General features: G+C 44.1%; 1 long non-coding RNA gene across 1 annotated transcript; it reads left to right on the top strand.

The window, feature by feature from the left end:
- The first annotated feature begins 14,773 nt into the window (after positions 1-14,773).
- On the top strand, positions 14,774-82,711 carry LOC144827480 (uncharacterized). The gene is made up of 5 exons (XR_013610206.1): positions 14,774-14,985; positions 75,726-75,756; positions 81,959-82,033; positions 82,139-82,228; positions 82,328-82,711. It is a non-coding gene; the product is annotated as an uncharacterized LOC144827480 (long non-coding RNA).
- Positions 82,712-144,179: the final 61,468 nt, after the last annotated feature.

The raw sequence follows: 144,179 nt of genomic DNA on the forward strand, positions 1-144,179 counted from the left end.
TTTATTTAAGGTAAGTGTAATACTAATAAAGTAATAAAAATAGCATCATTTTAAAAGAAAACAATTTAAAGGCTGTTTTAATACTTTTTATTGGATTGTGACATCGTTGTGCACTGTATTGGTACGTATTTTAAGATCTGCACTGAATACACAACTCTGCTGTAATTTTTGCAGTAGTAAAACACTCATATAGACATTTTTTAAGTTTTTTTAAAGTAAGAGGTTTAGTAATACAAACATAAAAGTAATATTATTATAGTACAAATACATTTTGAAGTTTGTTTTAATGTATTTTGCGGAGTTGCAACAGTGCCACAATGTAAGTGTGAAGGCGTTGCACATACTAGGTGACACAGGGAAAATGGATTTGATCAGTTAAACACCTTTGCATGAATAATAGAGGAAGCCCCACCCATTTTCTTTATCTTTTTTAGAGTCTGTGGATGGGGTAAGAGCATGCATAAGTGGCTGTATGGTTGAAGGAGTGGGTTTGTGAGTAGCTCTATGGCTGAGTGAGTTGCTGTGTAAGTGGCTGCATGGATGAGTCAGTGGGTGTCTGACTGGCTGTATGAGTGAGCAAGTGAGTGCTTGTATGAGTGAGTGAGAGGGTACATGAGTGACTGTATTGATGTGTAAATGGATGTGTGAGTGGCTGCATGGGTAAGTTAGTGGCGGCGTAAATGGCTATATAGAAAAGTGTGTGTCTGAGTGGCTTTGTGAGTGTGAGTGGAAAGGTGCATGAATGTCTGTGTGGGTGACTGAGTGGGTGTTTGAGTGGCTGTATGGGTGAGTGTGTGAATGGATGAGTGACTGTGTGTGTGAATGAGTTGTTCTGTTAATGATTGTAAAGGTGAATGAGTGCATGTATGAGTAAGGGTGAGTTAGTGGCTGTGTGACTGGCTATATGGGAGAGTGAGATGGTACATGAGTGCCTATATGGATGATCGAGTGGGTGTGTAAGTGGCTGTATGGATTGGTGAGACGGTGTGTGAGTGATAGTATGAGTGAGTGACTGGGTATGAGAATGGGTGAGTCAGTGGGTACATGAGTGGCTGTATGGGTGAGTGGGATGGTGCATACGTAGCTGCATGGGTAGCTCAATATGCAAGTGAGTGGCAGTGTGAGTGAGTGAGTAGGTGCATGAGTGAATGTAAGGGTGAGTGAGAGGGTATGTGACTGACTGTGTGACTGAGTGAGTGGGTATATTAGTGGTTGTATAAGTGAGTGACAAGGTGTGTGAGTGGCTGCATGGGTTAATGAGTGAATAGGCAAGTGTATATATCAGTGAGTGATTGTGTCTGTGAGTGGCTGTATAGGTAAGTGAATGGCTGCTTGTGTGGTGTATGAGCAAGTGCATGTGTGAGTGGCTTTATGGGTAAATAACTTGGTGAGTGAGTAACTATAATAGTAAGTGAGAGGGTGTATGACTGGCTGAGTGAGTGAGTTAGTATTTGAGTGCTTTTATGAGTGAGTGAGAGGGTATATGAGTGGCTATATGGTTTGGTTGGTGTCACAATATATCTATGGGTGACTGTTTAGCTATGTGACTAGCTTTATAAGTGACTAAGTGCAGAATAGTTGTATGAGTGAGTGAGAGAATGCATGAATAGCTATATGGATAAGCGAGTGGGTGTGTCACTATATGTATGAGTAAATGAGTGGGTATATAAGTAGCTGTATGGGTGAGTGAAAGAGTGCATGACATTAGTGAATGGATGCATGAGTGGATGTATGAGTGGCTGTATGGGCAAGTGAGTGGCTGTGTAAGTGGCCATATGGGTGAGCCAGAGTGTGAGTAGTTGTATAAGTGAGTGAGAGGATCCATGAGTGGTTATTTGGGTCAGTGAGAAGGTGCTTCAGAAGAGATATGAGTATATAGGTGTGTAAGTATGGATGTATGACTAGGTGTCTGAGTGTCTGTATGAGTGAGTAAAAAGGTGCATGAATGGCTGTATTGGTGAGTGATTGGATGTGTAAGTGGTTGGATGGGTTGTATGGGTGAGTGGGTGGGTGCCTGAGTGGCTGTATGAATGAGTGAAAGGGTTTATGAATAACTGTATGGGTTAGTCAGTTTGTATATCAGTAGGCTGAATAGGTGAGTGAGTATCTGTGTAAGTGGTGTATGGATAAGTGAGTGAATGCATAAGTGCTATATGGGTGAGTATGTGGGTATGTGAGTGGCTGTATAGACAATTGAGTAGATATGTGATTGGATGAATGGGTGAGTTTGGATCATTTGCCAGAGCTCAGGAAAGCGAAAATCAATTGCATGAGAGTTTTATATATCCACTCCTGGTAAAAGAAACTGGTGGGAAAGGATATTAATTGCTCTTTATACACACAGTGTTAAAGAGATATTTTTGAGGCACTAGGTGTATCTTGATACATCTAAGCACGTGTAACTCTAAAACCTGTTGTAAAAGAAAAAGAAAATACCTATAAGTTAGCATTTGATTTCCAAAATTCATAACATAGCAGTACACATTGCTCATGCTTCAACTCAGTAAAACACTTCCCTTTCCCAGCTTTTACAATTTTACATCATGAATGATGCACTATCTGAAGCTTCATCCTTGAGCAGTGGGGAAAAACAAATGTATAGATAGTAGAAAAAACATAACTGCACTGTGCATCACTGTAAATAAGTGACACTTTGCATTACACTCCCTAAAATTCATTACACAGCCATTTTGCCTACATTTAGTACACTAATATAAACAAACTTACCTTAAAACCTTTCCCTTTATTATCGTACCTGGAGCATAACTACTAATGTATGTAAGCCACTCGTCCATTTTGGAGATTCTTTTGAAAACATCACCCCTAGTCAGCTGAATGATGTCTAGAAAGCTGATGACGTGTATACAAAACAAGGACAATTAACACATATTAAAGAGAAATTGGTTCATGTGGACAATGTACAGGATACTTAATATAGTTGGTGCACAATGGTAGTTACCATTGGTATACAGATGTTGGAGAAGATAACTAATCACACAGAATGCAGTACACAGGCTAATAATGTTAGTGCAAATAGTATATTTATAGTGTACTATGGTAGAAACAAAAGTGCTCGGTGTCCCAATTGAACTAGAACCGATATTACCAGAGTGACATTTTATAAAATATATTGAGGATTCATAATCAACCAAAGCAACCATTTGTTCAATACATAGTCATTGCTCCTAGCCTTCTACCACAGTTGTGAGGGCTATCAATTAGTTTATTTAGATACATTTCAACTGTGTTTCGGATCTACCTTCAGTACAGGGTCTCATCAGGACCTACCAGTGAGGGACACCTGAAATTAGATGGATAATAAATTGTCAGAAAGTTATGAATGTTGATTATGTGCTTTGTAGATAAGCCGTGAGAACTTCAAATAAAAAATGTTTCACAGTGCCAGCTTCGCTACTGATGTATAGTGGAATTAGCTTAAATGAAGAGCATACACATTGTTTCTTCTTGCGCAAAAATCCCTCCTCTATTTTATCTTTTCCTTTTATATAAAGGTCTTTCTGTGTGTCGTTTAGCTGTGCTACTAACGGTTTCAAATCAACACTTTCCTCTCTTGCTTGTTGCATTGTAGTCTCTACCTCACTCATGGCTGTGGCTGCTTCATTTCGAATAATTGGTTGTCCACGTGGATCTCAACTCAGTGGTGCAGAACTTTGGCTGCTTTGTGAACTCCTTGAAACAAGGAGAAAGGCTCCTGAACTCCAAAGGGACAGACCACCTAATAACAGAAAGTTAAATACAAAATTTCCCCTTGGAGCGACTCAGTATTATCTCTAAGAACTATTATAGCTCTATTCACCCCAATCAGTCATACAAATCATGCTCACATCTACATACACAATAGAAGCGTTCTACTCAGGATGTAAAAGTACTTATGCTCAAATTTAATGAGTCAAATAACAATAAATGGCAGTTAAAAATCAATGACAATTTAGTAACGTCATAAAAAAATACATACGTATCAATAAAACAATGGTAGTAGTTTAATGAATCCAAATACATACAATAACAAAAAAAACTGGAAAGAAAAAGATACACAAGACAGAATGATTTTGTCTTCTAGATCGTTAATTTGCATATAGTCTCAACAACAACCAGCAGGGTAAAGAACTTTCCTGTCTTAATGGCTGCTGCCACACAACAATTTTAACAAAACCTCAGCTTCAACGCGTTTCGTTGGTAAAGTGTTAATTAGGCCACCTTCTTCAGGACACATAATATTCTTTTCTCCTCCAATTTATCTCATCGTAAATTTTTTCCCCCGGTACCCAAGCAGTCAGGTCAGTATAGTTCCCATATGCTTAGGGATGTTTATGCCAATATCTTCAATTTATGGCTTTATTTTATTCCTGTTGTAATTCCTACACTACTGTAGTTAGATGGATAATCTTATTTAATTGGATGCCTTCCTCAGGTTCTTTTTATATATATACAGTATTTGAGGGAGTGGCAGCAATGCTCTACATCAACTGAACCGGACCACGTCTCAGTTGTCCTGGTATTTTGCAGCAAGCCCACATAGGGATGAAAAGAGGGCAATAAGTACCTCCTCTCGTCTGGTCACCGGAGCGCTTTTCGGATGTCTCAGTGGTCCAAGCCGTCCCGTATCCTCCGGCGTCTCCGTATCACCTTGGAATGAAGAGGAATTTTGTATTTAACTTTCTGCTTTGTGAACTCTCCTTAGCTTCTTCAGTAGCAATATTTTCTTCCTTTTCAATCTCATCTTTCGATATTTTCAAGTAGCTTGAAAGGACTGGACACTGGATGCTGTCTTTTACAGCATTGAAAATGTCTTCATAGCAGTCGTAGTCTCCAAGTAGTTCTGATTCAGCATGCCAAGGCTTGACCAGTTACAGAAGAGCCAAATAGAAAAGCTCTCTTCTGCCTGCAGTTTGGCAACTCAGTTTTCTGTGGTTAATTACATTGTGTTTGCTATGTCTCACCAAACATCTATAACATCCAACTACAGCATATTTTCATTCTTTTATGTTTTCTGTTATATTCCATTGTATCGGTAGTTTTGAAGTATTTCATAAAGGCACATGTCTTCGTGATGTGAACGCCTTCTAGGATAGTACGTATCCAACATATTTGTCTTCACAATGTCTGTGCTATAAATTGAATTTCTGGGAAAGACTTTAGCACTCTATTTCATATACTTGTTAGGGTAGAATTTCCTAAACAACTCCCGCACCTTGAGTTTGAGAACAAACTGGTCGAGTTCAACCTGTCACATAACTCAAAGGAGCCCCTCTTTCTATGGGAAAGCATTTTCAAGCTGCAGATGTACAATTTACTAGATAGTCTCTTTTCGGCTGAAATCTCCTCCCACATATTTTTCTTCTTTGTATTCTCTGATTTTGTAATGTATGAAGTGATGTACTGAGCAACAGCAATGGATTTGTCTGCAGCAAGTTGTAGATCAATTTTTGCATTCCACATCTTCAGAATCACAGTCATTAATACTTTTGGAGTCATCTGTTCTTCTTAGGATGCATGTGTTTTTCAGTGATTTCAGGTTCAATGTATGCTTGACTGCAGACATAAATCTGTACACTCCTACTTGTGAAATCACAGCTTATGGGAAACCAAATTGACATCTCATGTCGAGTTTTCCAATGCATTTGTATTTTCGATGACAGCACTTCCCACATCTATGAGTTTGAAACCGTACAACTTGTTGTCTCAAACCTTTTTCACTACTGTGTTTTGGGATGGTGCATGTCACATACTGTTCAATGAAAGACAAGACAGACTCCTCAGTGTCTGTTCCAAACCTCGTTGCATTTTGTATCCATAAAAGCATGCATATATGAGGAGCACATCTTGCTTGGTACTCTTTACACCAAAAGAAATCAGTAACTTTACCAAGAGGAAGATTACGTTTGTTGCAGAAGACATCATGGCTTGAAACCTGTGGTTAAAATATCTGCAAAAATTTGCAGGATCCAAGGAGCAAAGTTCTCCTGCTGTCTTAACTTTGATGTTCTTTATGTTTGAGTTTGCTTCTATTAAAAATTAAAGCAGGCGTGCTCAGTACAACTGTCAGTAATCTAGATTTTTCAACATACATTTCAGTTCCCTGTGACAGCGATACCAATATTCGTTGTTCCTTTTACATGCTTCATTAGAAAGAGATCAATTTTGTTACCGATCACTTCTTTAGAATGTAGAGGATATATGCTGTAGTGATCATAAATCTCTTCAGATTGATTCACTTTTTTGATCAGTCCACTTGATGGTGATGTTCCATCCTCTACATACGTCATATCATGAACAACATCAACATTTGTATACCAATATTTTTGTACCAGGTATAATGTTGCTTTTTTTACTTTACTGATATCCACAAACTCTGGCCAGATTTACTTATTCTTTGTAGGCACACTGTCTACTAGAATGGCAAGTGGTTCATGATCTTCTCTGTATACAATGGTTTAAATATTATGTTTCAAATCGAAAAAAGGAAGTAGACAACTCTTCTTTTAAGGTGTTTGTGGTGGTCCATTTGTGGGAGCTTCCCTGTCTTAGGCTCTATACAAACTATAGCCTTAAATCGATGTCCACATTGTGAGAGAATAGATTCATAAACATTTAGATCTTGAGGTTCTTGTGAATATTTACTAATTCCCAGATTTTTCTCTACTGCTCTAGCTGGTGTTTTGTTGTTCTCTAATTTATCGTAGCAGAATGAACATATAACTTGTTGTGTGGATAACTCAAGCGGATCCTCTATAAATAAATAAGCAGCCAACTCTTACCACTTACCTCTATTCTCCTGTACAGGGTTTGAGAATATAACTACAATGCATGGTTGGCTTTTGTAATGAGTATGTTGACAACAAATACAAACATAGCTTAGGTTCTCAGAAGAAACTGTGTTAAACCTAACCTCTCCTGTAAAGTTTTCTACACTAATACTTGTTTTTAAAAAAATATATTTTTATTAGATTTTTTCAAAATTATAAACACTCCCCCCCCCACCCTCCCAGTCAGACAAGTAGACATACAATAGATTCTATACATGAACGGCAAATCCCCACTTTGGCAATTTCCTGACCATTTTAACCACATCACGGCATTCACTAAACAAATTAATCAAAACATTGTAAATCTAAGGACTATATAGATAAAAAGTATAGATTATGCTGCTATTTTGGGCTTAATATAAACGAGTTCAAGAGGAAAGACAGGCAAAAAAAGAAAACTAGGAAAGGAAAAAGTTAGTAAATTTATAATCGATTTTAACCAGCAAGATACATTTATATCAAATAAGGATGCTCATCCCCCATAATACAATGCAATTTTTGAGCTTGACACCAGTCCATTAAGGGGCCCCAAATTCTTAGCCCCCATTTGTGTCTCTTCTTACCCTTTCTTTTATAAATCACAGTTTAACACAGCCATTGCGATAAAGACAAATTCCGCCCCTACTCCGGAGAGGTCAGAGTCAGCAACCCCTAGTAAGATTATTTCATCAGACAAGATGACAGATCTTTTTAAAACGCCCAAAAAGAATTTCTCAATCTCACGTTTCAACAGGGTTAATCCATCACATATGGACAAGATATGTACACAATCAGCCTTAAATGATTGACATCTGGGACAACATGTCCCTTTTCCAAACCCCCATTTGGCAATTTTGTCGGGCGTGTAATATAGAAAGAAGCAAGTTTTATAAAATTGCGCCTGCAGTTTGGTGGACATGAAACATGTTAGTGACATTGAGTAAGATTTATGAAATTCATCCGAAGTAATCCCTATTTTCCCCTGCCACCTCTGGGCAGTTTTCTCCATATGATCTGGAAGTAACATATTCACCAAGGAGTATATCCCTCCAATGGTGTTTTTATTCTTCTGGATTAACGTTTCTACAAGTGTAATTTTCTCGGGTGTAGCCCCTCCCGACACTCTTCTTATAATATAATCACGGATTTGGAGATATTTAAAAAAATGCCTCCTGTCCACATTGAATATTTCTCTTAATTCTTCAAATGAAAACATCCCCACCATAGAAAACAAACTCCCCATATGTGAAATTCCAGCACTAACCCATTTCTTCATACAGTTGTCTCTAAATATCTCTGGTAATCCGGGGTTATCCCTTAAAGGTGTGAATTTTGAAACTTGCCCAATGCCTAGCATTTTCCTCACTGTTTTCCAAGTTTTAAAACTAGAGAGTAAGGTTTTGAATTTGACTTTATTATGGTAGCTGTCGTGGAGATGTCGCCATAGGTAGCCAAAGCTTTAATTACCAATGATTAGTGGAAATATAGAGGGCTGGACATCCTCAAAGCCCTCCTCCTCCCTTGTATTTTGCAGTAGTTGCTGACTATAGAGCAGGACAGAAGCCCAATAGTAAGCTTTAAGAATCGGGAGAGCAAGCACACCTTTTTCTTTGGATAGGGTCAGAGATTTATAAGCACGCAGGGTTTGCGCGTAAGCCCAGATGAAGCTAGAGAAAGTACGTTCCATTGTTTTAAAACATGAATCAGGGAATTCTAAACAGATAGCTCTAAAAAGATACAGGATTTTAGGAAAGAAAACCATTTCCAAAGCATTAGTCCTACCTATTAAAGAAAGATGTAAATTATCTAACCGCCGCAAATCCTTTTGCATAACATCCAACATTGGTTTCACATTTACATCCACCAAGCGCTCCAGTTTAGATGTAATGGAGATGCCCAGACATGTTGCCTCTCTATCGACCAAAGGGTCGTTCATCTCTATTTTTGAATTCACAACAATCTGAGTCTTCCCCTGGTTGGTGCATATCCTGAAATCCCTCCAAATAACATTGCCTCCCTATTAATAGTAGACATAGCAGTTTTCGGATTTGTGGTCACAATTGCTATGTCGTCTGCATAAGCCAAGGTTTTGGTGATATAGCCCTGTGATATAATTGACTCTATCTCGTTATTCTTTTCCATTCTGCGAATAGAGGGATCCAGATATAGAGCAAAAAGTAAGGGGGAGCAAGGACACTCCTGCCAGGTTCCTCTTGTTATAATCAATTCCTTTGTAAGGCTACCATTCACCATGACCATTGCCCGAGGGTTGACATATCGTTTTTTGAACCGCTTGAATGAATCCCGAAGGAATACCCACCCTGGACATGGCAGACCACAAACATTGCTAGGAGACCCGGTCGAAGGCCTTCTCGGCGTCGAGAAGGACCAACGCCATAGGATCTCCTGCAATCTCCAAGTGGTCAAATTGGGTAATCGCCCTTTGAATGTGATTTACCATAGATCTTCCAGGTACAAAGCCATGCTGGTAGTTGGCTATGACTTTGTAGATGATAGGTGAGATTCGGTTTGGCAGCAGCTTTGAAAACATTTTAGAGTCTGCGTTGATAAGCGTGATTGGCCGATACGAGCCTAGGTGTTCTGGTGTTTTTTTGTTTTTTTTAGGAAAGATTACTATCTTTGCTCTGGACCATGACTTGGGGTATGACCCCCTTTGAAGATGTGAGTAAATAAGTCCAGTAGGGTCCTTTTCAGCTGATCCAGAAAAACTTTAAAAAAATTGGATGGTAAGCTGTCTAAACCAGTAGCTTCTTCTAGATTGGGGTCTTCCTTTAATGAGTTTTGTTCTGTTTGGGTAAACCTAACGAGATCACTGCCATCTAAATAATTTTGGATCTCTATACCATTTCCTCCCCCCTCCTCCTGATAAAGGGTACTGTAAAAGTGCCAGAAAGCTTCTCTAATCAATTCTGGGTCAGTAATTAAACCTTTCACAGGATCCACTATTTCCCGAATCAGGTTAGCTGATGCTTGATGTCTCATACGGACAGCAAGCTGATGTCCAACTTGCTCATTAACCTCATAGACCAGTTCCTTCTTAGCTGTAGCTTTTTTAATGGCTTTTTCAGTGAAAATATTAATAACGGCAGCCTTTGCAATAGCTACTAGGTTCTGTTGTCTATCAATCTCTTCGGTCCCTAAGCACCCCACAGTTGCTCTTATTAACCCTTCCTCTGCCACCCTAAGTACTCCCTGCAACTGCCTCATTGTCTCTTTGGCGATTTTATTCATTTTTATTGAAAATTGCATAGTTTCGCCGCGAATCCCCGCTTTTAGGGCATCCCACACAACTTCAATAGAAACACTCCCCAAATTCTCTTTTAAAAAGTTAGGAATGCATTCACGCATATGTACACAATATAGATGATCAAAAAACAGTGACTTCTCAAAAGACCAAGAGTTTGGAGTTGGGTACCCTTGTGTTAAGGTTAGTGTTCACATTAGAGGGTTATGATCAGAGAGAATTCGAGGTAATTTCACGATTTGGGACTTAGATTTTAATGAGTAAGAGATTAAAAAAGAATCTATTTTGACATGCGTATGATGGGGATTAGAGAAAAAAGTATAACCAGGGTCGTTATCATTAGAGCTCTGCCACCCATCAGTTAGCCCGTGTGTATGACACATATGTTTTAAAGCCTTAAAAACCTTGGGCTTACGGCCCTTATACACCCACTCTTCCTTGATAGACCATTCGCTAGGTAGATTAATATTGAAATCCCCACATATCACTAACGGTAAGGGCCAGTGCGCAAGTTCGTTGGAGATGTCATTAAAGACGGTCGGGTCGTTCGTTTTGCTCCCGTATATGGCACACAGCGTTAACTTCTGCCCCCGTCTGTCCTGACATTCGGTGATTGCCCAGCACCCAAATTTGTCACTCTTGCTGCAGGGAAAGGTATATCCTGTACCCTTTGCTAGAATGGCAACACCCCGGACCCGAGCCCCTTGAGTTGTTGCACAACTAGTTTATAGCCGAGTTAACTTAAGAGATAAGTTTGAGAGCCCTCAATGTGAGTTTCCTGTAAACAGACAATAGTTGCACCCATAGATTGCAAACCCATGGCTACACTTTGACGTTTCCTTGCAACATTTAAGCCACATATGTTCAGGGATAGTACCCTTAGTGCCCCATTTTTTATATTCCTTTTTCGCCATTAACTTGCTCTGGATTTACCACCAGCCACCTTGTGCAAAATTCTAAAAATTACTATGTCCAATAAAGTCCAGTTTTGCTTACTTTTGTGCCGCCATATCTTGCAAACTTGCCTGACCTGTAGTACTCCTCTGCCCCCCTCCCCCATCCCCACCCGCCCCCCTCCCCTGCCTATTCTGGAGGTTCCCTGGCCAGCCTGGGCCAGGGGTGTGACGTCCGTCATACAATACCCCGGTGATTCCGCTGAGCCCGCCCCCCCTAAGTATGACTAATCATAGAAACTTCAAAAAACCAAACAAAAAACATACATAAGCACACAAGAAAAAAGCAGAATCTGGGAGCTATTCCAACGCACCAATCTATCACCCCGCTCCTACATGTTTTTTTAGAAACCCATGTTCATATATCGAAGACATCCTCTTTTTTTTTTTTTTTTTTACTTCTGTCCCGATATCTCTTCTAAATATTTTTTAGCTTGTATTTCAGAGATAAAACTACGAGTGTTCCCTTGATGAACAATTTTCAGTCTTGTGGGGTTCTGGAGATAAACTGTAGCCCCTAATTTTTGAAAGGGATCAAAAAGTTGTCTTAGCCTCCACCTACGCTTCACCATGGTGTGTGTGAAATCAGGTCAATTAAAGAAAGTGATTCCATCATGTACTCTCTTGTTTGTGGGTCTAGCAAGATCATATAGCGTTTGCCGCAACAGGAAGTTACCGAAGAACAGGAGCATAGCTCGGGAGTGTTCCTGCAATGATGAATTACTTTTAGCAGGAGATAGAGGAAATCTATGCGCTCTCTGGATTTCCTTGTCCCAGTCCCATGACTGTAACTCGGGGAATGCTCCCCCTAAGAACAGAGACCATAAACCACCTAGGGTCGTCCTTCTCGACACCCTCCGGAATCCCCAGAAAGTGGAGATTATTCCGCCTTTGCCCATTTTCCTGTTCCTCCAGTTTCCACAGGTAGTCTTTTATCGCTCTTCCGTTTTGTTTTTGAGTGAGGTCAATCAACCAATCAATCAAAACATTTATAGAGCGCGCTACTCACCCGTGAGGGTCTCAAGGCGCTGAAGGTAACATCCTTCTCCAGTTGTTCAGTCCTATCTTTGACTGCTGTCATACGGTCTGCAATTTTGGCACAGGTTTTGCCCACTTTTCTCACAGCGCCTTGCAGTTTTTTAGCTGCCAGATGAGATCTGCGGCTGTCCGTTTTAACTTCGGCTTTGAAGTTTTTAATAGATTGCAGAATGTCGATTAGTGCGGGGTCATTCTTTGGGGCCCCCCTTCAGCGGCACCTGTGACAATAGTGGTCTGATTGCCACCTGAGATGCCAGAAGCATTAGGACATATTGTTAGTGATTTGTCATTATAGTCCCATTTCAGCTCAGTGTCCTCTGTCTACGAGCTTATTAGCCCTTTTGTGATAATCTCTGAATTTCTTTATTTGCGCTTTTTTAGTGCGATATTTGTGGCTCTGCACCTCTGATTTGGAGCTGTTACTCCATCTGGATTCATCTTCTCCACTTGACAGAGAAATGCTCACAGCGGATAGCTCCGAGTCGTCCGTGAGAGAGTAGAATTGATCCAGCCTGTCCGGGGTACTTGGTTTCAAACCACACAGGGTAGTGTCGAGGTCCATATGTGGTGCAGCGGCAACGGAACCGTCTATTTCCCTAAAATTGGGGGTTTCCAATAAGAGGGCTTTGGAATGTTTGAACCTGTCGTTGACCTTCTCTTTGTCCAGATGAGTACTTGCCAGCTGCGTATAAGGTGCAGATTTGTTAGAAATAGCCAGGGTGGAGGAAGGGTGGGGGCTCAGAGCACGATGGAGCTTTAAGCTGGGGTACCTTGGAAATGTCAGGAAAAAGATTATCTGCACTGCCGTCTGCTTTTGGAGCAGGACTGACAGTAGTTACATCCATACATTGCCCCCCGATTTTTGGGTCGCTTTCCTCTTTCCTCGTGGTGGCCCTTGCACTTGCACTAAAGCTGTTGGTGATTACTGGCTGCCACCATCAATCTCTTTTGTAGCGCGAATCAAAGATTTTTTTGCGGAGATATTACTCAAGATTTTACTCCTCCCTGGGGTTTTCTCCGGGCTTTCACCTCCGTCTTTTTTCCCCAGTGTTATCTCCTCCGCCTTTACCTTTGATCCCTGTGGGCTCTGGTTTATTTTGGCGTGGGACAGGCTGGGTAGCGCTACCAGGTACGGAATTTACAGTATTTTTTGCTTTTGTTATACGACCCTCCCTGTTTGCCATCCTTACTTGTATTTGTTGAGAAATTAAAGTGATCAGCAGTGAAAAAGCGCTGGTTCCCGAAGAGGACCGCAGACACTTCAGCGCGCTCAAGGCTGTCTCTCTGCAAGGTGTTCCCTGTTGCTCGGGTTCCCGCTGCCCGTTTTGCCACTTCGTGACCACAACCGATCCGCCAGGTACCGGGCAGAAACCTCGGGACTCCCCAAGCACCAATACCGGGCACCGGCTGCCTCTCCGTACTCCGCAGCTCCCCACCACAATCAGCCGCCCTCCTCCGGCTCGTCATCGCGAGGAGCGCAAGTCACCGTCGATCAGGGAAGTCCGAGTTGAGGCTCCGTCATCGCGGCTGGAAGGGTGCTTCTTCCCAGGCTGATGCCACCAGAACAGGTACAAAAAAAGCAGATTTGTTTGAAGCTTAGTGCGGGGAATCTGTAGCATGCTTAAGGCAGTTTTCGCAGAAGCTTTTGAAGCTTCTTTTCTGCTTTGTTTGAGGTTTTTCGTGAGGGATGCTCAGCGGAGCATCACGAAGGCGCTGCTAGCCTCTCGCCATCTTGCCTCCGTACACTAATACTTGTGGTGTCTTCCTTCATGCCTCCACATACCAACTCTTCATTCTCTCTACACTCCTCTTAAGAGCTTTATTTATTATTCCTAAATATATGGCAGGAGTTTTTACATAGTAAAGCCTCCTAACTAGAATTCACATTTTAGAGTGGTGAACAGCTACATTTATGAAGTGGAGAAAGCTGCCTTGGCAGACTTGCATTGATGGACATGCCAGTGTATATCCCTGTAAATTTGTCTGCTTCGTTACTTTGCATGGATCTAATCCTTGCAAAATTGCAATTTTCTATTTCAGACTTTTGCATGGGAATTTACGTAGGACACTTCTCAATACATCAATAGATTCCTCCCAAAACTGCAACTACTGCTACAACTCCATTGTATGCAGGCGACTGTCTATGTCTTCCTTATATCTATTCAGCTCTTACTTCCTAAACATTCCCTTTGGAATGGAAATGCCATGCTGTACCACATAACATTGACTGGTTGGGGGCTTAAAATAACTAGCGGTGGGCGCTAGTTCGGCGGAGCAGCAGTTGTCAGTGCCACAGAAGTTAGTGCTCTTGGCTGGGCACTTCGTAACCTAATGTTCTGGGGGCGTGCAGTCAGACTAAGCCGCCGTTGGCGAATATTTTGCTCACCAGTGCCAACCCAGTCATACGAATCGCACAGGTTTCTAAAGCTGTGTCCGGCTTGGGCACAGGATCACGGGCATTCACAGTCCTCCACGATGGAAGGGTCAGGCAACCCGCTCGCTGACAGAAGTGGGAAAAGTGCAGCACGTGTACGCTCCTTCACATCACAACCAATAAACAACAGGAAAACATTCAACTGTCAAATCACAAGCCATAATACAGTATTTTACTGTTCAGCAACCAGTGAATAGGGCTGACTGTTCAAGCCAATCATTAAAAACTGTTGCTCCAGCGAATCTCAGGCCTCTACCACTGCCGCTGTACCTTTGGGGGGGCCCACGTCGCCGCTCTGGTCCACCGCTGAGTTGCCAGCCCCTACCCGCGCGCACCAACCACGCCGCAGGAAAGCACCGGGAGGCGTTTAAGTTCACCGAGTGCCTCCCGCAGCGTGGGAGGGCGGGCCGTCCGTGCCCGTCGTAGCCAGGAGGAGGCAGGGCTGGGCCACCTCCTTTTTATTGACATTCCTGTGTCTCCAAAGACTTGGTTAGTGACTCTAAATTCTAAGGCACTTTTTTAATGTTTTGTCACCTGTATATTTTAACAACTGTGTGTTCTAGTAACTGTTAATCATGAACAAGGACAGTTGCAAGGGGGCAGGGAGTTCAGGGGTGGTAGGAACCCTTGATGCTTTCCTTTTAAGAGCAGAATCAGTACTTAATCATGAGATAGAGCTGACCCAAAGAGACTTTCGCTAGACCATCGTCGCACCTCCGCTGGAGCTTCTTTAACTGGCCCCTTTTTGGTACCGGAAACAGCAGAAATAGTAGACAAATTAGATGTCCATGTAGAATTGATGCAGCACTCTGGAACTTTAATACTGGCTGTCTCAATAGATGATGCATCTAATAAAACAGGGGTCTCTACCCCTACACGCCCCTCGCCCTGTAAAATCCTGACTCGCCATCATCGATTAACTCATGCAAAAGAAGGGGAGTGTACGGTCCGCCAAAGTTAAAAAAGGAAAGCAGGTGGCTTGCCAGCTACTTTACACCAGGCCAGCAAAGTGCAAAAAATTAGAGGGAGTACCCGGGGCAAGAAAGGTTGTGCGCACGAGGCTATCACCCCAAGTACACCCAGTTTAATAAGCACTATCTCACAGGCCTGGTCTGGGCAGGTGTCTTGCGACCTGGACGATCAAAATGTAGCAAAATTCGAGGAGAAATTATTGGCATTGCTGAAACCCATTTCCTCTAAACTCTCTGACATAGATTCCAGATTGAGTGTAATAGAGAATCAGCTTCTTTCTCCTGAACCTAACCCTTCTAGTAGAAGGACTAGCGTGCCCACTGCCTTAACTGGGGAATTAGTTGTTGTGGTAAACCAGACCCCAACTATGGCTGGTGTAGGCTGCACTGCTGTTGCCCAAGCTCCCCCAGTAATCACAGGTAGTAAGCATGTTCTACAAGTCAATGAAAGGCGAAGGAATGATTTAAGTGGGGACACAAATAATGGGTTGGACCAGGGAGACCTTCTTTGTCAAAGTAGAGCAGACAGGCTCATCTATTTCCTGAGGCTACGCCATATACAGTTATTCTGTCAAATGTACCCCCCTTGCAAACCGGAGCGGAGGAACATTGGGTTTCCCTTAAGAATAAGGCTCTCCACCACTTAAATATCTTAACAGGGCTAGGTAGTCGTTTATTTAAAGAATTTAAAATGACCCGTAGGATTGCCTGGATAGGGAATTCGGTCAAAACCAGTAGAGGTGACTGTGTGATATTGAATTTTGGGTCTCCACAGATTGTAAAATTGATTTTAGATAGGGCTGGAACTAGGCACCTAAGTGAGGTTGGTATCAGTATTCTTCCTTTTGGGTTTTTTACTGAAATATGCCACCAATGGTAAGAGGAAGGCCTGAACGAATGAACAAAATACAAGCCCAGGGAATCTACGAGTATACTATACCTACCCATAACAGATTTGAGGCATTTACAAGTCTGGAGGAGATAGATTGACTGCATCTCCCTCGCAATGTATGGTGCGGATATTTGGGGTATTAGGAATGTGAAGGCAATCCAAGTAGTTGCGAACAAGTTTTGTAGAAATATTTTATCTGTCCCACAATCTACATCTTGTACACTGCCCATCAGGAGTGTGGAGCTGGTTTTGTGGAGGATTTAATAGCCATTGCACCTCTTTAAAAATGGATTTTAACCTGGTTAAACCCTGAATTAGAGCTGAACCAGGAAATCCTAAGAGATTGTTTAGCTCTTGACTATGGGAATCGTATCCCCTGGCTGAGTTATGTTCACAAACTGACAGTAAAATTGGGCCGACCGGAGATATGTAACTCACCTGGATAGGAATCATCTGCCAGGTGCTGGCAGCTCATTATAGCTTTTTGCGCTGCGTGGAGAGCGCGCTTCGTTTTTAAGTGCCCGTTTTGTATTTCTGTTCGTTTTCTGTTTTTTCCCCCTGATTTTAATCGGAGGTGTTTTCTGGGCTCTCCCCTTACCTGCACAATAATTTGTTAAACACCGCTGCTCGAGCGGGCCCGGTTCCGGGGTGGTCGGGGGTCTCCCGAGTTTGCCAATCGGGCGCCATCTTGGGAAGGGCATTGACGCTCTTTCAGCGCCATTTTGAGTGTCTTGGTGGTGCGCTTTGATCCTCACTTGGAGGCACTACTTAAGGCGGTCCTTTTAGTGTTTGCACCTTGATAGGAATCATCTGCCAGGTGCTGGCAGCTCATTATAGCTTTTTGCGCTGCGTGGAGAGCGCGCTTCGTTTTTAAGTGCCCGTTTTGTATTTCTGTTCGTTTTCTGTGTTTTCCCCCTGATTTTAATCGGAGGTGTTTTCTGGGCTCTCCCCTTACCTGCACAATAATTTGTTGAACACCGCTGCTCGAGCGGGCCCGGTTCCGGGGTGGTCGGGGGTCTCCCGAGTTTGCCAATCGGGCGCCATCTTGGGAAGGGCATTGACGCTCTTTCAGCGCCATATTGAGTGTCCTGGTGGTGCGCTTTGATCCTCACCTGGAGGCACTACTTAAACCAGTCCTCTGAGCGCAGCGGGATCGCGCAGCGGGTCGGCCTTCGCTTTGCCTGAGTCTTGCCAGAGTCCTGCCCGTCTGCGCCCGTCAGCGTCTCAGAGGCGGCGGAGTGGCGGACGGGTCGGGTGTCCCAGGGTTCTCCGCAGAGGTTAGAAGGATGGTTCATTACTCGTCGCAGGAACTTTGCTCCCTGCAAAATATGTCTGGTACTTGTCGTTCAGTCTTTCCTGGACGCTACAGGGGTAAGAGGTTCTGCCCTGGATGTGGCTGGACACTCGCCGGTGTGCCGGCCGCGACGTCACAGAGGGAAGAGGCTGGAATTAAACATCTCTCCCTACTTCTCAACACCAGATCTGTGTGCAGACACGCTTTGGAGATCTATGATCTCCTTGCGACGGAACAACCATTATGTCTGATGCTAACGGAAACATGGTTGGGTGAGTCATCCAATCCGGATATCTTGACGGCTATTCCATCTCAGTATAACATCTTCCGTCAAGATAGACTGAAGGGGAGAGGAGGGGGGGTGGCGCTTGTTGTAAAGAAGCGGGCTACCTGTTCCATCATTCCGATAGAACCGATCACAGGTTCTGAGTCCCTGGCATTCTCCATTACTCTAGCCCCCCATCAAGCTTTTAGTGGGCTGTTGGTCTATAGACCCCCTGGCCCGGCGGGATCTTTTTTTGACGATCTCCAAGCTGCCATGGCAGGGCTAGCCTTGAGGGTGGAGCATTGTGTGTTGGCAGGAGACTTTAATTTCCATATGGATGAAGGCGAGGATCCAGAGGTGACTAAGCTATCTGACATCACGGCTCCCCTTGGTCTGGTGCCTTTTCTATCTGGCCCCACACATGACAAGGGTCACACTCTGGATCAGGTCTTCTCCACTGCGCCGCTGGAGGATATAGAGCTTGTCCCGGTGCTCTGGTCCGACCATATGCTTGCCAGGTTCTGTATTCGTGGTAGAGAGAAACTGTCTAGCACTACGTCCAGACCACAGGGGTCTGCCTCTAGGGCACTCCATCTCGTCACTCCTGAGACCTTAGCTCAGGCTTTTCTTGAGCATCCGTGTCCCCTCACAGGTGACTTAGAGCAGGATGTGGACTCCTTGCAGTTGTGGCTGACTGATATGCTGAACGACCTTGCCCCGGTGCGGGCGTCTAGGGCTATTTCTAAATGGGTCTCTGCTCCGTGGTTCACGGAAGCGCTATTTTCCGCCCGCCGCCAGTGCAAGGTGGCCGAGAGAGTTTGGCGCTCCCAGTATGACCCGGTGGCTAGACTTGCGTATAGGACTGTTATTAAAGCCTATCACCGTGATATCCTTCGTGAGAAAAAGGACTTTTTTGCAAGGAGGATTGAGGCAGCTTCTAATTCCTGCAAGGAGATCTTTACTGTGGTAAGGGAGTTCATAACCCCTAGATCTAATCTCTCTCAAACCTCTCCCTCTGAGGCTTGGGCATGTGACCTCACTCAGTTTTTCACTAATAAGATCAAATCGATCCAGGACTCCTTTTTGGGAAAGTCAGGGGAAGTTCATTCCAGCAGTGGGGTTGGGTCAGATTCTGTGCCTACTCCTGACTCGGTCTTGTCAGTCTTCCCGCCCATTTCTCTTTCTACATCTTTGGCACTTTTAGCTAATCTTAAATCTGGGTCACCGTTAGACCCTTGCCCGGCCAAATTCTTGGCGAGGATGGCCGATGTGGTTAACCCATTGATCAACCCACTTCTGAACGGTTCCTTGAGGGAAGGGATGGTCCCGCAAGCCTGGAAGCAGGCTATGGTGATCCCCCTTCTCAAAAAGCCGGGGTTAGACCCTGAGGCGCCGGCCAATTATAGGCCTATATCGCTGCTTCCAGCGTTGGCAAAAATTACGGAAAAGCACATTCATAGTGTGCTCTCCGTCTTTCTGGAGTCTAATAATTTGCTGCACCTGTCTCAATCTGGCTTCCGGCCCAATTTGAGTACCGAGACGGCGTTGTTAGAAGTGTCTGAGGCTATTAGGGAGGTTCTTGATTCTGGAGGCAAAGCCATGCTGGTCATGCTTGATCTGTCGGCGGCTTTCGACACCGTCCCCCATGAGGGGCTCCTCGCCAGACTATATAACATCGGTCTGAGGGGGACGGTGCTCAGCTGGTTTACATCTTTTCTAGCTGGCCGTCGACAAACGGTCTGGGTCCCCCCGGGTTCTGCTGAGATGCCGCCACTGGGAGTCGGAGTTCCGCAGGGTTCTGTGTTGAGCCCGACTCTTTTTAACATCTTTATGACCCCCTTGGCGGCACTGGCGGAGTCTTGTGAGGCCCAGATCGTTTCTTACGCCGATGACACCCAGCTTCTCTTCACATGTAGGAAAGGGGAGGATTTTGATGAAGAGAGCATTCGGGATTGTCTCGGGGTGGTGTTCAATTGGTTCCAGCGGAACGGCCTTAAATGTAACTCTCACAAGTCGGAGGTGCTGTTTTTTGGTTGTGCCGCGGATCCTGATTGGCAGGCATGGTGGCCCACAGATATGTTTCCCCCAGCTCAGGCATCCCAGGTGGCCAAACACCTGGGAGTTAAGATCGACAACAATCTGACTATGAGATCTCAGATTCTCGGCCTCACGGGCTCATGTTTCGGCATCCTTAGGATGCTCCGGAAGTTTCTTCCTCTGCTCTCCGAAGAGCACAGGAAGATAACGGTGCAAGCTCTGATTGGCTCCAGATTGGACTATGCCAACGTGCTCTATTTGGGTCTCCCGGATTATTTATTGCAGCGATTACAGGTCGTGCAGAATTCCGCGGCGCGTGCCATTTTTGGCCTTCACAGGCAAGCCAGAGCGTCCGGTCTCTTACAGTCACTCCATTGGCTGCCCATCCGTAAGCGGATCATTTTCAAGGCACTGACCCTGGCTCATAAAGCGCTCTTTGGTCTGGGAGCTAAATATCTCCAACGTAGGCTTGCTTTTTATCGTCCTGCCAGAGCATTGCGCTCTAATTCTCTGTCTCTTGCTGTGGTACTTCGAGTCAGGAAGGCCCGGATTGGGGTCGTTCCTTTGGTTTGAGGGCGCCACAGCTCTGGAACACTCTGCCACTGGCCTTACGCTGCACCTCCAATCTGTTGTCTTTTAGGAGAGGCCTAAAAACTTGGCTTTTTACTCTCTAGTTGTGCTATCTAGTTGTTTTCTGAATATCTATGTTTGTTATGTTTTTTATGAGCTGCCACTATAAAGCGCCGGGACACTCCGTTGGAGTAGCCGTTGCGCTATACAAAATAAAGTTAACATAACATAACCTGAAAGGCTGGTGAAAGGGGATATTAAATGGGTAAAGGATTCATATTTGTTAATGGCTTCTATGGCTAGAGAAGAAAGGGAGTTTGTTAAGCCGACTGTAAGAGCTCAACAATTGCTAAAAACATCTTGTGCAATTGAACCATACTTGAACATCGTCACTAACCAAAATCACTGGTTTTTTTGGTCAGATTCAGGCTGAATCAATTTCATTTCCTCCTCGCTGAACCTGCGGGTTGGAAAAGGGTGGAAGATTTGGGGGTATGTTCCTGTGATGGTTTTTCGTTTCAAGACACAATGCACTTTATTTTTTTCTGTGAGCACTTTTTTCAAATTCTGAAGCGTTTTATTCTCCCAATTTTAAAAAACAAAGGGGCATATTATCAAGTAAGGGCGTTACATTATCGGCGCTTTTATCGGCAAGAAACTGCCGATAAAGCGGCGATAATGGGCTTGATAATATGCTCTATGAATTTCAATCGAAGCCCATGTTAGATGTCTTCACATCTAACTTGGGCTTCGATTGGAATTCATAGTGCATATTATCAAGCCCATTATCGCCGCTTTATCGTCAGTTTCCTGCCGATAAAAGCGGCGATAATGTAACGCCCTTACTTGATAATATGCCCCAAAGGCTTTTTGCAAGTCAAGCCAACTCTCCTTTATTTGTAGCTGCTATCGAATGTGTGGGAGATTTTTAACATTGCTAGCTTTCTCACCGCAACGGTCAGATTAAAGAAGAAAAATAAGTCGTGTATAGGTCATTCTTATGAACTAGCTTGAATTAATTGAATTTAAGGATGCTCCAATCTGGTAATGTAGTTTTTTTTAGAAATTATTTAAAAATGAATTGATTATCTGTATTGAATGTATCTAATGTTTGTATAGTTTTATTGTAATCTAGGGCTTTTTTTTATTTGATTGTATGAAGTGCTTAGTATTTTTTTTTTTTAATTTTATTATCCTCATCCACAATCATGGTTTCTAGCTGCCATGCTCCAAAAGCAGGTAGTGAGGCACATAGAGTACAGTCGTGCTGACTCAGTCGAAACTGGCTGGGACGATAAACGGGTGGTGATAACATATCCCTTCAGCAACATCTGACTCATTCCCAACAAACCAACCTTGTTGCACAAGTGGCAGATGACACCAAATAAGCCAGATGCTATCATGGCTAATACCAACAGTTAGTCGGGTATAAGCAAAATGATTGAACCATGGCAGTGTAATCATCGGACCTGGGGGGAAAAAAAAAGAAAAAAGGTTCAATTTGACCAGCCCAACAAATGCCAAAAGGCTCTTCTCTCTTTATTCCCTGCTCTAACCAGGTCTAGTTTCGAGATCTGTAAAATAGAGTTACACCAATCGTTAAATGTAGGGGGGGAAGCATCTTTCCAATGTTTACAGATTTCTCTTCGAGCTGCCAGGATGGAATAAAATAATAAGTTCTTTGCCGGACTACGAGTCTTATCCACAACTCCAAAGATGACCATGCAGAGATTAATCCCTACATTGCAGCCCAAGGAAGATGAAAGTTTGCTGCTTATTGAGTCCCAAAAGATCGTCAACTGGGGGCAATCGAAGAACATATGAGTATCCGGGGCCTCTTTAAATCCACACCTTGGACAGGCCACAGGGCCTCCAAGAGAAAACGTTCACAACCTCTGTGGGGAGTAGTACGCCCTATGTAGGGTAAAAAGATGGTTTTTACGCAGCCAAACTGGTTTAACTAAATCCCAAAGGACCCTACAGGAGAATGACCAGAGATCTTTCACATGTATTCCTGGCCTTAATTCTCCCCACAGCACTCTGGGAGAGGGAAGTTACCATCGATCTCTTCTAATATTAAGTTATACCACACAGAGATCTCTTTCTTTGCTGGTGGTTTATCTACCAGAAGGGTTTTGTGTTCACAGCCTCCTCCTAGTGGCAAATTTGTTCGTCGTGCAGATTGAGTGGTAGCAGCTTGAGCCCAGCTCGAAATTTGTAGATATTTAAATCTAGACATGTTGGGCCCCACTTTATTTACTAGATAGTCCCAAGGAAGCAGGGTCCCTTCACCAAACAAATCTCCCCAGGTTGATATTCCAGCTTCTCTCAATGGGAGTGCTAATGCGTCTCTCGCCCAGTTGGAGCCAAGGGTAGATCCCAAATTGGAGATCTACTGGAATAGTACCCCAAATTAATTGTAGATCTGATCTTTGCCCAAGTTCTTGCCAGGACATGAAGCACCTTCAATTTTACTTTTTTTTAAAACTTGGGATCTCCAAACTTGAAGAGGTAACCTGATTGACCAATTCCCTCGCAGCGTAGGAGAGCCGAGAACATGTTGCCTACTCCCTCATCTGTTGGTGTTTTGAGAAGCATGCGTGAGTGTGAGAGTTGAAACGCCCACGCGTATATCTGTATATCGGGGCCCGCCAGTCCACCCTTCTCCCTACGACGCCTGATCTTTTTCCAGGCTATCCTAGGATTTTAGTTTTTCCATAGGAAGGTAGAAATTTCTCCCTGTAACTTTACCAGTAAAGAAGGGTAAAAAAAAAGTGGGATTGTATTAAACAAAAAAGAAACCTTAGGTAGAATTCTCATCTTTACAAGATTCGCTCTTCCCAACAGGGACAAGGGAAGGTGTTGCCAAGATCGCATCAGCTTACGACACTCTTTTGCTATTGCTGCAAAGTTTAAAGGGGCAATCTGGGTGATATCTTTGACGATATTCTACCCCAAATAGCGCAAGTTTCCACTAAGATGTTGATTAAAGCCACTAGCATCATCGTTCCAAGTCATTACCTCGGTTTTGGAGGCATTTACCTCGTAACCAGACACCTCCCCAAATTCCAGTGCTATTTTAATTGCTGCAGGAAATGCGGTGCTAATATCCAAGGTCATTATCATGATATCGTCTGCATATAGGGCCACCCTCTTTTCCCAATCCCCGTATAAGAAGGATTTGATGGTATTATCCTCTCTTAATCTCTGTGCGAAGGGCTCTATATATAGATCAAATAAGAGGGGGGATAGAGGGCAGCCCTTCCGTGTGCCTCTAGTTACTGCAAAGGGTTCAGACAGAGCCCCATTAACTAACACGGAGGCTGATGGACAATTATACAGCAATTTAACCGCCTTGCAAAAACCCTCTCCCAGGTTGAATTTTCTCAAGGCCCCCAACAGGAAAATCCAATTGACCCTGTCAAAGGCCTTGATAGCCTCCAACGTGAGGATAGACAAAGGCATAGAATCTTTAATTGCTATATCTATGGCACCTTTGAGATCGTACGTGAGTTCGTACAGCTGCCGACCCCTCACAAAGCCCTTCTGATTAAGATGTAAAATGTCAGTGGCCACCAGGGCCAACCTATTTGCTAACAGAGATGGGAAGATTTTGTAATCCGTGTTCAGGATTGATATAGGGCGATACGAACCACAGTTGTTAGCAGGTTTACCTGGTTTCAAGATAAGCGTGATAGACGCACTATTCCAGGATGTTGGTGGTAAGGCCCCGTCCTGCAGTATGTAGTTAAAGAGTATAACAAGAAAAGGTGATATTTCAGCTGCCAGATTTTTATAAATTTCGTCTGGAAGGCCATCAGGGCCAGCTGCCTTGTTACTCTTGCTTCCCAGGATAGCTGATGTAACCTCTTCCTCTGTAACCTCCCCATCCAAAAAAGCACTCTGTTCTAATGAGAGTGATGGAAGGGAGACACCATCTAGCCAACTGTCTACATTATCTAGAGCAGAGGTCTTCAAACTTTTCCAGGTTGAGCCCCCCCAGCTGAATTCCCCCAGATGTTGGGCCCCCCCACCACCCGACAGAAACCTCGGGAATCCGGCACACCACATGATCGACTGCCACGGGCACACCACGAGCCATATCCGGCAAACAATGCTCAATACAACAAGAGTGCCTAGCAAACTGCAGGCCTGTGAGTGGGTGTGACGAAACGACAGAGGCATACCAGACAACTCAAAACACAATCCTCCAAGTCAAAATGTGCGCAAATTCTCCCCACTAGGATGCCCTGCCTTACATAGGACACAGATCAACAACAACACCACCAACATGAATATGACGGGTGTGCCGTGCCCAGCCACACCTAGACTCTCAATCTGTGGGTGAATCCCTGCCACTGCCATCCTCAGGCTGTGCTCCACATCCAGTTCTAAACGGTACCTAGTCTTCAACACCGCAAGTGCTGAGAACCCAATCTCACAAACTCCCCAACAAATAAACAAATACATTGTAGGATGTAAAGCACCATGCACAAGTGAACCAAAGGGAGGACCGCCGTGATGAACCCACTATAGGGAACACACCATGGGTGCTTCACCAAGCGGAACCCAAAACATGGAACCCGACCTTGCCCATGGGGGCCCCGCATTCAAGTAGCAGCTGGACGTCACGCAAAATGTCACACGCATGATGCAAAGATCCCACACATGAGCACACATAGAATACAGAACACTAACACATAGGCAAGGGAGCAGCCAAACAATTCAAATTCCTTCCACTCTGAACCACAGCTCTCATGGCACCAAGAAAGCAAAGGAAGTCATCACAACCCTCCCCATCCATCATGTACACCTTGTCATCCACCAACTCCCCCACCATTCATTCCGTCCCTCCATCTGAGCCCCATCCACATCCAAACCCCTTCAACCATTTGCAAACCCATCCACCTTCCATCCCTCTATCCATCATCTCACCCATCCACCCCTCCATCCACCCCTCCATCCACCCCCTCACCCATCCATCCATCATCCATCCATCCCTTCACCCAATCTATCCCCTCACCAATCCATCCATTCTTCCACCCATCCATCCACCCACTCATCCATCCAACCATTCACCCAAGCTATCCTCCCACTCATCCATCCACTCCTCCACTCATCCATCCACTCCTCCACTCATCCATCCACTCTTCCACCCATCCATCCACTCCTCCACCCATCCATCCATCCATCCACTCATCCATCCAACCACCCACCCTCTCACCCATCCAGCCATCCCCCCACCCACTCATCCATCCACCCAGTCACTCATCCGTCCACCCACTCAACCCCACACTCATCCATCCTCCCATCCATCCTGCTCTCCACCCTCCCCCCCACTCATGCATGCACTCTCTGACCCATCCATCTCCATGCTCCTCTCCTCACCCATCCATGCACACACCTGCCCATCCACTCTGCCAATCATTCATCCATGTCATCACTCATCCATCCACCCATCCTCCCCCTCTCTCTCCATTCCCCCCTCACCCAGCCACCCATCCCTCCATCCACCCTTCACCCATCCACCAACTCATCCATCCACTCATCCACTCATGAATCCATCCATTGACCACTCATCCACCCCTTCACTCCTCCATCCATCCCCCGTCCATCCACCCTCCTCAATCACCCATCCATCCCCACATCCACCCCTTCACTCATCCATCCATCCATTCATTCATCCCTTCACCCATCAATACATCCATCACCTCTCTCATCCATCCCCCCACCGACTCGTCCACCATCCACCCCCCATCGATCCATCCACCATTTCACTGATCCATCCACTCCTCCACCCATCCATCTACCCTTCCAACCATACACACATCCATCCACTCCCATCCATCCCTCCACTCATGCATCCATCCTCTCTCCCACCATCCATTCACCCCTTCACTCACCATCCATCCCCTCACTCATCCATCCCCCCCACCCATACATCCACCACTCCACCCTCACACCTTTTATGATTCAAATTCGAATCTGCAGACCAACATCCCTGAACGCCGACACTTCGGTGCACACACAAGGATCCTCATGAGTTGAGGACCGCAGACCAGAGCCCACTGTCCCGATTCATGGCCCAAACCCGGATTGCAACCTCTCCCTCCCTTCCCAAAATAACTGAAGGACTCCGGCCCCCCAACTCCCCCTCACTCCCACCCCCCTTGAAAGGCTGGGGCCCTGGACCAGAGCCCACCCTGCCCGTGCCTCAAGACCTCTGCGAAACCTTCTCTCCCTTCTGGGAAGAGCTAACTCTCCCAGGAGGGGGTTAATTCACAGAGCTGACAGCTTCAGCTGCAGTGGGAGGCAAGGGGTCTCCTCTGCTAAAACTGAAAGCGTGTCTGTTTGTTTGCTTTCGTTTTTAGCAGAGGAGACCCCTGCCTCGCACCGCAGCCGAAGCTGTCGACTCCGTGAATTGGCCCCCTCCTGGGAGAATCACCCAGACAAAGAAACGGGCACAAAGGGAAGATCGAAGTGGAGCCCGTGCCCTCCCTGGGATGGCGCCGCGCCCTCCCAGGGGGGCGCGCCCCACAGATTGAAGAACCCTGATCTAGAGTGATGCACCTGTCCTCCTGGTATATCTTTTTAAAGAAGTCCTTAAAAGCTTTTCTAATTTCTACGTGTGAAGAGAGGGTGCCGTTGTTCGTGGTTACTGAGGCTATGATGTTTCGAGCCTGGTCTGTTTTGGTCTTCCAGGCCAAAAGTTTGCCCGCTCCCTCCCCATATTCAAAATGGGATAGTTTACTACTCTCCCATCTTTGGAGGATACGCTGATTCAGGACCGTGGCCAATTTCTCTTTCAGAATGCGCAAGTTGTTCTGCAGGGGTGTAGAATCCTGATTAGAGGCGCTGTGCATAGCTTCTATTTCTGCTAGCACTCGGCCGAGATCAGATTCAATAGATGCGATTTCTTTGGTATACTGCTTTTTACGGAACACCACCTTATTTTTAATTACCCCTCGAAGAAAAGCTTTGTATGCGTCCCAAACTGTAGAGTGGTCCGCTGAACCAATGTTTAGTTGCATAAACTCTCGGGTATCAGTTTTTATAGATAAGATATCATCCGATGATGTGAGGAGTGAGCGATCAAAAGACCAAGTTCTAGAAGGCGAAGAAAATATTCCGTGGAGGGTCAATGATACTAAGGAGTGGTCAGACAGATGCGAGGGCTGATATCTTAAATTTTTTACCGAATCAATCAAGTTACGACTAATTAAGAAAAAGTCGATTCTGGATTGATGCCTATGTTTGAAATTTCTGAAAGAAAATCCAGTTTCCAATCCTGCTCTCACCCTCCATATGTCTGCGAGACCGTATTGACTCATGCAGTTCAGAAGTAAGGCTTTAGTTTTTGGAGAAGTTAACTGCCTACTACTTGGGGATTTATCAAGCGAGGGATCCAATACGATGTTAAAGTTCCCTGCTATAATAATAGGGTCTGGAAAATTTAAAAGATGAAAGAATAGTGCTTCAAGATCTGAGGAATCATCCTGGTTTGGCCCATAATAACCTGCAAGTGTCAAACGAGACCCCCCTATATCTATTGATGCGATGGCCCATCTCCCACCAGAATCAACCTCCTGCGAGATAATTCTTGCATTTAAGTTTTTTTTTAAAAGAATGGTCACCCCCCCTTGTGTTCGAGGTTTGGGAAGAGGATATTGAGGTATCAATCCACCTATTTTTTTTAACCACTTCGAGCATCTCAGCCTTGATTAAATGTGTCTCCTGGAGTATAATGACCTGCGCATCTATATCACGCAGGTATTGCATAATCCTATTTGCTCTTGGCTTAGTGCGCAGGCCATTAACATTCTAGGAGAGGATCCTGAGATTACTCATAACTCAAGGACCCTATCGTAGGCGTATCTTCTAGATTTGGTGCCCCGAGAGTCAGTTCTTGCTCCTGCTGTTTTTAGAATCACTACCCACATATTAGAGTAAAAAAGAAATAGCCAGAAATCTAAACGTAGTTGAGGAAATGTTGTGTTTAATACCCACCCTCTAGCACCTCCAGTGCCCCAACCTAGTCCGGCTGATGGCCCTCCCTCCTCTCCACAAGCCCCCTGCAGAGTGATGCTGTGATTTTTTTTTGTTATTTGGGATTTTGTGTTTATTTGTCATATCCCTTATTTTATGTATTTTTTTCCATTACCATTAACGTGACCCCCCCCCCCAGGAGTTTTTTTATTTACTCTTTATCTTTTTTTTTTTTTTCAATTTTATACATTACTGTCCTTAAACTTTTACTATGATTACTTAGCTTCATTTCCACTGCTATATAGACAGGGACTCTACAATCATACTATTCCGACTGTAGCGCTGCACTAAGATAGGAAGATAGGAGGAGTACCACCATGAGGAACGACTGGTATTGCAAGACCTGATGTTGTTATACCCAGAGAAAGCTTACTCTTAAGTTAGCCAGTGGCCCCCTTTTTCCCCCCAATAGACAGTAACAACTCGTCTGCCGCCTGAACAGAGCGAACGTTAAACATCTTGTTGTTGAACATGATCTTTAAAGCTGCTGGAAAGCCCATTTGTACTGTAGCACCCAGATCACGAAATGCCTCCACCCTCCTCCCCAGTTCCCATTGTTTTTCAAGGGTGATCCTGCTAGATCTGATCATATTTGAAAGGTGAATCCTTTACAGGTTAAAGATTTTTGCTTTAGCGCTAGATTGAGGATCTGTTCTTTTAGTGTATATGTGTGAAAGTTCACTAAAATCTTTCTGGGCTTTGTTCTTTGGGGGTTTCGCCTAAAGGGATCTCTATGAATCCTTTGAATATCCTTAAGGAGCTCTTCTTCCGGTATTTCAAGATTGAGGGACTGTTTTAAAAGTGGAATAATAAAGCCTTTAATATCCGAGCCCTCACTTCCCTCTGGCACATTCAAGATTCTGATATTGCATCGCCTTGCATTGTTCTCCAATGTCTCCACCCTCTCTGCTAGTGACAAATCTTCTCTCTCGAGTTTTGATATTTCAACCTTAGTGTCTTCTAGATGTAAAGATAATCCGCCCACTATCTCTTCTAGAACCTCCGTTCCTGCTGTGAGTCCATCGATCTTAGTGTCAAGAGACTCACAATAGTCTCTGATCTCTCTCTGTATTGATGCAGACTCTTCAAAGCCTCTCTTTATGTCAGCTGACAGGGATGAAAACATAAGTTGTAGAGAAGCCATTGTAATGCTGGAGGAAGGATCAATAATTGGGGCGGTATAACCGCTGGCTATTAGCGAGTCTTTTGTAGTCGGAAGCATATCCAAAGTTATTTGTAGTGAGGGGTCTGGGTCATCTGAATTAAGATGCTCAGCTGAAGTCCCCCCCTTATGACCTGCTTGGCCTCCTTCTATATCCCTACTAATAAGTGAGGTTGAAGGGGAATCTCCCGTTAAAGGATGAGAAGAGCCCTGTTTACTGCTAGTAAGGGGGGTGCAATTGACCTCCTCAATTTCTCCATTTTGCACCGTCAAAACTGCAGAGGCCATAGTATGGTTATCTGGTTCACTATGGTCTGGTACAGCAATCCTCTGCACGGGCTGGAGAGATTGCAGGGCGCCCTCCATATTTAGAAAAGAAGCTGGTTCAAAAACCAAAGGATCCACAGGTTGAAGAGCAGATACAGAAGCCAGCGGAGATTCGACACTAAGATTTTCCAGAAGATGTAACTGTTTCGAGGTTTCAAAAGGGCCGGAGGGAGAAAAGACGCACCCAGATGGAAAGTTATCCTGGACTAAGTCCAATACCTGGGGGACTACTTTAAAGAAGGAACGTAACGAGGGCGTAATCTTAGAGCTAGGAATGGGTGCTGTTTTGATGGGTACTGCTTTGATTGCCCTGCTCCCCCTGTATGTGCGCTTAGCCTTAACCTCAGTTACTAAATATGAGGATGGTTTACTGAGTGCTAGACCCCCAGATGTTATGGAAGCAGGTTGCGCAAAATCCCTCTGCTCCTGTTCCTGCTCACAGAAGGGCTTTATGGATTGAGTAATTGAATGAACTTTCACCCCCTTCTTTTTGCGGTTATTTTTTGATCTGCTGGCTCCCTTATTCTGCGGTCCTTTAGCTGCGAAGGTTATTACAGCAGGGGGAGTTGGAACTGCTTCTTGGGCTTGAACTAAATCCCCCCTCCTCAGTCCCCTTCACCTCACTCTCCAGAGTTTCATCTGCTGTGTCTGCTTCTTCCGCACCTGTTTTCTCCACGGCAGCCTCTGCCAACAGCACAATGTTGCTACTGCGAATGGTAGATTCCCCAGGGCGAAAATCTCTACGGAAGCTCCGCAGCCGCCTTCCACGTCGGAGCTCCAGGGCGGCTCGAAGCCACAGCCACACGCCACCAGGCGCCTCTCTCTGTGGGGCTATTGGGACTATTGGGACCCTGGTGCAGAAAGCTGCCGAACCTGCCCGTGGATTGGTCTGCACCACGCCCCCAGGCACGCAGCACATCAGCGTAGATGTGCGGCAGGAAAAGCCGAAGAAAGATGCGGTGAGGTGGAGGTGGACTCGGCGTGAAAGGGGTGAGAGTTTTTACCGCGTTTGCGGGGCAGTCCCTAAAACGGGTTATGCGGAGCTCATTACTGCGATGGTTACCGCGATGGTTTAATCATCCCTCCGAACTCTCTCTAATGGGGGCTCGGGACGCTGAGCTTCGGAGTGCCGCGGCCGCTAACCTGCCGCCATGTTCCGCGTAACCACGCCCCATGAAGTGCTTAGTATGCTTTTATGGTTTTAATATGAACCGAATTAAGTAATTTTGACTGACTGACTGACTGGTTGTTTCAACTGCATGCACTAATGTGTTCTGTTGTAAGTAACTTTCTTCAATAAAGAAAGGTTCAGTATTGGCAGTATGCTTACATTCACCACTGAATATTTTGCAAAACCTAATACCCTTAACCAGTCTTTTTCTCTGGCTTTTTCTATTCATACACGACATTGTTTTATTCTGTGTTCCCAATCTCGTTATTATTAAGATAGTTTACACTTCAAGGCTAATGATTTATCTACTACACTCTCAGTGTGTTATGTTTGCTTGTAAGCTGCTGCTCTTCTCTTACTCTACAATATATTTCGTTCAAACTTTTTTCAACTCAGAGCATGAGTTACAGCTCTCTGGTTCTGAGTTCTTGGGAAACCTCCCTTTATATTCACATCATTTTCCACAGTTTTTATTATTCTTGACACTGTTTCCAAAACCTCCTTAGTTCTTCTACCAGCAGATGTTGTTTCCCTTTGCACATTTGGGGTCCATCATGTTTTCTGTTCTGAGTTGTTTAGAGGTACAACTGTTTCTTTTTTGCTGGTCTCCTCTGCTCCCTTTTTCATCTTAAATTGTTCTGTTTGTACAGAACTAGATATCGGAAGACAAAAAATAGCATATATTTTACATTCTGTACTTCGAGCAACAAAATACGTACATAATTCCTTATGTGAATATTTTATTTCATTACACACATAAAAAATAAAAGAGTTGTACTTCCTATCAATCTGTATGTCTTAACTTAACATTACTTATCATCCCATCCTATGGCCTTCCTAAGGCCTCCTGCAGAGGCCCCTTATATGTAGAAAAACTGAAGTTTAAAGCTTGGCAAAGGGGTTTTAAATGGCAAGGCAACTGGTCAGTAAAATGGCATTCACTTGATCTGTAGTAGCAGTAATGAGATATATTCAAGGGCTACATTTCTGGATGGGTAACTTGATTGTGTCTCTCTTTGGGCTGACGCAGAGTCCAAAGTCCTATTTTCAGTGACTGCATCTTCTTTGTGTCTCTTCTCAAATTTCAAATTAGATCTGAAGTTCTTGTGCCACAGGGGCCCCATAATCTTAGTTAGGAGGATGTTAAGAGTACTGGGCCCTGCAGCAAATCCACCCCTGTAATGACAATATCCTGAGGGTGTTTTTCATTGATCTATACAGAATACTCTATTTCAGGGTCTGTCAAAATAGCAGAACACTTCTTCAGTTGTAGAGACTTATTAGCCCACCCTAAAGGTGTGGCTAACCTTTTGGTGTGTACGCCTCTTGACTACATAATTTTCTCAACTTTTGGCTGGACAGAGCAAGAAGGGTCATTGTCCTCAAGGCTGGGAAAAGAGATTACATATCAAGAGCGCTGAAAGCCTTTGCTGTTCACCAACATGATTACTGTCAACTCTAGCTCTCCTGGTAGGGTGTTGATGAGACTTCCTTCCTGACCAGGACTTTGACTCTGTGTTGGGGAAGTACAAGCAAATCCCACCAGGAGGGAAGACTCTTGCCTTGGGTGCAAATGGCCCAGGGAAGCCTGCCAAGGCACTGGAGCTTTGAATTCTAGGGGGCACTGAGGTAGGGTGGCACCCCTCTGCATGTCAGCTCACGCTTGGCACGAGAATCATGTTGGGGAAAAAGCATAATGTTTGATAGCAAACATAACACAATTTATTACATAATGGAGCTGTCCATCTCGAGTTTCCTCTGTAGCCAGTGCATATAAATTTATGGACCGCTGGTCATTTACAGTAAGACCTTTTTTACAGGGTTACTGTAGGGATATATAGATGTGTGTGTAACATATTTATCCACACCTTTAATATAATGGACTCTATCTCCTGGGCTTAGGAGGGTGATCTTAAGAATAACTTACCTACATTAGGGAAGTGGTGTGGCTCTGCAGCACATGGTGTGTGCAGATACACTCTCTAGCAGATAGTCTGGTCTTGTACATTTATTCGGGCCACCCAGCGTGGCACAAACATTATTTGCAGCCCTGAGAACCCCTCTTATCACCCTTACCCTGGGTACCACTGGTACTATCCATTAGGGACTTACAAGGGGTGAAAAGGACTCAGCAATTGGGTTTACCAATTCAAAGGTTACAATTTAATTGGAAAAGCACTGGCACTGGGGTCTGGTTATCAGGTCCTAGTCCACTTGCAGACCCGCAGAGACGGCATCTAGAGCAGAAAGTGGGGGGTGACCATGAAAAAATGATTGTGGCTGTTGCTTGACCAGGGCTCATACCCCAGTTAGCCAACAACCCAATTGCTTAAACTGGTGATCAGAGGAGAGGATTTGGACTTGTGTTTGTGCAGGGCCATATAAAATGTTATGTTAAACTACCATCCCATAAATAATTCAAGATTAATCCAATGTTAATGTTAATGTTATGGTGATTTGTATAGCGCACGGCTGCCTCAGCCAAGGGGCGTCCCGGCGCTGTGAACAAACAGTTTACAGAAAGAGAGAGGCGCAAAAATGGAACAGTTAATGAAGAGATGAGTTATAAAATGGAAAAGTTATTGAAAGAGATGGGTTTTGACAGCCTTTCTGAAGGCTAAGAGATCCTGTATCCCACGGATAGCTTCAGGCAGGCTATTCCATAACTTGGCCGCCAGAAAGCTAAAGGAACGGCCGCCCACTCTGGCCAGTCTGGTGCGGGGAATGATCGCAAGATGCTGCCCCTCTGAACAGAGCGATCTTCTAGGGATGTATTCTGACAAAAGCGGGCAAAGCATTGGGGGAGAGGAGGTTTTAAGAATTTTAAAAGCTAGGCACAGTGCCTTAAACTGGACCCTTTTGCCCACCGGGAGCCAGTGCAATTTTTTCAAGGCTCCAGATACCGAAGAATAGCGAGGGAGACCTACCGGAGCCCTGGCTGCCGCATTCTGAACTCTCTGCAATCTAGTGATTTCAGCTAGATTTGCCCCCAAAAAAAGAGAGCTGGCATAGTCCAGTCTGGAAAGGATGGTCGCCTGGACAATTAATTGGCGGGTGCGGCAGTCAAAGAACTTCAGAATGGGCCTGATGTTACGCAAAATGCCAAAGCACGTGGCAGCTACTTTTTTAGTGTGGTGAGTGAACTTTAAAGCACCGTCCACCCAGACTCCCAAATTTTTAACGCATTCCTTCGGCAAAGGGGGTGGGCCTAAGACATCAGGCCACCAGTTGTCACCCCAGGTCGAAGTGTTTTTACCCAGGAGCAATATCTCAGTTTTCCCGGCGTTTAATTGAAGGAAATTCGCCGTCATCCAGTCGGTGATGTCAGTAAGTGTCTGTTTAAAGTGATGAGCCTCCAGACCACTGTTGTCATTAAGTGACACCACCAACTGGGTATCATCTGCATAGGATACAAGTGCCAGACCGTTTCTTTTAGCCACCTCCGCCAAAGGGCGGACATATACATTGAACAGGGTGGGGCTCAGGGAAGAGCCTTGCGGCACTCCCTGTCCAATGCTATGTTCCTCAGAGATGTAGGGGGGGGTAGAGACTCTGAAAGACCTGTTGGCGAGGAAGTCTCTAAACCATCCCAGAGCTGTCCCTGTAATACCAACTTCCTCCAATCTCATCAAGAGGACCTCGTGCGACACCGTATCGAAGGCAGCACTAAGGTCCAGCAGGACCAGTGCTGCCGTACCGCCGGTGTCGAGAATGGTACGGAGATCCTCTGAAACACTGAGCAAGGCGGTCTCGGTGCTATGACCCGCTCTAAACCCGTGTTGGGAGTCATCCAAGATGTTATTGGTGAGTAGGAAGTCAGATAGAATGTTGTTGACATGTGCCTCGATGATTTTGGCAGGCCAGGGAAGCAAGGAGATGGGTCTGAAGTTCTCGGGAAGCGAGGGATCTAAAGTGGGTTTTTTTAGAATGGGAGAAACCCAAGCCTGCTTCCATTTGGAGGGAACTTTAGCGGTCGAAAGGGACATATTGATGATGTCTCGGATGTGTTCGATGATAAATTCGTGGGCTTCACAAAAGGTATCCGGTTTTAGGGGATTGGCCGGGGAGCCAGATTTAATCTTTTAGCAGATTTTGAGGAAACTCTCTCGCTCGAGCGTAGGTAGAGAGGAGAGCGAGGGCCTGGTAGGGTCAAAGCTAGCCAATGTCTGCGGATATTTAGGAAAGGTGTCATAAATGTTCTTGATTTTATTAGTGAAGAAATTAGCCATATTATTACAAAGGTCAGGAGAAATGATAGTGGTGTTAACGTTTTTTTTTGCAGTAAGGTCTTTCAGGATTTTAAATACAGCTTTCGAGGTGTTAGAGCTGTTACTGATTTCATTGGCATAATATGCCGCCCTAGTTCTGCAAACCTTACGATGGTAGGTTTTTTAGAGCAGGACATAATCCTGTTTGAGGTTAATATTGTAGTTTTTTCTCCAGCACCTCTCTGCCTTTTTGCATTCCTTTTTCAAAGTTGCTAATTCGATATTATACCAAGGGCTGGTTGTATGGGTGCGAACCTTGGTACATCTAGCCGGGATCAAGGTATCCAGTGCCTGGGTGATCCAGAGGCAGAACTGATCATAACCTACGTCCAGATCTTCACTAGGGGGTGGGGGATTTAATACCAGGAGATTGTGTAGATCTTCAAGATGAAGTTTTCTCCATGGCCGTTTCTGGACTAATGGGGTAGGCACCGCTACAGGTCTCAGGTCACAAGAGATGGACAGAGTAACTAGATGGTGATCAGTCCAGGTCATAGGGATTGGCAATCCTACGGAACAGCTAGTAATGTTGGGAAATATGGGGTCGAGAAGGTGTCCCGCTCTATGGGTGGGGCCAGTCACAAATTGATTAAGTTGAAAGGCCGCAAGATCAGCAAGAAAAGTGGTAATCTTGGGCTCGGATTCCCTGTCAAGATGAAGATTGAGATCACCTATGATCGTAAAATTAGCTGTTTTAAGAATGTTAGTGTCCAAAAACTGTAAAAGTGAATTAATAAAAGGAGTATCTGCGCCAGGGGGTCTATAGATCAAAAGGCCAGTTGCGCAGAACTGTGGGTTAACTTTGATCGAGAACCGTGCGCTTTCACTGCCTTTAATGTCCACTTTGCTAAGCTGGCAATCAAGATGGGATTTGATTATAAGCGCCAACCCCCCCCCTCTCGTGCTCCTATTCACCGTGTGAATGGTATATCCCGTGGGGGTCGCTAAGTTGCAGACCGAGTCCATTTCATCGAGAAGCCACGTCTCAGTCATGAACAGGGCATCGAGAGAGTGGTCAGTAAGAAGGTCAGAAATTTCGGAATGATGCTTATGCATAGATCTAACATTAAGATGACCTATCCTGAAAGTGTGGATCTTGGGAAGTTTGGGTGTAGTTTTTATAGTGGAGCATAATTGAGAGGGATTTAATAGGGGATGTCGTATATGGGCCGGGTTGCGTCTAGCACAGGAACAAGTAGGGTGCTGAAGACCCAACAGCTCAGCTTTGGAATAGCACATCTTACCGCTAAACCAGCAGAGGGAAAGACCAGGATGACTGGCGCCTGGCGCTGCCTTAGCGCGGACGGGCGCAGACGGGCAGCTCTTTGGCGGGTCTTCGGCGGGCTGCGCGCGATCGCTGCGCGCCCGAGGAGCTGCGAGGGCTAAGTAGCCTCCAGGAAGTACAACACTAGAGCGCTAACCGCTCTTCCTGCAGGGCAACCGGAAGTGCCCCTACGAGGAGATGCAGGGAGGCGGCTCCAGCAACTGTCAGTAAGGCGTGTGGTGCAGGGGGAGAGTGAATTTTAAAAAGTCACAATAATCACAAGGCGCAAATCAAGTTTTCAAAAATAACAGCATACAATAAGGAGGTTTTAAAAACGAGCGCTTTCTTTATCTTACTGCCCAAGGTCTGAACACAAAACGGGTCGGGGACACTGCCACTGTCTCCTTCCCGCAGCGCGCTGCAGCCCTGCTCAGCCTAAGTAGCCTCCAGGAAGTACAACACTAGAGCGCTAACCGCTCTTCCTGCAGGGCAACCGGAAGTGCCCCTACGAGGAGATGCAGGGAGGCGGCTCCAGCAACTGTCAGTAAGGCGTGTGGTGCAGGGGGAGAGTGAATTTTAAAAAGTCACAATAATCACAAGGCGCAAATCAAGTTTTCTAAAATAACAGCATACAATAAGGAGGTTTTAAAAACGAGCGCTTTCTTTATCTTACTGCCCAAGGTCTGAACACAAAACGGGTCGGGGACACTGCCACTGTCTCCTTCCCGCAGCGCGCTGCAGCCCTGCTCAGCCTAAGTAGCCTCCAGGAAGTACAACACTAGAGCGCTAACCGCTCTTCCTGCAGGGCAACCGGAAGTGCCCCTACGAGGAGATGCAGGGAGGCGGCTCCAGCAACTGTCAGTAAGGCGTGTGGTGCAGGGGGAGAGTGAATTTTAAAAAGTCACAATAATCACAAGGCGCAAATCAAGTTTTCTAAAATAACAGCATACAATAAGGAGGTTTTAAAAACGAGCGCTTTCTTTATCTTACTGCCCAAGGTCTGAACACAAAACGGGTCGGGGACACTGCCACTGTCTCCTTCCCGCAGCGCGCTGCAGCCCTGCTCAGCCTAAGTAGCCTCCAGGAAGTACAACACTAGAGCGCTAACCGCTCTTCCTGCAGGGCAACCGGAAGTGCCCCTACGAGGAGATGCAGGGAGGCGGCTCCAGCAACTGTCAGTAAGGCGTGTGGTGCAGGGGGAGAGTGAATTTTAAAAAGTCACAATAATCACAAGGCGCAAATCAAGTTTTCTAAAATAACAGCATACAATAAGGAGGTTTTAAAAACGAGCGCTTTCTTTATCTTACTGCCCAAGGTCTGAACACAAAACGGGTCGGGGACACTGCCACTGTCTCCTTCCCGCAGCGCGCTGCAGCCCTGCTCAGCCTAAGTAGCCTCCAGGAAGTACAACACTAGAGCGCTAACCGCTCTTCCTGCAGGGCAACCGGAAGTGCCCCTACGAGGAGATGCAGGGAGGCGGCTCCAGCAACTGTCAGTAAGGCGTGTGGTGCAGGGGGAGAGTGAATTTTAAAAAGTCACAATAATCACAAGGCACAAATCAAGTTTTCTAAAATAACAGCATACAATAAGGAGGTTTTAAAAACGAGCGCTTTCTTTATCTTACTGCCCAAGGTCTGAACACAAAACGGGTCGGGGACACTGCCACTGTCTCCTTCCCGCAGCGCGCTGCAGCCCTGCTCAGCCTAAGTAGCCTCCAGGAAGTACAACACTAGAGCGCTAACCGCTCTTCCTGCAGGGCAACCGGAAGTGCCCCTACGAGGAGATGCAGAGAGGCGGCTCCAGCCACTGTCAGTAAGGCGTGTGGTGCAGGGGGAGAGTGAATTTTAAAAAGTCACAATAATCACAAGGCGCAAATCAAGTTTTCTAAAATAACAGCATACAATAAGGAGGTTTTAAAAACGAGCGCTTTCTTTATCTTACTGCCCAAGGTCTGAACACAAAACGGGTCTGGGACACTGCCACTGTCTCCTTCCCAAGCCTTTCAAATTCTCTTTCGCTTTCAGATTGACTGTTTTTCCTTTTTTATAAATGTAAGTTACCTACCTCTTTGTCTGTATTAGGGACGTATAGTGGCTCGATGAGGATAATCTCAGCAGGACTGAGCTGCAAAAACTCTGTAAGGAGAGCAGGCTGTGTGCAGGATAGAACACAACATAGCTGGACATGAGAAAGTCATAAGGATGTAATCCTAGCCTGAGGACTCTAAGGATGATGATCCTGATGCTGAGGATCTGGATAGAGTAAATTTGATGGGTGAATGGCGGACAACGTGGTAGTGGGCCCTTAGTAGGAGATCCCAGAGGTGGGAGTCTCTCTATTTACTGAGAGGGAATACAGTGTGAGGGCAGGCAGCAGTGTGTCTTCTAGGAACTTGTTCCCAGAAGAACTGAAGGACAAGCAAAGCAGAGAGAGAGTTCAGGTTACAAATGACCAAACTGACAAAGAGTTTAAGAAGGCTGAGGGAGACTTGACTGAAAAGAAAATGCAGCCGGAACAGTAGTGGAGCCTCAAAGAACCCTCTGACCTTCGGTCTGGGTCCACTCTCTCCCCACAGCTCCGCTGTGCCGTCTCTTGGCTCCAAACCCTGACCTTCTCCTTTGGAGGTACGAGGCTGCTTCCCACGCCTGCTGCCCTGTCCAACTGGGATCTGACTGTCTGCTACCACTGTAACCTTTCTCAGCCTTTTTTTTCTTATTTTTTCCCTTTTGTGCCAGTGTTATTGTGCCAATCTGTGTCTTGCTCTATTTCCACCACTTATTTTATGTTCTCATGCCTGCCTGTTCCTTTCGTCTTTCGCCGCTGCTGCTCCTGCAGACCCTTACCCCCGGATTCCCCCAGAATTCCCCCCCAAATTCCCCCGCTCCCGCCTCCCAGCCTCTCCTGCCTCCCACCTCCCCTACTTAATGGCAGCTGCAGCATGGTCGCAACGCCAGCGCCCTGATGGCATGCCAAAGGCAAGCATGTCTGGGCCCATCTGCAACCCGACCGCGGCCAGGGCCAGGAACCCTGGACTTCCCACTACCCATCGCTACGACACCACCATCCTACTCGCACTCAACACTGGAAGAATGCCAACAGGCCTCGCCGGACACAACCCACGGACAGTTATCCTGCCTCTACAGCTGCCAGATCCTCACTGACACCGCGGCCTCCAACACCTCTGATGCCAGCACTTGTGACACCCTAAAATGCATCCTCCTCAACGTACGCTCCGTACACAAACACGCCATGGAAATCTGAAACCTACTCAACTCCCTCTCGCCCAACATCACCTTCTTCACAGAGACCTGGGCCAACGCATCCTCCGCCCCCAATATCAGCACCGCCATCCCAGACTGATACAAGATTCAGAGGAAAGACTGCCCCAACAACCCAGGAGGGGGGCTCACCATCGACCACAAGAGCACCCTCCACCTCACCACTCCAGCAAAACCTTCCCCTGTGCCGAACACCTGCACTTCCAGATCAAGACCACCCCCAAAGCTACACTCCAAGGAACCCTTGTCTACAGACTCTCCGGCACAAACACCCTTCGCCACCACCATCACCGACTTTATCGCACCCCACTCCATCGCATCAACAAACTAAAAATTCATTAGAGACCTGAACTTTCACGTCAACAAGCCCAGCAACCCCAACTCCACTATCCCTTGTTACATCCCTGCCAGCATCGGACTTAAACAACTAGTCGATGCACTGACCCACAGAGCTGGACACAACCTCAACACCATCTTCGCGACAGGGAACAGTGTCCAATTCAGCCACACAATACAGCCGCCATGGACCAACCACCACTACGTACACTTCGCCATCAACAAACCCAAGGCACCCAAACCAGCCCCACGCCCACCACAAAGGAACTGGAGCAAGGTTACTGATTAACAACTTAACTCCAACCTCACCCGAGAAAACCATACCTGGGCAACCAACGCATATGATGCAGCCAGAGTACTCCACACTTGGATCTCCAACTGTGCAGACAAGCTTGCCCCGCTACTAAACCCCGACAGATAATGCCTCAGGAAAGCCGCCTGGTTCACCACTGATTTCCAAGAAGCCAGACACACCTGCAGATGCCTGGAGAAGAACTGGTGAAAGACCAAGACAACAGAAAATCACATCACCTACAAGGACGCCATGACGGACTACCACAACCTGATCCGAGCCACCAAGAGGAACTTCATCCACAACAAAATCCTGCCCAATTCCACGAACTCCAAGGAACTTTTCAGTGTCATTCAAGAATTCACCAACCCATGCAGCGAAGCCGCAGACATCACCCTATCCCAAGACCTCTGCAACAAGCTTGGCACCTATTTCCACTTCAAGATCAAAAACCTCTACAGCAACTTCATTGACCATCCACCAGGCGCCACAGATGACCCCCCATCACCCAGAAACACCAGCCAGCCCACCATCTCCAAGTGGACACCGATCACGGCTGAAGACACTGCCTCAACCATGAAAAGCATCCACTCGCAGCCCCCATTGACCCCTGCTCCCCTCACATCTACCTCCCCTTCGCAGCCAAAGTTGCAGAGAAAATAGTCAACAGGAAAGTGACACGATTCATTGAAGCGAACGCCATCCTCGACAAGTCCCAATCCAGATTCCGAAGCAAAGACAGCGCAGAAACCCCCCTACTCGCTGCCACAGGCGACATCCGTACCCTCCTGAACCAAGGCCACTCCACAGCCCTCATACTACTCAACCTATCAGCGGCCTTTGACACCGTCTCCCACTACATACTAGTCGCCAGACTACATGACGGAGGCATACAAGAACAGCCTTGGACTGGATCCGATCCTTCCTCATTGGAAGAAGCCAAAGGATCAGACTCCCAACGTTCCTCTCTTACCTCAAGAAAATCAACTGTAGAGTCCCACAGGGTTCATCACTGAGCCCCACCCTCTTCAACATCTAAATGGCCCCTCTCACAACCATTGTCCGACAACATAGCCTCAACATCGTATACTATGCAAACGACACCCAGCTCATCCTCTCTCTCACCAAAGACCCCACCACTGCCAAACTCAACTTCCAGAAAGGAATGCAAGACTTCGCAGTCTGGATGACCAACAGCTTCCTGAAGTTCAATGCCGAGAAGACAGAAATCCTTGTCCTTTATACCACCCCTTGTGCATGGACCAGCACCTGGTTGCTGACCGCCCTCCGAAGCCCACCAATCACCTCAGGCCACGCCAAGAACCAAGGCAATGTACTCGCCATGAACCGACAGGTCAATGCCCTCAAATCCAGCTGCTTCAGCAGCCTTCGCATCCTCGGCAAGACCTTCAAGTTGATCCCCCCTGAGCCGAAGAAGACAGTCACCCACACACTTATCACCAGCAGACTGGACTATGGAAACGCACTCTACTCCGGCATCAATAAGTCCCTACTCCGCAAACACCATATAATACAGAACACTGCCGCTAGACTCGTCTTTGGCATCCCCTGACTCGAACACATCAGCCAACATCTACAAATTCTCCTCTGGCCCGTGGAGAAAAGAGTCGCTTACAAAATTCTCACTCACGCCTACAATTTCCTACACAACATCGGACCCAAATACCTCAACAACAGAATCAACTTCCACGTACCCAAAAGAAATCTCCGATCTTCCAACCTCACGCTGGCTGAACCCCCCGCACATCCACAGAGCCAGAGCAGGCGGAATATCCTTCTCTCACATTGCAGCTAAGACCTGGAACGAGCTACCAGCAGACATCAGACGCGTCCCCTCCCTGAACACCTTCAGGAAGACCCTCAAGACCTGGCTCTTCAGCTAAACAGATATGCGGACCCCCCAGCGCCTTGAGACCTTCACGGGTGAGTAGCACGCTTACAATTCCCTGATTGATTGATTGATTGATTGATTGCTTGATTGAAAGAACTAGAATTCAGAGCAACACCATCCTCAGAATGCAGCAATGGTGGCAGCTTACCTGTAGTGTCTGAAGGTGACAAGATGATCCACATACTCAAAGACCTGGTACTCAACTATGTGGTGGAGGATGATTTCGACAAATTACCTGCTGTGTATGAGATTGAACTGAGGGTGCACCAGGTGACAGCTGAGCACTGGGGGTGGCTTGTGGAAACATGCCTGTAGTGGGAGGGATGCACTACTAACACTAGCGGTAGATGACCAGACCCCCATGAAAGCCATCCTTGTCACAAAAAGGTTTTATGGACAGAAATACTGGTAAGTTTGGCCCTAAGTGCTACCAGTCCTACTATTATGGGCTTGTCAAGGGATATCCTAAGTGCTCCAAGAGCTTTGGGTGAGGTGCCTAGACTGATTCCGAGCACCCCTGTTGGATATGTTGGCCTAGAGACAAGCTAGAGCACAGTGCTGCGATAAGGCCCCCCCCTACCCTACCAGGGAGCAAATGGTTTCTGGCAACCACTGAACATGACAATGCTGACCCCTCAGGGATCGTGGTAACAAATTAGGACTTCTCGCTCAGTGTTAGAAATTGGGGTCTCTAGTTGGCAATGGTTTGCACATTTGTCCAAGTAGGGACCGTTCCTTCTAGTCAGGATAAGGGAGTTAGACTCCTAAAATAACCCCTGCTCACCCCTTGGTAGATTGGCATGAACAGTCAGGCTTATCTTAGAGGCAGTGTGTAAAGCATTTGAACATAACCAACAGTAACACAGTGAAAGCACTACAAAGGGACACCACACTACTTTAGAAAAATATGCAAAATGTTATATACTCAAAACAAGATCAACAACGATAATGAATCCACAATACAGTATTTGAAAAATAGATACTTTGCAAGATGTCTTCTAAACTGCAGAAATAACTAACAAAACACAGTTTGTACCAGTCGGTATCTCCATCCGGGGCTACGGCGATGCTGAAAAACAACAGAGTCTAACAGTACCAGCCGATCGCATCAATAAGGGCCAGCAAAAGCGTGAACAGACTCAGTAACAGTATCTTTCTTCTTGCGGCTTACACGGAGGTGCGAGCCGGTCATGGCAACTGTTGTGGTAGCTTTGCAAAATGGAAGTGGCGCAGGGCGCAGTGTCCTCTTGATGCAGGGCAGGCAGCGGCTTAGTGATGACCATCCAGATGGCGTCGGTGAGACCAAGGCTTACAGTGCAAAGCAAGATGGTGCTAGATGTGCTGCTATCAGATTGCTGTGTAGGTGACAGAGCCGGGTAGCGGTACCTGGCGTCGGTCAGCCCAGACGGCTATGTGGGACGAGGCAATGGGTCGTGAAACTTTACGAGTATTGCCCCCAACCATGAGGCGGTCACGGGTGTTGCGTCAGCAGCAGCAACAGCATCAGTGAGACCAGAATGGCGAAGTGAAGCGAGGCTGTGTGGACTGCAGTGCCCACAGGTCACGGTGCAAGTAGCTTCTCGGTGGCGGTGGTGGTGCTGGTCATTATCGTCGGTGAGACCAGGGTTGCGGTGCGAGATGCAGATGGTGCAGTCTACGTTGCTGTCAGGACACAGAGCCAGCAACGGAGTCGGTGACGGAGTTGGTTGCGGTTCCCTTTTCTGTGGCAACTGAAACAGCGGTACCCAGAGGTTGGTGAAGTCTTTGCAGTCCCTGAGACTTCAGAACAGGAGGCCAGCTTGTTTTCAGGCCCTTCGCGATACTCAGCACAAGTAAAGAAAGTTCAGTCCAGTCCTTTCACTGCCCAAGGCAGACGCAGCAACTACATGTCAAAACTCTGCATAAAAAAAACAACAAAGCAGTAACTCAGCATAGGGGCTGTACTCCTCCTGGCAGCTCTTCCAGAGTCTTCCTCTTGGCAGGTTCCTTGATTCCAGTGAGTTCTAAAAATCTGGGGTCTGGGCCCCTCTTTTTTTTACCCAACAATCTTGTGTCTGTACTCAGCCAAAACCAGTAATGTGGCGGGCACTTTGCAAGTGCATAACAACCTCCATTGTCAGTGTGAGCCCTGGCTCCAGACACACCACAGGGGGGTGGAGACATCAATGTGGAAGGCTGGCACAGACCTTTTCAGGTGCAGGTGCTACTCCTCCCACCACTCCAAATGCAGACCAGGCCTATCCAGCCCTGACTCATCAGGCTCTCTCAGGCCACTGCCCCTCTCGAGCCCCTGTCATCCAAAGCTAGACATGCAATACACAAACCTATCAGAGGCATACTGGATGGCTAAGCAAGAAAATACCTACTTTCTAAAAATTGTATTTTCAAACAAAATATAAAAATCACCCTCACAAAAGATGTATTGTAACATTCTGGCATATCAACCTTTATTTTACTACCTTGTTCCCAGGGGTAGTTATGTTTATAAGATGTTATAAACAAATTCTCCATTCTTTCCTATGGAAGCAGGTAGCCTTGCAATAGTGAAAAACGAAATTGGAAGCATTTCACTATCATGACATGCCACACACATCAGGGCATGCCCTACCTTTAGCACACAATGCACCCTGCCCACAGGGGCACCTTGGTCCTACCATAAGGGTGAATAACATGTACGAAAAGGGAAGGTTAGGGACTGGCAAGTGTGTACACTTGCCAAGTCGACATGACAGTACCAGACTGCACACAGGCACTGCAATGGCAGGCCAAAGTTATATTTAAAGGATGCATGTGTGGGTGGCACAATCCAGTGCTGCAGCCCACTAGCAGTATTTGACTTAGAGGCCCTGGAACACTCAGTGCACTTTACTAGGGACTGACAAGTATATCAAATATGCAAATCATGGAAACACTAATCCATTTGCCAATTTAAAAAAGGAGCACTTGCACTTTAACACTGATCAGCAATGAGAAAGTGTGCAGAGACACTAAGCCAGGAAAAACAGAGTCAATCGGATTAGAATACGCTTTATTCGATTTAGAAAAATATTAAACCATAAAAGCACAATACATGTTAAAAAGACATACATTACATCAAAATAATTTGAATAAAATAGATTAAAAAAGGACTCAGACAGTTTAAGAAAGAGGGGGACCATCCATTGTCATCCGGTGTCTAACCACCCCTTTCAGATATTTGGCAATATGATCAGTCACGGGTCCATCATTCAAATATTGCAGCTTCAGGAAGGCAGGTCGGCATTGTCTCCGGTCATACCTCTTTAAAATAGGTAAAATCTATTTTTTCCTGGGCATAGAGTAACTTTTACAATAAAAAATAACATGAATTGTCGACTGAGCGGAGATGTTATCACACAGACATAAACATAAAGAGCGAGACCAATCGTTAAGTTTTGGAAGAGTGACCCTGATGTGAAAAATACCAAGGTGTAAACGGGTCAATAACAACCTATCAGAAGCTCCTATAGTATTTATTAGGTATGGTTGTATTCCTGGGTGAGTCAGAAGTAGTTGGTGTGCTCTCACTGACAGTTTTGCAATATTACTAGCTAAATTAATAGACTCCAGGTGATCTAGACATAATGATTTTAAATCATTTCTAGTAACATTGTTCAAACTGTCAGGGTTGGAAAAATACTCGGGTGTCCTAAATCCTCTAAGAAGTTTTTAACGTAGGTCAACCAGGGAATGCGGTCAGCCCCATCAAGGGACAGGCAATTATTGATCAAGTCCCTGTTCAGGCCAGTAGAATACCGGTCCAGGCCTTATGCCAGAGCAGGATAGGCTGCAGTTTGATCAAATCTAAAAGATAGGGCAAACCCAGCTCAGCGTAGCATATGGATACGGCTGTACTGTTAGGGACCACTAGGAGATATCTTAAAAACCTATTTTCTACTAGCTGCAGGCACTCGACATTAGCATAACCCCACATGCCTGCTCCATACATGGCAATGGGTGTACATTTAGCTTTGTATATTGTTAATAGATCAGTGATTGGGTGCCTCCCTAACTTCCTGGCAAAGTTAATCAATGCACCAGTTGCTTTACAAAATAGTAATTTTCTAGATTCTATAGCTTTAGCCCATTGACCCTATCTTTCAAATACAATGTCCAAGTATGAGAAGTGAGCTGTGAATTCGAGTTTCCTGTTATCAATGAAGAATTCTCAGCACCTAATACTGGGCTTGCAGCATTTCATTGTGAATGTTTTTTTATGTTTACATGGAGGTCGAGTTTTGACATACAGGTAGAAAAGCTAGAGATCACTTTTTTGTAGGCAAAGGGGGTTACGGGCCAATAGGACGGCATCGTCCGCATATAACAATGCTCCGATTGGTTGTCTATTCATACATGGTAAGTCCTGACAGTCACTACTTAGTTTTGCTCCCATGCTAGCATGCACCCCTGCCTACCCCCTTCTTTACAGGGAAGCTGTGGCTGAGCTCACCCCATCTTTCATAGTGCACTCGGGCTCTGGCAACTAGGTAGGACTGTTTTAAAAAGTTTAGGATAGGTGGATCTGTGGTAAATAAATAAATAATACCCTATTTTTGAATGAATAAATGAATAACAGATAGCTCAATAAATAAGAGTCAAGATTCGAGGTAGTAGGAGTTTGCAGGTTTATTACAGCATAAAGGACAGGAACAGGACCACCTGCACAGGAATAGGATGGCAGGGCCCGACAGCGCTGTCGGGGTCAGGATCGGGACAAAAGATGACTTTTTAATAACAGTACATGGGCATATATACATATCGCAAACACATAGCATTACATTGCAATAGGCGTAGCAGTGGGTGGAGTAAAGGGTGTGACGCGTAGTAGTCGCGAAAGATAAGGGTGAAAAGAGGTGTAACAGGGCGTATACACAGACATGTGATGCAAACGTAACAGAATATGTCATGAATGGGGCGGAAACCATGGAGGGGGCTACCTGAGGAGCCGGGACCTCTAACCTGATGGTGCGCGCAAACTAGCAATGACGTGTTACTAGGAGAAGCTGGGGGCTTCGAACTCTGTGCTAGGAGCAGAGACTGAAGTCTGGAGAGTCAGGGCGACATGTACCTAAACAGTATCTAGTATCTGATGTTTAGAGAACATGTTGATATAAACTAGAAGTCAGGAGGGGAAAGGCTAACAGACACTAAGACTGGACCATGCATTATTCTACATGTAGTGCGTGATGAAGAATATTAAATGACCATTAAATGCAGTATTTCTCTTACATGGAGACGTGAAGGCTAGACAATGACGGAAACTATTGATGCGATTCAGTAGCTTTAGGAATGCAGAGAAGGAGGACTGAACGGATAACTGGAATCATAACATACTCTTGGCAGACTCAGAGGCAGAGCCAGGCTGAGCCGGGCACTGCGAGGCAGGAAGTAAGTGAAGGGTCGAGGACACAGGTGGGGCTGTATCGCTCCTCAGCGAGGGCTTCAGGAGACAGGAGACAGGAGCTGAATCTAGTGTCCAGGCCCTTTTGAGGCCTAGAAACGGGGACTTTACAATGAAATAACGTGCACACTGAGAAACGTGGCAACGTAGCTTTACATGGGCCTGATATTCGTAGTATTCACGAGAACTGGAAACTGCCATACTAGAGGTGGACACAACTGTAATTGCGTCATTAATCGAACATAGGGAATGCATATGCATATTTAATCATGCACACATAACATATGATGGATGACACGTAGGGACACAGAACATGACAAAATTTACTTTTCCACATTCCCTCCTTGTCACTACGTTTCCATCAGGAAACATCAATATTCATGATACCATCTATCATTTCATACAGTATCATTTGCTCGTCTCGAATTATCCTGGAACGGGATCTAGAACGGGGCTTGGGACTAGGAATACATGATGTAGCACAAATGCCGCAAATCGCAGGGCCACATTGTATACAGAGGCAGCAGCTGAATATGATCGCTACTGCAATACCTAGAAAGGACAAGACTTTCCATCCCCAGGCGGAAATTATATTCCAGAACCAACCGGACCATGTCCAGGTGCCTGGATCTTGGTGTAACAGATGGGCAATTTTATGGAGTCTGGTTATAGCTGAATAAACAGACGGCGCGTTATTTGGAATGAAAATGCAGCAACTAGATCCGATGACTCTACAGGCCCCGCCCCTATCGGCCAGTATGACGTCAAGGACGAGACGATTCTGTAAAACGACAAATCTCATAGCAGATTGCTCTTCAGTTAAGTTACCTAGAGCAGAGGCAGTCTCATTGACTACTGCTTCAAGGGTTCTGGTTAACCTACGGATCAGCTTACTATTCTGGATAGGTCCTATAAAGAAAAAGAAACCTCTGTTGAAATCTGTATACTGTTCTAGAGCAGTTTCAGTATAATCGACAATTGGGGACTCCCTTCTATGTCTAATGTGTACTAGATGTGTGTTTCTATGATAATCAGATGGGGCTAGGAAAACTGGTGGCAGTAGGAAGGCAATGTAACAGGTTCCCTCCCAATCGAGGGGCAGACGAACATATGCAGTTTGACCACAAATAAAATAAGAATGGCGTGAAGCTTTGAAAATAGATTTCCCACTGTCACTATACTTGACAATAGTAGTACAATCACTATGTCCTACGTGTACGGAACCATTATTTCGGACACATAATTCGCCTTTGACTGGTAGTACTGAAATAGCAGGTAAATCTGGAGTGGAATCAGACTGAACATTCAAGACCATGAAATTCGAAGAATAATTACCTAAATTATACACTTCATTTTCTAGATCTAACCCGGTTCTGTGGGGGAGACCTTGCTTATCTGGAAAACATGTACTGTTAAGAAAAGACATATCTGTTGAGGATGACGTTAACGTGGACCATGCTCCACACGAACCATTATGTGAAAAAGGATAAGGAAAGAGTGGCAGAACTCCCTTCGGCGTCTGAAAAGGGGGGAGTCGACCACATACCCAACAATTAGTGGCATTGCTGGTCTGGTGTGAATAATGTAACATGCGGATGAAAGAATTATTTCGCATAGCGAGGCGGTAAGAGAGTTCATGAGGAGGCAGATCACTAAACATATGCTCTACTGTAGCATTAGCAGACTTATTTACATGAAGAACTGGGAAATACAGGTAAAATGCGTAACTGGTGCAGGAAATCATAATGCTGAGAAATAATATGAAACATAGAAAAACGATACATCGAATTGAGTTTTGACTAACTCTCTCACTATGGGGGTCTATTTTATACATGTCAGAAACAGTCTAACCGTTTCACCTAGGGGAGGACTTAGACAATCAAACTGGCTGACTTATTTTACTAGACCGGAGTTTCAACTTATACTCCTGCTGCGGAGTTTTCTCTAACGGGGAAGGGTTCGTAGCAATGTCTTTTGCGGGACAGTCCTTAAAAATAATACTTTGGCAGTCCTTTGAATCCTGGGAAATGTTCTTTAAGACTGGTTTCAGTCCATAAAACTTCTTTATATGTGAAAGGTGCACCCAGCCTTTGCGACCCTCCAACTTCACGGCTGTACGGGTGGCGAGGAGGACCTGTCGGGGCTCCTTCCAGCGAGGCTCTAGCGGACTTGAGCGGTCAAAATTGCGAACCAAGACCATGGATCCTGGAACGATTTCATGCGGTGCCACCTCGGTATTGTCTGGAAAGGCGGCGGCAACCTGTGAACGACAAGAGTTGAGGGCAGACATCAAGGAAGCTAGGTAATCTGTCAGCATATTACTTGAAACATCGGTAATACTTCGGGGTCTAGGAGTACCCCACATGTTAGGGGGGCGGCCGAATACGACCTCATACGGGGACAGACCTGATCTAGAATGTGCGACCAGGCGCATATAGAACAAAGCGACTGGCAGAGCTACTAGCCAGTCCACACCTTTCTCTTGACAAACTTTTGCAATACGGATTTTCAGAGTCTGGTTATGTCTCTCTACGAGACCGGCTGCTTCAGGATGGCGTACACAATGAAACTTCCACTGGTACCCTAACAAAAGGGAAACATGCTTCATTAACTCTGAAGAGAATGGCTGGCCGTTGTCAGAATATACGACTCTAGGGAGTCCATAGCGGGGGAAGAACTCACGAACCAGCTGCTTGGCAGTGGTCGCGGCGGTGTAATCTGGGACTGGATATGCTTCTGTCCACCTGGACAAAGCGCATACAACTACAAGGACATACTTGAAACCTCGACATCGCTCCATCTGAATATAATCCATCTGGAGGACTTCAAAAGGGTGGTCAGGGGGCTGGAATCCACCTTGTTCCACCGGGACACTTTTACCTGGATTAAACTGACAACATATCATACAGGTACGGACTTTCTGCTTGGCTGCAGCTCGTAAATGCTTGTTGAACCAAATGTTCTGGATACTGTCTAACATAGCTTTTTCTCCTAAATGTGCTGGACTATGTGCAGTATTAATAATGACTTGAACCATAGAGTCGGGGAGAAACCATGTGGCTCTACCCTTCGTTAACCATCCTTGATCTGTCTGGACCCCTCCTTGTTCGGACCATTTCTTGATTTCTTCGGGAGTAGCATGTAACTGGATATCTATGACATCTTGTGTAGGGTCCTTAACTGTCATGCATGTAGTCGGATCTGGAGTGTGTGTCATGTTAACTGGAATGTCTGGAGTCTGTGCTGTAAGCTTGGCTGTGCGATCTGCTAGATCGTTACCCTGGGAAATAATGTCAGTAACTTTCGTATGTGCTTTGCACTTCATGATAGCGATAGATGTCGGTAAATGTATGGCATCTAACAGAGCTTGAATAAGGAGACCATGCTGAATCTTGGTTCCATGAGAAGTCATGAAACCTCTTTCTTGCCAGAGCACTCCGAAGTCGTGTACAACTCCAAATGCGTAACGTGAATCTGTGTAAATGTTAGCTTTCAAGTTCTTGGCGTGTATGCAGGCTTGTGTCAGAGCAACTAGCTCTGCTGCTTGAGCGGACAGGGTGTCAATACGGTGTGTTTCAATAACTTCAGTGTCAGTAGTCACTGCATACGCGGCGACTAGTTCTCCTGTACTTGTTCTCATACATGAACCATCCACATAAAGTGTCAGGTCGGGGTCTGGTAACGGAATATCTGTCAGATCTTGTCTTGGCTTGGTCATAATGTTAACTACTTCCACACAGTCATGTGTGGCAGAATTCGAAGTAACTGATGGTAACAGTGTAGCAGGATTGAGAACGTTACAGCGTCTGATTTCTATGTGTGGCTGGAACAGTGTCAATTCATAACCTGTTAAACGTGCAATTGTCAAGTGCTGAGTCTGTGTTCGGTTTAAAAGAACTTCCACGGAGTGTTGAACTTGTACTGTCAGGGAGTGTCCTAAGACTATGGAATCACTTTGTCTGATAGCTAGTGCTGTGGCTGCAACTGACTTGAGGCACACAGGCAGAGCCTGGGCTACAGGATCTAATGTGCTCGAAAAATAAGCACAAGGCTTGTATTGTCCTGCTTGATCTTGTGTGAGAACAGATAATGCTATACCTTCGCGTTCAGTGACGAAACGTGTAAAAGGCTTACTGTAGTTCGGTGTCGCTAGAACTGGAGCTTGGCATAGGGCTTTCTTTAACTCATTGAAACTAAGTGTATGTTCAGATGTCCAAGGGAGTACAGTCGATACGGCTGCCTCCTGTGTCGTTAACTGTATCAGTGGTTTGGCTAGAAATGCATACTGAGGAATCCATTGTCGGCAGTAAGAAGTGAGGCCGATAAAAGCACGTACCTCCTTCTGGGTCTTGGGCTGAGGAAGACTCGCTATTAACTGGATACGGTCAGGTGTCAACTGCCTACCCCACTTGGACAGTAAGTGTCCTAAGTAGACCACTTGCTGGACACAGAATTGAAGCTTAGAAGGGGACACCTTGTGCCCCATCTCGGCTAGGAAATACAAGACTGTAAGGGATGCTCGCTCGCAAGCACGTTCAGAACGGGCTGTGATCAGGAGATCATCGACATACTGGAGCAGGGCAGTGTCAGTTGGCATGTGAATGTTGTCTAGTTGTCTCTTAAGTGCTTGACTATAAATACTAGGACTTTCTGTGAAACCTTGAGGAGCTCGTGTGAACATATAGCTCCTTCCATTTAAACAAAATCCGAAAAGGAACTGGCTGTCTGGATGAATAGGGACACTGAAAAACGCGTTCTTGAGGTCGATTACAGTAAAGAACGTGGCTTCGGAATCAATGGCTGTCAATAGGGAAGAGATATCTGGAACGACTGGATACTGAGGAATAATACATTTATTAAGTTCTCGTAGGTCAATCACTAATCGATATACTGGAGGTGCATTTGGATCAGTACGTTTCATGACTGGAATGATCGGGGAATTGCATACATTGGAGTCAGTTTCTACAACCACTCCTTGAGCCATGAGCTCGTCAATAATTTTGGATAAGGCTGCTACAGCCTCAGGTGGCAATCTGTACTGTCTGATTCGTGGTAACACCACACCTGGCTTGAGAGTCACACGATGGGGTGTGATTTGCATATAACCAACATCAGTTGGACCTTGCGCCCATAGATGCTGCGGAACATTGGACAATCTGGGATCAAAATCTCGTAATACATAGTGACCCTTAAAGTCACGTAGGAACAGACGTATTCCCTCTGGGGAACAGCATATAACTGCACCTAATTCTTTCAGTGTTTTAATGCCTAACAGATTTTCTGGACATGACTTAGTAAGTAACAGATCAGTGGTACGGGACAATGGACCTACTTCTAGAGTAACTGGCTTTGATATCTCATTTACGATAGGTTTTCCTGAAAATCCAAGGGAAACATTTCTTGAGCCTGAGAGCGGAGCCCCTGGAACTTCGGCGTGGCTAATTGTGGTCCTACTTGCCCCTGTATCGATCAAAAACTTTCTGTCTTTCCCTAATACTTGACTGTGAACATAGGGACCTTCTTGATCTACAGGTATCTCGATGAGAGGCAAGCCTACCTCCCTCTCTAGGCTGTTTCATGAGTACTGTTGGTACTCTGGATACTCAGACTGTGCATACTGGTACATCTGCTGTGTGACGTGCTGTGTTGCAGCGATAGGCTGCGGAGCTGTAACTGTCTGTGGCGCATTCTGTGGCAGAGGAGTCTGTGAAACTTGTTCTTGTCTAGGCGGACGTGGTCTTTCTTTAGTCTTACCGGTAGCTATGTTATGTTTCAGAACTGCACACTCATTTATAAAATGACCTGGCTGTTTACAATAATTGCAGTTCCCTTTAACGGGAGCTGCAGGATGACTGGCTTGATTCGGACCCCTCTTCTGACTGTCTTGAGGAACGGATTGTGCAACTAGTACTTTCATTTTCGTGTCTTTCATACGCTTTCTTTCGTGTTCTTGCTCTTCTCTGATTCTATTCTGGTGGTATTGGAGCATCTGCAACATCTGGAACGGGGTATTAGCTTGCCAGGTACTTTCGACTTTCAAAACTCGATTTTTGATTTGTGGGCTTGAATTCTCGACTAATTTAGTAACAAAAAGGTGAGGGTATGACTCACTACTTGTCTTGAGGCCACTGTTGATGCTAAAACATTTCTCAAATCTGGAATAAAAATCACTAATGTCTTCGTCTTGTTTCTGTTTACAGGCTGAGATTGCATCCCAGTCTTCTTTTCTAGTTGTCAATAACCTAGGCAAAACTTGTATTAATAATTCCGGTAATTCTTTACATTTCGCTCCAAGACCAGTACCTGGTACTCGTGCCTTGTCTTCGGCTTCTAGAACTGCCCAATCGATCTTTTTCTCTCCCACCTCCCACTCTTTTTCCTTGAGCTTTTCATACACCCCTGCGGGCAACAGGACTTTTAACATTTTAATTATATCTGGATACGTGTATTCTCCCATACGGAGCATGTCTTTTAATTCTCTATGGAACCCTGCTGGATCTTTATCATGACAGGGGATTAATTTCTTCATCTCTAGGAGTTCCATCTTTGTAATCGGAGTGTAAACAAACACTCGTTCTAGTTCGCCACCCGTTCCTCTAACTGGGTGGACTTCTCGTAACGGATTCTGTCTCTCCATGTAAAATGGTTTACTTTCTGGGGGTGAGACATGAACAAAATGCGGATTCAAAAACGTTCTATATTTGTGACGCTGTTCTAGAATGACACTAATTAAATCGGTACCTAAACCTTTCCATCTATACTGGAGTAACTCGTTCAAGATATCGTGTAACGGGCCTGGATCAGAGTGTTGACCCTCATACAATGTAATGAGGTGCTGAATCATATACATACCCGCCAGTCGTTGCTCGGCTGGGGGCAGTTTCAGAAACATTTGTGCCACTATTTCGTCTGGAAAAGTGGTAGAATCAGTAGTCCATCGGACTGCTGATCGGGCTAGTTCTTGTTCATGCATAGTACTTAACTCACTGTAACCGATTCGTGTTCTCAGAATGTGATCGGTAGCTTGAAACACTTGTTCTAGAGAACCTTGTTCTGGTGCTGGATGATGAAAAATAGACTTGTGTTCTAGGCGTAAATGGCGATCTGGAAATCTAGATTTTCCTACATACGCTATTCTGTCGGGATTCTCGTCGTCTAACTCTTCAGGATCAGAGTTACTTTCTTTCTCGCTTACTTGTGCTGCTTTACGCTGTTCGTGTAACTTTATTATTTCTTTACGGATTTTCTTGTACATACTTTCCATAGCACTGATGGTCCTGTGCTTACCCTCGGCTATATTATCACTCCACTTTGTCAGGGTTCTCATTTCGGCTTGATCTTTGGTCGGATAATCTTGTTCTCGTATTAGACAATTAATCAGAAACTTTAATAGCATGAGCTGGACTTCAGCTTTTCTTTGAGACATGACTTCGCCAATGCTTTCTGGATCATCCCCTGTACGGATGAAACGATATATTCTGTCTAGGTCTTCTTTCATATTCGGTAGGGTGACTAGATACTCGGCCACCCTTCTTACACGTAATGAATATAAAACCATATTATCCTCTCCTGGGACTGGATCATAGCCACATTCATTAAGGGCTTTTCTTATTTCTGCTACAGACTGATGTCTGGGCGTACGCTGTGACGCTTGCATATGTAATTCGGCTGTCGTTAAACGCTTATGTGGCGGCGGGGTTTGAGGAATACCTCCCCCTGCGGCCCCTAAACTAGAGTCGTCGACTGATCCTCTTCGTACTAGTGTGGCAGGAAATTGAAATGCGGGCTGAACTGGTATGGCGGGCTGGGCCGGGGGTACCGTAACAGGTACTGCAAGGGGTACCCCGGTGTCTGGAGAAACAGGGAATGCCTGATTTACAGGGACTGGTGGAGCGGGGACAGGATTTGCATATTCTGGGACTGTGTCGTCCAAATAGGACGAAATAAAAATATCAGCTGCGGTCTGTTTGTGACGTAGCTTGGTCGGAACTAATGGTGGCGGAAAGTTACTGGATGCCTCCGGGGTCGCTTTTGGCAGGCCCTCGGCAAGAAGAGGGTACATACCCTTAATGAGGGCATGCCTCTGTCTGTCTGACTGTTCGGCTTTAACTCGTTCACCTATCTCGATTAATTCCCTTTCTTGGGCTCGTTCCAAGGATTCTCTACTTAATTCTGACTTTCTGATTTCTTTTTCGGTTCTTTTATGAGCTTCTTTGCGCCATAACTCGATGGCATCTTTCTGTGACTGTCTGGCTTTCTTTTTCCATAATGCCTCTTCTACTCGCATGATGCACTCGGCATCCCATGTACCCGATACGGGCCATCTATACTTTTCTTCTAACTGTTTGGTATACTCTACCCATAAATCTAGATATAGTATGGCACTTATGCCATGCTTCTGATACATAAAATGACCTGGACTGTCCCTAGGCGGAACTGGAACTGCTTCTTCTAACAAACCCTTTCTAGTTTTTAACTGACGTAATCTCGAAAAGAGAGACATTGTAAACTTGAATCAGAACACAATACAATAGACGAGGAACAATAACAATTGGGAGAACAATTCAGGCATACCACGACATTGGAAATACATTGAACAACATCATAACATAACAGTTCGGACAGAATATTACCTGGAATACTGTGAACAGAAACACAAGAATTTCTCGAGAACGGAACAGACTAGAGTTACTGGATGCACTGCTGAAACAGTACGGAACATACCGGTCCCATAAAGGGACGCATCAAGACCCGTATCCACCTAGGTGAACACTTCGTTTGTGGGTCTGTGTACCACCAACCCACAGACCAGAGTCAATTTAGATTGACCCTGTCTAGATACTACCCCAGCGACGGTACTCACCGGGCAGCAAGAACGGAAGGCCTCGGATCGGACTGGACTGCTACGACGACGGACGGACGAACTTCGGACTTCTGTTACGGGTGGGCCTCCGGATACCTCGAACCTTGGACTCTCGGACTCTCGGCTTGGGCTCTGGTCGGGACTCGCCGCGTTCCTCCACCGTTTCGTCTGGATGCTGGACCGCCTCCTCCGTCTCCTCCGTGGGCCTGAGGGATACTTGAAGCAGAAATATCTGCCGGTGCGCAGAAGAGTTCCGTCACGACTGCAGAGGGTCAGGGGGTCGGCGTGGCTTCACCGACGCGTGGGGAAAGGGCAGGTCCCTATTCGGGCGCCATTATGTGGTAAATAAATAAATAATACCCTATTTTTGAATGAATAAATGAATAACAGATAGCTCAATAAATAAGAGTCAAGATTCGAGGTAGTAGGAGTTTGCAGGTTTATTACAGCATAAAGGACAGGAACAGGACCACCTGCACAGGAATAGGATGGCAGGGCCCGACAGCGCTGTCGGGGTCAGGATCGGGACAAAAGATGACTTTTTAATAACAGTACATGGGCATATATACATATCGCAAACACATAGCATTACATTGCAATAGGCGTAGCAGTGGGTGGAGTAAAGGGTGTGACGCGTAGTAGTCGCGAAAGATAAGGGTGAAAAGAGGTGTAACAGGGCGTATACACAGACATGTGATGCAAACGTAACAGAATATGTCATGAATGGGGCGGAAACCATGGAGGGGGCTACCTGAGGAGCCGGGACCTCTAACCTGATGGTGCGCGCAAACTAGCAATGACGTGTTACTAGGAGAAGCTGGGGGCTTCGAACTCTGTGCTAGGAGCAGAGACTGAAGTCTGGAGAGTCAGGGCGACATGTACCTAAACAGTATCTAGTATCTGATGTTTAGAGAACATGTTGATATAAACTAGAAGTCAGGAGGGGAAAGGCTAACAGACACTAAGACTGGACCATGCATTATTCTACATGTGGTGCGTGATGAAGAATATTAAATGACCATTAAATGCAGTATTTCTCTTACATGGAGACGTGAAGGCTAGACAATGACGGAAACTATTGATGCGATTCAGTAGCTTTAGGAATGCAGAGAAGGAGGACTGAACGGATAACTGGAATCATAACATACTCTTGGCAGACTCAGAGGCAGAGCCAGGCTGAGCCGGGCACTGCGAGGCAGGAAGTAAGTGAAGGGTCGAGGACACAGGTGGGGCTGTATCGCTCCTCAGCGAGGGCTTCAGGAGACAGGAGACAGGAGCTGAATCTAGTGTCCAGGCCCTTTTGAGGCCTAGAAACGGGGACTTTACAATGAAATAACGTGCACACTGAGAAACGTGGCAACGTAGCTTTACATGGGCCTGATATTCGTAGTATTCACGAGAACTGGAAACTGCCATACTAGAGGTGGACACAACTGTAATTGCGTCATTAATCGAACATAGGGAATGCATATGCATATTTAATCATGCACACATAACATATGATGGATGACACGTAGGGACACAGAACATGACAAAATTTACTTTTCCACAGATCAACCCCCATGGTCTCTAAAATGCTCCATACAGAGTCAATCAAAACCGGGAGGCCAGAAAGTCAAAAGTTAGGGGAAACACGTCAAAAGATGCCAAGTCTAACACTCAATCACTCATGCTCTTTTGTTCTCAGAGAAATATACAGAGAATACAAAGTGGGAAGTTTTCAATATATTTATTGAACCAACAATATTCTTGAATAAAATACATGTGGTGTGAGAATTAGTAGACAGAACCAGATGAAAGTGGTTACAAGCACCAAAAGAGTAAAACGGTGCTAAAACTGTACATATGCATGTATATATTACAAGATAGTAGTCAGGCATACTCCTACTATGGAAACCCTACTCTGTGCGTACTTTGAGTGTGTGAGTGGTATAAAGCCAAGCATCCCCCCACGGGACAATCCAACCCCATTACCTGGCACGTGAGAATGTGGGACCCAGTCTTGGTCTCAAACTGGACACCCCTCACAGACCACTGCATGGTGAAGTCTAGGCATGCAGGGCCCATCGGTGTCAGCTGAAGTGCCTCCTCTAGTAATCCTGTGAGATGCTGATTATTTATAATAAAAACCATCCTTGTGATGCATGTATAGATTAGCAATGTTATGGATATGTAGATAGCCCTGTCGCCCAGTGGATGAGGACAGAATGACAGTTATACATTCATGCGAAAAGGCCTTGTACTTGGTGCCCAAGCCATCGTGGTAATGTTATGTGGAACCAGATGTAAACAGAAGGAGTTTCAGAGAAGTTAACCCAACATTGTTGCACATGTGAACATGTAGAAAAGGTCACAGCAGAAATGTTATTGTAAAAAAGAGGACAATGTATGCAATGAGCAGATTCACTACATGGGCCTAACTTGAGCATTTAATACAACAAGACCCTCAGGGGCATGATTATAGGCCTACCGGAGCCTATGAGGCAGAAGTAGGATGTCCTCTTGCCCTGACTACTTTTTGCCTAAAGAGAGGTACCACAGAAAAGAGCAAGGTTCAACCCCTTTGAGCTCCTCTATGGTCACCCAGTCAATGGACATCTCAGTTTGCTGAAGAAGGGGTGGTTGCAAGCTCTTAAGAAACCCTTTGAGGATGTGGTTAACCGCATTCTCGTCCTTTCCAGCCATATACAGATTTTCTGGAAGAAGGCCTTCAGTACTGCTTACTTGTATTACATAGCTGTCTACAGTAGCAGCTGGGAGGACCAAGTGTTGCACTCCCTGCAAGTGCTTTAGACTCTACAAAAGGCAGGATTAGCTATCAAGGCCATTAAGTGTCAGATAGTGCAGGGGCCAGTGGGGTACTTGGAACAACTGGTGGGTGGGCCCCTCCAGGCCAAGAGGGAAACCATCGTGACCTGGGAACCCCTTCCCCCCAAATGCAGACAGAGATGAGGGCCTTCCTGGGCCTCACTGGATTCTACAGGAGTTTTGTCAAGGGGTATAGCACCATTTTTGCCCTCCTAAACTGACTTCGAAAGGAATTCAAGGATGTGGATCTGGACAGAGATCGGATCTGGACAGAGACCTGTCAGACTGCCTTGACTCTCTCAAACAGGCCATGTGTACAGCTCCTGTATTCAAGGTCCCTGACATTCCCAGAAGTTTATTCTGCAAACTGATGACTCAGAGCATGACAAAAGGGCAGTATTATCACAGTTGATTGAGGAGGGCATTAGACCAGCCTGTAGCCTTCATCAGTAGGAGGCTACTTCCCCGGGAACAAAGGTGGAGTGCTATCAAGAGTGAAGCTTTAGCTGTGGTTGGGGTACTGAAGAAGCTCAGATCATAATTGTTTGGTATTCACTTCCTGGTTTACATAGATCACCAGAGGCCCTCAGATGGTGGATGCAGATGAGGAGTGAGAATCCCAAATTGTTGAGGTAGTCTATATCCTTCCAGGGAATAGACTTTGCGGTGGAACAGCACTCTGAGTCAGATCATGCCAATGCTGACGGTCTCTTCAGATTTTTTCACCTTGATGATGTAAACTCCCAGGATAATGGGTAGTTCTCCCCACTTTCAGCTGGGGTGTGGCACATGTTACACCTGTCAACCTTAGAGTGTTGTTTCCCCAAACGTTTTGCCTTCACCCCCATTATTTTTCTTGAGCTTCTTTTGCTGGCCTCAGACAAAGGGCACTTTCCCACTGCTAATGAGTGGTAAAGTGCATGTGCTCACTTTTTAAAACATGTTAACATTGGCTTATACTTAATAGGCATATTTAATTCATTTGTAAGCGCCTAGTAAAATGGCATTATTTGTGCCCAGGGCCTGTAAATTAGATACTACTTGTGGGCTTGAAGCACTATAAAGATGTCTCAGGCGTCCCATTGCAGCCTGTGCACACAGTTTTAAATTGCCTTTTTCCATGACCAAACCTTACTTTATAATGCATGTAAGTCATCCCTATTTTAGACCCTAGCCAGCCCAGAGGGAAGGGAGCAAATTATTTAAAAAGTAGGACATTTATTTTTACGTTTTACATGTCTTGGTAGTGATAAACCCTTACATTTCTTTCTCACTACTGCAAGACATACCTCTATATTAGGATATCATTGGAGTTACCTCATCAAGGGCCAGATATACAATGTTTTTTAGCATGCCCAAATGGTTATAGATCCGTTTGCGCATACTAAAAACTTTAGGTCCGTGAACAAAACCTTTTTTGCGAGTCACTAAGCAATTAGTAAGGGGCGTTCCCTTCCTAATAGTGACTCATGAGCCATTTATGAATGTTTTGCGACTGCAATTATGGTCGCAAAACACTCGCAAATTACCCCTTCCCCTTTACAAATGCATGAGAAAATATTTTTTAAGGGCAGGCAGTGGTCCTAGGGATCACTGCCTGCCCTCAAAAAATTAAACAAAAATGTTTCATTTTTATTTTTTTAAATGCATCCCATTTTCCTTTAAGGTAAACAGGCTGCATTAAAAAAAAAGCTGGGGGCGATTTCAATTCTATTGTCTCTGTTTGCCTCGACGGAATGCCCCAGAGGACCCTGCAGCCCTACCACAGGGGTATCCATAGCTTTCTGGGAGCAATGGGACTTGTGGATGTCTGGAGGAGCCTTCACCCGGCCGAACTACAATACACCTACTTATCTGGGCCTCATCGCAGTATGTCCCGTATAGATTATGTGCTGACACTAGCACACCAACTCCACACCGTCTGAGACATACAACACCTGGCTAGGGAGATCTCCAATCATTCACCCATACAATGTCGCCTAGAGGTAGGTGAGCCCACAGTCGGCCGTGTTGTCCTGATTAACTCCTGGTACCTCACGGCTCCCCAAATGAGGGGCAAGGTCTTGAGTGAGTCGGACCTTTATTTTTATGAAAACGGCAGGTCGGTTGACTCGATGAATACGCTTTGGGAGGCCTATAAGGTCATTATACAGGGGGTGGTCTTAACAGCGTAGAGAGAAGGGCGCAGACATGACTCGCTTAGAGGAGAAAATCTTAGACTTAGAGAATGCAGTCCGGATACAGGACTCAGAGGAGATGCGTCAAAAACTGTGTGTCAAGGTCAAGAAGTTATCTGACCTAGATATGGAGGCTGCCAAGACACTCTATAGGGCCAAACTCAGCAGAAGCTATGATGTAGGCGATAAGGCTGGCAAATTACTGGCTTGGCTGGAATGCAGGGTAGGGCTCATCGTGTAGTGGTTGAGATAGAGTCAGACTCCCATTCCCACCTTACTGCACCCAGGGATATAGCAGCCGCATTTGGCAAATACTATCAGACACTTTACATGTCCCACACGCCGCATACAGAGGAAGACGCTTCCTTGCTTTTACGTGATATCTCGATGACGTCACTCACCGAGGAGGAATGTTCTGACCTCGTTCTCAACATCACGGTCGTGGAGGTTGAGAAAGCCATTCAGGACTTACATGGGCGAAAAGCATTGGGCTGTATCGGCCTGCTCATCGAGTTGTTCAAGCTCATAACGGGCAACACAGCACCCTATCTCACCGAAATGTACAGCGAAAGTAAAAAAGAGAACATCCTTCCTGAGGATGAACGACTCGCCAACATTGTTGTCATTCAAAAAGTGGGTAAGCAAGCCAACAAGTGTTCATCCTACAGGCCCATCTTGTTACTTACCTGCGAGGCAAAAATCTTAGCGTAGGTTCTTGCCACTGGCCTGCTCAGGGTACTCACCCGCTTGATCCATCCAGACCAATCGGGATTTATGCCTGCTAGGAATACCTCCCTCAACTTGCGCACTCTCCAGGGAGTGCTGTGCCGGGTAGACACAGTCAGAGAAGACGCTGTTGTGGTATCCCTGGATGCTGCTTCAGCATTCAACACCATTGAAGGGCCCTACATGTTCGCAGTCCTTATTAAACTGGATTTTGGCCTCAAATTTGTCAATTGGGTGCAGCTTCTACACAATCAGCCGCTTGCCCAAGTAGTTATCAACAATAGAAAGTCTCCCATTTTCGTTCTCAGCAGTGGCACCAGACAGGGGTGCCCCCTGTCCCTGCTTCTCTTAGCCTTGGCCCTTGAGCCTTTGGCAACATGGGTCCGCCAGGACCCTGTCATCAGGTGCCTTAAATGGATATCAGGGTAGGAGGACCACATTTCGCTATACGCGGATGATATCTTGCTCTATTTGGCCTCCCCCGCTGCGTCCCTCAATGTGGTCATGGACATATTTCATGTGTTTGGCAGGTTTGCGGGATATTCGATAAATTGGTCTAAATCTGTGCTCTATGTCCTTTACGGCAAGTGACCTTTGCTCCCTCGGGACTGCCAATTGGAAGAGGCAATCAATGGGTCTCTAAAGATCTATCCAGATTTTACAAGTGTATTCTCCTTCTGCCTCTAGAGCATCTAAAATCAGATGTCCAACACTGAAAATTGCTCCTTTTGGGGTGTGCGGCACTATTCAAAATGATGTCCCTTTCTAGATTCCTATATGCCATATAAAAAACTCCACTTCCTGTCGACACCTCGTATTTCAACGAAATCAACTGTATCGTTCGAGATTTGCTGTGGTAGGGAAAACCTCCTCGTATCGCAACACACAAACTCATGTTGGGGTGGTTTGATGGGGGCATTGGACTTCCGGATATTAGGAAGTACTTTTGGGCATCGCAGCTGGCAGCAATCAATCAACGTATGTATAGGCCGCTGGGTGACCTGGCCGTTCAGATCCATAGGTGGCTCCTCCCTGGGGCGGCTTCGGGGGCGCTCTATATGTACAGTCTTTGAGGCCTGCCCTGACTGGTCCGACTGAGCATGTGGTGCACATGTGTGGGAGGTGGCTACTAAGAGTTTGGGGTGGGAGGGGATATTCACACAGGCCAAACCACTCTGGCACAGCGAGAACTTAGGTACGTTTTATTTAAAAGCAGTCCCAGTCATGATGGTCTGCTGAGCCCAGCGGGTCACCATCCCTGGGAGGGCCAGCCATTCCCTATGGGGTCACTAAAATGCGATTGCCTCATTAATATTAATGAGCCTTGCATTTTGTGACCCCATTGGGAACAGCAATCAGTTTCTCTGACACTGTTGTACATAGTGGATTGCGATTCACAAATTGTAACTCGCAATCAAGCGCAAATTGCGAATCGCAATTTAGTAGGGCCGTTAATCTGGCCCTATATTTATTACGCTGTTTTTGCTAATAGGAACAGTTAACCAGTTCATTTTTGGTGTCTTTGCAATTGTAATAAAAATGAAAAATCCTAACTTATGGTGAAGCCAGATTTTAAATTACAGATTGAAAGTGCCATTTTTAGAAAGTTGAAAAAACAACAATTGATGGACAGAATGCAGAACAATGTCATAAGTTCACCCTTGTGCAGAGATCTGGGCCTAAATCCATTGTTTTTTTGCTCACCATGCCATTCCAGTTTTAACCCAGACATATGCAAATCAGTCTTGACCCTGAGCCCAATGGGAACAGTTCAGCCCGAACTGCCAGGCCAGGTCATCTCGGGACTGGAAACAAGCATCCTAGGACCGGTTTTGGGGTTTCACCACTCACCAGCCAGGATATCTCGACTCCAGTGGCATGGAGAGAAAAAGGCCCACGTGTGGGCATACCCGTCCCACTCGGGTGACAAATGCGAAAACAACATCGATGGACAGAATGCAGAACAATGTCAAAGCCTTCACCCCAGTACAGAGATCTGGGCCTAAATCCATTTTATTTTTGCTCACCATGCCATTCCACTTTGAACCCAACCATATGCAAATCAGTCTTTACCCTGTGCCTAATGCGAACAGTCCAGCCCGATCTGCCATGTTTTCCCTGGACTGGAAATAAGTGTCCTAGGCCCGGTTTCGGAGTTTCAACCCTCATCAGCCAGGATAGCTTGACTCCAGTGGCTAGGAGAGCAGGGGACCCACGTCTGGACATGCCCAGCCCACTTGGGGTGACAAAGGCAGAAACAGCAATTGACTGGTGGTGAACATTTGATTTGCTTTGCATTCCATCCTTAATCTGGATGTTTTCTGCTTTCTTACCCTACACGCGCCGGGTATTTTTGTTTGTGGTCCCCTTTTTCCATCTATCTCAATATTTTTTTTAACAAACTTTGGGTGTCTCAATGAAATCTGTAATATGAGCTCTTAAAGTAGATAAGCCAATTTCCTTAACTTTATCAGGTGTCAAATCCATTTTGGAATTTCGCCTCACATTTTTCATTTTGATGATGTCCACTTCTGAATCATTAGCCAGTTCCTCTAGGTCATCATGCGCCTCATTTGCACAACTGGCTGTTCTTTAATCATATTTTGAATCCCTTCAAATGCCTATGCTAATTTCTTTAGGAGTACCCTCACCTTTCACTGCTTCCACAGGTGCAACAATCTCTGTCTGAGGTTCAGAAGGCATTTGTCTACTCATACTGGGCACTGCCATCAACACCATCTCTGTTGCTATACTTAGTATCACCCCACTAGAAGTTTGTATCTCCCACACTATCTCTCCCAGCACATGTGTCCACTTCCTCAGTAACTGGAACAGCATCTGTCACTCCATCTATAAATGGTGGAGGTGTATGATTCAAACACTCACATGAATTTATCATCATCAGCAGATTCCTCCGCTTGTTCACTGTTCTTTTTCACTTTGTTTTAATCCTGCTCTTCTTTCTCTGTAACTATAGCAAAACATATTTTTACACATTCAGTCATTTCCTCTTTCCAACATTTCTACTGTCAATTCATTTGACTTTCAAGCCTTTGCCTAAATGATATCTTCACCTGATTTGCTGCTATCTTTCTCTCTTTCTGTGTGGCCATAAGATTCCACTTATTAAGCTCCTTAAACTGGTAAGTCTAGTGGTCAGTTTCATGTCATACAAGGTGTGTATCATGAAATTAAGGCCCTCATTTCTGGGATTTGGTGTATGGCAGCACAGTAAATCGGCTTAATGTGCTGCACTCTGCCAAATTGAAGGGGAAGTAATGCAATTCCTGCCTTTTACTGTTGTGCTAGTGCCATTTCAGCAGCCTAGAGCCAATGCAAGCAACTTTTCGACATGGTGCAAGGGTGCCTGTGTTGTGGGCAGAATTGTTTTCATGAAGGAAGGGGCATCTTCCTGCATAAAAACTATCCTAAGATTCGCTTATAAAAAGAGGAAGAAACTAGGAGAAATAAAGGTAATTTTCATTATTATGTGTCACCTAAGAAGGTGTAAGGATTTTGCGCTTACCCAGGTTTACATGCTCTCAGAAATCTGGGGAAATATTAAAATCCATGGGTGTTGTGTGACAAAACACACTGCATGGCCCATGGAACACCTCCCAAGCACAGAGATTTGCCTTACTACATATCTATGAGGCCATTCAAAGCCATGCATAGTGGATTTGCTTGGCCTCAGAGGTATGACTTTCCGACTTGTGCTGCCGGAGCATCACAAAAAGTTGCATAGGGGGCTCGTGAATATGCCCCCTAGTTTCTTAATATTAAAGTGCCCTCTAATGGAAATTGAAAAATTCATTGAGTGAGGTATTTTTATTACAATGTATAAGCCTAGTACACATATAGTACCCAATATTTGTTATAATTTCACAGGCTGGCGTTCTTTCTGCAGGGAATGTCTGCCCTCCCTATGTACTAGAGTAACCTTAAACATCACTAATAAACAGACCATTCTTCTTTCGACTCAAAACAAACCAGTAATCAACCTAAATTCACACCAACAACCTAGTAGGCAATGACTAATTGCAGGGTGGCTCTGTCACAGGTCAACCAATCACAGCGTGGCTTCTCAGCAACCCACCAGAGTACTCCTTTATGTTGACATCTCACCAATCAGACAGGTAATGTTTGCTCTCCCTAGGCCCAACCCAGGTGCAAGAGTAACCTTAGACTTCACTAATAAACATTCAATTTCTCTCTCTTCTCAAAACAAACTAGAAATCAATATAAATTCACAGCAAACATACTAGTAGACTATGACTGATTGCAGGGTGGCTCTGTCAAAGGTCAACCTATCACTGCGTGGCTTCTCAGCAACCCACCTGTCGCAGCACTGCTTTCTGATGCCATTTCACCAATCCAAGCACAGCTCCCTGGCTGAACTACTAATCAAAGCACAACTTCTCTGTCAACAAGAAAACCGCTACAATATCACTTTAAATTCAAATAACCAAATAAACCCATGTCTGGTTAGCCTAGAAAGGAAGAAAAAGTCAATAAATCAAGTAAATCATCTCAATCTCAAACCATAGAACTTCAGAAATTAAACCAAAATTCAAAGTCACGACAAAAACCAGGAAACATTTCCCAAGTACTACGTTTATACTAGATAGATTTCCATCCTGTGGTAATTCACCCCATTGAGTGTGCTTGCGCAGTGCACAAAAGCAAAGCAACCTACGTGAACCAGATATTCAAACTAGGAAGAGAAATGTGTTCATTCATAATCCCTATCAATGTGAAAGGTGCGCCTAGCTCCACATGCCAAAATTAGAGACAACTACTTTCAATGTATCTCGAGATCTTGGATTTCGACAAATATGATAAACTAACCAACCCTTTAAAAAGGTAAAAGCTCAAATGTGTTTACAAATATGAATAAAACTTGAACACAACTGTGATTGTTCTGCCATTTCAATCCACAATCATCATTGCATACCCAAACAACTCACAACAGAAACAGTAATCCGTCTCACAAACTCATAATTCAATGCACATTTACTAAGTAATTTTGCCCTATTCATACTTCGACTCCAGATCGTTGAGGAATGCTTGTCACTTCTTAAGGAGTCACTGAAGCACCAGTCTTTTGGCACAGTCTCCAAAACTTATTTCTCCATGGGCCCAGTTAATATAGACTCTAAAATTAAAGAAAAAGATTGAACCTATTTTAGGAATACCTAAAAATAAGGAGGTGCTCTTCCACAACCATCCTCTGCAGATACATTTGTAGGAGTTCAAAGCCCAATAATTTTCTGAACCCCAATGTTTTATTCACCCAAACTTTACCTCTGGTAATTTGGCTCCAGCACCCTTGATCTATCAGTGAGCAACATCTTCCTGAACAACATTAGTCCAACAAAATAGAAGAGTAATTCAAATTAATGACTGAGACCACTCAAGAACTGAGTTCTAGATTAATAAATAGTTAAAGAGTTATATTACAAAAAGTATCAGAAGTAGCAATGCAAAATACATCAGAGCATGCCTTGAAGGCTCAGAGTACAAATTCAGAAGTTAGTTTGTTTTTTATGCAGAGTTTTATATAGCGCGAACTAGACCCGAACCGAATCAGGTATCAGAGCGCTTACATAGCACCAGTTACGTTACATGAGGACACGCATTCATTTTAGGCACGGGGAGATTAACAGCCTGATTCATCAACGGGCCGTTTTGCGAGCCCCTAATAGCGATTCATAGCGAATCGCTATTAAGGACTTGCAAAACGGTATTCATGTAGGAATTGCTAAATAAATAGCGATTCCTACATATTCCTTATTTGCGAGTAGCAAATTGCTAATCGCAAATAAAGAATAACTCCCCATTCATTCCTATGGGCCAAAAGGCCCATAGGAATGAATGGGGAGTATTCCTTATTTGCGATTAGCAATTAGCTACTCGCAAATAAGATAGCGATTTAAAGGGTGCCAGGGGTGTCCAAAGGACACCCTGTAGCACCCCTTAAATGCAAATTGAAACAGGTGTTGCGCACACACATGTCCAAAGGACATGTGTGTGTGCAACATGCAACTTAGAAAAATGCTTTTAAAAGCATTTTTCTAAGTTTTTGCTATTTACCGAGAGGTCTGACCTCTCGGTAAATAGCGGCCCAAAATTGCGAATTAGCAATTTAAAAATGGTTGCTGAATTGCATTTAAGGAATCTCAAATAGAGATTCCTTAAATGTAATTTCTCGCAATTTAGCGAATTAGCAATTACCGATTTTTGCATTTGGGATGATGAATCCCAAATGCAAAAATTGCGCTTGCAAAGGGCCAGATTCTCAGAATCTGGCCCTTTGCGAGCGCAATTCGGCTTGATGAATCAGGCTGTTACAGCCTGATTCATGTACGGGCCGTTTTGCGTGGCCCTAATAGCGAATCATAGCGACTCGCTATTGAGGACACGCAAAACGGTATTCATGTAGGAATTGCTAAATAAATAGCGATTCCTACATGTTCTCTATTTGCGAGTAGAAAATTGCTACTCGCAAAAAAAGGAATAACTCCCCATTCATTCCTATGGGCCAAAAGGCCCATAGGAATGAATGGGGAGTATCCCTTATTTGCGAGTAGCAATTTACTACTCGCAAATAAGATAGCGATTTTAAGGGTGCCAGGGGTGACCAAAGGACACCCTGTAGCACCCCTAAAATGCACATTTGAACAGGTGTTGCGCACACACATGTCCAAAGGACATGTGTGTGTGCAACATGCAACTTAGAAAAATGCTTTTAAAAGCATTTTTCTAAGTTTTTGCTATTTAACGAGAGGTCTGACCTCTCGGTAAATAGCGGCCCAAATTTGCAAAATCGCAATTTTTGACAGTGTCATGAATAGCATTTAAGGAATCTCTAATAGAGATTCCTTAAATGCTAATTCTCGCATATTAGCTAATTCTTCATTAGCGATTTTTGCATTTGGGATTGTGAATCCCAAATGCCAAAATTGCACTCGCAAAAGGCAAGATTCTGAGAATCTTGCCCTTTGCGAGTGCAATTTAGCTTCATGAATCAGGCTGTAAGTGATTTGCCCAGAATCACAGGAGGTTTTTGGCGTCTTTACCGAGACTCGAACCCAGATCCCCAGGTCCGAGGTCGAGCGCCCTAGTCGTAAGGACTCTAAACGCCAGGCTCATAAACAACTTCAATAGCATTTCTAACAGGGAAAAGAAGTTTCTATTCAATCAGACAGAGTTTTGTGAGGAAATTAAAAGTCTCCAGATTTAATTAAAAATAAAATGGTAGTAGCCGCCAACAATATACATACAGGGGTTTTTATTCACATTTTATACATCAAGATGAGCAGAAGAAACAGATTCAGCAATGCATGACTATCAACAGCACATTTTTGACAAATCAGAAAATGGATCGTTATATTAAAGTACATAACAGTAGCTCATTTCTAAGAATAATAAAAAATCTTCCATTACCTTCAACAGTAATTCAGACATGCAAAAATTCAATACAAAACTTCTTCAAATAAAGACTAATACACTAATATGCTAGCAGGCTAGCAACAAAAATTCCTGTGGAATTGCCCTTCAAAAAGTTTAATCAAGAACATGATTGAAAATTTTATGCACAATACATGCTCTGTAAAAGAAATATTCAGTAACGTCATATTGTACTGTGGTCTTCAGAAGCTGAGGAAAGAGAAGACTTGGAGGCAGACACTGAATGGGAGGGGTTATGAGCAGGAGAAGGATGAAAAAAGACCTAGAAAGTGTATTCATTTTTATAAAATGGTGTCTTTACGAAAATATGGCATAACTAAACTATATAATTAATTACACTTTTAACCATTTCTAATTAAACATTTCAAGTGCAACATCATGTATTTATCAGTTATGACTATACTTATTATACAAATTAATAATAATCACACAATATTTCTTATTCAATAATTTAACATGTAAAAATATGTTAACAAGGCCCCCCAGCGATAATGCTGAGTCCCAGATGTTATCGGGGTCTACATTTTGATAATTCATTGGCACAGTCAGTGCATAATCTCTATACCTATGCAATACTCTGGAATTGTAGGATCCCTGTATCCACTAAAACGTAGAATACCACTTTAACTTTTATTGAATATTTCCAATCAACATCATAAATTAATCCCCATCCTCCAGATCTATTAGGCCTAAGGCTACCTAAACTAAAACAGCAAGAAACCCTGTGGGTTTGGGGCTCCCACCTAAATTTTGACTCACCCATAGTGTAAGTACTCAGACCAACATTTTTCTACCTTCTGCAATTGAAGCAAGCTGTGCTTCCCATAGAGCAAACTCACTATAAATTGTTGTAAGTTCCAACAAACTTGACTATGCCAAACTCGCTTTGAAGTGCTACCTCAGAGAAAGTTCAGACAGCTCCAACCAGTCAAGAATGTGAAAACCAAGATAAACTATTAGAATAATAAGTTTGGTTGCATTATAACAGGATAGGCGGTCCTAAATTGGCTTCCTGTAGCCAAATACATAATGTTTATGCCATCTTGGTTGGTGGTTAGATGCTTGAAAGTCAGCACCTCTTCATTCCTGGTGGAGAAGATCACTTGCTAACACCCAGTAGAGATTCTGAGGTCTAACACTCAGCTGCTTTTAAATGTCTCACAAAAACGAAGTTGAGTTAGAAAGGGGGTCAGACATTTCTTTGTCATGAAACCAAACATATGCAGTTCTATACCTGAAGTAATAAATGTCGAGCTCAATTTATTTACCAATGAATCAATGACATTTGGAAATAGTATTTTTTCAGAAAGATAAACAGCACTAGTTTATGACTACAGGTGCCTTCTGGAGTCTGTTTTCCCGAATTCTTGCTTGCATTTTTAAGTTCACAATATTCAGCAAACTGGGGCAGCAGCTGCTACACTCATAGGGGGACCTTTCTGTTTTTGAAACAAGAAAAATATAGCTGGAGCCTGGACAGACAGAGACTCTACTGCTGTGCTAAATGTAGTATGTAACAAAGGGCCAGATGTAGGTAATTCAGAAATACTGAGTCCTTAATAGTGATTTTTACCGATTCGCTATTAAGAACTCTGTATTTCAGATGTACATAATGTTGGTAATAAGCGGTACAAATTAGCGATTCGGAAAGAATCGGTAAAAATAAATACTGATTACCCATTACCGAATCATTATCACTGATTCCTTAATACCGATTCAGTAATTTAAAAAATCGGTAATTGTCGCATCAGCCAATCCTGAGCATCCTCATTACCTCCCAACCAGGAAGTGGCCACACCCATGCAGCTGCACAGGAGTGAGACAGGGAGCACAGCAAACAAGCCAGGAGCAACTCTACAACCCATTTGCTGACAACACTGAGCAAATATGGACTACTAGGAGAGGGAGAAGGAAGCAGCTGAAAGAAAGAGGAAGCATAAATTCAGTGAGAGGGAGCTGGAAGGATGCCACAAAGGACCACAACAAACTTTTTGGGAAACAGTCTCTGCAAGTGCCTGAATCCCAGAAAAGGCAGATTTGGCTGGTCATACAAGAAAAAATCAATGCCATTGGAGTGACCAGTGCTCCATTGAGGAACTAAAAACACGCTGGTATGACCTGAGGAGGCATGCTAAGGAGAGGCTGGCAGAGAGAAAGAAGCAAGCCAACCTTACAGGTGGAGGGAGAAACACAGCACCTGCACCAACTGCCCTGGATCTCCTGGTCGAGTCCACCCTCCAGCCGGAGAGTGTGAGTGGGGATGCAGACAGCTCAGCCAGAGCTAGCAACACACAAGGTAAGATGCATGCACTGCATTCTGTGCCCCCCACTCACTAACCCCAATCCCCAATGAGGCATTGTGAATCCCACTCCAGTACATGTTTTCCTAAAAACCAGCAATGCATTATGGGAGATGTAGTCAGAAGTAACACATGTCAGAACAGTCAGTCCACTGAACCCAAAGGCATGTGACCCACATCAGCAATTAGCAAGCAGAGGACAGTCAGTTTCATAGGCAGGCATTCCATTTATTATTACGCAAATGCTGCCAGATAAGTGAGCAAATGTACATTCTATCTTCACAAGCGAGCCATCGCGCAGGGCTGCAGAGGGGAGCAATGGAAAGGCACTCAGGATAGAGAGGACACAAGAGGAGGAGGTCCTGTCACCTGCAGGGCACACCACCCCACCACCACCACCATCACCACCATCACCATCACCACCACCATTACCATCACCACCGCCGCCATCAACGCCACCAGCACCGAGAGCCAGGAGGCATGCAGTGGCCAGCCTCCAGCAGATGGAGGTTTCTGAGGGGGACAGCATAGGGGGACAACAGTCCATGGTGGCTGGGGATGCCAACGTTGCTGGCTCACAGTCCCCCAAAGTGCGTGCCCACACACGTGCCAGACAACGCAGGGCAAGGGCAGCCAGTCCAGCTTCACAGGGCGAGGATGAGAGTGTGTTTGCCTGTCTTGAGGGGAACATGATCAAGGTGCAGTGCCTGCAAGGCAAAGCCATAAGGTCAGTCCAGCGACAGATGGTACAGATGAATGGGCACATGCTGCAAATAGAGAAGGGCATCTGTTACATGAACAATACTGTGGTTGAGGACATGAGGGACATGTCCAAGGCAGTGAGGCTGCTGTGCAGCAAATTGGATGAGGACCGTTTGGCAAGGCGCAGGGAGAGGCAGAAACTTGACAACTATACCCAGGCGGTGAACCGCCTCTCCACTGCCACCTCTCTGCTCTGCAGGCGCTCGGTGGCCATGCAGGAGGAGATGGCCCACTGCAGCAGTGATGTGGCAAGGGGGTTGGTCACAGTGACTAGTGCACTAGAAGTGCTGCAGACCAACCAGGTAGCCACTACAGGTGATGGGGGATAGTGAAGAGGCTACTAGCCGCAGAAGCATCACGCCACCTTTCACAGAGTCCAGGAGGTGCCGCGAACAGCACCACTCTGCTACAGGACAGGCTGGCAGTAAGGAAAGTGTGCCCAAGGAACGCAGCGGTGCACGTGGGCGCAGGAAGTAATGCCAGCCATCACATGGTTTACTGAAATGGGTGGTGTAACCCATTTTGGTTTTTGAAACTGCATTTAAATTAGGACTGGCATGTAACGCCCTTCATGTTGTGGTGGTGTGCTATGCTAATTAAACACCGTCACTCACTTACAGTAACTGACTGTGTCTCCTCACTTACTCAGAAATAGTTGAGTGTTATCTCTGCCCGTCTGTGTCTCCCATCTGGTGCTGCTGCCACACCTGCTGCGCAGTGCTCTGTCTGTGGAAAGTCCTCACTCTCGTCCTCAGAGTCAGTTAGTTCCACTGCTATTCCTTTCTTTGTGGCAAGGTTATGCAGCATGGCACATGTTGCTATTATTTTGCAGCAGATGATGGGGTGATACGGACGTGCACCTCCACTTTTGTGGAAGCAACGGAACCTGCTTTTTAGAAGTCCAAAGGTGCGCTCCACAACATTGCAAGTGTTGTTATGTGCCACATTGTATCTTCTCCCACTTGGGGTGGAAGGGTTGAGGTATGGAGTTAGGATAAATACCCGCACGCCATATGCGCTGTCACCTAAATGGGAGAGGAAGTGCCATTAATAAGATTCACCAACACATTCCTCCAAGGTATACATCAGGGTGTGTCACATTGATTTACCTAGCAGGTATCCTTCTCCAAATTCACCCCCAGCCAGACGTGTGTAGATCCCACTGTTCCTGATAATTTAGGAGTCATGGGTACTCCCTTGAAATTTGGCCACGATGTCAGTGATGATGTTGTCCGCATCATATATCACCAGTACGTTGATGGAATACGTAGATTTGTGGTTCTGGTATATGTCTTCTGTTGCTGCAGGTGGGCAGATTGGTATGTGGGTCCCAGCAATGCACCCTATTACATGTGGGAACTGTGCCTTTTGGTAGAAATCCAGCTTTGTCTTCTGCAGTTCTACCTGTGTGCAGGGGAAGAGTATGGAGTGATGCATTCTCTGCATCATGGCATCCAAGAAGGAGTTGAAGAATTGGGACAGGCAACTCTGTGACACACCACCTGCCACAGCTATCACCCCCTGGTAACTTCCTGATGCAAGTAGGTGCAGGCTACAGAGCACCTGAACATGTGTTGGTATGGCGTGCACCCTTGGTGTCTGATGCTCCTACAGGAATGGTTGCAGGTCCCGTATCATGTCAAGGATGGTTTGGGGTGTAGCCTGTACCTCTCATGTATCTCAGCCTCAGTCATTTGGAACAGTGTAACACGCAGTCTGTACATGCGCTCCTCCCATCTCCATATCCTCAGTCCTGCTGCTCGCATTCGTAGCCACCTTGCTATTACGTAGAGGGCCACCATTGTGTTCACACTGTTGCATTTTGGGGCTATTTATATGCAGTGCACCTGATTATCACCTGCTTAGATCAGTGCGAGAATATAGTAGTTTCAACAAATAGCTGAACAAATGGATGACCTGTTGCGTTTGTGATAACCACTTAGTAGTGATAAACACTTTCCCGGATTAGCCATAACATAGGTTTGCTCATATCACTATCTTGACCTTAGTGGCATTTGATACATCAGCCTTTTAAAAGAGGATACTCGTACCTCCAGGTATTAATGACCCGTTCTCAGGTTGTCTTACATTGATTTTAAAATTAACATTTAAAGCAAAGCAGATCCCCTTGCTCCATATGTATGCTTAGGATGGTGTGACCAGGGTCAAATTATACTCTTGACCCGACTGAACCTTAAAGAGGGGTTGAATAGATAAAGAAGCAAGGAACAGCCCTCTATTCTGTTCCATGAACACCGGGGTCATTCACTCTCTCGACATAATGATCATGTGAAGTCAGTGTTCACTGACCTGTCCTGGTTACTCTATTTTTTGTACTTTCTCTCACTAGAGCGGTGCTCTGTTTACCTGCACCGCAGACAGGTGAGGCGGAGCGTTTTTCTCCTATCAAATAGTTAAGAGGGATGTTTGACCCACAAAGGATCTTTTGTTGTACATTTGATTGACACTAGTGGTGTTATGAATACTATTTGACACCCATTGTTGGCTGTACTTGACACTTTATTTGCCTGACGCCAATATTTGTCTATTTATTTGTTTCTTTTTGTCTCTCTATGTATCTGACTCAACTACTCTCTTACCTTGGACAACTGCCAGCAGCTAGGAGGAGTATCACACCTAGGATGTCCAGGTGATATTTTTACCCCTTTAATTGTTGTTTAATTGTTTAATTGTCCTATTTAGACGGGACCATATTAAGTGTCCGAAGGGTGGGCTGGTTGGGTCCTCTCACAAAAAGCATCGCGGGCGATTTGGTACTTGTGAAGTTTAAACATAAATATGTCGTACCATACCTCCAATCCCGGCAGCCACAAATAGGGGATGGTCCCATATCAGTTTGGTCTCTAAGTGACTTTTACCCCAGAACACTATATGTCCCATCATAATGTCGGATAATATGGAGTAATTTCCTGATGGCAATAAGAGGTCTCGTATTGTGTGGCCAGTCTTCGCCAGTTTTTTAATTTGTGCATGCGGCATACGGTACCTTGATTTTGCATTTTGATTGTCTTTGTATATTGATTAGCTGATTCATTTTATTTAATTTAATTTATCTTTAAGCTCATTTTACCTTTTTATGAAGTGAAATGTATTAATGTGTTGATGTATTTTTCTGTATTGGTGTCGCTTTTATGATTTTCTTTCTTTGAAATCGAATAAAGCTAATCGAATCGAAAGTTAGTAATTACTGGCACATGTGGATGTAATGCCCCATTTCACAGGCAAACTTGAAATAGGCGATAATTATTGCAACTGCTAAATTCCAGATACATCGGTATCAGCGTTTATTAATGCAATAATTAATACATCAACACCAGCTCAATGGTAATGAGGGCCATAGCCTCTTCCTCTGCATTAACCAACTGCAATAGGAAGACTATCCTGGGTTGACTAGCACTGTAAATTTGCTCGTCCATTGATATGTCATTAGGTATGAGCTATCACTCTGTCCATTAAAACTAAAATGAAATATACATGTAGATGCCTATTTGAACAATATTTTTCGAAACAAAGTAATTTAGATTCACGCATAATAAGAAGAGTCCATGTTGTGTCAATTTTTTTAATGTGACCCTAATATTTTTTTAATATTTTAGCACATTTCACAATACAGATAGTAACGAGGTACCCTCTGCACACAACAAAATAAGTGTATTAAACATGTGTCACTGTAGACACTTGTGAACTTCAATACAAAGTTGATAGAAAAAAACACAATGTCTTTTTGTTTGATGGAAGAGTTTAGGTCTTCATTTAATTTCTTCGACAAGGCAGCCGACAAGTGTTTCGTTGCGATGGAATGTTAATTCCGCGACTCCTCAGGGCTGGGAAAGATACAAGGGACAGCGATGGAATATACAACACAATGCAATTACATGATGTTCAATAGGACCTTTTTTTCAGTAGTGCAACCTAAACCCAAAACAATCTATAAGAGTGAATTGTTCGCAGTGCATCAAAAACTATACTTAACTTGGTGGTAATTGTGAGGGAGAGAGGATTGTGTGTGGTTGTGTAACGGAAACCTGTGAAAGGAAGGATGGGATATGACTTATGTGATAGGAGGAGATATCAAAAAAGGAACAGGGGTGGCAAAAGGGATAACTAAAAAATGCCAGTAACATAAGGCAATTGTGAATACGGCGTGAGCTCATGACTCAAAACATGCCGGTGCTCCATGTTTGGTGTTAAAGAGCGTAAAGAGAATATTGTGTGTCATACCTGTAAAGTAGAAACAATAGAAATATAGGTCTGAAAGAGAAATAAAAGGGAGAATCAGGAAATAAAAACAAGGAAATGGATTAGGGGAAGAGCAAGTGAAAAGACAAGAAAGTTGTATCGCTCACCTCTCCGCCAGTGATAATTCCGACCCGGCAGGGCCCAAGACTTGAGTGGTGTTGTGTCTGAAATATAGAGACACAGATCTGTATAAGGAGTTCAAGAGGACAAAGCAAAAAACAAAATGACTGTCCTATTTGGGTGACAGTAATGTGGCTAATGCGTGTGAATGTGTAAGAACACTCAAGGTGAGGAAGGTGGGTGCGTAGGTAATCTCACCCGATATGGGAAAACCTCTGGTGCGGGTTTCCAAACGTCTTTCATCAACCGTCAAATTTAAAAGAGCGGTGGAGCCCCAGTTGGCTCAATCCTAGTCAATTGCTCTGGATTAGAGAGACACCACAAAAAAGGGCCACAGGTTGTGGAATCCAAATCATGCCAAACGTTAAGTGAAGGGCTCAGGGGAATGAAAATGTAAAAATTACCAGAGCGAGTGACTCATTGTTACGTGGTCCCGCAGGCTGGTTCAGAGTAATTTCAGAGAGCAGGTAATTTCTCATTTATCGAAGCTGCCGAAAAGTAAAGGTAAAATATAGGGGCGATGTCAGTCTCGCCACCATGGGGTTTCAAGAAAATAAGGGGGAGGGCTGTGTCAAGCCAATAAGTGCGGGGGAGAGAAACTTACTTGTATTGAGCAGCAATGCCGGTAGTGATCCTGCGGGTCGCCGTATTCCCGGTAATGGACATGTGATGCGAGAACCGGAAGTCTTGTGGGATCTTACCACTCCCAGTAAACACCACACTGTGCATTTATATTGTCTGAGTGACAGCATAAACAGCATGACAATGGAGGATGCAGAACATCTAGAAAAACAGAAGCAAAGTGAATGGAAGACTAAACAGAGAGGAGCAGCAAAACCAGTGATTGACTGAAAATAAAAGTAGACATAAAACTGCCAATCGGGGAAGCAGAGCCAGTGGAGGATTTTTAAATAGCAATGAGTAGAACATTTTGGACTGCAAAGTAGACATAGAGATGTTGGAACAGCATTTCATATATTCTATAGAGTCAATGCATATAGACACAGAGTGACAGTGAGTGTGGTACCAACAAATGATATTGGTCCTAAAAATGAGTTCTTAAAAAACAGTAATATGAATCAGCCAATGTTTCCAAGACTTCTTCTAAGAAATGTTTTGAGACAGCCTAAAACATGAAAGCTGGACAATGATGGACAGGCAGCAGGTGGACCAACAAAGAAGAAATCCAAGGATTTGATGTCTGATTTTCTAATTACCCTAACACTTTTTCTTTGATGATGCACATTGAAAGAGGATAAATTGAAAGACACAAGATGTAGAAAAAGAGAGAACTCAAAGAAAAGAAGAACAAAACAAAGAAAGAATGGAAAGTACAACATCTCTAAATCATTGCCAAATAATGGAAAAGAGGATGGAGCAAAAGAGGGAAAATATTTACAAGAAGGTAAAACTATTGCTATACATACATGGTACACATGAAGCAAAGTTTACAGTGGAAGCTGAGCAAAGGTGCAACTTTGCTGAGCGCTTTGAGGTAGACGCATGTACTTTAGGACACTAGATTAACCAGTGGAATAATACAAGAGTTCACGGTCAATTATAACCCATAGATTTATCACTCTAAACACAGAGTAGGTAGTTTGCCAACTTAGTGGGGGCATGGGAAAGGTGTTTGTCTCAGACTGAGCTTACCTAAGAGAGTATTTCGATTTTTCAACCACTGAAGTAAAGGTTACTTTCCCTTATTGAGGAGGCATATGAGGATGTCTCTTCTGTTGCACATGGTTTTGTCTAGACTAATCATATTCTGCATGTCAAAGCATTGGAATTGGATATCACACCATAACACATCAGGCAGTCAACACAGAAATACATTGAAGAATTATGAGGACAATAAATAGCCTTGAGTGACCTCTGTATGTTATCTCTCGGGTGCTCAATGTAAACCTCCACAGAGTTCGACCAGGAAGAAATTATTTACTCAATCCATCACTTCCAACACAGTGTTTGAAAAAAATGGGCTAATAATTAATTATCAAGTATGCCATATGCAGCTTAAAGAGACTGCAGATTGATTGTTATTAGGGACATTCAGAATCTCCTCATGGTGGAAGAGAGTATTGATTCCATGCTTCTGCTAGGTCTTAAGCTAGATTATTGACCAGGCAAAAAAAAAGGAATGTTTTTTTTCTATGTACTTGCAAAACCAGTTGCTAATTTTTTTACGATTTTTCCTTTTTTGGTAAGTTTAAAATTGAAAGGTTCATGAACAGGTCATTGGTGTCCGCGTTGAGATTTTTAAGCATGGATATACTTTGTCAGGTTATCAGATACAATGCTGTCTTTCTAAATGCATTTAAAAAAGTAAAAAGTTGTTAAATAACATTGGAATCTTGTGTCAGATGACATAGACCAACCAGCCCCTCCCATGCACTCCTTCAAGAAAGCCAAGAGTATCCGCGATCACATAGTTCGATCCTTTCTGGACATTCCGGACCTGCCCTCAATACAATCCATGTGGGGCCTTCCACCTATCCTGGGCCATCACCGATGCAGAAACTGTAAAGCCTGCGATATGACTATGCAAGCAAAAGACGTTGAGTACAAACAACTCAGGGTGAAACTCAAAACTTTCACAAACTGCAACACGGAAAAGGTAATTTACCTGATTCTCGGTCCCTGTGACCTGGCATATATAGGCCAAACAAAACAAAAAGTCAAGGCCAGAATTTTTACAGCACTGCAGCAGGGTTAGCTGTGAATTAGCTGGCGCACCCCTTGTGGAACACTTTAAGGCCAAGGGACACGTGCCTGATTCACTATGCAGGCTTGTCCTTAAAAAAGCTACCCTGGGGCCCCAGGTGGTGATATTCGGACTATACTCAATATCAGGAAGCCCAAGTGGATGTCTCTATTTAACTCGGTTGAGAATGGCCTGAATGAAATGGACAGCAGTCAAGCTCAATTAGCTATACTGTGATTCTATTCCTCCCTCTCTTCTTTACTGTCTGGACAGTGGATATTTACCTCTGTGGGGTCAGGCTCTGTTTCCCTAGACTCTTTTCCATCCTCCTTTCTAAGGTTTGCCCTCTATACACACCTATGCCCTCCTGTGTCGAGAGGCTCTGGTGTTACAATCACTCTCTCTATCATTACTATTACAACTCCATGACTATTGCTCGATTCAGGATACCCTCCGCCCTCCTGTGTTGAGAGGCGCGGGCTTCTACCATTTACACACCTGATAATAATGTGCCTGACCGTTAGATGTGATTTACTACTGTCTTTATTTTTAATTTGAGCCAATGTCTCCATTTGGATCCCATATTCATGTAGGACACATGTAGATGTCATTTCGCCCTCTTGCATTGAGAGGCGCTGACTTGTATTTTTCAGCTTAAACAACCATTGACTGTCCCATGAAGGCGCTATATATATATATACATATAATCTATGGGCCACTTTTGCTTTCTCATTTTTGTTTCCACTTACCATTCCTGTATACATGCATTTATGTTCTTTGTCCTTTCCACCTTTGGGGTTTTACATCGTCCATTTACTCATGTTCCAAGGCTTTGTTATACAGGCCAGATATACCACATTTTTTCACATATTTGGTCACACTTAAGGAGCTCTCTCACTCCTTGTCGATTGGCAATCTGTGTTTGGTCACCCTGGAAACTAGTTTGATTCGATCGGGCCTCCATTCTCAACCTGACGCACGCACGTGAGCCGTTCGCTCTGGGACATCATTTACATAACCAGCTAGTTCGAGTTGGCCCCCCTATCCGATGTGACCGACCTCGTTGCGGCCCTTTCCGGTGATCTGGTGAGTGATACCACGGCTTCCCCCTGCCCTTTAGTGCCTCCGGTTATTAACACATTCCCTGAACCAATGGCATTCCCCTTTTTCGCCCCTATATAGAACGCGAGTCCCGACCTTGACGGGCGGCAGCCCTGTTCTTTTCAAAGAGACTGCATCATGCTGGGATGCACTCTGTAAGTATCAGGCTGCGTTTATTTATTTATTTATCTATTTGTGTTCACGGTTGTTACGGGTGTCATGGGTGTCTCTGGTAACTCGGGGCTGACACGGTATCCGAACCCTGGCCTGACCCGCAGTATGGACTTCTGAGTACCTTTGGGCTCGCTTTTTCATTACCAGTTCACTATGGAAACTCTCCACCTTGGGCCGCCTCACACGGGCACGGATTGTTTCATCTCAAAGTTTCACTTTTCACTACCAATTCAGTCACCACCCACGCTTGCAATCTGCCTAACCGTTCGATTCCCTTTTGTCACAATCAGTCAAGATTTAATCAGAGACGCAATGGCGTTCCTTTCTCCCTCCCCCTTTTTTCATGCACTCGGTTTGTTGTTGTTTTTGGCATTTAGGTGTCTCGTTATTCAATCACGCATTTTCAACTTGCCAACTGGCTAAAGTCATGTGGTGTTTAAGTCCTAGGACTGCTGTGGATATACTAAGTGTTCGTCATTTTTTATCCTCTCAGGTTTTGGTTTGGCCGACCAGTTCCAGACAGCGTTATTCAATTGATGGCACTCTACTGATTATTCCACTAGATCAAGTGAGTTGGCTCTATGTTTCTCAATAAGTTCTTATGCATTTATGTGCTCATGATGTTTGTGAGTCTCGTTTTACTCGCTCACACATGTTCATTTTATGGTTTCAGATTTTTATTAAACCTCCCTCACCTTCTCGCTTGGAGCCTCTGGCCCACACCCACCATGAAATCTTAGATCCGTGATGACTTTCAATCACGGTAACCATTTTGGTTTATGTGTACAAACCACATATGATTTGTGTCTTTTTCCAATTATGCATTGCATCTTATTTACTCCCTGCCCCCACCTCCCCACAGGTTCCCTGCGCCTTCCTCGTTTGTCCTGATGAAGACTCCAGCCTAAGGTTACACTGCTACCTAGAACTAGAGGGGATCGAAACGTCGACGATCTTTCTTTTTGCCTACGAACAAACCATATTGCTGTATTAACCCAATTGGTTACCGTTGAAGGCTTTTGTACAATCTTGTGTAACATTCATGTACTCAGTGTGGCTGAATGTATAAGCCAATACGTATTACAAGTATCGTTTTGAATTGGGTCCTATTGACCAGTATTATCTCCCTATTTACCCCAAAAACCCACACACTTTCCTTGCACCATTTCCTTCCCTCCCCGGGGCACCGTTGCTGTTTGGTCATTTGTAAATTATTGAACCATTCTGTGACTTCATTAAATTGTGAACCATGTATTGTCTATTGATTCTATGTGAAGGTTAACACTGAATCTAAAGTGTTTTTTTCTAATTTATTTTCCTAATACTCAAGCTGTTTCTTTTTGTTTCTCAATAGTTCCACGCTGGGTCCACTTGTTACTTTACCAGTTGTATTACTTGTGTCAGTGGTTTTTGTTATAGGATTTCTTGATTTACTCCTCTTATTTCAGGTAACCCTTTAAGTAGATTTTATGCATGGGTTTGCCCTTTTCTGATTTACAACAATGACATGTTAGTACCCTCTCTTGTGTGTTCATATTAGCCTGTTCTTTATTGAACCACTTCTCAGGAACCTTAATACCAACTTTGAGTAATATGTCCTTCCAGGGAGCTGGAATGCCTAGCTTTCAGGTGAGTTTGTCATGGACTTAGCTCCGAGGATGGTCTGAATGAGGTTACAAGAATATATTGGAATGTGTTAGAGAAATCTTTGCCTGGAAGGGTTTTAGTAGTATTGCTCTTGGAGGTAATTTTTAATTTGTTATCCAGACTTTTTAGCTGGCTAGTTATGAGGGAGTGGCCTGACTAAAATTATGGTGTGATGGCAACGTCCTTGAGTTCTACGCACAGAAGGATAATGTATGTGGTTGGTTATTAGATTGCTCAACATAGTCCACATTTTTTATATTAAGTTCATAGCGATGACTAATTCTTCTGCAGGATTATTTTGTGAATCGTTAATCCAGAGATTAATGTCTCCTCATATTAAGATTGCATGCGCCGTCAGAAGTAGATTTGAGAAGGTATTTAGGAATTCTTCCATGAAATTAGTGTAATGACCCGTAAGGCATTCAATTATTCTTATTATTTTAGAGGGGTTGTTATCGAAAATACACTTTTGTTGAAAGTGATTCACTTCTTCTCTGATATTCTGCAAGCAGATTGGGGTGCTATATTATAACATTGATTTTCCACAGCCATTTTTTTCTCTCCTGCTTTTGGTGAAGAACTTAAAATTGGATGGAATCGTGATATTCTTAGTATAGTGGTTGATGAAATAAGTTTCCAAAATAATTGTCAGATTTCCAAGTTGTAGTCCTTAATGATATTGGTGACATGAAGCTCATTTAAGTAGCAATTTGAGTGTTTTAGCGCCAGTCTGGCATTTGCTGATTCTTTTATCTGGGAAATTCTGTTTGGTGAACATCATGCATTCTATTCACCATAGCTATCTTTGGAAAAAGCAAACACTGGGAAAACTTTAGGAACTCAAGCAAGATAGGAAATCACTGGAAATTGACAAAACAAGACTGATAAGAGGTACACACAAAGCATAATCAGCACACAATGCTTCATGAAGACCAAAACTGGATATCTCTCCAGTGGTTTCTTCGAGGACATCATCATACCCTATCAAGGTCTCAGGTAAACCTATTTGGGAATCAAACTTCGATCCTAAGAGACTTCCCTAAGCATCTTAGACAGAGATCAAAAACCATTTCATACTCACACAATGGATGCAGATTAATTTATCATTCTTCTTCTTAAATAGAAGGTAGCTAAAAAAACACATACATAAGGAGCTGGTCTCTGTCTCTTGTACTCAGGTCATGGTCATTGTTAAGGCAATGGGAGTGGCAAAGAGGACATTATGGCAACTTTCACGGTGGATCCTAATATTGTGTAGCAATTGCTGTATATGGTGAATATTTGTCCACCAGTGGACTCGTGCCATTCCATGTACATTTGTTGATTTCTTCGTAATGTTTCCAGAATGTGTGTTGGTGCAGAATAGAGACATGCGCAGATGAGGTTCTAGCTGGTTGAGTTTCTGCTTACAAGGCAAGCTACATCCAATACTTCTTCATTTGAAATACAGGTTGGAGGTAATCTCACAACTGCCTTGTGAGATTCAACTACAAGCCATTGAACTTGAAATATTGAACTGTACAAAATATGTTATGGGACCAAGCCATCACCATAAAAAATGGCAATCTTGAAGTTTGTAGTCCGATATCCTATGATTTTAAGGGTTAGAGTGGGATAGATTCAATCACTTACTAACCAGAAGAACAATCCCATGATATTAATCTTCTTATGTCACTATATTGCTAACGACATGTTGTCGGGCATAAATATCGTGGCCTAAATACAATTGATCAAAAATTCAGTTGCATTGGGTGTAGAGTTTCTATTGCTAACTATAACGGGGAAATATTTTTGTAAATTATATTTAGTGCATAGTATTTCTGTCACATAATATTTGCGTTACAATATTCTGGTACCAAACCCTTCAGACATCTACCTAAAGCCCTAAAAGTCATGTGGCTCGAGAATAGAATTTTCTAATGCATGAGAAGTGTGAAAGGTGCTCTACACAGGTTAGTGTTCCGTTTCAATCTAGTTTCCATATGTCAGGTGGGCAAAGTGAGCAATGATGCCAGAAAGACAAATATAAAAGGTGACAAGAACAATGACATTTGGGATAGATTGGGATTTTTGTTGGTGCACCAATAAAAGGTCAACCCCATAGTTAGAGTGCAAGCTTGATACTATTCTCAACTTCCTTGAGCTTTTCCAATGTCTTTTGAGCTGACCATTTGATAGTGATGCAAGTTCTCAAAAATAAATAAACTAATACCCATTCCTCTTCTTGTTTATTTGATTGCCGACTTTACAATGACCCATAAAATTACTCACTCTCAGGGCCACCACAAACTGAAAAAATTGGCAATTAGAAATTCGAACTTGGACCTGGGCAGAGCTCACGGTGTTTCACTTTGCAGTATTCCATGGAGTTACAGAAAAACTCCACCTAATTACTCAAGAGTTCCACGAAAGGGCGGAGTAGACAGAGATGTGTTGAATGCAGTGTGCATTTTAGTAAGAAGAACCTCTCGTCAATAAAACTTGCCACTAGAGGGCACTGCACACAAACAAATACAGTCAACTTAACAACGTGTAAATATTAAGGGGCAAATCTACAAGAAAGTGCCGCAGCGCGGTACCTCAAGCCCTTTGGCTGCGCCACGCTGCAGCACTTTCTGAGCACAGGAATGCGACATATTTACAATAATATGTTGCATTCCTGTGCTCTCCCCTGTGCTGGCACACAAACTGCTGACATGCGCCAGCGCAGGCACCCTTGCACCATGGTGCACGGATGCCTGCGTCATGGGGAGATTGTTTTTGTGCAGGAACAGGCTCCTTCCTGCATAAAAACAATCACTACAGGCATTTTGCTCTTTCAATTCGTCCTGTAGAATGCAGCACACATAGAAAGAGGAAAAAACAAGGAGAAACCAAAACATTTCTCCTCGTTGCACATCGCTACGCCACCTATAGGGTGGCATAGGTACAAAGGTAGTTTATTGTGATGATTATTTTAAAATCTTACAACATTTCGAACTAAAAGAAAATTTAAAAGTTATATTCCAGATTAAAATCATATAAAATGGCATTAAATATCCTTTACAACCAATTAAGTATTTACAATAGTTACATCTCTGAGTTTCTTTTTAGTTAACAGTAGGAACTTTACAAAGGAGGAGTTTAAAATGATATCATTAGGAATCATGCATTTAATCACGGCCTGCCTACATGACCGTATACCTTGTGAGTTGAGATGATTTTTTAGTAATGTTTTTCTCTCTTGGAGGAGTTCGGGGCAAATACACAGAAGATGTTGAATATCTTCCTCACCTCTATTGCACAGTCTGCATTTCGTTTGGGTTACTTGAAATTCCCATGGGGGAAGATGGCAGAGCCCTGGCATGGATCCGAATCGCGCATTAAGGAGCACCTGCTTGTTTTTGTGCGTATAGGGTGGCATAGCATTCAGACACATTTCCAAACTTACGATTCCTCGTAAATCTGGAAATGTGTCTTTTTCCATGGGTGTTGCGTGGGAACACCCAGACCAACACAGATGGAATGCCCCTTTCAAAGTGCTGTGTGTAAAAGGGCCATATTTACAAGGACAGGAAATGCTACGCAGGTTGGCTTTTCCTGTCTTTGTTAATATGGAGCAGTAACATGCGCCACCAGTACGTCACAAAAAGTGATGTACTGGTGCCGCAGGGGGCTTGTAAATTTGCCCCCAAGTGTTTATAATTTTGCAATCCCATTTGTTTGTAGCATTTGGACTAGCGGAGTCCCAGGCTCTGCAGTCACTGCCCCCCCTGTTCAGTATGGAAATATGCGTGGCTGCACCTTGCAAAGCCGCACAACTAGCATGAGCAGGGTGAGCCTCGTGAAAAGTTTAAAAACAGAAATGACATGAAAATGGATGTCATATATCCGGTATTCAACCTGCCTTTGCACAACCACTGTGGTGCACTGATCACATGATGGTCAGACAGTCCAGCGCAGCAACACAGCACACAAATGGAGCAAAATATATATATCTAAGAAAGTTAGGCTGTTCTAAATGGTCTAACACATTAATATCGTAAATTATTAACAACGCGTAAAGATTAAGTTGTAAGCAGAGGAAAAAAAATATTTCCATTACCAGGCAGAGAAGGGATGTCGATGAAGGAGCTTGGACCGCAACTTCAGCAACATTCGCCATCAGTATGTACCCTGACCACCCTCGCATTCAATTCAGCAATACATGCTGTCCGCTACTGCTGTTTGAAAGTTGCATGTAATTGCTGCGCTCCCTGGTTGAATCGAATTACACCAGTCCCATGACTTGGCATGATTCGTGAGGAACTATGTGTAAAAAAAACAAGAATTGGAGCTTTGGCAGTACTTCTGCCAATCGTAACGCTCTGCCAAATTTATTTTTGACCTTCTCATTGGCTGTGGAACTAGTGCATTTAAGCCAGTATACTGCTCAAGCTGTCCTCTGAATCCAAGCTAATTGATACCTCAGTTTAGTTTAGGTGTTCCAGAGAGGAGACACCGGAGTAAGTTTTGCAATTTTATGAGGGGTGGGAGTCTCATTCCCTGGTGCCATGGTCAGACATCCAGCGGCACATCACGTTTGCCCCCACATCAGTAAAAAACACAACATCTCACAATCAGGCTACAGAAAGCACCCACTCAAACCTGTCAGCCTATGTGCTATCAAATAAAATATACAAATGGAAAGAGCTGAGGGGGGCCACTGAATCAATCCGTGTAAATATTTCCCTATCTCTCCGGATGTGAGCTTGGTTGTGGGGCAAACAAGAGGGTGCCTTGTGTGACCCCTATAAAGAGCCTCGAATCTGGCTCTACCCCTTTGAACGGACTAAGGAGGGGGAGGGAAATTTGTACATAGTGACGCGGTCTGACTGAAGCTCATATATTCATGGATCATTACAATATAAACCCGCGGGTGCGATCTGCAAGAAATTGCCACAGCGCGGCTCCGCAAGCTCTTTGAATGCGCCCGCTGCGGAACTTTCAGAGCACAGAAATGCAACATATTTGCAATATTATGTCGCATTCCTGTACTCCCCCTGCGCTGGCGCACAAACTGATGCCATGCGTCGGCGCAGGCATCCTTGCACCATGGTGCAAGGATGCCTGCGTCATGGGGAGATTGTTTTTGTGCAGGAAGGTGCACCTTCCTGCACAAAAACAATCCCTACAGGCATTTTCCTCTGTCAATGCATGCTGTAGAATGCAGCACGCATTTAAAGAGGAAAAAACGAGGAGAAATGGAAACATTTCTCCTCGTTGTGCCTCGCTACGTATGGCGTAACATTCAGACACATTTCCAGATTTACGAGTCCTCGTTAATCTGAAATCTGCCTTGTTCAATGCTTGTTGCGTGAGAACACCCACAGCAACACCCATGGAATGCCCCTTTCACGCAAAGTGCTGCGTGTAAAGGGGCCATATTTACAAGGACCGGAAAAGCCATGCAGGGTGGCTTTTCCTGTCCTGGTAAATATGGAGTAGTATCATGCACCACCAGTACGTCACATAAAGTGTTGTACTGGTGGCACAGGGGGCTTGTAAATCTTCCCCTGCAGTCCAATATCATTGGAAGACTCCCGTATCCCTCTTTAAAGCAACAAAAGAAAGCATCTTTCTGCTCCTCCAGTGTGCACATTTACTGTGACTTTCCCATTTCCTGGTTACCGGAGTGTATGCCACTGCCAATCCTGTGAAGCAGGGAAGCAAAGAAGCACTTAAACTTGAGAGGAGCTTCATTTTGCACAGTTGAGGCAGCAACATGGGTAGGATCCTTATTTAGTAATTTACTGATTGCGGCGTCGGGTAAACTCCGCTCCGCATTGGAATGTGGAGGTTTTGCCAAAAATCTATTTTGTAAATGAAGCAATCAACGGATACAATACACATTTATTTTCCAAAAACTGCAATTTTCGAATCCATCAACTGACAGAGACTACAGAGGTCATGGTCTGACTTGACCCTACCTCAGATTATAGCCTGATCCCAGGGTATATCCAAATTGAGGCCATTATTTACAGTATCTAGCCAAAAAATCGAAAACACCTCACGTTTCTTTCTGATTTTATCGGGACATATTCCTGTCTTAGGTACAATTCTTTCCAGAATGTACCATCTTATGTCCTCGGCAGAATGGTTATACTGTAGAAAATGTGACACCATGGGTGAAGCCAATTTCTTTGTTCTAATTGCTGACCTATGTTCAGTTAGTCTAACATTGAGTGACCTCGACGTCTTGCCTGCATATCCCTTGTTACAGGGACAGATAAGCAAGTAGATGATATTTTAATTTTACAGTTGCTCATACCTTTGTTTACAATGGTATGTCCATTGAAGTGTAGTTCTTTCGCTTCTATTGCCAACAGACATACTTTGCAAGTGCCACATCTATAGTTGCCTTCAATAGGATCCATGCCTACAATACCTTGCTGTATTGGCTCTTTTTTCTCATTAGGCATGCGGGATCTAACAATAAGATCCTTGAGGTTTCTATTTTTGCTGTAGGCAAACTTGGGTTTCTGAAACACCTCACTGTGAGCTCTATTGATATTCAGCAAATGCCAATTCAAACACATTATTTGGCGAATTTTTTCATTCAGGATCGAATGACGGGTCACAAAAACCAGATTAGCATCTTGTTTCTTATTTGTTCCTTTTAGTATATGAGTTGATCATAAAATCTAGCGCGTTTATAGGATTCTCTAATTAACCGATGTGGGTAACCTCTATTGAGAAACTTTTTCTTCATCTCAATGGATCTCAAATCATAGTCATTAAGTTTCGTACAATTACGCCTCAAGCGAAGAAATTGTCCGAAAGGGATGCTATTTTTTTGTTTAGTAGGATGAAAGCTGTCATAGTGCAACAAAGTAGGTTTTATGAAAAGGTCTACAAGTAACTGACCACAGTCATGTTTGATCAGCATATCCCAAAATACAAGCTGTACATTGCTGATATGTGAAGTAAACTTCAGATTCGAGTCACATAGGTTCAGCCAAAGGATAAACTCAGCCAAAGTATCCTTATTGTCATCTCATATAAAGACAATATCGTCTATATACCGTGACCAGTTTAGTATAGACTCAAAAAATAGAGCCACCTCACTGAAGATAAATTGCTGTTCAAAGTAAGCCACATAGATGTTTGCTATGGTAGGGGCGCAAGATGCGCCCATACTTACTCCCTTGGTTTGCCTATATAGGTCACCACGAAATTCGAACACATTCTCTTCAAGGATAATTCAAAGACAGTCAATGATGAAATTACTATTACATTCGATATTATGCATGTCAATAAACCATTTCACAGCTGTTATTGTTCCATCACAAGGTATGATTGAATATAAACTCTCAACGTCTAATGTGACTGGCCAATGTCTATTCTGATTGAATGGTGTTCCTTCCATCAGGTTGATGATCTGACATGTATCTTTGACATATCCGGGGATGTTATGTATAAATGGACGTAAAATTGCGTCCAGATATTTGGATATTGGTTCTGTGAGCGAACCAATAGTGGTTCCAATTGGTCTGAACGGGGGATTTTTTTCATCCTTGTGAACTTTGGGTGTACCATATAGACTAGCTAGTTTTGGATTATCTATATTCATGTAATTGAACTCTGTCCAACAGATATTTCCATTTTGTAGTGCCTTAGTAGTTAATCTTATAGCCAATTACCCCAGCATATAGACATCAGGTATGTGTGGCTGTTATTTTATATCAGCGTGACAGAGTCAGTCCCACGCTTCCTCTATGAGACACTTTTAGGTTAAAAACTCGCAGAGCATAGAGTTCTTGCATTTAGGCAGCGTTTGGGCCTTAGTTGAGGTCACTTGTACACTCTCCTTTTTTAATGAATGTCTAAATTTGTCTATAGGTAGGGTTTTCAATAGGCCCAGATAGACATCTACCAGGTATTAGCAGTTACCGTGATAATTATATAAGCCTTTTATGAGAGTTTTCTCAGAGTTGCAACTTGTCATCTCTGACACCCAAAGAGAAATGTAGAAGTTTCTTTTGATCTATAATTTTGAGGTCTACTATTGACCTACTATTATTGACCTACAGGATTCCAAGGCCCTGTGCTCCTTATTGTGGTAAGATTAATCCATTGTATGTGTATGCATGTCATCACATAGGCTTCTGTCCTTGCCCTTAATGATGTAGGACTTAATATTTGTGCTCTTCTGTTTTTTGTGTTCTTTATTTTAGAGACTCACTACAGTTCTATCTAAAAATTAAGGGTTCCCATTGCCACCACAAGTAGTGTGGTTTGAGTTAGGTCATTGGAAATTTAACATACCTTCATATGTATGGACACTAGGATTTCAGAAAAAGCATGGAGGCACAGACCTTGGTGTTTTGCACATGGTGCTGGGAAGCAAATTTTGGTATAGTGACTATGTACACCGACTATTTTGAAGTTAACCCTTCATTTTCCCACACATAGGTGGAAGCACACTCACACTTGGTCATCTACTCAATTTATTCTTACCAGACAGTTTTTTCTCCCCTGTTTCTAACTGAGCAACAGGGACCGGGTGAGCGTGACTTTATTTCCTGCTTTTATCTTTGGTAAAAAGTTCTTCCATTCCAGTATGTTGTTTATTCCTGTCATGTATACAGTTTTCTTTAGCCCAGTATACTATATTCTGTGTAGTGATGTTTTCCTTGTCTCATAGGATTCCCTGGTGACCTTTGTTTCAATTGCTTCCCCCTTGGATCTACTTTTATCTGGTTCATTTTTTGCCCCAAAGAAGGTTGACCTTGTAGTGAGGTCTATACGGAAACTCGCGTTGGCGCCCACGTTGAGATCGGTCAGATCAGGACATCCATAGAAATTGCACCCAATTGGATGGAGGATCTTTGGGCCATCCTACAGTTAATATAATACTCTCTACTATCCTATACATGAGGATAGAACACAAAACACACACTACAAGATCAATAGAACAGTTGTAAGCAGCACAATACACAGTGGGCTCCAGGTGGAGACCAAACCACATACTAAAATAGTGGTATAACAGTCACCACTGAGATCAAGACAAGGTCTGGAGTACATAGAATCATTGGGCTCCCAAGGAACCACCCAAGGTGAGTAGACAGGGACCCCACGGAGGCCAGGTGCAGTGTGGGAACACGACCACTGGCTCATTACAATTCTATGGGGAAGTCGCAGTTACACTTTTAAAGTTTAAGGACCCTTCTAGGAGGACTTCAAGCGAACACTTTGGAACTTAAGAGTTTGAAGAGCCACCCCATCCATTGATACTGTAGTACCCGAGTTACCTATCCCAGAGGAGCCGGGTGCATATGCCTGAAATCGCATTGGAAACTCCTGTCATTCTCAATGGAGGGCTGTGAAGAAGAACTGCTGCTGTGAAGGTGAAAAGGTTCTGGTGGAATCCAAGTCTGGATTCTGGAAGGAAGGAACTTGAAAGCAGAGGGGACAGAGTATGGGTCACTTCAGAGTGGCCAGGGGCTCTGGAGACAAATGCCCACCGATGTCGGGTGCTTCAGATGCGAAGAAGGGATGTTTGACTCTAAAGCCATGAGGACCAAGAGACATCAAGGTCAACTAGGAGCCATGTACGAGCTGACCCAAGAAGGATGTCGAGTGCTGAGGGGTCGGTGTCCAGCTGGAGCACCAACAAGCCTTGGCAAAAGCAACGCACGCAAGAAGGTTAAACAGGTTACAGTGTGAACCAGCAAGGTCCAGTGTACTCACCAAACAATGGGGAGTCAGGGTATGTCTGGAGCAACCAGGAAAGCCTACAAGAAATCAAGAGGACCCACAGGCCGAATGACCAGGAGTCGCAAGGGGACATCATGCAACATTGCAAAGCACTTAGTGCTCAGGGTCAGGACTGCACGGAGTCCAATGCACACTCTTGGGGATCATCAAAAAGCATATGCAACTGCAATTGGACGAGGTGCACAGGAGTTCTGGTTATGCAGTCCCCATGAGGGATACTGGGCTCAAACACAGTGAGAGGGTATATCAACCCCAGGGACCCTCAAAAACCCACCTCCTGTGTTGCTGAAATCTTTGGAGTCTGCAGGAGCTCAGGAGCAGCAGACCCGTCAGTTGCGCTTAGGTGCCAACAAATGCAGGGGTGTGACTCCTTCACTTCAAGGGAGATTCTTCAGTTGTCTTAGGTGCACCACAGGGCCTGCATGGAGCCTGTATGGAGCAAAGGCACAAACTAAGCTTCAGACGGAAAGGGAGAAGAAGTCGAGCCCAGTTGAGGTCCAGCGATGTCCAGAGTGCCCAGACAGTCAAAGATCAGTGGTTACTTCTTGTAGAGTCTTGTCCACATAAAATCTAAAGTCAGTAAAGCTCTTTTGTACCCACAGAAGAGGGTTAGGCAGATTCAGGGGACCCTCCTAGGGGAGGGTCAGGACAGAGGGGTGGTTACACCCATGTCCTGTGGCCAGTTTCATGCCAGAGTAGGAGCCAATGGCTCCCAGAACTGGTGTGAGCTGGACTATGCACAAGGACACCAAATGTGCCCCGGTGCAGACTTTCAGGCATTCTCAGAGTTCACCCACCCAGCCCCAATGCACTAAATCCTGTCTAGGAGGTGGTCACACCTCCCTGTGACAGGATGCCTATTGTGCTGCCTTCCTCTGGTCGAGCTTGGCTCAGCAGCTGGAGGGCAGAAAGGTGTCTCTGGTCGGCAGCATCCATTTTGTGCTGTCTGGGTCGAGAAGGCTGGCACCGGTTAGACCAGTGACCCCACGAAGCTCGCTTCTGAAGGGTGGAATCATACCTCCCACACCAGTTACTGGTGTGGAGGTATGATTTCAAGGTGTTTGATAACAAACACAATATGTTTCTATGCTGCTGTTTGCGAGATAGCATTTACTGTGATGTTATAATGCACCTCTACCTATATGTTCGGCTGAGTCACAGACAACCCGGAAGAATGGTCTCTGAAGGCTGCAGAGTGCCTCTGCTCATGCAGGGGCACCCTCTCACATTACACCCAGTACCCATCCTTCAGGATTGGTAAGGCCTGCTATAGGGGTGACTTATAGGTTTTAAGTGTAGTGACTAATATATATATAGTGAACCTATATCGAAAGTAAGTGGTGCAAGCACCATCTTACACAGGCTGCAGTTGCAAACCTGGAGTTCCATTTTGCATTTTTTTTTAAGCATGTAAAGTGCCGGAATCACCCCCTGAATTGTATCTCTGCACTACGGAGTGCTTAGAGAGGCGGGAAGACATTTAAGGGAGAAAGCAGGATCCCAGTCACACTAGTCAAAAACAGTGAGGCATCAAGCAAAAAGTGGGGGTGAAAGTTGTTTTGATTGCTATTTGTTTTAAGACAAGTGCATTGCAGCTTTGCAATTCATTGCTTTATGAATTCAATTCTATTCAATTAAAAAGAGCTTTATTCGGTATGTACAACAACCATAAAAGCAAATACAGGATTTAAAACACACGTGTAAAGACATTCCAATGCATAAAAGAGTTCAAATAATTATCAAGCATGATGCCTTTCCTAGCAGCAATTGTTTTTTGTATAATAAAAGCAACATAAAAACATATTCCAGGATCTTCAAGAATAACCAATAAGTTCATAGCAGCATGGGCTGTTCTCAAATTGAATTTGAAAAAAGAAAGGTTTCAAATAAAAACGTCTTAAAAATGAATAAAACTTGCAGAAGAGCATAACATGTATAGTGCTTTGCTTTGATAGCCCATCACAGGGGCATGGGGTAGAAGGTCACATTTTCATAGTAGGGAAGGCAACTAGGTGATGTGCTATTCCTAGTCTCAAACGGGTCAGAACAAACCGGTGTGAGGGCCTATTCACAACTGAGAGGTAAACCAGAAATCACACTCTGACCTCAAACTGTTGATAAAATACAAGGGTAGGTTGCTTCCCTACCACTCTCCTACGAGTCTGTATTTGATGAGCTAAGAAGGTGCCCTTGATCTCTTGTTTGGATATGATTGTCAAACAGCCTGGGTCTCCCTAGACATGAAGATTACATATATTACTAAACGAATCGTGGATATATTTAGCCAGGAGATACAGGAACTTTTATCCAAAAGTAAACAGTCTTTAATGATGGTTTGAGTAAATTTAGTCTCATCTTTAGCCAAAATGGATCTTCTTGGCAATAATGGCTGCATAGCAATCTGATCCGATAGGTAGTTAATGTCTACTTTGTGATGTATAATTTTGGTAGATGCCGATGGAGGTAGACACAAAAGGCGTTTTTAAAAAGAATTTTCTTCGTGCTGTAGTATCTGGTTATGATTATGGCCCCATACCCCTGTGCCATAAAGGGCTATGGCAACACATCTAACCTTCTATATGTCTACCATATTCTTAATACGATGATTGCCTAACTTGGATGCAAATCTAAAAATCCCATGGGCACTCTTGACGATCTTTGAGCGAACATTAACAAGTTTATGCATCCAATTCCCATTTCCTGAGTAAGATGCTTCCAAGTAACAAAAGGTATTAACAGATTCCACTGGGGAATTCTCTATATAAAAGGTTTTACATTTCTTGATTTTATGGCCACAGACCATGACAAAAGTTTTGGCCTTTGTTAATTAATAATTTCCTATAATTGATAAAAAGGCTAAAATGATCTATTAGTCGTTGTAAACCAACTGGGGTTCTAGAAAGCAACACCGCATTGTCTGGGTAAAGTAAGACAGGTACGGGGTTGCCAGCAATTTGAGGTGCATCTGCCTGTATCGACCGAAGGGCTTTGTCAACTTCATTTATAAATAGAGAAAAAAGTGATGGTGCCAAGACGCAGCCCTGGCGTATACCTCTTTTAACCTCAAAGTGTAGTGTACACTCCCCACGCTCTGCATATCGCACCTTGCATGAAAGTTTCTCATACAGCCTTGCAAGGAAGAAAATTATTTGTGTAAGGGCCATTAAATTGAGCAAGGTTGACCACAAAATAGAGTGGTCAACAACGTCAAACGCCCTGCTAAGATCTGCAGGAACGCAGGTATAATCTTCCCTGTTTAGCATGCATATATTTGATTTGCCTATCAGGAGTTCTAAGTAGATACATTGATACATTGCTCGAGGGTTCCCAGCCATTTTCTGAAACGATATTGAACTGGTGAGAGTATCTCATTTTTGGTGGACCAATTTTCAAGTCTCACTGATAGTATTCTGCTCATCACTTTAACTAATGAATCCATAAGCAAAATGGGTTGATAATTTTTAGCTTCAGATTTAATGCCTTTCTAAAAATAGCGATTATTACAGATTGACCCCATGACGGCGGTATACACTCATTGCTTTATCAATTGTAGTTCTAAATTCCTCCAAGGTGCTTGCTTTCGTTTGCCTGTGTTGTTATTCTTAGTAGTATTAGAATATAAAAAGCTTCCTGGAGTCACTCATGATCATTTATGCCTTTTTGCTCTGCATCTTCTGCTGTGGCTCAGAAAAGGGCAGCAGCACAATCCACAGCAGAAAAAGGCTCTTTTCCAAAATCCATGCACCAACACAGTGCATGGATGTTGGGCGGGGCACCACATGTGCCCCCCATGCCACTTAGCAGTGGTCCATAGTGGACTGGGGCCCTGCTTTGGGCCCCCAAAGTCCCTGTTTGGCTGCCTTTCTACGAGGAAGGCACTTCCAAGAAAAGGCGGTCAGGAAGGGACATTCTAATCCCTACAGTGGTACTTGCAAAGGCATCACCTCGATTATAAGGATAAGTGCCTGACCGCCACCCCGACAGGCTCCTTGAGCCTGTTGGAGGCAGCAGTCTTCCCCCATCATAATTGCTCTGAATGTCGGTATTGTAATCAGAGGTTGGACCGATGCCCTGGATGTCGGTGGGACCGCCAGTGACAGCCTGGTGGTGGCAGTCCACCTGACATTAGAATGAGGGCCTGAGTTTGTTTCATGGTCTATAAGTTTGTCCTCGTAAGTTGGCCATAGGTATGTTGATTTGTCGTATTTTGTGTTGGAAAACTACCAGATAGTAGGCTGATCCTGTGACTAGAGTAATCTTTAGAAAGGTACCTAGCTACAAAAATGACATCTAGGATGAGTAGAGATATGTGTGTGGGTTTGTGGATGATCTGATGTAGGTTCAGTTTGTCTAGGCCAGTGATAGTAGTTCTTGGATGTGGCATATTTGGTTTTTCGAACCATATGTTGAAGTCACCAAAGATGCATAGGTTGGAGTGTATTATCATAAGGTTTGAAAGTGCCTAGAAACACATCTGGGAATATTGCATTTTGTAGGAAAGTGTTCCTTTTTGAATGGTCACCCCCCATTTATTGCTTCAAGTGCTGACGGCTATGACTTTGACAGTGCACTGGTGTCTACTGCCCATGCCACAGTGCCTATGCTCTCTCGCAGAATAGTTATACTTGACCTGGTAATCTTAAATTGGCAGACACTTTGCCTTGCCCTCTTATAAGTCCCTAATATACGGTACCAGGGGTACCCAGGGCAAGGATGGGAAAGAGTTATGACGTGTAGTGTATTAAAGTCTACTGCCCAGATCAAATTGCTTGTGCTCTCTCCCAGCGCTGTTATGTTTGGTTGGTTATCCTAAATTGGCAACATATTTATCGCCTTATAATCCCCTAGTATATGTTACCAAAGATATACATTGCATAGGTGGTAAAGGGGGCCTATGAACCAATCAGTACCCTAGCCATGTCAATCTGAACTTAAACCCAAGCCCTAAGTCCAATAGGAGCTCTAGCCCAAGGAACCAATCAAAACCCTAGCCTTATCATCCAATCAGGATTCAAACCCTAAGCCCTAGGTCTCATAAAAACCCTAGCACTAGGAACCAGTCAGAGCACAGATGTAACAACCAGTAACAAACTTACATAAAGAGCCACAAAATCGAGTGGTAGTTACACTTTCCAAAGACAATTTAAACCATTAACCCCTTCGGGGCTAATGACGAGCTGGGCTCGTCATCGCGCTTACCTGTCCTGCGCGGATGACAAGGCCAGCTCGTCATCAGCCCCACCCTCGGGGGAAGCGCTGGCGCTCCCCCCGAGGCTCTCTGATCGTCGTTGTTTTCCTGGGGGCGGCAGTGGAAGAGCTTCCGCTGCCGCCCCCGCCCCCCCCCATGGTAATCCCTGATGACGTCAGCGCGCACAGCGCGCGCTGACATCATCAGGGATTCCCAGCGCTCGGGAAGCCATTTGCTTCCTGCGCGCTTCAGAAGAAGGTAGGTTTTGGGACTCCGGCGGGGGTTTGGGGCAGCGAAGAGGCATCAGGGGAGAGGAAAGAGATTTTCCTTTCCCCTGATGTCTCTTTGCAGGGCATTTCTGCCTCACGATCGCGCACAGCGTCGCGATTGTGCGGCGGAAATGCCCCCACTAGACACCAGGGATATACTTTTAGTTTTTAGGAAGTGACCCCTTGGGCAAGGGTCACTTCCAGGCTGGCTGGCAATATGTTTTCGTTTTTCTGCCCCCCCTGGGGGGAAATCGGCCCGTTTTTTCGGCCGTTTTGCCCCCAGGGGGGGCAGAAATTCCCCACTAGCACCAGGGATATAGATTTGTACAAAGATGGCGGCCATTTATTTTGTTTACGTTTTTCTGTCCCCCCTGGGGGCAAATCGGCCCGTTTTTTTTTGCCGTTTTGCCCCCAGGGGGGACAGAAAATGCCCACTAGACACCAGGGATGTAATTTTAGTTTTTAGGAAGCGACCCCTTGGGCAAGGGTCGCTTCCAGGTGGGGTCTGAGTATGTTTTCGTTTTTCTGCCCCCCCTGGGGGGAAATCGGCCCGTTTTTCGGCCGTTTTGCCCCCAGGGGGGGCAGAAATTACCCACTAGAACCAGGGATTTTTGTTGGGGCAATGTGTTTGTTTTGGGAAGCGACCCCTTGGGTAAGGGTCGCTTCCAGGTGGACATGATTGTGTTTTTGTTTTTCTGTCCACCCTGGGGGCAAATCGGCCTGTTTTTTTTGCCGTTTTGCCCCCAGGGGGGGCGGAAAATGCCCACTAACACAAAGTTTTTAGGAAGCGACCCCTTGGGCATGTTTGCTGGTGGTGTGTGTGGGGAGTGGTACTTGGCTGGATGGTGTGCGTGGAGCGGTGCTTGGCTGGCGGTGTGTGTGGAGTGGTACTTGGCTGTCGGTGTGCGCTGAGTGGTGTTTGGCTGGCGGTGTGCGTGGAGGGGTACTTGGCTATCTATGCACAGAGTGGTGCTTGGCTGGCGGTGTGTGTGGAGTGGCGCTTGGCTGGTGGTGTGTGTAGAGTGGTACTTGGCTGTCTGTGCACGGAGTGGTGCTTGGCTGGCGGTGTGTGTGGAGTGGCGCTTGGCTGGTGGTGTGCGTGGAGTGCTACTTTGCTGTCTGTGCACGGAGTGCTGCTTGGCTGGTGGTGTGTGTGGAGTGGCGCTTGGCTGGTGGTGTGCGTGGAGTGCTACTTTGCTGTCTGTGCACGGAGTGCTGCTTGGCTGGTGGTGTGTGTGGAGTGGTGCTTGGCTGGTGTTGTGCGTGGAGTGCTACTTTGCTGTCTGTGCACGGAGTGCTGCTTGGCTGGCGGTGTGTGTGGAGTGGCGCTTGGCTGGTGGTGTGCGTGGAGTGCTACTTTGCTGTCTGTGCACGGAGTGCTGCTTGGCTGGCGGTGTGTGTGGAGTGGCGCTTGGCTGGTGGTGTGCGTGGAGTGCTACTTTGCTGTCTGTGCACGGAGTGCTGCTTGGCTGGCGGTGTGTGTGGAGTGGCGCTTGGCTGGCGGTGTGTGTGGAGTGGCGCTTGGCTGGATGGTGCTTGGCTGGCGGTGAGTGGTGCTTGGCTGGTGGTGCTTGTGGAGTGGCGCTTGGCAGGTGGTGTGCGTGGAGTGCTACTTTGCTGTCTGTGCACGGAGTGGTGCTTTGCTGGCGGTGTGTGTGGAGTGGCGCTTGGCTGTTAGTGTGCGTGGAGTGCTACTTTGCTGTCTGTGCACGGAGTGCTGCTTGGCTGGCGGTGTGTGTGGAGTGGCGCTTGGCTGGTGGTGTGCGTGGAGTGCTACTTTGCTGTCTGTGCACGGAGTGCTGCTTGGCTGGCGGTGTGTGTGGAGTGGCGCTTGGCTGGATGGTGCTTGGCTGGCGGTGAGTGGTGCTTGGCTGGTGGTGCTTGTGGAGTGGCGCCTGGCAGGTGGTGTGCGTGGAGTGCTACTTTGCTGTCTGTGCACGGAGTGGTGCTTGGCTGGCGGTGTGTGTGGAGTGGCGCTTGGCTGTTAGTGTGCGTGGAGTGCTACTTTGCTGTCTGTGCACGGAGTGCTGCTTGGCTGGCGGTGTGTGTGGAGTGGCGCTTGGCTGGTGGTGTGCGTGGAGTGCTACTTTGCTGTCTGTGCACGGAGTGCTGCTTGGCTGGCGGTGTGTGTGGAGTGGCGCTTGGCTGGTGGTGTGCGTGGAGTGCTACTTTGCTGTCTGTGCACGGAGTGCTGCTTGGCTGGAGGTGTGTGTTGAGTGGCGCTTGGCTGGTGGTGTGCGTGGAGTGCTGCTTGGCTGGAGGTGTGTGTTGAGTGGCGCTTGGCTGGTGGCGTGCGTGGAGTGCTACTTTGCTGTCTGTGCACGGAGTGCTGCTTGGCTGGCGGTGTGTGTGGAGTGGCGCTTGGCTGGTGGTGTGCGTGGAGTGCTACTTTGCTGTCTGTGCACGGAGTGCTGCTTGGCTGGCGGTGTGTGTGGAGTGGCGCTTGGCTGGTGGTGTGCTGGAGTGCTACTTTGCTGTCTGTGCACGGAGTGCTGCTTGGCTGGCGGTGTGTGTGGAGTGGTGTTTGGCTGGCGGTGTGTGGGGAGTGGTGTTTGGCTGGCGGTGTGTGGGGAGTGGTGTTTGGCTGGATGGTGTGCGTGGAGTGGTACTTGGCTGTCGGTGTGCGCTGAGTGGGGTTTGGCTGGCGGTGTGCATGGTCTGGTGCTTGGATGGTGGTGTGGGTGGACTGGAACTCTGCTGGCGGTGTGTGATTAGTTACTTTCTGTTGGTCACTACACACACTGCTAGTTGAGTGACACTCTACGCAGTCCATCATTTTCTGTAGTTGCTATGTCAGATATGTGGGCGTGTGAAAGTGATGGGCGGCTGGCGGTGTGAATGTTTTGTATGTGTCACACGTACAAAAGGTGTATGAATGTCCTTACTGCCCCTGTGTGATATGGGTACTGGTAGTAGCAAAAGACTGACTGGCACCAAAGTGGTCAGGCACTTTACAAAAATTCAAAAAATTATCCAGTGTCTTGATGTTAAAACTCATCTAATCTCATTTGGTCTAAGCCCTAATTGATGGCCCATCTGGCCGAATTTTAATTTGGGGGGCAAATTTGTGTGTTGTTTTTTTAATTGTTATATTGTTTGTGAAATGTGGTAGTAATTTTTTTTTCTTCTCTATTTTTGTCTTGTTCCAGGCTTTTGCTGTTTGGATTGTTGTAGGTTGCGTGTCTGTTTGCAGCTTGTGTAGTTGCTTGTGCTTGGTAAGTGAATGTATTTTGTACTACTTCTCCTTGATGTTTGTCTTTTTGAAAAAGGTTGTACCTCTAGCAGTTTGTGTGGCTCTGTGTTTTTTTTTTCAGGATTAGTGTTTGATGTGCACTTTGTTTTCTAATGTCATTTCTTTTTTTCTTTCTAGTGGGATTTCATTTCTTTTCGCTGTGTCTCAACAGAGTAGGTGCTGGTGAGTGTAGCTATATTTTGTAAGAGTGAAATTGTTTTGGATTGTATTTATCTTTTAGTGAAAGCCTTACCTTGTTTACTTCTTACTTTGCACAGTGTAGGTTGTTGTTCACTTGTGTGTGCAGTCTTCTTGCTTTGTAAGGATAATGGCTAGTCGCAGGATTACTGCTCAGCAGGTTCTTGGTTTGCTTTTTGAGTCTTCCTCGGACCATGGTTCAGAGTCTGAGTCCGATTCGGACTCCCAGGAAGTGGCAGAAGATTCAGGCAGTGAGTTTTCTCTTCGCATGGAATCATCATCATCGGATGATGACTCTTCTTCTAGTGCTGATGAAGGGCCTATGGTACAGGAGGACATTGTGTTGCCGGTAGTGGGCCAAGAGGCACCTGTGCTGCTGCCTAGGGCCGCAAGGTTTCCTTTCTTTTTACGTCGGCAAGAGGCATGTGGGCTGGAGCCTGCACCCAAAAGGCTTCACATTGCTGTGGTGCGCAAAGGGGCATCTGGTGCTTTTCGTCTTCCTGCTCGTGTAGTGCAGCAAGAGGCATCTGGGGCTGTTAGGCTTCCCATTGGTGTAGAGCGGCAAGAGGCATCTGGGCCTGCTGGGTTTCCCGGTGGTGTAGTGCAGCAAGAAGCATCTCAGGCTGCTGGGCTTCCCGTTGGTGTAGTGCAGGAAGAGCCCTCTGGGGATGCTACGTCTTCTGTTGGTGTTGTGCAGCCAGAAGTATCTGTGGCTGTTAGGCTTCCCGTTGGAGAACAGCAGCAAGATGTTTCGGTGCTGCAGGCTGGGGTGGCTGCTCCCCCCGTTGATAGGGATGGCCTCTGGGTTCCCCCTGGCTTGGTGCAGCCGGCATTGCCAGAGTTCACTGGTGTTCCTGGGTGTAGAGTGAATACAGAGAATTTTCTGCCAATTAATTTTTTTCAGTTGTTTTTTGACGATGTGTTTTTGCAAAAGATTGTTGAGCAAACCAATTTATATGCAGAACAATATTTGAGGGCCAACAGTGCCAGCCTTAAGCCCTATTGTAGAGCAATCCGGTGGACTCCCACCAATGTTGAAGAGATGAAGAAGTTTCTGGGATTAACTTTTTTGATGGGCTTGATAAGGAAGTCATCAATTACTTCATATTGGTCCACTAGTCCCTTGATGGTAACAGCTGTATTTCCAGCAGTCATAAGTCGTGATCGGTATACGCTTCTTCTTCGGATGATGCATTTTGCTGATAATAGTTTAGCGTTGTCACGCGATCACCCTGATTGTGACCGTTTGTTTAAAATTCGGCCTGTCCTTGATCACTTTGTTGATCGTTTTTCTGAGATTTTTGTCCCTGGTAAAGAAATTGCAGTGGATGAGTCTTTGGTGTTGTTCAAGGGCCGCTTGGTTTTTAGGCAATACATTCCTAGTAAGAGGTCACGCTATGGAATCAAACTGTATATGCTGTGTGACAGTGAGACTGGATATGTCTACAATTTCAGGGTGTACACTGGTAAGGAGTCCCGCATTAACCCTCCCGGTTGTCCTTCTACTTTTGGAGTAACTGAGAAAATTGTGTGGGAACTAGGTAGAGGATTATTTAACAAAGGCCATCATTTATATGTAGATAACTTCTACACTGGTGTGCAGTTGTTCAAGGAGTTGGCCAAAGTGGGCACTGTTGCTTGTGGCACAATGCGCAGTAACCGTAAAGGTTTCCCAAAGGAACTTGTTTGCAAAAGGCTTGTGCGGGGACAGTCTACGGCATTGCGATGTGGGGAGCTTTTAGCTGTGAAGTATTCAGACAAGAGAGATGTGTACATGCTGACTACTATCCACGATGAAAGTACTGTACCTGTGCCTGTTTGGGGTCAGGGTGCTGAAGTGCGCAAACCTGTGTGCATTGTAGCTTACAATAAGTTCATGGGTGGTGTTGACAGAGTAGATCAGAGGTTGGAACCTTATGCTGCTCTTCGAAAGGCTTACGTTTGGTACAAGAAGTTGGCTATCCATCTGTTCCACTTGGCATCATTTAATGCTTTCGTTGTGTACCAGAAGTCTTGTCCTGGGACGAAGATGACTTTTCTTAAGTTTCAGGAGTCTATAATAGGCAGCCTTGTACTTGTGCAGCAGGCAAGTGTTCCTAGATTTGGAGTGGTGGAGGAAGTGGCTAGATTGCAAGATCGCCACTTTCCTGAATCTATTCCTTCCACTACTGCTAGAGACTTTCCGACTAGAAGATGCAGAGTCTGTTGGCGAAGAGGCGTGCGGAAGGAGTCTCGTATATACTGTCCTGACTGTCCTTCTAAGCCTGCATTGTGTATGTCAGCTTGTTTTAAATCGTACCACACGCAAAAGAACTATTGGGAGTTTGATTGAGCTGTAAAGTGAATTGCTTGGTCTGCATTCTGTAAAACATTTTTAGTTTGTTTCAAGGATTGGCATTAGTGCAAAGTTTTTATTTTAAGAATTTGTGTTACCTGATTTGTAGGTATTTCCATTTGTTTAGTGTCATTTTCAAAAAAAGAATTCTAAATGTGTTTGTGGTGTGTGCCGGCTGGTGCTTGGCTGGCGGTGTGTGTGGAGTTGCGCTTGGCTGGCGGTGTGTGTGGAGTGGTGCTTGGCTGGCGGTGTGTGTGGAGTGGTGCTTGGCTGGCGGTGTGTGTGGAGTGGTGCTTGGCTGTCTGTGCACGGAGTGGTGCTTTGCTGGCGGTGTGTGTGGAGTGGCGCTTGGCTGGTGGTGTTCGTGGAGTGGTACTTGGCTGTCTGTGCATGGAGTGGTGTTTGGCTGATGGTGTGTGTGGAGTGGTGCTTGGCTGGCGGTGTGTGTGGACTGGTGCTTGGCTGGCGGTGTGTGTGGAGTGGTGCTTGGCTGGCGGTGTGTGTGGAGTGGTGCTTGGCTGGCGGTGTGTGTGGAGTGGTGCTTGGCTGGCGGTGTGTGTGGAGTGCTGCTTGGCTGGCGGTGTGTGTGGAGTGGTGCTTGGCTGGCAGTGTGTGTGGAATGGTGCTTTGCTGGCAGTGTGTGTGGAATGGTGCTTGGCTGGCAGTGTGTGTGGAGTGGCGCTTGGCTGGTGGTGTTTGCGGAGTGGTACTTGGCTGGAGGGTGTGCGTGGAGCGGTGTTTAGCTGTCTGTGCACGGAGTGGTGCTTGGCTGGCGGTGTGCGTGGAGAGGCGCTTGGCTGGTGGTGTGCGCTGAGTGTTTGGCTGGCGGTGTGCATGGTCTGGTGCTTGGCTGGTGGTGTGGGTGGACTGGCGCTCGGCTGGCGGTGTGTGAGTAGTTACTTTCTGTTGGTCACTGCACACACTGCTTGTTGAGTGACACTCCACGCAGTCCATCAATTTGTGTAGTTCCAGTGTCAGAAATGTGGGCGTGTGAAAGTGATGGGCCCTTGAATGGCGCTGTTTGCTGGTGTGAGTGTTGAAATGTGATGGGTCCGCGGCTGGCGATGTGAATGTTTTGAATGTGTCACACGTACGAAAGGTGTATGAATGGCCTGTAAAGAGGTTGGTGCCTTGACGTGGCTTTACAGCTCACGAGCTGTGAGTCAGTGGTTCAGTTTATCATACTTGCAATTATACACAGTGTATTTCATTTTTGTGAAATTACTTGCGTATACAATTGTGTGTACTGAATCATCACTCACCCTCGTGCCAAATCCAACCAGTATGTGTGTGTGCTTGCGGATTAGATGGGTGTGCAGTAATAATTGTTTTTTTTCTCTTTCTGCATTAGGGTGTACCTTGTCCCTTATTGTGATTGTTGTAATGTGTTGCTTTTATTCCAGATGGTGTCAGTGGTCTTGTTTGTATCAGGTATGAAAGGTGCGTGAATGGCCTGTAAAACGGTTGGTGCCTTGTCGTGGCTTTACAGCTCACGAGTTGCGAGTCATTAGTTCGGTTTTTATGCATTTATTTATTGATAGAGCATTTCATTTTTTTGAAATATCTTGTTAATAAAATTTTATATACTGAACCATCACTCGCCCTCGTGCCAAATCCAACCTGTATGTGTGTGTCTTTGAGGAATAGATAGCCGTGCTTGAATGTTTGTCTTTTGAGTAACTCTGTTAAGGTGAGGTACCCTTTTACTCGGGAGAACAAGGGGAACGCTGGGTGGTAGGACATTTTTGCCGGCACGGCGATCCCACGGCAAAATTTTTGTAAAAGTGCTATTTTTACCTAATTAAGGTTTGCAAGGAGTTCTGGGTAGGAAAACATTGGGGGACCCACGCATGCCATACCTCCCTGGACTCCCCCGGGTGTCTACTTTTCAGAAATGTGTGGGTTTGGTAGGTTTCCCTAGATGGCTGTCTCGCACGGGGCCAGAAACCCAGGTAACCCCTCTTGCAAAAGCTGGAGAATTCATGTCCACCAGCTTTTGCAAGAGGGGTTACCCGGGTTTTTGGCCCCGTGCGAGACAGCCATCTAGGGAAACCTACCAAACCCACACATTTCTGAAAAGTAGACACCCGGGGGCTTCCAAGGAGGTATGGCTTGCGTGGATCCTCCAACGTTCCTTTACCCAGAATCCCTTGCAAACCTCATTTTTTGCTTGGAAATAATCATTTTTTTTCACACGTTTTAGTGTGGGAAAGCGTGGCATCACTGGGCTCACACAAATTACCTCCCACCCAGCGTTCCCCAAGGTCTCCCGATAAAAATGGTACCTCACTTGCGTGGGTAGGCATAGCGGCTGCTTTAGGAAAAGGCCCAATTCATACTGTGGAGACAAAAACATTACCTTTAGCCAAATAATCTTATTTTTTGAGGGGGTCACCTGAGCTTTTGGCCCGGGGCTTGGCAGGCATCTTTGGAAACTACCAAACCCAAACAGTTCTGAGAACTAGACACCCGGGGGAGTCCAGGGTGGTATGGCATGCGTGGGTCCCCCAATGTTTTCCTACCCAGAAACCCCTGCAAACCTGAAATTTTGGTCCAAAAACCAACTTTTCCATACTTTTTTGGGTGGGATCTCGCTGCCGGAACAAATGTCCTACCACCCAGCGTTTCCCTTGTTCTCCCGAGTAAAATGATACCTCACTTGTGTGGGTGGGCCAAAGGCAAGTGACTTAGGCTGGGGTGCTTAATTTGTAAAACGTAAATATGAGTAAAAACTACCTTTTTCAAAATTCATTTTTGGGGTGTTCTACTTTGGGGCACCCACACAAGTGAGGTATCCTTTTACTCGGGAGAACAAGGGGAACGCAGGGTGGTACGACTTTTTTGCCGGCACGGCGATCCCACGCCAAAAAGTTTGGAAAAGTGCAATTTTTACCTAATTTTAAGGTTTGCAGAGAGTTCTGGGTACGAAAACATTGGGGGACCCATGCATGCCATACCTCCCTGGACTCCCCCGGGTGTCTAGTTTTCAGAACTGTTTGGGTTTGCTACTTTGCAAAGAATACCACCGAGCCCCGGGCCACAAATTCAGATCCCCCCCCCCCAAAATCAAGGTAGTTTTGCAATAAGGTAATGTAAATTCACCACCGTACGATTTGAACCGTTTCCTGTTGCAGCCACTATGTCTACCCACGCAAGTGAGGTACCGTTTTTTTCGGGAGACCTGGGGGCACGCTGGGTGGGTGGAAATTTGTTGATCCACGCAGATTCCAGAACTTTCCACCACAGAAATGTGAGGAAAATGTGTTTTTTTGGTCACTTTTTTATGTTTTCAAGGAGTTCTGGGTAGGAAAACATTGGGGGACCCACGCATGCCATACCTCCCTGGACTCCCCCGGGTGTCTACTTTTCAGAAATGTGTGGGTTTGGTAGGTTTCCCTAGATGGCTGTCTCGCACGGGGCCAGAAACCCAGGTAACCCCTCTTGCAAAAGCTGGAGAATTCATGTCCACCAGCTTTTGCAAGAGGGGTTACCCGGGTTTTTGGCCCCGTGCGAGACAGCCATCTAGGGAAACCTACCAAACCCACACATTTCTGAAAAGTAGACACCCGGGGGCTTCCAAGGAGGTATGGCTTGCGTGGATCCTCCAACGTTCCTTTACCCAGAATCCCTTGCAAACCTCATTTTTTGCTTGGAAAAAATCTTTTTTTTTCACACGTTTTAGTGTGGGAAAGCGTGGCATCACTGGGCTCACACAAATTACCTCCCACCCAGCGTTCCCCAAGGTCTCCCGATAAAAATGGTACCTCACTTGCGTGGGTAGGCATAGCGGCTGCTTTAGGAAAAGGCCCAATTCATACTGTGGAGACGAAAACATTACCTTTAGCCAAATAATCTTATTTTTTGAGGGGGTCACCTGAGCTTTTGGCCCGGGGCTTGGCAGGCATCTTTGGAAACTACCAAACCCAAACAGTTCTGAGAACTAGACACCCGGGGGAGTCCAGGGTGGTATGGCATGCGTGGGTCCCCCAATGTTTTCCTACCCAGAAACCCCTGCAAACCTGAAATTTTGGTCCAAAAACCAACTTTTCCATACTTTTTTGGGTGGGATCTCGCTGCCGGAACAAATGTCCTACCACCCAGCGTTTCCCTTGTTCTCCCGAGTAAAATGATACCTCACTTGTGTGGGTGGGCCAAAGGCAAGTGACTTAGGCTGGGGTGCTTAATTTGTAAAACGTAAATGTGAGTAAAAACTACCATTTTCAAAATTCATTTTTGGGGTGTTCTACTTTGGGGCACCCACACAAGTGAGGTATCCTTTTACTCGGGAGAACAAGGGGAACGCAGGGTGGTACGACTTTTTTGCCGGCACGGCGATCCCACGCCAAAAAGTTTGGAAAAGTGCAATTTTTACCTAATTTTAAGGTTTGCAGAGAGTTCTGGGTAGGAAAACATTGGGGGACCCATGCATGCCATACCTCCCTGGACTCCCCCGGGTGTCTAGTTTTCAGAACTGTTTAGGTTTGCTACTTTGCAAAGAATACCACCGAGCCCCGGGCCACAAATTCAGATCCCCCCCCCCAAAATCAAGGTAGTTTTGCAATAAGGTAATGTTAATTCACCACCGTACGATTTGAACCGTTTCCTGTTTCAGCCACTATGTCTACCCACGCAAGTGAGGTACCGTTTTTTTCGGGAGACCTGGGGGCACGCTGGGTGGGTGGAAATTTGTTGATCCACGCAGATTCCAGAACTTTCCACCACAGAAATGTGAGGAAAATGTGTTTTTTTGGTCACATTTTTATGTTTGTAAGGGATTCTGGGTAACAAAACCTGGGGGTAGGCAGACGAGTCACCCCATCCTGAATTGCCCTGGGTGTCTAGTTTTCAAAAATGTATAGGTTTGCTAGTTTTCCCTAGGTGCTGGCAGAGCTACGGCGCAAAAACAAAAGGTAGTCTTTTTGTCAGAATCGTGCAAAATTTCACTGGGAAATTGAGGTGCGACCATGCTGCGTTTTGCGCTGTTTCATGTCGCAGCCACTATGCCTACCCACGCAAGTGAGGTACCATTTTTTTCGGGAGACCTGGGGGCACGCTGGGTGGGTGGAAATTTGTTGATCCACGCATATTCCAGAACTTTCCACCACAGAAATGTGAGGAAAATGTGTTTTTTTGGTCAAATATTTATGTTTTCAAGGGATTCTGGGTAACAAAACCTGGGGGTAGGCAGACGAGTCACCCCATCCTGAATTCCCCTGGGTGTCTAGTTTTCAAAAATGTATAGGTTTGCTAGGTTTCCTTAGGTGCTGGCAGAGCTACGGCGCAAAAACAAAAGGTAGTCTTTTTGTCCGAATCGTGCAAAATTTCACTGGGAAATTGAGGTGCGACCATGCTGCGTTTTGCGCTGTTTCATGTCGCAGCCACTATGCCTACCCACGCAAGTGAGGTACCATTTTTTTCGGGAGACCTGGGGGCACGCTGGGTGGGTGGAAATGTGTTGATCCACGCAGATTCCAGAACTTTCCACCACAGAAATGTGAGGAAAATGTGTTTTTTTGGTCACATTTTTATGTTTGTAAGGGATTCTGGGTAACAAAACCTGGGGGTAGGCAGACGAGTCACCCCATCCTGAATTGCCCTGGGTGTCTAGTTTTCAGAAATGTATAGGTTTGCTAGTTTTCCCTAGGTGCTGGCAGAGCTACGGCGCAAAAACAAAAGGTAGTCTTTTTGTCAGAATCGTGCAAAATTTCACTGGGAAATTGAGGTGCGACCATGCTGCGTTTTGCGCTGTTTCATGTCGCAGCCACTATGCCTACCCACGCAAGTGAGGTACCATTTTTTTCGGGAGACCTGGGGGCACGCTGGGTGGGTGGAAATTTGTTGATCCACGCAGATTCCAGAACTTTCCACCACAGAAATGTGAGGAAAATGTGTTTTTTTGGTCACATTTTTATGTTTGTAAGGGATTCTGGGTAACAAAACCTGGGGGTAGGCAGACGAGTCACCCCATCCTGAATTGCCCTGGGGGTCTAGTTTTCAGAAATGTATAGGTTTGCTAGTTTTCCCTAGGTGCTGGCAGAGCTACGGCGCAAAAACAAAAGGTAGTCTTTTTGTCAGAATTGTGCAAAATTTCACTGGGAAATTGAGGTGCGACCATGCTGCGTTTTGCGCTGTTTCATGTCGCAGCCACTATGCCTACCCACGCAAGTGAGGTATCATTTTTTTCGGGAGACCTGGGGGCACGCTGGGTGGGTGGAAATTTGTTGATCCACGCAGATTCCAGAACTTTCCACCACAGAAATGTGAGGAAAATGTGTTTTTTTGGTCAAATTTTTATGTTTGTAAGGGATTCTGGGTAACAAAACCTGGGGGTAGGCAGACGAGTCACCCCATCCTGAATTGCCCTGGGTGTCTAGTTTTCAGAAATGTATAGGTTTGCTAGTTTTCCCTAGGTGCTGGCAGAGCTATGGCGTAAAAACAAAAGGTAGTCTTTTTGTCCGAATCGTGCTAAATTTCACGGGGAAATTGAGGTGCGACCATGCTGCGTTTTGCGCGGTTTCATGTCGCAGCCACTATGCCTACCCACGCAAGTGAGGTACCATTTTTTTCGGGAGACCTGGGGGCACGCTGGGTGGGTGGAAATTTGTTGATCCACGCAGATTCCAGAACTTTCCACCACAGAAATGTGAGGAAAATGTGTTTTTTTGGTCAAATTTTTATGTTTGTAAGGGATTCTGGGTAACAAAACCTAGGGGTAGGCAGACGAGTCACCCCATCCTGAATTGCCCTGGGTGTCTAGTTTTCAGAAATGTATAGGTTTGCTAGTTTTCCCTAGGTGCTGGCAGAGCTACGGCGCAAAAACAAAAGGTAGTCTTTTTGTCTGAATCGTGCTAAATTTCACTGGGAAATTGAGGTGCGATCATGCTGCGTTTTGCGCTGTGTCATGTCGCAGCCACTATGCCTACCCACGCAAGTGAGGTACCATTTTTTTTGGGAGACCTGGGGGCACACTGGATGGATGGAAATTTGTTGATCCACGCAGATTCCAGAACTTTCCACCACAGAAATGTGAGGAAAATGTGTTTTTTTGGTCAAATTTTTATGTTTGTAAGGGATTCTGGGTAACAAAACCTAGGGGTAGGCAGACGAGTCACCCCATCCTGAATTGCCCTGGGTGTCTAGTTTTCAGAAATGTATAGGTTTGCTAGGTTTCCCTAGGTGCTGGCAGAGCTACGGCGTAAAAACAAAAGGTAGTCTTTTTGTCCGAATCGTGCTAAATTTCACTGGGAAATTGAGGTGCGACCATGCTGCGTTTTGCGCTGTTTCATGTCGCAGCCACTATGCCTACCCACGCAAGTGAGGTACCATTTTTTTCGGGAGACCTGGGGGTACACTGGGTGCATGGAAATTTGATGATCCACGCAGATTCCAGAACTTTCCACCACAGAAATGTGAGGAAAATGTGTTTTTTTGGTCAAATTTTTTTGTTTGAAAGGGATTCTGGGTAACAAAACCTGGGGGTAGGCAGACGAGTCACCCCATCCTGAATTGCCCTGGGTGTCTAGTTTTCAGAAATGTATAGGTTTGCTAGGTTTCCCTAGGTGCTGGCAGAGCTACGGCGCAAAAACAAAAGGTAGTCTTTTTGTCCGAATCGTGCAAAATTTCACTGGGAAATTGAGGTGCGACCATGCTGCGTTTTGCGCTGTTTCATGTCGCAGCCACTATGCCTACCCACGCAAGTGAGGTACCATTTTTTTCGGGAGACCTGGGGGCACACTGGGTGGATGGAAATTTGTTGATCCACGCAGATTCCAGAACTTTCCCCCACAGAAATGTGAGGAAAATGTGTTTTTTTGGTCAAATTTTTTTGTTTGAAAGGGATTCTGGGTAACAAAACCTGGGGGTAGGCAGACGAGTCACCCCATCCTGAATTGCCCTGGGTGTCTAGTTTTCAGAAATGTATAGGTTTGCTAGGTTTCCCTAGGTGCTGGCAGAGCTACGGCGCAAAAACAAAAGGTAGTCTTTTTGTCCGAATCGTGCAAAATTTCACTGGGAAATTGAGGTGCGACCATGCTGCGTTTTGCGCTGTTTCATGTCGCAGCCACTATGCCTACCCACGCAAGTGAGGTACCATTTTTTTCGGGAGACCTGGGGGCACACTGGGTGGATGGAAATTTGTTGATCCACGCAGATTCCAGAACTTTCCACCACAGAAATGTGAGGAAAATGTGTTTTTTTGGTTAAATTGTTTTGTTTGAAAGGGATTCTGGGTAACAAAACCTGGGGGTAGGCAGACGAGTCACCCCATCCTGAATTGCCCTGGGTGTCTAGTTTTCAGAAATGTATAGGTTTGCTAGGTTTCCCTAGGTGCTGGCAGAGCTACGGCGCAAAAACAAAAGGTAGTCTTTTTGTCTGAATCATGCTAAATTTCACTGGGAAATTGAGGTGCGACCATGCTGCGTTTTGCGCTGTTTCATGTCGCAGCCACTATGCCTACCCACGCAAGTGGGGTACCATTTTTTTCGGGAGACCTGGGGGCACGCTGGGTGGGTAGAAATGTGTTGATCCACGCAGATTCCAGAACTTTCCCCCACAGAAATGTGAGGAAAATGTGTTTTTTTGGTCAAATTTTTTTGTTTGAAAGGGATTCTGGGTAACAAAACCTGGGGGTAGGCAGACGAGTCACCCCATCCTGAATTGCCCTGGTTGTCTAGTTTTCAAAAATGTATAGGGTTGCTAGGTTTCCCTAGGTGCTGGCAGAGCTACGGCGCAAAAACAAAAGGTAGTCTTTTTGTCCGAATCGTGCTAAATTTCACTGGGAAATTGAGATGCGACCATGCTGCGTTTTGCGCGGTTTCATGTCGCAGCCACTATGCCTACCCACGCAAGTGAGGTACCATTTTTTTCGGGAGACCTAGGGGCACGCTGGGTGGGTGCAAAATTGTTGATCCACGCAGATTCCAGAACTTTCCACCACAGAAATGTGAGGAAAATGTGTTTTTTTGGTCAAATATTTATGTTTGCAAGGGATTCTGGGTAACAAAACCTGGGGGTAGGCAGACGAGTAACCCCATCCTGAATTGCCCTGGGTGTCTAGTTTTCAAAAATGTATAGGTTTGCTAGGTTTCCCTAGGTGCTGGTTGAGCTACGGCTCAAAAACAAAAGGTAGTCTCTTTGTCCAAAGAGCTTAAGATTTCACTGGGAAATTGAGGAGCGACCACGTTGCATTTTGTGCCGTTTCCCGTGGTAGGCACAAGGCCGACCCACACAAGTGAGGTACCATTTTTTTCGGGAGACCTGGGGGCACGCTGGGTGGGTGGAAATTTGTTGATCCACGCAGATTCCAGAACTTTCCACCACAGAAATGTGAGGAAAATGTGTTTTTTTTTTCAAAATCTGAGCTTTGCAAGGGATTCTGGGTAACAAAACCTGGTGGTAGGCAGTCGAGTCATCCCATCCTGAATTCCCCTGGGTGTCTACTTTTCAAAAATGTATAGGTTTGCTAGGTTTCCCTAGGTGCCGGAAGAACTAGGGTGCAAAAACTACAGGTAGGCACTTTGCCAAAAAAGGGTCAATTTGTAACTGCAAAATTTAGGTGTGACCACGTTGCATTTTGCGCCGTTTCCTGTCGCAGGCACAAGGCCGACCCACACAAGTGAGGTACCGTTTTTATCGGGACACTTGGGGTAATTCAGATTTGTAAATCAACTGTTATTACCAATTGAGCTTTCTTGCATTTCTCCCTTTGAATGAAAGATATTGTGTAGAAAAAAAAACTTTATGAAAAATGACCAATAATTCTCATGCTAGTATGAGTATTCCCAACTTTGAAAATGTGCAATTATATACTGTTTCTGAACTCTATAATTTGTACCCAATTCATACATACATAGGTGTCTTTCATGCAGATTATTCCATGTGTACATTTTCCAAGACAAAGTGCACTATACCCAGTAAATGAAAAAATACCATTGCAAGTTGCTGCTCAGTTTTTGGATCTGGGTTCTTCGGGTTCTTGGTGAAACTACAAGTCCCATATATCCCCACAACCAGGAAGGTCTAACGGATGTAACGGTATATTGCTTTCCAAGAGCTGTCAAAATTAGAGAAAGTTATAGGTGAAAACGTTGAGACAAAAGGCCGTTGTTTTCAACAAATTTTCAAATATTCCAATATCTAACTGTTAGTTTCTATAACGAACCCTTCATGGATTTAGACAAATGACCCCTTTCTGAATTCAGAATTTTGTCTATTTTTCGGAAATGTAAAGCTTTCCAGGATCCATTATTGCTTTCAAACTCATTTCTACCATTAACTGGAAGGAGGTGGAAAGCTCTAAAAATAGCAAAAATAGGCTATGTCCCAGAAAAATGCCAAAACTGAGTGAAAAATTTCGGTTCTCTGACAAAACACTGTCATTCCCTAAAAGCTGAGAAAATGGAGAATTCAGCCCCACAAACCCTTTTTTGATACCATATTCAGGGAAAAAGCCAGAGGCTTTCATTTGCAGCCCGTTTTTCCCATTTTTCTGAAAAAAACAAAAAAAACACTATATTTTGGTTAATTTCTGGGACCCCTCCAAGGGAATCCACAAACCCTGGGCGCCTTTAGAATCCCCATGATGTTGGAAGAAAAGGACGCAAATTTGGCGCGGATCCCTTATGTGGTCAAAAAGTTACAAGGGCCTAAGCGCGCACTACCCCAAAACACCAAAAAAAGCCTTAGCACAGGAGGGGGAAAAGGCCTAGCAGCGAAGGGGTTAAACAGAACAAGCAGTCTCTTAAACACACTCTGCTTAGCCTTAGGGGTGAAGTTTGCATTTTTAGCTTTTAAAGAAAAGGGGAGAGGGATTTGGATTTAGTACAGTTAAGGGGAAATAATGAGAGAAGTTTAAACAGTCACGGGCGGAGTAAAAGAACAGTTTTTAAAAGTACAATTTGCACAGAAATCAAGAAATGTAAACAGTCACGAGTAGAAGGAAAGAGAAGTATTAAAATTTCAAACTACATAGTTCAAAGTCTGTGTTCTTCCAGTGTTCTTACTCACTGTGCTGTTTAGAGCTCAGAGAAGCTGGACTACAAAATAGAGGTGGCTGTCTTGGGGTTCCCTCCATGAACCTAAGGGCCTGTACAGGTGTGAGGGGAGGGGTCGGGCCTGCTTGGAGGCTTGACGGCCAATCACTAAAGCACAAACAGTTGTGCAGGGGAGCAAGGAGGTGCTCCTGGAGTCAGAATTTCCTTGGATACAGATAGGCTCGATCCACACTTTATAGTTTTTGTTCATCTCTGCAGGTAAAGTACAAATCTAAAGCCACTAAAATACTACCTTTTGCGCATTAAAAAAAACACTTTTTTATAGCCAAAAACAAGTGCTAGATGCTCTTTCCAAACATAATTTTAACCAGTAAACAAATTAAGCAGACTCGTAAACAAATACTGCTTAGCCGCAGGACAATATTTTGCCGTTTTAGTTTGTAAAAAAAAGAGAGGGGTGGGGTTTCCCCCTAGAGGTCTTAGCACAGTTTAGGGGGAATCATGAGAGAAACTAAAACAGTCACAGGTAGAGGAAAAGAGCAGATTTATTGTTTCAAACTACATAGCACAAAGTCTTTGTTCTGACCATCCCCCTTGGCCTTACTCAGTGGGCTACTTAGGGCTCAGAGAAGCAGGGGCCACAAAATGGAGGTGCTTGTCTTGGGGTTTCCTCCACAATTTATGGGCTTTTCCAGGTGTGAGAGGAGGGGTCAAGCCTGATTGGAAGCTTGGAGTCAAATCACTAAAGCAGAAACTGGTGATGAGTCAATAACTAGTCTTAGTTGCAGTTGGAGGAGGCATAAATCTACGAAAAAACATTATTTCAGTTATAATGGGGATCAATGATAAGTAGTGGGATCCCTCCCAAACTTCCACTACCGATAAGCCCCTATGAAAAAGTGAGATAGGAGTCAAATAAAGAGGGCAGGAAAAAAATAGCTGAGTATCATCAAGGTTTATGTTTGGGAGATATAGTATTTGAGGGGGAGTTCAATATGAAGATTTAATTTGCTTTTAAACTTGAAATATTCAGAGATTTATTGATGCATGAAATGACCTTCAGGAAAAGTGGAAATAACAGAGATGATTTTGTTTAAACTATCTATGCCAAATATTGTGCATACCCTAAAATATGCCATCTAGTGGTATAATGTTCAAACAGTTCCTTTTAGGGTGCCCAATTAAAATAAAGGATTTTGAGACCTGTTTTGAGATACTGCAAACTAGATTACACATCTTTATTCCTGGAAGAATTCCTCACACTGGCCCAGTGCCTCCAAAACATAGCCAAATACAATGTAATCCTAGAAGACTTCAACCACTGGGTTGAAAGAAAGAGCAATAAAATGAATGAGTAAGCTTTGAAAAGTCTAAAAAATGTGTTTTACCTGGGTTCAATCAACTCATGAAATCCCCCGCCCACAAGGATGGAAGCATGCATGAACAGTACCTTCAACAATGACCTGATGGTTAATGTAATGCTTCTGCTGGCTCAACCACAGCCAGTTTGCATATTGCGGCTGCGAGTTAAATTAAATGTCAGTGAGAGTCTCTAAAAAGTGAGCTAATGTCCTTTAATGGGGTATCCTAATTTGCATGCACCCTTTTTAACCAGTTGTTCATGCGGTGGCAAGCATCTACAAGACCTGTGTGATGATAAAAGCTGTAAAAGAGAATTCTGAAAATCAAAATAATTAACATATGGTTTATTAAAAACCTTGAAATAAACACTTAATGAGCTCAAAGGGAAATTAAAGAAGTCCACAGAAATATGGAGATTACATCATGCCATGCATTTAAATCAGCAGTCCAAACTTATGGTACTATTACGATGGCGGGCGGACCATAGCGGTATGCGGGACCATCCGCCAGGGGTGCGGCTTCCCCGCACCTGCAATTAGAATGCCACTGCCATTGTGGCAGTGCCATCCCCCACTCCCAGCATTGTGGCAGGCAGTGCCCACAGCACCGCCAGCCACAATGCTGGGAATGCACGTTGTCCATGCCAATGCAGGGGGGTACCATAGGTACGCCCCATGTGCACCCCCATCCCCCCAACACCCTGGGGCCCACTACGGGCCCCCAACAGTGAAGACTGCATGCCTTTCCATGGCGGCAACGCCACCATGGAAAGGCTGCTCTCCGCCGGCCATATTGTGGCAGTTTTCCGCCTGGTCGACGTGTCGACCGGTGGAAAAGCAGCGGACGGTATTCCCGTCCACCACGGACCCTCCAGCCATCCTAATGTGGCGGGGAGTAATCATGGAAGGATGGTGGGTGGATCGGCCCTGCTGGGCCGGCGGTGGCTACCGCCGGCCCGGCGAGGGTGATTTGCCCGCCATCCTAATAGGCCCCTAATGGTTTTGAAATTGTTTGGTATTAAGGGAAGTAATGACTTGTGGTGATAGTTAAATGGGAAACGGGAAGTTAAATGGAGTGTTTTCTTTAGAGGGAAAGCAGGAGATACCATATTAAAGGGGAGAACTGAATGGATTAGAAACAGAGGTAATTATAGAACTTACATTAAACATTGGAAAATGGAATGGTTGATGACTGGATGTAATGTTGTACATCTAATTTTTATGTCTTTGGCTCAGTCTTCTTCTCTTTTATCTCTTATTTTATAATCAACCCCTGCAGGTCTGGTGCACTCTTGAGGTGGAGTTGAGTCACCGTGCCCTGATGAAGCTGCCACAAAATTATCGGCAATGTAACATGTTGGCCATTCATGTTAAAGTGGTCTAACCATGCTATTATTGTTTTAACTGAGTGTGGACTCTATCAGAAATTAAAGATATGTTTGAAACGTGTCCATAACTCAATTTTAACCTGAGAAGAGTACATTTGACCTCCATTGCACTACAGAGCTTTTAGTTGTCAGATAGATATCACTTTAATTGATGCACCTTTTCCTTTCACTTTACACATGACAAGTAGTTAGGTCCCGTTATTTTCTGTCAAGAAAGTGCCAATGATGACAGAGTGAGCTAACTGGTGAGTACCTACCAGTAGCTCCACGGATGTTTCTTACTTGAGGCACGTTCTGACCCACCTGACACTTTTTTAGACTTTGTTACTTTTTTTTTGTAACTGTAGAATGGTGAGATTCCAACCGGTTTTGGGTGGGTTGATTTTAGTTTTATATACCTAAGAACACATATGGGTGGGCAGGTCTAGGTAGTCAGCCTTGTTTCACCGTAAAAGAACAGGTGTCAATAAACTAATCAATCAATCAGGGGTTTCTAAAGCACGCTACACACCTGTGAGGGTCTCAAGGGACAGGGGGGGGGGGGTGCTGGCGGCTCTTGATCAGTCGAAGAGCCAGGTCTTGAGATCCCTCCTGCTGAACGTGGGCAGGGTCGGGGAGCGTCTGATGTTCAAAGGGAGCTTGTTCCAGCTTGTGACGCTCATTTAAAAATTCGATATATATGTGTTTGTATGTAACCTTGTACTTGTTTTTTAAATGAAAATAATGGAACCTGTAGAAGAGATGCAGTCATCATCAACTGTGTTTATTTGGTTTAACTCCATCAAATAAAACCGCTATCTAATGTGTTCACCAGTTGCAAAGCTCATTCATGATTCAGTTGATTACCGTGAAAAATGTTTTATTATAATTTTTTTCTAGCTTCTGTATAGATTCTCCATATACAGTTAATGTGTCCTCATCCAAATGAGGTGGTGAGTGTTTTAGTTCAGGTTTAACCTTCACCTCAAAACAATACTTAAGAATGGCTGATTCTTGATTGTCAATAAAAATGTTTTCTGCTGTGGCTTCCAAATTCGGATCATATTTTTCTTTTCAGTTCTGTACGCACAAACGTTGGCCTACCTCTGAGCATGCTCTCCAAGTTCAATAATCAACTTACTTTCATTATGGCCATCCAACATGCACAATTATGTGTATGACATACTCCTTCAGCAAAAGTGAAACTTACTTTAGCAAAAAGTCAATTGGTAATAACTGATGTACCAGCAGGATTGATCATTCAAAGTAGTGGGCATTACGGTCATTGGTCTATTTTAGCATTTGTCTCAGTAGTGCAGTAAAGTGTCAGTGCTTGGAAAGTGCAACAGAGCATGAGTGATGGACACTGCTATAACTCTTGACCCAATCATAAATTGCACTCAAGAAACATCAGAATATGTGTTTGTTTACCCACAGTGGGACATTGGCTTACAATATTATGATTAGCTCAGACTGTGAAGCAACATGCTGCACACCAAGAGGTTAATTAAAACTTTGGCAGTTTGGGGCTGCATGCCACCAATCCGCTCCTGCACCACCAAATTCGACTGCCAGCAGCCAGTCAGATTATGAGTTTTCTCCTGGTCTGGTAGAGAGTCCTTTGGAGTTTCCATGTCAGTGCCTTGGAAAAAGGCACCACAATGTGAGTGCCAAACCAAGTTCCTGCATGGCATGGACTGCTTAGTCCATGCCATGCAGGAACTTGGCATACATGCACACAGGAGGGCACACCATGTGCCCTCCTGCATTCATACCCATGGCATGAGGCATAAGGGAGCCCTGCAGAACCCCTTTAGCTGCCTCACCGCTAGCAGTTTCATGGCGTTAACACCGACCTGAGATTTCTGGCAGTGAGGAAACTTGAATATGCTTGGCACGCCACAGTGGCCATGGCAAGCATATTGCGGCGTCACACTGCCATGGAATGTGGTTCCCCGGCAGTTGCTGCAGTGCCATGGAGGTCCGACAGCCGTAGTTGTAATACAGTGGTCAGACACTTGGTGCGGTGGTCCCCAACCACCACTGCACCAGCACCAGAGTGTTCAAATGTAGTCAGGCCGTTTGACTTCAATTTTATCCCCTTTTTCTGTGTTTTGATTTGACTACGGTACTCAATGGAGACTTTAAGGTTCATCTTGCCTTTTGATCCAGGCAGCTGTGCACGCTGATGACTTCCTCAAAGTTGATTGTGGACTCAACTTTGAAAAATTTCCCAGCAATGGTGATGAACTTTACCACACAGACAATTAGCTGGGCATGAGCATTGTCAGCAGAAAAGAAGGTGAGAGATGACATGTCCTAATTCCATGAGTGATAAAAATATTATGTAGAAACTTTGTACATTCATTTTGCAAATTGGAGCATATGCACAATATGTACATGAGATTTTCTTCTTGCCCCAGGCACAGCCTGCATAGTGTCAAACTAGGTTTTGGGGCCCACTTTGGCAGTGCACCTCTTGTTGGTAATAGGCCAACCGCAGCGCTAATAATCGTAATTTATGAAAGCCTTTGATTATTTCAAACAAATAGCTTTGTGTGTTTGGAAATTTGTATGTTTTTATACATGTCCACGAGTTCTTATACTTTTTAAAGTATTCCTTATCTTTTGCTCACAACAGTAATTTCATTTGTTTGTTCATTGAAAGTTTAAAAGCATTATGGGGCATGGTTGCTTTTCAAAGCTGATGTTTGCCCAGCATCTCTAAAGTCTCACTTTTGGCATTGGCCCAATGGTTCATTTTACTGCCTCCATGAATTTCTTTCCAGATAAATGATCTTAGTGTGTGCAGCATGGCCTCTCTTTTTTATGAAATGCCCTTAAGAGGGATTGCTTGCTGTACTAACTCTTGCTCTTGAAGTACGAACTTAAAATGGATTGATGAGGGTGATGGATACTGAGGGAGAAGGAATATAATGCCGAAATACTTGCACTGTGAGTTGTTCAAAAAAAAGTTTAGCTTCCCTGGGAAGGCTTTTGACCCATAAGCTAACACTGGAATCAGCTTTGCCTTGATTACCACCAAGATTGCTTTCCAGGTTGGTGTGGATATTTTGCTAACAATTTTGGGGAAAGCTGCAATGAGTGGAGCCAAGCAAGGATTCAGTGTACCTAGGTGGAGTCTGGGGGAATGGCTATCTTGAAGCTATACCCCTAAATATTTATAGCTGGAACTATTTTTCACCAAGTTTCCTCCCAGGTACCATGGTCTCTTCTTTTTATGACCGCCTCCAAAGATTACTATTTAGTTTTTTTCTATATTCACTGTCATGCATTTTTTTTGTGAAGTAAGGGACCTGCACATTTAAGAGTTTTTGCAGACCAATTGGGGTTAAATTCATCAATACTACATCATCTACATATTGTAGTGACATCCACAATTGTTGTCCAAATTTTTTGGGATGTGAGTGAGCCTCATCCAATGATTTGTTCAAATTGTCGTGCGGTTCCAACTAATTAAGTAAGACTATGCGTTTGGACAAAATGTGTGTCAAAATACGGGGACTGAGTCTACTCATATATTCAGAATATGTTGGACAAATTTGGATCCAGGTCACAGTGTACCATCTGGTCCCCTAAGCCTGACAGGGTACTGGATAGTATATGCAACCTCAGGACATGATCACTCTAATTCCCTCAAGTAAATTGTGGAAACAGATCTACCTTTTCGTTGTTACCTTAGACATGCCCAAAGGGCGACACAAGAAATACACAAATTGCCATTCCAAACATTTATTGAAGCAATTGGATTCTTGTGTAAAATACATGATCTGCAATTATTAGTAAAAGGACACAAAGCATTATTACAAAGCTTTACAAGAATGGTGAAAAGGATGAATAATTCAACCATTATAATTTTTGTAGTGATTATTTGAATATATCATAATGATATTCCTACCTAGAACTACCTATGTTTTAGAGAGCATAGTGTGAAGGTGTTCTGCCAAATTGCTTGGAGCAACATTACTCCCCATTTGCCTATGTGTGATGTATCAGGAAGCCAGTCTGGTGTAGAACAGGTCACCGTCCTTTGCAGGATAATGATGGAAGTCAGCAGGGCTGGCAATCAGTCATGGGTGAACGCCCAGTATAATTCATGGAAGTCCTCCTCCACCGAGCTAGGCTCAGAAGCAGTTTATATAATAAAAACTGGTCCTATTCGCACTGTGTCTGAGGTCCATTGCAGTGTTATTGTTTGTCTTTCTAATTTAGAGCTGCCTCAAACCGCCAAAAAAATACAAGAGCAGCATGCTCAGTGTACTTTATCCTTGAACAGATGGACAATGTCATGATAAAAAGTCTACAAATAAATGTGCTTGCAAGCATAAAACTTTCTGAGGAAGTTATCATGTATGTGCAAAGCATGTGAAACGCTGCAGTCTAAAAAGACGTTGTGTTTAAACGCGTACAACGGAAGCTTTTGTGCATGGGTCCTGGTGAATCCCACAACAAAATCAGAACTAAGAAGAGTCAACAGAATTGGGATAGGAACACACTGCTTGTTTGAGACCTCTCCCAGTTCTTATTGCTGAGGACAGGCCCAAAGAGTAGTTAGTTTTCATAAAGTGATTTTGACCTTCAAAGGGTACTTTTCCCAGATGGTCCTAATTATGTATTTATGACATTTTGCTAAAAGTTTTCTAGATAATAATATATATTGAATAACACTTAAGATCAACATGACTGACCTGGATGCAACTTGTATGCACTGTATCTCATACATAAAACATTTGCCTTCCCGAAAATCTCTCTACAACTAATTAGCCTGTGTTGTAGTGGAAAAATGCCCCTGTTTCCATGAGTTAAAATGTTTTTCTTGTTCTTGATTACTTCAACATTAAAACTCTAGAAGTGAGTGAACAGCATTTCTTGGTAGCCCTAATATTCAAAGAGATTCACCATCCTATATGTTTCCATTCACCTTTTTTTTGCCAAAGCATCAGTTCTACACATGTTTCTTGTGCAGGAATTTTTCAATCTCCATACTGCTTAATTTATATACAGATAAGTGCAGAGGCCAATATATTTTATGGTACAAGCACTTCTGAATACAGGGTTGTTGAATAAAAGTAAAATAATAATAATGCTGTATTTGTAAAGCGCACAGCTACCCGTAGGTTTCCCGGTGCTGGGGGCCGTCAGGAAGATTAAGCAAGGTATTGCCCAGAGTCACATGGTGCTGGACAGACCCCTGCCGCCAGGGATCAAACCGTGATCCTCAGCGTCCGGCATCAGTCGCCCTAGCCGCTGCGCCATACCTTTCCTGTCTACATATCCCGCTCTTTCTTCCTTTTCTGCTTTTCTAGTATTGGTTCTGGGACAAAGACCGATGAAAGAAAATAAGTCTTGATCCCCAAAAATGTACGCCAGTGCCCATGATCGGAAAACACCTGCAACAAGTAGGCACTTGTCCGTTCATAAGTGTCAAAGTACGTCAGAGCACAACCTGCAAAGCTGACCTCAAAGTTTTTTGGGTGCATTATATGCTGCCAGGTAATTTCATATATACAGCAATTACTACCCCTGAGGAGTCATGGAATGGCTTTACCCTGGGCAGCATGTGGCTTCGGAACCAAAGTTAGTGGTTACTTCAGGGTTATTGCGTATGGTTAATTAGCAGGATTAGTCTTATTCCATACATTCGCTTAATTTTCTTTGTGGTAAATTAACATAATATAATTTGGGCATTGTCATTCAATGGAAAAGGGAGGTATGTGAGTACATGCAGGTGTTATGTGGGGTGAATAGATGAGCTAGAAGAGATTTGACTGTTTCAGATTTCATGGGTATCACCTTTTAAAAAAGGTGAGGCTGTGGCCTTTAAAAGGATTTGTGGGCAATTTGCAGAAATACATTATTAAAAATTAGGGCAAACATGAATGTGACTCAGAGATGCTTGTGCTCAGCAAACAAAGACACGCAGAATATGAAAAGGGAGAAGAGGGACATTAGAATGGAAAAGGGAGCAGTGACTATCAGAAGGTGTAAGTAAAGATTAGTTTTAGGCTGGATTTTAAATATATAGGTGACTTGTTTTGAGACAGCATGTAGTTTCAGTCTGCAAGACTGTAGAAAGAAGTAACATACTTGAGGGTATATTTACAAGCCCCTCTCACCACAGGAACATCACTGCATTTTCCAATGATCCTGTGGCGAAAGGGGCTTCTCCTTATTCACAAGGTGGCATTGAGCTACTTAACGAGGCTTAGCGCCGCCTTGTGAATAAGGCACCCTTTCACCCTATACCTAGCGTGAAAGGGGTGGGCAATGGGTGTTACGGTGGGCATTCTGCCATAACACCCATTGATTTTGATGCTGCCCCATATTTACAAGGGTGGCGTAAATATGGGGCAGCGCCAAAATTAAGACCAGGGAAAACCTGGTCTTAAACAGGTGAAACATGGAGAAATGCTTTATATCTTCTCGTTTTTGCTGTTTCTATGTGTGCTGCTTTGTGCGGCACACATAGAAACAGCAAAACACCACGTAAGATGTTTTATGTGCAGGTAGGTTTCCCTTGCTGCATATAAACAATAATTTTACAAATGAAGAGTTGCAACTTCTAAGGGACTCCTTCCTGCACAAAAACATTATTTCCCACAATGCAGGCACCGTTGCACAATGGTGCAAGGGTGCCTGCTTCGGTGCTAGGCAGCTAAATTTAGCGCCAGCACAGGGAGAAAAGCAGGGCTGCACCATATTGTTGTAAGTACAGTGCAGCCATGCGTTTCAAACGTGATGGAGTGCAGCGTTAGCCTTTTTGGCTTAACACCGCTCTCCACCTCTTTAGTTATAAATATGCCCCTTTGCATGTAAAGCCAGTACTATATTAGGTACTTTAATAGGGGCTAGAGTAAGGTGAACAATCTGTCCAATGTTCAGGTGCCACTAGTTCATTGCTACAGCAAGGAGAGCTGATGAGCTCAGGCATTGGTAGGATAAAGTAAGGGATGGATGCAAACATTGGAAAGAGGTTACTCAACTCCTGGAATGGTTCTATTGCTGTTCAGCCTCCCGTTTGCTTACAGTAATAATTATAAAGCACAGTGGATTCATTTATGGTGCCTGTTGTTTGACAGGGCACAAGACTGAGGACAATTATAGCTTGCCCAGACAGTGGAAGTGTATTTCATGCATTGCTCTAGATAGAGTCAAGACACTGAGGTAAGGGAGCTCTGTGTTCAATAAATTTATTAGTTATAGAGGAACATAAAAATAGTTAAGAAACCATAAAAGGTGATACAATTGATGAAAATTGAAGAAGGACAAAATAGCAATCATAAATAAGTTATAAGCAAAGTGAACCTAGACTAAGTCTTAACTGGATTATAAAAGAAGAATAGTTGAAGCATAGGAACCGTAGTAGACATCAAAGGTATCACCATGGGAGGAGAAAGAAACACATAAGAGAAAAGGAAAGAAGAAAAGAAGAAAAAGAGCGAGAAGGAAGATAGAAGAAGGGAAGAAAAGGAATAGGAAGAAAAAGGAAGGATCTTCTGAGGGACTACAAAAACATACAATGACAACACTCAGCTAGACGAGACGAAGGGATATTGATCAACTAAACCCTTCGAAGCTAAATTCATATATGAGTCTAAAGTTCTCCAAACACTTTTAGAAATCGAAGGAGAAAGATGAGCCTCATCAACCGAAGTATAAGCACTTCTCAAAAAGGAGACCCATGCCCACCGAGTGTGATATGAGACAGAGGAAAAAGATTTCCATTCCATAAGAATCACTTTCACCGCAACAGTCAGCAAAAGATCCATTAATTGTGAGTCTAAGGAATCCAAGGGCAGGGGAACCCAGGAAGCCAGTGGGCCCAACATAATAATGGGAAAGGAGAGCTGGAATCGAAGATTAAAAATCAACTGAAGATGTTTATGTATTGAATCCCAGAAGGATTGGAGAAGCGAACACTCAAAAAACATATGTGGAGAGTCACCAGCAGACAAACCACAACTCCAACAGAGATCATCTTCCTTCAAGTGAAGAGAGTGTAAGCGTACCGGAGTCCAATGAAGAAGATTGATAGAGAAAAATTTAGACTGGATTAAAGAAGGGGCAACTTTATTGCGGAGAGAAAGCTTCCCAATCAGCTGCCAAGATTCTGAAGAAATATGATTAGAAACTTCCTGATCAAAATGAGACAGCCATTTCTTCTGGGTAACCGTACACAGGGCAGAGGAAGTGGAGGACAGGAATTTATCAATTTTGGAAGCCACATGACCCGATCGAAGCCACAATTGGAATAACGTAATGGTAGGAGAGTTTGGATCCAGGCGCAGTTTGGATATAGCAACTTTTATTTTCAGGAAGGTGTAAAAGTCCAAGTTAGTGAGGGAAAATTGTTGAGCAAGGGAAGAAAAAGGCAACGGATCATTGTTTAAGTCATAGAGATGACGTAGTAGTGTAATCCCTTTAGTAGCCCAATAAGAGATCAACATGGGATCAATAATAAATGTAATTCTAGGATTACGCCATAGAGAAGACCATCTCGATTTATGAATTGGAATAGCAACTCTCTTGTCGACTGTCTTGACTGCTGCAATGGTATCTAAGATGATCGAGCGAGAAAAAGGAATAGATAAGGTAGAGGTAGTTAAAATGGAAGAAGGCGGTAAGGGAGAGGAAAGATCTTGTTCAATCAAGAACCAAGAGGGAATATGACCAGGGGCCGAGGAGAACCAGAGAGCTCCCTGCGAGGCTAAAAAAGCAGTTTGATATTTCTCCCAATCAGGAAAATGACAGCCACCCATATCATAAGGTTTCCTTAGAAATTTGTATGCAATCCTGGCTCTCTTCTCATTCCAAAGAAATTTGGAAGTAATGGAATCCACCTCATGAAAAAAAGAAGAGGAAAGCTTCACAGGGAGCATAGAAGAAACAAAATTAATGATAGGTGTAATCATCATCATCAAGGTTTGTCAATGACCCCACCAGGAAATATGTTTGGGGGACCATGTATCTAAAAGATGCCGCACTTTAATTAGAGTTTGAGCTTCGTTGTAGGCTACTGTATCATAAATAGTGCTACAGAACCTGATCCCCAAATATTTAAGCTGTTTAGATTGCCATTTAAATCCTGCGGAACCCATATGAGCCGGAAAACAATAATCATTTAGGGGGAACATGTCTGTTTTATCCCTATTAAGGGTATACCCAGAAACATCAGAGAAAAGAGAGATAGTGTCTGAAATCGCGGGAATGGCACGCTGAATATCATCTGAGAAAATGAGAACTTCATCCGCATAGGCGGCAGTTTTTATACAATGTGGACCAAAAGTGAACCCTTTAATATCCGGATGGAGGTCAATTAATCTGAGGAGCGGATGAATAGATAATAAAAACAAAAGCGGGGACAGGGGACAACCTTGCCTGGTGCCTTGGCGAAGATTAAAAAACGAAGACGTAGCTCCATTAACCCTAATGTTTGCTCTAGGCTGAGCATATAAAGACATAGTCATATTTATAAAAGAATCACCAAGATTATGCGCACAAAGTATAGCATGTAAGAAAGGCCAAGAAACCTTGTCAAAAGCCTTCTCGGCGTCAAGGGCTAGAGCAGCTGCAAGAATGTGCGATCTCTTAGCCGTGCCCAAAATATGACAAAAGGTACGAATGTTGTCTCTAGCCAAACGACCCTTGACAAAACCCGTCTGAGAAGGGTGAACGAGCTTAGAAATATATAATTGCAACCGCTTGGCTAATATCTTGGGAAAAATCTTTGCTTCCATATTAAGAAGGGAAATTGGGCGATAATTTTTGGGATCCGAGTGATCTTTACCTTCTTTCGGGATCACCACTATGGTGGCATCAGCTGCCGAACCCGAGACCGCTACCCCTTGAATGAAAGCTTCAAAGACAGACTTAAGGCGAGGAACAACAGAGGAAAGAAAGGTTTTAAAAAACATAATGGGAAAACCATCAGGCCTGGGAGCCTTTCCAGACCGAGTAGCTTTAATTGCAGAAATAATTTCCTCAGAAGTAATCGGACCACCTAGTTTCTGACCGTCTTCCGCAGAAACAGATTGAATAGGAATTGTCTTTAAAAACGCTTGACATTGCTCAAAATTGGTTAGGGGGAGTATAAAGCTTACTATAAAAATCCCGAAAGACGTCAAGAATGTCTTTGGTTTGAAGTTTGTTGACCTCAAAGCTGTCCTTAATGGAGGATATTGGAGAAGATTTAAAATTAGAATCCTGAATCTTCAATGTCGCTGCCAAAATTCGACCTGCTCGATTTTTTAATAGTAAGCGTTTAGATTTTTGGGCCTGAACCCCAATATGAGCTCTCATAGTAACACTAGTGTTGTAGGAATATTTTAAATTCTTAATAGTTTGTAAGCACTTTTGGTCTTTAGAGCCACGATAAAGAATCTCTTGACATTTGCTCTTATCTGATAAATCCGTAAGTTCTTTTTTGATGTCAGCATTTCTCTTTGCCATACATTTAATAATATGGCACAGAAGAGTACTTTTAAAAGCATCCCACAAAACTACTGGGGAACTAACCGAACCATCATTAATGGCAAAGAAATTTTCAATTTCTTTAGATAAAGCTAGAACCTGAGATTCATCATGAAGGATTTCTGTATTCAGTCTCCAAGAGCGAGGTCCTTGCATAGGAGCAAAGGACAAGAGAGAGAAGGGAACAGCAGCATGATCAGAGATGAGAATAGGATGAATGTGAGGGGAGGAAGACGACGAATGAACCAAAAGATAATTAATACAAGAGAAACTAGAATGAGATGAGGAAAAGAAAGAAAAGTCACTACCTGTGGGATTATAAAGGCGCCAAATATCTTGGAGCTGAACAAAGGAACACATATTCAACATTTGCCTATGCGCTCTATGAGGACGATAAGTAAAGGCAGAATTCCTATCCAGCAAGGGATCTATTGGTAAATTGAAATCACCACCAACTATGAGATTACCTTGATGCGGTGTATCAACCAACTTTTTAGTAATCGCTCGCCAGAACGAGGGGTCATCATCCTTTGGAGCATAAATATTTAAAACATAGAGATCATTAGACACTGATAAACCAGAATTTTTAGAAATTAATGTTATTACACCATTCTTTTTGCCTAAGGAATTAGAGCATACAACATCAAGAACCCAATCTTTCCTCAGACATAAAGCCTCCTTGTAAGAAACTTTTGTTTCCTGTAATAAAACCAAATCAGAAGATAAAGATTTACAGTAATCCAGAATTTTTGATCTTTTTACCGGATGATTTAAGCCCTTAACGTTACGGGACAAAACATTTAAACCAGGCATACTGCTGTAAAAGCAAAACACTCATAATACACCGATAATAAATGGAGAAAGAAAAATACAAAATCAAACAACGAAAGATCCACCATCCACAACAGACAAGGGGAGTGACAACAGAAGATCCAAGAGAAGAGCGAAAAAGAGAGAGAAGAAAAAGTAGAGAAAGAAAAGGAAGAAAAGAAAAGCAAAAAGGAGAATAGAGAGGCGAGAAGAAAAAAATCGAACAGGGGAGGTCTAAAAAGGACCAAGTTCATACCAGGGGGGACATGGAGAGGCACAGGAGGGAAACCACCAGTGGAGGAAGATAAACAATTCATGAAAGAACCCATAACGAATGTCGATAGAAAGACAAGGTGTATAGGGCTGACTGAGAGCAACTCGAAAAAATAGCATAAGTAAATTAACATAAGCATATTATAAAGATAAATACAAGACAACCAGGCCAAGCACCTGTTATAAAAATCTTAGTTAAAATTGGGAAAAAAACTAAGACATGGAATGCAATATAAGAAGTATAACAAGAATCAACCGGAGCCATAAATATGCAATAAATGCAAAATCATCACATGTAGTAAGATGAACAGCAAAACATGTAGAATATACATATGAACTATCTATCATAAGTATATTCTACAAGTTTTGCTGTTCATCTTTCTACATGTGATGATTTTGTATTTATTGCATATTTATGGCTCCGGTTGATTCTTGTTATACTTCTTATATTACATTCCATGTCTTAGTTTTTTTTCCAATTTTAACTAAGATTTTTATAACAGGTGCTTGGCCTGGTTGGCTTGTATTTATTTTTAATATATTAACTATAAAGAATGACAGAAACCGTGTGTATACAAGGGAAGGTTAAGAAGAAAAACCAAGCATGGAGCACAGAAACATAGCAAACCACAAATAGAATGCAGTAGAACATCATAGAAAAAACAAAAATGAGTCAAGATCCAGAAGGACCAGGAACAGGAGCAGAATCCATCTGAGACTCCATCTGATTATCCAGGAAGGAAGATAGGTCAGCAGGCTCGTCGAAGATTCTAGACCGGCCCTTAAATATGATCCGGAATTTCGAAGGACCAGCAAAGGAAAAGGGGATGTTCATGTCCGTCAGACGTTTCCGCAAGTTTGAAAACCCTTCCTTCTAATGACCGTATCTCTGGCAAAGTCTTGTGATATTGAAATACGATGACCTTCCCAATGAACTACCTTGACCTTCCTCATATGAGCCAAAATTTGTTCCAATTGTTGATGACGTAATGGTTTAAAAATTATCGCCCTAGGGTGAGGCGAGGATTTAGAATGAAAGGAAGGAACACGATGAGCCCGTTCAATCTCAAAATCTTTCTGAAACGAAATCTGCAAAATAGAAGGAAGCCATTGGTTCAGGAAGTCTATCATAGAGGGGGCTGACTTTTCCGCAACCTCCAGTAGGCCAAAAATTCGCAAGTTACTTCTACGATTCCGATCTTCCTGCTCCGTGAGGTCTCTCCGTAATGCCGCCATTGAGCTTTCCATTTGTAATTATGACCTAGAGTGCGGTTGCGCATTATCCTCAACACCACTTATACGTGTCTCCGCAGTCGAAACACGAAGGGATAAGGCTTTAAAATCAATCCTAATAGCCGCCACTTCAACTTGTAATAAGTCAGTATTGGTCTTGGTAGATTGCGCAATATCGTGAACAGCATTCAGGCGTGACAGAATGGTATCCAACGTAGAATTCGTGTCTTTTTGATTGGCCTCAGGAGGAGGAGAATTTTGTTTTGATCTCTTCAGAGAGCCCTTGGAGTCCTTGGAATCCTTAGCATTGGGAGATAGACCAATGTTGGCTGCCATAAGGTATAAGAGGCACAAAAAGCCACAATGGTCACACCAAAAATATTGTGCACTGGTAGAAAAAATGAGGAGGACCACAAAGGAAATATAATACTGACACAAAAAGACTCAGTAATATCTTCAGAGAGTCAATGAAAAAGAGCAATGTCCAGAGGAAGCGACATCAGTAGACAAAATGGTGGTCATGAGCAAAAAGATAGGGAAAACTATATTTAAAGAGTGAAAAGGCGAAGAAAAGGAAGTGCACAGGCCCCATATAGCAAATGTGGCAGAGTAAGCAACTCATAACGTAAAAATGGGCCATCACTAATGGGCGAATATCAATAGAAGGCAAACACCACAACCCTAAAGTCCAAAAGAAGAAAATGTTCCATATTGTTGCTCAAAAACATAGGAAAAGGCCGTTTAGGAACAAGAAAGGGGCAATTGTGGCCAGAGTACCTTAAATCCAGCGTAAACATCTAATTCTGAGGAGCTGTCGCAGGTTTGCTGAGGAGAAACGCTATCGGCGCCAAAAACAAAATGGCGGCCGCGACGTGAAATCCAGTGAGCAAAGCCTCAAATGTCAAAAAATCTGGTTCCTCCCGCCAAAGGAGGAAAAGAAGCGCTTGGAAATAGGCACAGCATATTCCCAAATCGGAAATGTCTATTGGGTGGATGGCGGGGAATTTCTGAGATCTCAGACTTCTCAGTGCCTCTGTTGTATTTGCTCCAGTCAGTGACTACCCTGCTGTGAGAAGCATAATTACAAAAAAGCTTTGTCTGGAGTGCTGCCTGGCAAGGACATTTGAAATGAGAACCAATCTAAACTGGTTTCTTCTGTAAATGTACATGTACCCTATGGGCAATGCAGTTAGCAGATTTACTGCAGTTTACGTATATTCTGGTGAAGGAAAAAGGTGAGGCCCTGCGGTCTAGCATTTCCAGCTACATATTAGACTATTACCATGAACTATGAGCACATAATGTGTACAAACTAACGCCACCACAGTATAAACATCCATGGAAACGTCGACTATTTTCATTTTACCATGATAGTATTATTTGGCTGTAGTACAACACTTTGATGTACTTTTGACTTTCTCCGTTCTACAGATAACCTCAAGTAAATAAATAAATAAGACTTTGATGATCATTAAAATGCATATAGTTTCATTAGATGGAAAATCAAAAGTTATTCCTTATAGTTCTTATGAGAGTCGAAATCTAGAACAAGAAAATATATTACTGGGTTCATATATAATATCAAAAGAGCAGGGAAAAAATACATCTTTTAAAATGTATACAACAATCTCTCAAGCTGTGGTCAAACAGAAAAGGCCAGAAAGACTTCTTGTGTAGTGGAACATAAACCATGTTTTCCCCAATGATGTCCTTACCAAGACTTCTTGCCCTGACAGATTCTAACAATACAAAGTTTTGATGTATATATTTTAGTCTCTCACCTTTATCTAAGAAATATCTGAAATATGAAACGGTCAAGTACAGACAAATCTAGTCTTTGATGACAACAGGCAGTTTTGATCAGAAATATGTCTAAACCCAGTTTCTGTTGACATGTTATAAAACTGTCATCTCCCTTCATCTTATTTTATCTTCCAAATGAACTCTGTGCTGTGTACTTATGACCTCTGAACATGTGTTGCTGTGAACAACAATGTAAGACCTGATTCTGCCAAAACATCACACAGCTAACAAAAATGAATCCTGATCTTCCTGTCTATCTTGTCTTTATACCTAACCAAGTTAGAGAAAACATAAACCTTTTGTTGATGCTTAGAAATGTTTGAAAGCATCATCTGTGAATCCATATTTATAGCAAACTGTACAAAAAAAATTTAGTAAAATAATGTTGTCATCACTATCCTTCTTTGCTGAGTAGGAGTTCTGTAACATGGATTTGAGGATCACACCGGCATGTAAATCCTACAAATAGTTTATTAAAACTAGAGTAATATCGTTTTTACATCAGGTGTACATGCAAATGTTTAGTATTTCATTTCCTGTATTGCTAGTTTCATTTTGAAAATGATTCCCCAATAAACTTTGATTCGAACGATACATCACTCTAAGACTTACAAACTCCAGATTATTTAACACTGCCTTATCAAATACAATGACAGACATAAAAACGTTTGGATTCTAGTTCTTGGGCATTCAATTCTACAGTGATACAGGCGTTACGTTTTGAACTATATTGATGCCTTAGAAATGCTTATTGGATAACATTTAAAGTGCATTTTTAAAGCTTAACAAATGGCAGAGAATGCAGCCACGATGTCGACTCTGATAAATCAATAAGTGGATTTAGAAATGAGTAAAGGTACAGAGCACCAGCCAACACCAGCACAAATTAAGCACTGCATGAACCCCTCTCTATGTCTGCCCCAGCTATGCTCCTGCCAGTCTCCCTGGAGAAGGAGCAGGGGACGTGGCAGAGGCGCAAACAGAGCAGCAGCGGAACAGCCTCAGTCCATCTGTGGTGGAAGCAGGGCGGCTCCTCTACATTGCTACTGCTGCCTTCCAGACCCTCTGTCACTGGACAATGCCAAAGCCAATGGGTATGGCATGCATTCAAAGTTACAATCTAGACCTTTTGGCTGGGGTATTGCTTGTTTTATATTGGTGTATATCAAGGCATTTACAGCATAATTTTTTCAAGGACATTGGCAAAAATATCCTATGATTTGCAGGTATTTCTGAATGGGAGCAAATGTGAAATCTCAATATTTCATGCGCTCCTGGAGAACATGTGAGCCCTTTTTCTCCATAACTGAAGCCCTTGAATGTATCTATAAAGACTGGTGTGCCAGGTTCAAACAAAACTGGATTTACTGCAGGCAAATGAGGTGTTGTGCATATTTAATACAGCCTGCCTCACTACAGGAATGCAGGCCAAATCCGATACTATGAAAAATAGCACAAGTTTCAAATTTTGCGTCTAGACACAAGCCCATTATTCAGGTTTTGGTTAAAAGTGTCTGAGGATTTTATGTTCTGTTCCACATTTGATACTACTTATGTCAGCCTTTCAAAGGTGCTCCAGGAGCATACCAAGGAGTTTGTCACAATGCCAGCTAGCCAGAGGTTATCAGTATTTTGCAACCGGTATTGATGATGGTACAGGCAGTGCAATGATGCCAGTGTTATCTTTTCCCCAAAAGAAAAAACACAGATTGTCTTACCAATCGCATCGCCCTGATCTGTACAACACAGTTTACAAGAATTTCAGAATTAGATATTTTCTCTACCTATGAATATAAGCAGAATATAACTGCAGGAAATTCGAGAATAACTGTGGGGTAAGTGCTGCACATCCCAAAAAGCATATACGTGGCTTACATCAGAGAATAAACAAATATAGATGATTATGATCAGTTTGAGTGAGGTTCTCATCATACTGTCAGTTTGCATCCCACGGCTGTGATGAAAGTGACCACATTTTTGGTTTCTACAATTTTAGACTGGGAAATGGGAGTATAACGTTATTTTATGTTGTTTTTTCGATAATAAAACTGTTGCACGAATATATAACGAGTCAATATTAGACATATATTCTAAAAAGTATTTTATATTTTATTACATATATTGTGCTCCCATCTCCTACTACATTAAAAAACAAGAGTAACATTAGATATGGAAAGCTATTATGTTTCAAGGACAATTCACACAGAACATCACTCTATTCATTATATTTGATATCATAAGCTGAAATCTGCTGTTTTACATGAATTGTCGAGATAGTTTACACAAATGTGAAATTGTTTTTGGTTGAGGGGCATTGAAGATCTTTAGGAATGCTCTGAAAGTAAGGAGTGAAATCAGCACAAAGAAATCGTCTTATCAATAATTTTTGTCTGAAATTCATTTAAATACACTGGGGCATATTAGTCATAGAGTTATGTCTCCCTTTCGATTGCAAGGGCGACACACATACTAAGTTAGATTTATCAAGTCACGCAAGGTCACCTTGTGTGGATTGATAAATCGAAAGTAACCAATGCAGTGCAAATCACTGTGTTGTGTTACTGTGTCCCAGGGAGGCGTACCATGGGTGGTGCGGGAGGGGGTTGGGGGGTTCCCATGCATCCAGCCATGGATTTTGGTGCATTCCCATATTTAGCATTGTTGGTAGACCTGGGAATGCATCAAAATATTACTCCTCCCCAGGTGAATGCGAAACAAGGAGAAGTTTATTAATTTCTCCTTGCTTTTCCCCTATCTATGTGTTCTGCATTCAGCAGCACACATAAAAATTGGAATAGGCCTCAGAGAATTGTTTTTGTGCAGGAAGTCGTCCCTTCCTACCCAAAAACTATCATGCCTACATCGCGGGCACCCTTCCATCATGGTGCAAGGATTCCTGCGTTGGTGCTGGGCCGCACATTGTATACCAGTGCAAGAAAAAGTCAGGGAAGCACAATATAATGTTAATTACGGCGCATTCCTGCCCTTTCACTATCATGCAGTGCAGCAATAAAATAGGGAAACAGATGCAGCAGTAGCTACACCCGTCGAGGTAAACAATAAAGAATCGTCACCTACAACGTGCCAGTTAACTGCAATTGACGTCAGCAGTAGCTTACAGCAAATGCCACTGGGTGCAAGAAATAGTGAGGGCCTCTATCAAAGGGGTAAAAGCTAAAGTCATATAAGTGATGGGGACTCTAACTAACTGTAAACACACACTAATATAAAAGACATGAGAACGTGCTAACAACAAGTTGTTGATCTGGTCATTCCGGTCAAATGAAAAGACATCTTCCGATGGTGAGCAGTTTTGTTCTTCCTTTCTCAATGCAAACACATGGAGTTCACAATCCACTATCAATTTGTATCTGACCATACTAAACAGTTGTATAACACGGGAACATCTAACCCTGGTTCCCATGGAAGACAATTGCAATGCCTATTCTATCATTTATTCAATGATTCACTGAGGAAGTGTGTACCCTTACCAGTGAATGAAAGAAGTGAGTGATGTTGTGAGTGGGAACTTGCTTTAGAGATTGGTAAAGCACAAAAAACCAACAAGTTTTAATCTCCATCTAACACTTTTTGGGAGAAGACAACATGCCTTTTTTGGTAGTCCAGTGTTTCGAGAGTAGAGGTGTATGGTCTACAGGAATTCAAGTATTCCTTCTAAGGAAGAAAATCAGGGGGTCTGCGATTCAGAAATTTCGCTGAAGGTCCGAAATTGGGTTTTTTTTTTTTTTTTTGATCCTTCAAGTGCCCTGGCTGTAATAAAGATGAATCACTCCAAAAATATGTAGAACTCAAGGTGAATTTATTTAAGGATGAAAGCACAGCATCAACGGTTTGAATCAACTGCCTGGGTCAGCAGTCTTAGTCTGAATGTTCCTTAAGACTCACACCACAACATTCTGTGATGTCACTTATTACGCTGAAGCATTCTTAAACAAGCATTGGTAAATTACAACACATCTCCCTTTCTAAGGATAAAACAAAATTTTCAAAACAAGGAAAATAATATTCAACTTAAATCATAATCTTTAAATCTCATTGGTAAACTCCGAGATCTTTGAGAGAATCTATGAGAACATTTCTCAGGATCCACGGCTGCATAAGTCTCAACCGGTAAAGTACCTTGTGTAGTACATCTCATATTATCTCTTGGTGGTTTCAAACATTTCACTAACCTTGACATGCTCCACGTGCACCCTGTATTGACTTTTAAAACATTTTTCTTAATAGATACAATTGTGAAAAGATCAATAAAAGTGCTCATGCCTTTTAACGTATGTTTTGGATTTTTTACTAAAACTCTGTCTCCAACATTCCATTTCTTACTTCTCACATGCATCTTGGAATCATACCCAACTTTGTACTTATGTTGATAATCCGATATCCTAGAACACCGCTCCTCCAAAGACAATTCATGACCAGCACTTTCAGGCAACCAGCTAGGATTCAATTTTGAAACAGCCTTTCTACTACTTAATGCTTCAAAAGGAGATCTCAATGTAATGGCATTAGGAGTAGTGTGGTGTGCCCACCACATATCTCTCAATATGCTGGTAAAAGAAGATCTTGTGTTAAGGGCACGTTGTGCACAATCCTTGACAAGTCTGTTCATTCTCTCAGTTAGACCGTTGGCCTGTGGTGAGTATAATGCAGTTTTCTGATGAATAATATTGCTATCTTTAAGAAAATCACTCATTCCGTGGGAGGCAAATTGTACACCATTATCAGATACTAGAAATGTAGGCATTCCTTCAGAAGCGAACACATCCTTGAGAAATTCTATAACAATCCTCGTGTTAACAGAAGAAAAACATTTTGGGACTACCCACTTTGTAATATAATCAACTAGTAAAAGAACATAACGCTCATAAGAAGGCAACAAATCAAAAGGTTCCATAATATCAAGACCTAATTTAGACCAAACTAGATCTGGTACCTCAACTGGAGACAAAGTTGCACGGTTAACTAAATGAGATTTATCACTCTCAGCACAAATTGAGCAATCTTTCACTATCTCCTCAACCATGTGGTCCATGCCAGACCACCAATATCTCTCTCTCACAAGGCTCTTGGTGAGGCTCCTCCCAAGATGACCTTCATGGGCAGTATTAATAATCTTATTCCTGAATGTTACAGGAGGAATCACTCTATCACCTCTCAATAGATTTCCACAATTAAACGATAGTTCATCCCTCACAGTCCAATATGACTTCATGTTTTGATCGAGAGCCTTGTATTTAGGCCAACCTTGACTAATCCAAGACTTTATCATCATCAAAGTATCATCTTTATTCACACCATAAGACCATTCATCCTTAGATAAAGAAGACTCAGTCACCCAGTAGACACTAGACTCCCCAACACAGTACCCATTTTCCTCCTCATTGGTAGTCAGTCTTTCTTTTACAGGCAAACGAGAAAGACATTCTGCCGACTTATATTTGGAGCCAGATAAATATTGTACCCTGAAGTTGTACTCCTACAAAACTTCACTCCAACGCTTAATTCTAGGCGTAATATGATCACTGTGTCTGCAAGAAAAGATCTGGAATAAAGGGCGATGGTCTGACCTCATCAGAAAATGGATTCCCCACAAGTAAAACCTAAAATGTTGCACTGCCCAAAACACAGCCAAGGCTTCTCTTTCAATACAAGAATAATTCTACTCAGCATCCCTGAGTGCTCACGAGGCAAATGCAACTGTTCTCTCCTCACCATTTACAACTTGAGAGAGAACAGCACCCAGTCCTTTAAGACTTGCATCAGTAGTCAACACCGTCTTCAAATTAATATCAAAATGTCCCAAAGTGGGCATATTACCAATTGCATCCTTGATTGTATCAAAAGATTTCTGACACTCTTCCGATCAAGAGAAATGCGAACCGTTCTTTAGCAAGGCTCTAATTGGCTCAGTCACACCTGCAAAACCACGCACACACTTTGAATACAATTCAGCAAGTCCCAGAAAATACCTTACTTGGTCCTTGTCAATAGGTTTGGGAGCATTTAATACAGTTTGGGCAAGTTCCAATTTTGGTTGTATCCCATCCCCAGAGATGACATGACCCAAATATGACACATTTTCAACCCCAATGCGGCATTTTTTTTTCTTTACAGTCAACTCGTTGTTCTTCAACTTTTCCAGGACTTCCATTAAGGTGTTACAGTGTTTCTCTTTATCTTCACCATAAATCAAAATATCATCTCCGAAGAACATTATATTATTCACACCTTCTAAAACTTTCTTCATCACCTTCTGGAAGCATGCTGCAGCTGACGCCAACCCAAAGGACATTCTTAAAAAGCAGTATGCTCCCAGAGGCGTTACGAAAGAGGTAAGGTGCCTTGACTATTTATGTAGAGGAACTTGGTGGTATGCAGACGACAAGTCCAGTACACTAAAGACACGGGCACCTTTGAGGATACCAAGTGACTCTGAAATATTGGGCAGGGGTTGCCGATCCATCCAAATCCATTCGTTTAAACTTCTCAAATCCACACACAACCTGATGTTGGCCCCACCATCCTTCGGGGCCAAAACAATTGGGGCCAACCATTCAGACGCTTCTATTTCCTCAATGATTCCCAATTACAACAACCTTTCCAGCTCAGTCTTAAGTGGTCCCATCATCATGTTAGGTACCTTCCTCAACGTATGTACCGATGGGATAGCATTGTTTTTTAATTATTCAATGTTCAAATCCTTTAAGACAACCCAAGTTGTCAGTGAAAACTTCTGGAAATTTGTTAAAGTACTCATTACTCAGATCATTCAACATAAACTTTTTCACAGTTCACCAACATAACTTGATCCTTGGGATCCTTAGCATTGGGATTCAACATGATTCCAAGATCTCGTTGGTTTCTCCATCCTAGTAAGTTATCACCTCTCTCTGCAACATATATTTTGCCAACCGTCTTTCTGTCTTTGAATTGAATACACCCTTCAATATTCCCCAAAACATTTATTTTTGCAACACCATAGCTAACTGGATTGATATCGGGAGGACTTAAAACTATGCTATCTAGACCAACTATCTCGTCCCATTGCTTATTAGCTATCATGGTGAATGGAGACACGGAATCAGCTACAACAACAAAATTAAAATCATTAAATCAAAATATCACACTCAGGCATAGATATTTTGTCTGCATCAACTTGACCTTTTTCGTCAGATACACTCATAATTACAGTACGCACAACTTCTTTGCATTTGCCTGCACCATGAGCTGACTTGCACACAAGAGCATAATGTCCTTTGAGAACACACTTCATGCAGATGGACTCTCTGGCATAACATTGCGGATAATTTGAAAAATGAGAAAACTCCCACACCTAAAACATTTAGGTTTAGAAGCATCTTTGAAATTTTTCTCATTCCCATTGTTCCCACCCGGGGTCGAGTTATATCGGGAATCACGATCAGATTAGACAGGTGGAATTTTGGAATTACACATGCGTGGATCTATTTTTTTTTGTCTCTCAACAGGAGAGATTTTAGATATAACTTCCTCACTATTCTCTCCCTCAGTGAGAATATGTATACTACTTGATGCTTCTTTCTTATCCTTGTCTTCATGACTTTTTTTCATCTCCTTGACCCATGAGGATGTATTCTCCATTCCCTCAACAACTGCAACAGCTTCACTTAACGTGGGATTTATCGACAATAACTTTTCCTGTATGCGAGTATTGTTAGTGCATCACACTAATTGGTCTCTAACTAATGAATCAGAGAGGCCTCCAAACTCGCATGTCCTTGCTAGTGTTTTAAGAGAGCCAACGTAACTCTTTACTGGCTCATTTACACCCTGAGCCCTAGTAAAGAATTTGTGTCTCTCCAAATCCAAATAGCAGTCCAGGTATTCCTAAGTTCTTAGTCCATCAAAAAAATAAGTAGTTGGGGAATTGATGCTGAAGTTGCTTGTCTCCAATCATGCCAGGTCCCTTGTCGCCAGTGTAATAAAGGTGAATCACTCCAAAAATATGTAGAACTCAAGGTGAATGTATTTAAGGATGAAAGCACAACATCAACGGTTTGAATCAACTGCCTGGGTCAACAGTCTCAGTCTGAATGTTCCTTAAGACTCACACCACAACATTCTGTGATGTCACTTCTGCTGGAGCATTATTAAACAAGCATTGGTAAATTACAACACTGGCTCTACCAGTTCTTTGTCCTGAGAAGACGCTTGAACAAGACAGGGTCGAAATATGTCAATACCGACCTTCTGAGGCAAAAGGACTCCAAATTCCACAGCAAGGACTCCACCAAATTACTTTTAAAAAAAACAATTGTGGCCCTCCACCATAATATTTGAGTCACAGACCCCCCCCAACGTTCTTTAATAGAATATGGAAAAACTCTTGCAATCTGTGCACATCCATTCACATAGCATTTGACTGGCTGAAAAAGAAACTCTTGTTTTCCCTTAAAACAGTGGGGCATATTACCAACAACTAGCAATAACTATCGCTAAGTTGGCTTAGCGGGAATATTTCTATCGCCGCCCTTCACCTGTTTTTATCGCTGAGATACCTTGCTATTAGCAAGGTTTATCTCAGGAGTGATAAAAAACAGGCAAAATGCATGAATATCGCTGTCAATACAGCAATATTCAGGCATTACCGTGACAATGCTCTTAGCCATGTTATCCACCTCTCATTGGATAACATGGCTAAGAACTGGTCAGGGCAGCCGTTAGCAGGCGTTAGCTTTTGGAGATATTCGCGCTTAGCGCGAATATTTCCAAAACTACGCCTGTGTTGATCATAGGCGATAGCGATTGCAGCGACTGTTTTCAGTCGCTGACATTTTGGCACACCCACTTTGCATGTCATTAGCGATAATTATCGCTGACATGCAAAGCGGGCCACAAAATGCCCGCTATCGCCTACAAGCTGTCGCTAACTTGTGTTAGCGACAGCTTGGTAATAGGGCGATAACATTATCGCCGCTTCAGCGGGAAAAAGTCCCGCTAAAGCGGCGATAATGGCCCTTGGTAATATGCCCCAGTGTTAGATGCACATTTGGGAGACATCTAAGGGATTATTAGCAGCACAATTATCGCCACTTTAGCGGCCGTTTTTAACGAGAAAGCGGCAATAATTGTATCGCCCTATTAGCAAGGTCACGCTATCGCGTGAATCCTTGCCTCATCGCCCTTTCCTTTAACGCCCAGCTGTGCATCTCTAATGAGATGCAAAGTGGGCGTTTCTCCCCAGAATAATGGAAGAAATTTCTCCTATTATCATGCCTCACGCTAACCTGCAGAGCAATAAGATAAGTAGCACTAACCTCGTTTATCACTACTTTCCTTATGCCTGCTTTTCATCTGACTTAGCCATGATATCCTATGGAAGGTGGATATCATGGCTAAGTCTGCCCTGCCCTATCAGCAAGCATGCGCCAAACGTTGTCCGATTATCGCTGGATTTCCAGCAATAATCGCACATTTGGCAACTTGTACCTTGATTTTTATTGCTGTTGAGATGCGCGTTGCTGACAGCACACTATCTCAGCGATAAAAATCAGGGTTAGTCGGTGATAATTATCCTCGCGTTAAGCCCGCTGAGAGATAATTATCTCCAGTTCTTGCTGATATGCCCCCAGGTCCTTCGTTCTTTACCAATCTCTCAAAATAATACCTACTCTCAACTATTAATCACTCGCTTCACTCACTGGTGATACGAATGATGCCTTAGGTATGATATGACGAATGTTATTCGTCTCTCTTCTTTTTTCTATGCATTGAATCTGTGAAATTCGTTAACAAAAATAATTTAGAGCTGTTTAAACAAATAGTAAGACTTTGAGCAACTGATTTGTTTCTTTGTGAACTATTAACCCTTATTAATAAACAAGAGGGAACCCGAGGCAATTTGCTCTTCTTTCTTTTATTATTAGTTCCATAATGCTGGGAAAAAAGTGTTATAATGTTTGGATTACATCACCCATAGTGAAGGATTCAGTAAAGGCTTTTTTAATGTAATTTTCTGTATGGTCTAAATGTTTTATATATTTTTTTTTGTTACATCCCCCTTACTGCAGGCTTCTTTTAATGTTAGTTTCTTCATGGTGTGAAACCGTAGTAAAGTGACTGTGCATATCTTGAGAGCAAACTGAGCCCTTAGCATTACCTGCAGTCTGGTTAAGTAGAAGGGCACTTTATGCTTGAATTATCTCTACTCTTGTTTCACCGATCACAGAACTCCCTGGGTGCAGATGTATGCCTGAAAACTAGGCCGGATCAGCATATGAAGCAACCATGCCTGGTGAAAACATGATCAGCGGTGCGCATGCAAATTTGAAGTTGAACTCTGAGGCACAGAGAAAAAGCCATCTTTTTATTGTGTTTTGATTTTCCCTCAAATTACGCTCGCACCTTCGTGAGCCACCTAGCGATCGGTAGTATACTCATATGCTAAAAGCAGTGGCAAGGGAAACCTGCATCCAATATACAGGCAAACTTCATCACTAACGGACATGCATTCACAGTGCAGACACAAAAGTAATGGCAAAGTGCACACAAGCTATATACAATCAGCACTTTCTTTGAAAGAGCACAGTCCTAACAGATATTGCACTGTGATGTGTGTTAGCTTTGCAAAGACTACTCCACAAACCTCTAAGGTCTTCATTCCTCATTATGTGAGGCTCTAAATTCCAAATTGGGCCAGTCACCTATTACAGCTTCAGTCTAGGATTATGAGATTCCTGCAGTGCTGGAATTAGAAAATCCTTTCTCTGGGGACTCATTTATTGGGGATCGAGGTGTAGCAACCAAAAGGAGGTGGAGTCACGAAGGGCAGAAAAGCAGTCTTACAGTTTTATTTACACATTTAGGCCTATATTTACTAACCTTTCATACAATGCAGAATAGCAAGGCAACTTGTCGGACTTTGTTGTGTAAAAGAAGGAGAGGTGAAATGTGCCATTCTACTAAGCTATGGTGCACCTATGCTCTCTCATAGTGCTGGCACTCTAGAGGCAGCCTGCCGCCAATTCAGGCACCCTTGCACCATGGTGCAAGGGTGCCTGTGTTACAGGGAGAATTGTTTTTGTGAAGGAAGGGATGCCTTCCTGCACAAAAACAATCTCTCAAAGCATTTTCCTCTTTCTTGCACCACACATAGAAAGAGGAAATAACAAAGAGAAAACAAATCTCATCTTATGCCATCCTCTGGGATGTGTTGTGATTTCAAGCAATCCCAGGTTTACAAGATTGGTTGAAATCCATGGGTAAATGCATGAGAACGTGCATGTTCCACCCATGGAATGCCTTACAGAAAGCCTCTGCGTGGCATTACATTTTATTTACAAAACCACGCAAGGTGGTACAAATCGCCACTTGTGTTGCTTTGTAAATATCTTCGAGCATTTTGTGTCATGGATGAGCCTCAAAAATAGTGCAACCATGGCGCAAAATGTTAGTAAATCCCGGCACTTATTTTTTAAAACCTCTTTGACAAAGAAATCAGAAATAAGGAAAAATATTATTCTGGCTTAATTGGTTGCTTAGGCTGCATTTTAAATTTGTCTTATTAGGTTAACACACCTGCTGCAGAGAGCTTTGTGTGCCCAATAAATATCAGAATGTAATTATAAGGGTAAAATAACTCTGGTGGATAATGCACTTGCTGAAGAGATCTGTCTGTTGTCTAGTCAAGGCTTTGATGCAAAGTAGGACAGACACTTTGGGGCATATTTTACAAAAGTTCACACCGTGCAGCTCAGCAAGTCACCTTGCTGTGAGACG

This window comes from Lissotriton helveticus, chromosome 4_1 (genome assembly GCF_964261635.1).
Source record: "Lissotriton helveticus chromosome 4_1, aLisHel1.1, whole genome shotgun sequence".
Taxonomy (NCBI): Eukaryota; Metazoa; Chordata; class Amphibia; order Caudata; family Salamandridae; genus Lissotriton; species Lissotriton helveticus.